The following is a 144,179-nucleotide window of genomic DNA, read 5'->3' as shown; positions in this document are numbered from 1 at the left end:
CCCAAAATCAAACCCTATGTTTCTTGAATCTCTAGGCCAGTTCAAATCTTTGTTCATCTTGCCAGAGCGATTTCTCCCTAAGTGGAGATTATATTGATGATTTGTAAAAAAAGTTGTTTCCATCTGTGTCTATTTTCTATGGTGTGATTTTTATAAATTGTCATCATTGTTTTCTATTTTCTTAAAGCCCGAGACCAGAGTCTGTATTTCTTGAACCTTCAATCGTAGTTCACAGGCAAGGTCATCTTGTCGAGGTTGTATCTCCTTAAGCGGAATTTTTTTTTCTGATATGTAAAAAATTATGTCTTCGTCTGCATGTCTACTGCCTTCTATTAAATTTTTATAATTTTTTATTCTATTTTTCTATATTTTTATAAACCCAAAACTGAATCTATCTTTATTACATCGTTATGCATAGGCCAAAATCAGGTACGTATTGCCAGAGTCGTATCTCCCTAACCGGATATTGTATTCCAGATTTGTAAAAAAGGGTATCTTCATTAATCTGTCTAGCTTCTCTTTGTCAAATTTTACAAATTTTCATTGTTGTCTGATATCCAATTCTATTTTGACACTGTAATAGGTACAGAATTGTAGGTAAAATAGTATATTTTTCATCTCTCTATTTAATATTTATATCCAAATTAATCTCAAAAATTTATTTTTCAATTACATATTAATTTTAGAGTTATTAGAAGTGTTCATGTCAATTTTCATGATTTTTAGAATTTGTTTGATATGTTATTTAGTTATTTCATAAAAATAGGATGCCCGTAGAGTCCTAATTAAACTCAAATATGGGCAAAAATCAATGTTTTTTCATTATTTTATTTTTTTTAATGAAAAGTTTCATATTTTTAGGGTTTGATAATGTTTATAATCATATAAAGGTGCTCTCTACCTGATTTAGCATTGTTTTGAATTCGTTTGATCCCCGAATTAAGCGTATTACCAAAATCTTTTCTGAAAAACCTTGTTTTTAACTATGTTTTGCAAATAATATCAGTTTTCAAGGGTATTTTAGTTATTTTTCTTCAAATTCTGAATTTCTAAGTTGTTTATTTTTATTATTTGTTCAATCATGCATCATCTATTATGTTATTTAATGATTTTTATTTTAGGAAAGCATGAAAAAATGCTTATATCTGGATAAATCCCTCAATTTCAGATATTATTAGATAAATCTCGAAAAGATGACATTTTTGAAGCTAACATGTTTGCTAATTTTACAGGGAAGCTCAAGATTAGATTTTTCTTTATTTCTCATTTTTTCTTTTCCTTATTTTATTTCAATTATTGATGTAAAGTGTAATTGTAATATTGTAATAAGAATTTTACTTTTCTATATAGATTAGGACTACATTTGCATATAGTTTATTTTTAATAATGTTAATTGTGATTAATGATGATTAATGCATATTTTAAATCCATAATGGTCAACACGAAGGACACGTGCACCTGCTTCTAAAGAGTTAATAAACTTGGTGGATTTCGTATTTGTGGCCATAGTTAGAATACGAATAATACTCAGATTTATCATCTTCTTTTGAGTTATAAACAGACTACACTCTTAGGCTATCTTCAGACATCATTGCATATTTTTAAAAGATTTTCCAAGTATTTTTTCTTTTAGGATTTAATAAGATATATTCAAAAATATATTTGTGGTCATAGTCATGGATATATGACAAATTTATTTCATATAAATTCTATAAGGCACAAAATCCCTTTTACAAATGATTTTTTTGCAAATTCTTCATAAAATGTTTTTACAAGCTACATCCATGCATCATCTAGGTTTTGATTGCATCATGAAAAGGGTTCATAGGGCCACGCTCCCCTCCCTGTTGATTTATTTCACAAATCAATCTCAGAAAAATTGTTTTTCTCAAAGTTACTCTAAGTCTTTTTCCTCAAAATCAATTTTCTCAAAAACCCTTAGTTTTCAAGAAATTTCCAAATACTTTTCTAAGCCCAATTCACAATTTTCCAAGCTTCATTATTTCCCAAATGTGAATCATGATTTTTCAAAGCATCTCCTTTTCCAAAATATTCCAAGCATATATATCATGTTTTTAGTCAAAATTTTCCAAAGTTCATAGCACATGCCTGATTCTTTGTGTATTTAGGAATAAAATAACGTTTTAGACAATTGAGCAAAGCAAAACAAAGCATACAATTGATCCTTGGTTCGATTACCCCTGGTTATGGTGCCAGGAACGGTTGAACCTCGTACCGACAGGTGAGTCCCATTCCTTAAAAATTTTCCACATTTTAAAACGGAGGCGAGTTATTTTCAAAACTTTTTTAAAATGTCAGCTTGACTTGCAAAAGTAAAATTTTGCGATGATAACAGGTTTGGTGACCGTGTTGGGACCTGTTTTCGCCTGATCAATCTAGTGCTTTACTCTATTCAAATTGTCAAAATTGTGTTCTACAATGTCAGCTTTATATCTTATGAACCTAGGAGCCTAGAATCAAACCCAGCTTACATAAAAACATGTAGACTTAGGCATGGTTTGGTAGGACCGATTGAGAAGCCATTATTCATGCTCACATAGACTTAGGTCTCATACAATCCTCCTCAATCTAGGATCTGATTGATAACATTGTTTGCTTCTTAAAATTTTCAAAACTCTACTTCTTTAGATCATTAGAGCCTTCTGTTTTCTTGCATGTTGATAATTTTTCAAAAACAACCCCACCTATTTTTACTTCGCCACCACGTTGCTGGGCTTTCTTCCAGAACCATAGTTCGGGATAAAGCCTCACAACTAGGCCACCTATTTGGGTTGAACCCTCCTACCACGTACCGAGGACCATAGTCCAAAGTATATCGATAGGCGCTCAAGGATGTTGGAAAACATGAGCTTAGAACCAGAGAAAATTGTTTTTATGCCATGTACATCGAGCCTCAGCTCAAGTATATCAACATAGCATGATTGAACACAGATGATCCAAGCCTTAGAGTTAGGATTAGGGTCCTACAACTATTTCAAAAATTTTGTGCATTTAGAGTCAGCCTTTTAGAGAATGTCGTATGCGCATACTTGTTTGTATAGGATGTGATTGAATGTATCTTAGTTATTGTCTTTTATTCCCTTTACTTTCTTGTATTTTTTCAATGATTTTTCTAAAAATCTTGGACAATTTTCAAAATCTCCTATTTTTCTTTAAAAACTCCAGGCAATTTTCTTTTCCTTCCTTTCATTTGGATCTCAGATTTTGGCCTTATTTTGATCCTAACTACAACTTTAAAAAATCATGTGTTTTTCCAAGTTTTGCCATGATTCCTTTTCTATTTTTCTAGTCTGTTTCGATGGCATCCAGTTGCTTCGATTTTGTCTTTTCCGAGGGCCATATCTCTTATGAGGTGCGGCAAGGTCTCCCTGATCGTCAGATTCTCAACACCAGATCTTTCTTTCCCTGATGGTATTATTCCTGGCTCAAAAACTTCTCCTGTATGTTCCCAGATCATATGAGCGACTGTGGATTAGAGTTGATAGTGACAATGGAAAAGCATATCGTCAATGGCAATTTGATTCAAGCATTGGCAGAGCAATGGAATCTGTGCACTTGTACTTTCTGGTAACCGTGGGGAGAGATGACTCTACTACAGGATGAATTTTCAGAGATTATGGGTCTACCTGAGCCCACTGGTCAACCAGAAGATCCATTAGAGCAGCAGTTTTTTATCAACGTCAAGGGACTTGACCCCTGAGATGCCTTAACCCAAATGACTAGATGCAGATCTTGGCCACTGATAGAAGTATATGAGAATTAGTGTGTCTACTTATTTGAGCTATACCGATAGTATGAGGCATTTGAAGAAGTTAACTCTTTATCCTGAGTAGCGCGAGAAAGGATTCAGCATGCCATGATTCTATGCACGGTAGAACTAGCCCTCTTCCAAGATGAACAAAACTATGTCAACATCAGAATAGTGCAACTTTTGCGAAGATTAAGAAGTCGGTAGACCAACCATCTCTTGATTGCCATGGCCACACTTGCCTTCTTATACTATGGATTGACCCGCTTTACACTCAAAGATTTGATCTTAGTAGAAGGGTGTGTCTATACATTGCAGTCTTAGGTCTTCTGACATGTACCAACTCAAGCAAGTTCATTTAGATATAACGACAAAGAGCCACTACCTACTTCTCAGTACAGATTCTTGATCAAGAACCTTGATGAAAAAGAAATCATGTGGGATTACTTCGATCGTCGAGAGTCACCCCTTCGATACACTTAGGAGCATGGCAAGCGACTCAAGTTACTCGGACAATTCTTCTCCATCTATTACGAGTCAGAGCTATGCGTCAGGCAGTTGTAAACACCCCAAATTTTCACTCTTATCCAGTGCTTACATTTCATGTGTCATTGCGCATCATTGCATGCATTCAACATGTCATTTCAATGCATTGCATGTCATTGCATCTCATCATCGAGATCCAACACTCTTGTTTTCAAAATATTTAATCCAAATTTGGGTTTTTAAAACTTTTCTTTCAAAATCAATGTTAAAACCTGGGTTTTTAATCAGCATTCTGTCATTTGCCACCCCCCAGGACCTTATATTTTGAAATATTTTCTCAGAAAACAATCTGGATTCATTTCAAACTCAATTTCAATTGACTTCAATTCTCAGACGAGACCCATTTAGGTGGTGTCGCTTCTGGATTCCTTCTTTTATCAAAAATCTCAAAAGTTTTAGAGTCCTAGTTGGATCAGGACTCTGTATTTTCATCTTTTTGAACCCTTTTAAAACATCATTCTGATTTTAAACCAGTTATAGTCATATCCCTTGTCCATTTCCTCCGTTTTGGCCAAAATCTTAGAGTCCTAGTTGGATCAGGACTCTTTTTCCAAAGTCCTTGTCGGATCAAAACTCTACTTTTCACTACTTTTTTTACCTGTTTTCGGAGAAAACCTTTCAAAATCTTCTGTTTTGGCCAAAATTTCAGAGTTCTAGTTGGATCGGGACTCTTTTTCCAGAGTCCAGCCGGATCAGGACTCTTCTTCAGAGTTTTAATCGGATTAGAACTCTAATCTTTTATAGCTATTTTATCCATTTTCAATGAAATCTTTCAAAATCTGTCAAAATGAGTCAGAAACTCAGAGTTTTAGTCAAAACAGGACTCTGTTTAGAGAGTCCTAGTTGGATCAGGACTCTGATCCTGATTTCAATTTTGAAGAAAATCTTTCAAAATTCTTTCCATCTATCAAAACTATTATACTTTTATCAAAGAATTTCAAATTTCTGAGGTTTTATCCCATAGTTCTGATCAAATTAGGACTCTACCCTAGAGTCCTGATCGAATCAGGACTCTATTCAAAATTGGTTTTCGCACTTCATTTTCACTGGTTTTCAAAAGCTTTGCTTAAATTTCATCATTTACTTATCAGAAAACCAAATTTTCTTAGAGTTCTGATCGAATCAAAACTCTTTCTCAGAGTCCTAATCAGATCAGGACTCTGAACCAAAGCTTCAATTTCATCCTGTTTTTAACCGTTTTTCAAAATTCTCCCATTTGTTTTCTCAAAAAATCCAAAAATCTGAGAGTCCTAGTTCAATTAGGACTCTGTCCTCAGAGTCTCAGTTGAATTAGAACTCTGGTTTATTTCAATATTTGTTATTGTTTTCACTGCTTTCACAAGTTCTTTCATCTATTTTTCAGAAAAAAACCAAAAAAATCTAGAGTTTTAGTCCGATCAGGACTCTGTCTTGGAGTCCTAATCCAGTCAGGAGTTTGTTTTAAAGTTCGTTTTTACTTCCATTTTCATTTATTTTTATTTGTTTTAAAAAATTAGGTCATTTTGTAGAGTCCAGTTAATTCAGGACTCTATTTCAGAGCTCTGATTGAGTTAGGAGTCTAACCTTGACTATATTTTCTGACTTGTTTCACCAGTTTCGATAAAATCTTTTCAAAAACTCCTTCATTTGGCTTTTAAGAACCAAAATCACAGAGTCCTAAAAATCCAGAACTCTAACCCAGAGTTTCAGTTCGCTTGAGACTCTAGTTTCAAAATTCTGAATTTCAATTACTGATTTTAACCTCTTTTCAAAGATATTTTCAATATTTATCTCAAATTTCTCAAAACCTAGTGTGGGCCCACTCAGTTGGTGCCACATCCAGAAGAGTTCTAACCCAGTTGGAACCCTATGCCATTTCAAAACTTTTAATTTCAAACATACTTTTGGAAATCTTTTGAAAATCCTCTCAATTTCAAGTTTTAAAATCATTTTTTGAAAAACTCAAGTAGGGCCCACTCGGGTGGCACCATATTTGAGAAAGTCAAGGTTAGTCTAAGCTTAGTCAGTGTCTTGGTTAGTTTTAGAAGTTTAGAAGAGTCAAAATCTATTTTGAAAACTCATTTTTAAAGTTTGGTTTTTAAACTAGTGTTTTTAGAGGTTTTTAAAACTTTAAAAACCCAAATGTGGAAAAACGCCAAGTGGCGCAACATTTGGGAGATTCTTAGGTTTAGCTAGGGGTTAATTAGGGATTAATTAGGATAATTTAGGCTAGGAATAGTTAGGTAACTCCACCCAAAAATCACCCCCCTCTTAGAGAGTCCAAAATTTTCAAAAGTGTGATTTTTAAAACCTATTTTTTTTTATTATAAAAGGATGCTATAGGGGGGACGATTTTTCCATTAACCATCTTTAGAGATTCTTGAAGATTCTCTCTCCTCTCCATCCCTTCCTCCATTGCTGCAACTCCAAGGTAATTAGTTCTTTGATTTTTATTAGTTTTAGTTAATGTTTTATTGATTTAAGCATGAATTTAGCCTTGGACGCCCCTCCTTATGTGGATTCAACCATGATTCAACCCCAAGAACCATAAAGAACGGTCCAAGAAGATGATCTAACATGGTTTCACTGTTTTTACAGGGATTCTAATCCATTATAATCGATTATAGCATCAATCTTCATATTATTAACCAATAAAACATGTGGTTTACCCTTTTAATGGGTTAAATCCATGATTTTAAAGGTAAAATCAAATTCCAGCCATGGATTCCCTATTTTTATTTATTTTTTTTACTTAGTTATGTTTATTACATGTGTTTTAACATAGAAATCAATTTTGTTTCACTTTTTACTATTTTTTATTATTGTTTTCATTAGTAAATGCATGCTTTATTAGATTTTATTAGATTTCTGTGTGTTTTAAGCTTAGAACAGTAAAGAGTATGCTATTTCGGATTGAAATATTCACTGTTAATTTATGTTTTCTTTATATAAGATACATGGATGTGTAAATGAACCACTGTAAAAAAATAAGAGGTTTTGGGATTCGAGAACTCTGTCAGAAAAATCAGACATCAAATCGTGATTTTCAATCTTTAAAAGCGTTATTTAAATTCAAGAGGTAACTTGCTGTTGTGTTATTTTCCTCATCCGATATTCGATTTGAGATCCGTAAAGTGCAGTGGATTTCTATTGATATAATCTATTTACTGTGAAATGTTGAGAATTTTTTATCTCTGTTTGATATTTTTCCTCTGTCAGAGAATTAGATTTCAAATTTAAAATTTGTTAGGGTTTACCAAAGCCCTAATCAGACTTGTGTTGCTCATAGATCCCAAACCACAGATCCGATTCATAATCTGTAAAAAGGTAGTCTTGTTATTTTTCTGATCACTGTTTACTGCTAAAGTCTCAGATATTTTGGATGAGTACTTCTATTTATTCATGAATTTTCAATCAGAAGTGTCTGTTCTAACTCATGTTTGATTTGCAATATGTAAGTCCAGATTGTCGGAAGGGTTTCTCCCTAATCGAAGATGGTTTTTCCGATCTGTAAAAAGAAAAAACTCTGTTTTTATGTCTAGTTTGCCTATGTAAAAATTCAGAATTTTTCATGGAGGATTTACTCCTAATTTGGGTCTAACTCTGTAACTGGTTTGTGATCTAGGTTAAAAATAGAATATTTTAGGGATTTGATGCAATTTTTGGATTAAAATAATGTCAAAAAATTATTTTTATGATTTCAATCTGATTTGAGGGTCATAACAAGTGCAAGTACCAATTTTTATGAATTTTGTAATCCGTTTGATGCCAGAATTGATCAAATTGCAAAACAGGGTCCCTGCAAGATCCAAAAACACTGCCAAAATCATGATATTTGTGATATTTCTTGATTTTCGTGTATAATTTCATGTTTTTAGGGTTTGTTCATGTTTAGAATTATGTTAGGATGTTTCATGTTTGATTTTATGTTTATTTCAATCATAAATCCCAAGTTTTTACCAAAATCTATTTCAGAAAACCCTGATTTCAAGGCCATAGTTTTGCTATCAAGGGTAATTTGGTCATTTGACCTCAATTTTGAAATTCTAAACCCTAATTTTCATATTTTTAATCTTGTCATATCATACTTAGTTCAATTCATCCTTATTTGGATTTTAAAAGTTGCATTTTTACAAAATATCCTTCTAAAAACCCTGATTTCAAGGCCATAGTCTTGCTATCAGGGATATTTTGGTCATTTTGACCCCAATTTCGAAATTTCAAATTCCATTTTTATATTTATTTCATCTTTTCTCATATTTTATTAAGTTTATATAAGGGAATCATATGGAAAATGGCTTATATCTAGCAAAATCTAGTAATTTCTAGATATTACTGGATAAATCTAGAAAAGCCTAACATATTTTCACTAACCAGTTTTTTCTAGTTTTGCAGGAACATTGAAGACTTTATTTTCCTTTATTTTATGTATTTAAATTTGATTAGTGATGTAAATTAAATGTAAATTTGGAATAAGAATTTCAATTCCTGCATAGAATATGATGCATTGCATATAGTTTAATTTTGCAAATTTTAATATCTGATGAATGCATTATTCATGCACATATTTCAAATTCACTATGGTCTACACGAATGGCACGTGCACTAGCTCCTATGGAGTTGACAAACTTGGTGGAATTTGTATTTATGGCCATAGTCAGAATACGAATGAGACCTAGATTTGTAATCTTCGTATTAGCCACATTAAGCCTACACTCTTAGGCTAACTTCAAAATGCACTGCATTTCTCAAAAATACAATAAGACTTTCTCAATTCCTAAAAATCAAGTCTTTCAAATCCATATTCATTCATTTCATTCATTTGCAAATTCCAATTTCAATTCAAAGAAATCGATTTTCTCAAAATTTCTAAGTCTTATTCAGAAATTGATTTTCTCAAAACTCTAAGTTTTCAAATGATATTTCAAACATTTTCAAAGTTCAAAATTCAATTTTTCAAGTTATAGCTCCAATTTCCAAGTTCTAATTCAAAGACATCAAGTTTTTCAAAGTTGTTTGAAATTCCTCAAAATCGATTTTCACAAAACTTCAAGATTTCTTCAGAAATCGATTTTCACTTTCTTCAGAAATATTCTCTCACTAAGCTCATAATTTTCCAAGTGTTATCTTTTTCAAGAATCTTCCAATATTTTCCAACATTCAAATCAAACATCATGTTTTCAAATATGCATTTTCAGAAATTCATAGCACATGCCTGATTCTTTATGCATTTCGGAAATAGAATATGATTTAGACAAGTTGAATAAAGTTAAGCACACAATTGATCATTGGTTTAATTACCCCTGGTAAAGGCGTCAGGAACGGTTGGACATCGTACCGACAGGCGAGTCCCATTCTTTGGAATTATCCCGCATTTTAAAACGGAGGCGAGTTATTTTCAAAATCTTTTTCAAAGGTCAATTTGACTCACAAAAGTAAAATTTTTGCGATGATAACAACAGTTCTCATAGAGATAAAAGTGTATTGATGCTCGATTATTATCAGGCTGTGATCATCGCAAAATTTTTCCTCTCTTGGTATTCTCTCTCTTCCTTCTTCTTTCCTTTCTAACCTCTATTTTCTCCTTTTGAAAGGGAAAAATAAAAGACAGAAAGAGAAGAGAGAAGAGCAAAGAAAAGAAGAGAGAGATGAACTCTTTTGCGAAGGTCAAACTTGACCTTAATTTGTAAAAGATTAAAAAGATTACTCCCCTCCATTTTTGAAATATTTACGGGAAAAATTGGGAGACGGGGCTCGCTCGTCGGTACGAAGTTTGACCGTTTCTGGCGCCTTTACCAGGGGTAATCGAACCAAGGATCAAATTCATGCCTTTTTGCTTTGCCTTAATATTGTCTAAGAATTTATTCTAAGTCTAGAAAATGCACAAAGAATCATGCTTGTGTAAATGCAGAAGATGTATGCTCTTTTGAGAATAATTTGGAAATTTTAACCGAGTGATTTTGAAATTATGAAGAATATGATGAAGAAATGTTTTTTTTTCTTTTTTGAAAGTTGAAAAACGGACTTGGAGAAGTTAGATTTTCTAACTTAAGATTTAGAATAGATCTTAATCAAAGATTAAGATGAACCTAAATTTTTGAAGAAGGGAGTTTAGGAAATAAGAAATGAAAGTTAAATATAGACTTCAAAATGGATCTAGGATTGAAAGTAAAGATGGAATTTGAAGATAGAATGGGACTCGAGATTTAAAATTTGAAATCAGAATGAAAGGTGGAAGAAATCTAGATGGGATTTGGAATTTAGAATTGGGTGTGAAACCTGGAATCCACGATGAAATTGGATATGAAATCCGGAATCTGAGATGGAATTGGATCTAGAATCCAATATGAGATTTGAAAAATAGAATTGGATCTAAAATCTAGAGCCCTAGATGGAGTTGGATCTGAAGTTTGGAATCCAAGATGGAGTTTGAATCTAGAATCTAGAATCCTAAAGGGGATTGGATCCGAAGTCTGAAATCCAAGATAAAGTTGAATCCATAATCAAATATGGAATTAGCAGATGAGTCTAGATTTCGGAGATCTAAATGAGATCCGAAGATGGGTTTGGGCATCTAGATGGGTTTTGAAAATAGAATTGGTTTTTTGGAAATTCAGATGAAACCTGAAATTGGATCTAACAGATCTAAATCCGACTTTTGAAATTTGAAAGGAAGGACAGAGAATGAAACTTGAATTAGGATATGAATCTGAAATTGCAAAGTCAAATTGAATTTTGAATTTTGATCTGAAATGTTGAATTGAATTTTGAATCTAAATTCTGAAGATGAATTTGGAATTTCAAAATTCAATTGAACTTTGAAATTCAATCTGAATGGGAAACTGAATTTTTGAATGAAAAAATGAATTTGAAATTTCAAATTCAAATTAGTCTTTGAAATTGAAATGTGAATTTTAAAATGAGATAGAATTGAGAAAAAGAATTTGAATTTATAGATGAGAATTGATTTAAGAAATGAAGAAGGTATTTGAAGAATTATCTCCAAATTACTTGGATTTTGAAAAAGAATATTGAAAATATGATGTAATTCTATCCTAAATGATGAAATGAATGAAGGAATTTGAAATTTGGTTTTGAAAATCACATCTCATTCTTTAAATGAATTAAAATAAGATTGAAGATAAAATACATTCCTGACTATGGTCATTGAATGTATTATATGATAATCTATATTTAAATTCACATGAAGAATAGAATACATTATGGTGCCTTTATAGAGTTTAAAATGAAATTAACTCTCAATATACCCTGACTATGGCCATTGATATATATTTTGAGTTAATTTTAAGTTAAGCTCTGATAAAAGAAGGAAATATTTGAAAATATGATGATTTTTGAAAGGAGATCCAGTGTGGATCCAGGGTTATTCCATAAAAGATGAAAATCTTAAGTTTTGTTCACATCCTGACTATGGCCATTGATGCAAATCATCAACTTAGGATTTAATCACCTTTTATAAAATAGTGCACGTGCCATTCGTGTTCCCATTTGTGACATTTTGAAATAAAAGGAAAAAGGATATGAAACAAGCATTTCTAAAAAAATATACATGCTCATACATTCTAATCTAAGCTAGAAATGTAAATTTCTCATTATAATCTAGCTATTATAGTTTTTGAATTGAATTGAAATTACAAATCCTAAACTAAGAAAGAAAATGACATTTTCTACACATTTCCTACAAAACAGTGTTAGCACTTAACAAGAATACAGAAATACAGAAGCAAATCATGCTGATTTTGAAAGACATATAATCACCTTCATATTCATGAAGAGGTGCCTATGCTATATATGCAATACATGGTAGGCATATGATGCATTGTGAAAATGTAGGTGAGAAGTTCTATTGAAAAGATGAATGATATTAATGCGAAAGGCAGGGTGATGGTAATGAGGTTATGGTAAATGGGAAAATGAGATTGTAGTAAATGGATAGGTTTATGATATGTTACACTAAAGTGCAGCAGGAATTTGATGTGAGATAGGTGCAAAACGTGGCATATAGTGATGCTACAAAGCATAGAGGGTTGTAGTGACCTTAGGGCTGCTGTGCTGTTGAAGCACAGGAAGCCACAGTGGGTGAAACAAGGTGTAAGTGCTATGAGTGGGAGATGCACCAGGGGTTGTACACAGGTGACAGTGCAGGTGACTACATAGGTGTGTCAGTGATGAGTGTTTGTAGGTGTAAAATGATATGCAACAGGTGACAGAAAAATGCAACATTGAATCAATAGTTATAGCTAAATGTAAATGCTGCTGAAAGTGGAATAGTTGGGTACAATGAGCTAATGGTATACTATGATGGTTACTGTTGTGAATGCAGAGTATGGTAGAGTGAAGAACACATGTGGATGATGTACAACAACATGGAAGGTGTAAGAAGGTATTGCTGCAAAATATGACTGTAGTAGGCAAGGTGAGGTGGGAGTGATAAAGATGAATGGCCATTTGAATAGTATAGCTGGTGCAGTTAAAATGTAGGAGGAGGTGTCGCGGGAACAAATGACTTACCTGGAGAAAGTACCAGGCTGTGCATATTGATGATGGAGAGAAGGTGCACAGGTGCCAAACAGATGCAATTTAGCAGGGAGATATGAGTGTTGGGATGTTGTATTAGTGCTAGCAGTTTGCGACAAACAGAAATCTGTCATGAAGGGCAATTATATCTGTACAAGGAACTCACTCAAAGGAAATTCAAAAAACAGGGTCATGTTGGAGCAACAACCCATTATAGTTGTGTTGACAGTGAGTCTCCAGATATCTTGTTTATATCCACTGTGGCAGGTAATTGCAATTGGAATGATAGTCTTGAGCAAGTATCACATAACAATTTTCTCAGTGCAAATCAACAAATTAGCAGCTATCTCAAGTATCTTGATTATCATAGTCAACCCAACACATTACTCTACCTGCTCTTCTACTGTTAAATGATGGGAAACATTACCTTTTGCCATAGCAAAGTTTGCATGTCACTGTTATGCTTCTCAATAAGAGAATCATACGTTTAGCACAATGAATTGAGGTTACTAATCAAGATTGCTAAATGAACATCAAACTAATAATTGACTCACAGTTGCTACCTGTAATCACAAGAATTCCGATACTACCTATATCTAATCCCAGCATGCTTTAACTAAAAGAAAGAAAATGACTCTAATCATATTTTTCAAAACATAGGAAGTGATATTTCTGAATTAGCCATTAAGAGAATTAGGGATCAGATGGATAAATAAATCACACATTTCCTAGCTCATTACTGGGAGTTGAAGACCATCTGTCGCAGCATCAGCCGTATCCTTATTAACGTCAACGGGCTAGTTGGACCTGCTCAGGTTACATTCATGAATTCTTCAAATTTCCTCATCCGAGAATCCCAAGGACATTGCCAGAGTTGGCCACCATGCCATGATTAAATTCAGACCAAAAGAATTTCCACATTTCCCTTGTTGGACCTGGGACTTGCATCAAGACAAATCCCTTCCTGGAGGACCTTGAACCATGTGAGATTACCTTTTACCACAAACACACCTAGCTCACGTGATTACAGAGATAGCATTGCCCAAAAAGAGTAATGATTCGAGGCCAAGGTAGCATATGTAAATAAAAGAAGACAAATTTTTTTTTTGAGATTAATCACTGTGTCAAAGAATGCACACGATGTTCCTTTAAATCTTACCAAATGAAAATGAAATCGACTTTCTTCAGTCCAGCCCTGCTGGTGAGCAACTGTCCCGGATTATTCTGATCTCAGGAAACCGAGGGTCTTGGGATATTTAAAATGTGCTAGTATATGAGAAGTCAATAAGACATAGAAACATCATGATGGATGTTCAATAAATCAAATGAATTTAAACAGCAACGCCGCAGGTGATGCAGAATGTTACTCTGAGAGGGAAATATTGATGCTCCAAACTTGACATTAGCTGATCAGTCAAGTAAAATACATTACAGAATGAGGAACACGATGATGATGACATGACCTTAAGACGGGACGTCAATTATGCAGAAATCGAAAAACAAGGAATGAAGGAATTATTGAGTGATTGAAACACGAACGAAATGTTAAAATACAAAGTAAAACAGGAAAACACATACAGATAACGTTCACAAACAAAAATATGGTAAGAAGGGGAAAACAATTAATCCGATAATGTCAAAGCATGGAACAGACATAACCAGACGATTGTGAAAAGAAACACAAAAAAAAGACATGAGATAAAGTCATGTCGGAACGACATATTCCAATTATTGTTGCACAAGATGGATTGAAATTGCCATAAGCAATCCAAAACCATCCCTGGTGCGTTAATGGTGTTGAAGGCAGGAAAGACTAAAAAAAAGAAAAAAAAGAAAAAAAAAAGAATGGGAAAAAGTAAAATCACCGCAGAGATAACATTGAAATTCAAAAACACTGAGGGGTCGGTGATGCCATTGCGAGGCATCGTCGATCATCCCACTGCAAGGGAAGGTATGAAACAATAACTGAAAAACCACCGTGAGACAGAAATAAACACCATAAATTGAAATGTAGACGAGGAATTATGCATAAACGGGCAATGAAAAGAAGAAGAAGAAAAAAAAAATTAAACTATAAATATACATTACAAACCATGAAAATCAAAGAAATTTATGAATGAGCGATGAAAGGGAGGAAGGAAAATGAACGACGACTTACCTCCGTTTTGCAGGAATCTGGAGGAGGGAGGGGAGCTCTACCTTCAGTAACTCCAGAAGAGATCAGAGATATGGGCGTGAGAGAGGAAGGGAGGAGGGGAAGGAAGATGATCATTGAGAAGGAGAAGGGGAGACGATGGCAGTGTGAAAACGGATCGAGAAGAAGCAGAAGTGTAATGGTGGGGTAGAAGATGGATCGGGGTCCGACTTGGATCAGAAATTGGGTTAGAAATGAAAATTGAGTCTGGATTCCCGCAAATCCGAGAAGTGAATGAATTTTTGGTTAAAAATTGACCCGATTATTCAGAGAATGTGAGTTAGGGACAAAAAGGGAATTTTTGGATTTTTTGGAAAATTTGGGGTGTTCACAGATGCCCCTCTTTGCTGCTAAGCCAGTTATAAGCCGAGCTTAGCGGCAAAGAAGGCACGCCAAATTTTCTTTAAAAATGCCCCAGTTATAAGGTCTGAACTGGGTGTGAAAGAATTTGTTTTGTAAAACATTATTCTCAGGTTTGGGTACCTTATCTTGGAAGGTTTTGGGAAAAGAACAAAATCCTCGAGAAGAAAATAATTTGGTCATAATAAAAATGAGGAAATCATGATGGGACTTTGGGATGAATATCCCAAAATGGTAAAAAGGAGAGATTTTGAAGAAGTCTCATGGCTGTGACAAAGATAAGAATTTTTGAAAAGGCACAGGTTTAGCCCTTAACCTAGATGGGATATTTTTTGAAAAATACCTCATGAAACAAGGTTAAGGTATAATTCTTATTTAAATGGATATACAAAGCATGGATTTCTTGATGGAGAAAACCATGATGGGACTGGGAGAAACACCTCACCAGAATGAAGCAATTCTCTTTGAAAAATATACACAACGCTAGGTTGCATCAAAACGGATATTGAGCATTTATCTCATTTTGGGATAACTAGAAAATTTTGCCAATAAGATGAAATTGCAATTGATTCAAATGCTTGAAAATGTGCATGTATGTGCAAAAGATATTCTCTCTTTTACCTAGAATATTTCTTCCTATGAGGTTAACTCCCCGGATTCCAGAGTCAGATTCAAATTTTAAAGTTGTTGAGTTTCTTCAAGGAAGTTATCCATTTCGTCAATATGAACAGAGAAGAGATATTCTTAATTTCATAAAAGTAAGCAGCAAAAAGATATTGATGAAAGGATTTTGTATGAGAAAACATAATTTCTGGCAATTTTGGCAGTTTGATATCCTAAGGCTTTTTCCATAATGGTCTTTCTGGCACTCTTTTTGAGACATCGAGCTTTCTTGGGTTTCGGGGAAAGTTACATTACATCATCCTTCATTTTGGAGATGTCCTGGTTTTTCTTTTTTTCTTCGGGGAAGGGTACGTCACAAGCTTCTTTATCTTGGAGATGCTCTGATCCTTCTTTTTCTCAGGAATTATATGGTGATATTGGCTCATTGGTCAAAAAAATTTCTTAATGATAACAGCAATCAAATATCTTTTAGGGTTTGTTGGGAGGTTCAATGCAGTCGCCTTCATCTTGACGGTGATCTGAACGTTCCCTGGAAGGATCCATCACAAACTCCTTCATCTCGGAGATGATCCAAATCTTCTTTGGCCCCGGGGTCAAACTCGCATATTCATCTTTAACTTGACGGCAATTGAGAGATCCCCTTTGCGGATATTTGATTGTAACTTAAATGAATGAGGAGATATGGATTGAGTGGATTCTTTTTATCGCTCAGGATATTTCCACTGCCTGATTTCCAGAAAGTCGTCTTCAAACATGCGTCATAGCTATGATCAATATCGATTCGCTTCTAGTCTTTCAACATCATTGAATATTTCTTTTGCTAATCATACCAAGGATATTTCTTACATCCTTTTGGATGATCAACAAAGAAAAGATTTAAATTTTACTCTTTTTCGCAAAAAGCTTCACCCTTTTTTAAAAGAATACTAGAGGTAATTTGAGGTAATTCTTTTGTGCAGTAAAATATTAGAATCAACACATTTCTAGCAAATCGGCAAAGTTTTCTAGAATCCTTTGTGAAATAATCAATAAATATAGATTTTGATAGGACCTTTAGCTGAAATTTGGAAGAAATAACATGGAAACATTGGTTTTATCAGACAACATTGGCTCAACAGGGACTCAACCTAAGAGCCGCAAAGAACATTGGATCCGTAGGGATTCGTCCTACAAACTGAATTTTTGAAAAATGAAGTTAATTTAATAGGAATTCAACCTAAGAATTGCAAAAGAATTTTTGACCAGCAAGAATTTATCCCACAGACTGAATTTTTGAAGAATGAATTTGGTTCAAATAGGAATTTAACCTAAGAACCACAAAAGAGCATAAATCAGTAGGAATTCAACCTACAAATATAATTTTTGAAGAATGAATTTGGTTTGATAGGAATTCAACCTACGAACCGTAAAAGAATATAGATCAGTAGGAATTCAACCTACAGAGGGAATTTTTGAAAAAAAATGAAGTTGGTTCAAATAGGAATTCAACCTAAGAACCGCCGAAGAATATTGATTACAAATTGACCTTTTGAGAAATGAATTTGGTTCAATAAGAATTCAACCTAAGAATCGTAAAAGAAGATAGATTAATAGGAATTTAACCTACAAATTGGATTTTTGAGAAATGAATTTGGTTCCATATGAATTCAACCTAAGAACCATAAAAGAATATAGATTAGTAGGAATTCAACCTACAGATTGAAATTTTGCAAATGAGATGGGTTCAAAAGGAGTTCCACCTAAAGATTGACTAAAGTAAAATTGGTTTAAAAGGAGTTCAACCTAAGGGCCGTGATCAGTAGGAATTCAACCTAAAGATCAACTTTATTGAAGGAAAATTGGTCCGAAGGAGTTCAACCTAAGGGCTTTGATTAGTAGGAATTTGACCTAAAGATCGACTTTATTGAAGGAAAATTGGTCCGAAGGAGTTTGACCTAAGGGCTTTGATAAGTAGGAATTCAACCTAAAGATCGAGTTTTTGAAAAATGACATCGGTTCAAAAGGAATTCAACCTAAGAACCTCAGATTAGCCGAAATTCAAACTATAGGTCGACTTATGAATGATCTGAAGGGGGTTCAGAATGAGAACTACGAATCCATAGGAGTTCAACCTAAAGATCGCTGATCAGTAGGAGTTCAACCTAAAGATCGATTGAAGGAATGGTCCTAAAGGATTTTAACATGAGGATTGCAGACCAATAGGAGTTCAACCTAAGGATTGATGGAAGGAATGGTCCTAAAGGATTTTAACATGAGGATTGCAGACTAGTAGGAGTTCAACCTACGAATTGATGGAAGGAATGGTCCTAAAGGATTTTAACATAATGATTGCGGATCAGTAGGAGTTCAACATAAAGATCGTGGATCAGTAGGAGTTCAACCTAAAGATCGACTGAAAGAATGGTCCTAAAGGGGTTCAACCTAAGGACTGCGAATCGATAGAAGTTCAACCTATAGATCGACTGAAGGAAAGGGTCCAGAAGGGGTTCAACCTAAGGACTGCGAATCAGTAGGAGTTCAACCTAAAGATCACAGATCAGTAAGGGTTCAACCTAAAGATCGACTGAAGGAAAAGGTCCTGAAGGGGTTCAACCTAAGCACTGCGAATCAGTAGGAGTTCAACCTAAAGATCATGGATCAGTAGGGGTTCAACCTAAAGATCGACTGAAGGAAAGGGTCCTGATGGGGTTTAACCTAAGGACTACGGATCAGTAGGAGTTCAACCTAAAGATCGCGGATCAGTAGGGGTTCAACCTAAAGATCGATTGAAGGAAAGGGTCCTAAAGGGGTTCAACCTAAGGACTATGGATCAGTAGGAGTTCAACCTAAAGATCGCGGATCAGTAGGGGTTCAACCTAAGGACTGCGAATTAGTAGGAGTTCAACCTAAAGATCGTGGATCAGTAGGGGTTCAACCTAAAGATCGACTGAAGGAAAGGGTTCTGAAGGGGTTCAGCCTAAGGACTGCGAATCAGTAAGAGTTCAACCTAAAGATCGCGGATCAGTAGGGGTTCAACCTAAAGATCGACTGAAGGAAATGGTCCTGAAGGGGTTCAACCTAAGGACTACGGATCAGTAGGAGTTCAACTTAAAGATCGAAGATCAGTAGGAGTTCAACCTAAAGATCGACTAAAGGAAAGGGTCCTAAAGGGGTTCAACCTAAGGACTACGGATCAATAGGAGTTCAACCTAAAGATCGCAGATCAGTAGGAGTTCAACCTAAAGATCGACTGAAGGAAAGGGTCCTGAAGGGGTTTAACCTAAGGACTGCGAATCAGTAGGAGTTCAACCTGAAGATTGAGGATCAGTAGGGGTTCAACCTAAAGATCGACTGAAGGAAAGGGTCCTGAAGGGGTTCAACCTAAGGACTACGAATCAGTAGGAGTTCAACCTAAAGATCACGGATCAGTAGGGGTTCAACCTAAAGATCGATTGAAGGAAAGGGTCCTAAAGGGGTTTAACCTAAGGACTACGGATCAGTAGGAGTTCAACCTAAAGATCGCGGATCAGTAGGGGTTCAACCTAAAGACCATTTTTTTAGAAGGAATTCAGGTTTATGAAGGGATTCAACCTGTGGGCCATATTGGTTTGACAGAGGTTCGACCTACGAACTATTGATTCTATAGGGGTTCAACCTAAAAATCACAATTTAAGAATGAAGGATTCAACTTGTGGATTGAAATAGACCATCATAGTTAGCTGTATGTGGCCTGATTTTCAAGATTAACCCCTTATCCTGAATGGGGAAGAATAAAATTTGAGAAGGATTGATGAAAAGAGATAGAAATTAATGGAAGAAAAATTGAAGAAACTGATAAAAAATGTCTTGTAAAAGAATTCTCATTGGTAGCATTATTGCTCTTATGAGGGGTCTCAGGATTATCCCTCATCTTGAATGAGAATAAAATAAAATTGGCAAATTTTGACAAAATTGATAAAAGGTTGATAAAAAAAGAATTAATAAAAATTGATAAAAATCAATAAAATTGATAAAGAATAAGAAATAAAGAATTGACAAAGATTGACAAGGATCTGGTAGAAATTGGTAAAATTTGGTGGAAAAATTGAGGATACTTGGAAGATGACGAAAGACTTCAGGATTATCCCTTATCCTGAAGGAAGAAGGACCTCGTAAGACGAGGTTCAGGTTTATCCCTTAACCTGAATGGGAAAAGAGAAGGAAAAATGAATACCTCATGGGAAAGAGGCATCAGGTTTATCCCTTAACTTGAAAGGGTAATTCAAATAAGGATTGACAAGAAAAATTAATAAAATCAATGAAGAATCAATAAAATTGACAAAATTGATAAAGATAAATAAAAATTGATAAAACTGATAAAAAAATTGACAAATGAAAAGAGTTGATTGAGAAAAAGAATTTGTTTGATCCTGCCTGCACGTGGGATCTTTAAAATGAGATGAGAATGTTCATGAGAACATCATTTTTGGAAAGAGGATCAACTGCGACGTTGATCCATACGAGAACTGATCTTTGAAGAAGAATCAACACGAGGGTTGATTTTGAAGAGAGATCAACATGAAGGTTGATCCTTTGAAAATAATGGTTTGAAACCGATTTTGAAAAGGAGGATCAACACACTAGTTGATTTTGAAAAAGATTAGATCAAAAATTTGACCTTTTGGTGATCATGACAAAGATTTTGCAGAATTTTTTTCAGATTTTTATGATTTTGAAAATCCTCATAGGTAATATCATTTCTCTCATGGATGATGTCGGGATTGTCCCTCATCCTGAAAAAGAATAGGAATTTGATGGCAAGGAAAATTTTTGAAGTGTAAATATAATTTTTAAAAGATGCCCCAGTATGGTAAAAGAAGTAAGAATTGAATACAAAGATATAAAAGGAAATTGACATTCTCATTGATAAGCAAAAACTGAAAACAAGACTTGAGTATTTACAAGGAAAAAGATCATAAAAGACTGGGGCTGACTTGCCCGTACAAAATGATTGGTAAAAGAAAAGAGGAAAGCAAGGAAAATTTTGGCATTATCAGTTCTTTGAGTGGTCCGGGAAAGGCTTGGTCAGGACAGCGGGCTGCTCTTCATCTTTATCCTCTATCAAAAGATTTTTATCGATGCAGTCCTGGATGATATTTTTTAGAATGAAGCAGTGCTCTGTGTCGTGCCCCACTGCTCGGTGAAACTTGCAGAACTGTTCCTTGAATTTGCCCAAAATTACTAGAGGATCGACAATTTTTGGCAGACAAATCATATTCTTTGTGAGCATATATTCCAGAACCTCCTCGAGTGTTTGTTCCAAAGGGGTGAACTCGCGGTCAGGACTCTAGTCCTTGCGTTTTGTTTTTTCTTGATTTTTCTCCCGCTGCCGACGATTGGATTGGGAAGGCTTATTATTGTTGAAAAACTTTCCCTTCTGACCTCTGAATCCCTCTGAATTGTTGCCGTGATCATTCTTGTTACCCTTGTTGTCGGATGAGGAACTAGTAGAAAGAGAGAAATGGGCTTTCTTCTTCACATCTTGATTGCTCCTTGCCAGGGTGATACCATCATAGACTCCGTTATCCATTCCCATCTCGAGTCATTCAGCCCGTTCAATGAGTTCGATGAACGATTTTGATGGGAAGGTAGAAATAAGGCTCCTAAGAGGTTGAGAAAAGTTGTTCAGGATAACTTGGAGTGCGTGCTCCTCTGAGATGGGGGTTCTCATTTTACTGCATGTATCTCTCCACCTCCGAATGAAGTCTATGGCCTTTTCTTTGTCCTCCTGCTTCAGATTATATAAGTGATTGAGGGTTGGCAGTGCCTCAGTATTGAACATGAATCTCTCTACAAACAGATTAACGACCTTGTCAAAATCTCGCAGCTCAACAGGGTTGATGTGCCTTGCGTGCCACTTAGCTGCTACACCTTCTAGACTGCGTGGAAAGCACAAGAAAAGAGCACGGTTATTTTCACTAAATCTGGCACATTCTGCGAAAAACATGGTAAGATGGGCTTTTGGGTTGCCAGATCCATCAAATTTAATGAATTTTTTGGGGAGGTCTTCTAAGCTGCTATCCCCATCTAGATCGAGGTAGAAGTCTTGTCTAGTATATACTTTCTTGCCCTTATCTCGGATTTGCAGATCCTTGACCATCTTAGTTAGTGCTTGGATTGAATCTTTTGCGGGGACCCCATCTCTAGGCTTGTTCACTGATTCAAGCTCTTTTGCCATTTTCTTGGGTTGTCGCAGATGTCTTGGGACGAACACGAACTGCTCTTCTTTGAAGTCCTCTTCTACCGATTCTATACCCTTAGATGTAATGTCCTGCTGGATCCTCTTTTTGTTGATCCTGACATGCTTTTTCACTAGCTTTTTCTTGATCTTGTTCTTAGAGGATGTTTTCTTTGAACCTGCCCCAGCTTGTTCGGACATCATTTTTGCCATCATCTTTTGGAATATCTTGTACATTGCTGGGTCAACATCATCCTCATCTGAATCATGTTTTTGTGATAATCTGGGAGAGTTCACTTCCTCCACTTTGCTGTCATTGTCTTGCTGAGCTGCTCTCCTTTCTGCTCTTGTTTGAACCATGATGGATTGTCGATATTTTCTGAAGAACAATGGAAGGGTTCAGATTGATGAATTTTTGAAAAATAAAGGAAAAGCTTAAAAGATTTGAAAAGAGATTTCTTGAAAAAAGGATTTTGTATGAAGAAGATAGAATATATGAAGAAGAGTATTTTTGAAGATGGATGACAAGACCTTGAATATTTTGAAGAAAATTGCAGGCAGGATCAAAAAGACTAAATAAACCAGAAGAAAAGAAAGAGGAAAATACACCTGGACTTTTGAAAGATAGAGGAAGATTTAAAAGAATGTCCAGGGTTTAAGAAAATTATGAAAGAAAATGAGACATATATAATCTTGGATTTTTTTGAGAAAATAAAAGAATTTTTGTGAAATAAACATCCAGGTGTGATCATCGCAAAATTTTTCCTCTCGTTCCTCTTTTCCTTTCTCTTTGCCTTTCTAACCTATGTTCCCCTTTTGAAGGGGAATAAAAGATAGAAAAGAAGAGAGAATGAGAAAAGAAAGAAGAGAGAGAAACTCTTTTGCGAAGGTCTCACTTGACCTTAATTTTTAAAATATTTTAAGAAATTACTCACCTCCGTTTTAAAATATTTGCGGGAAAATGGAGAGACGGGATTCGCTCGTCGGTACGAGGTTCGACCGTTTCTGGCACCTTTACTAGTGGTAATCAAACCAATGATCAAATTTATGCCTTTTTGCTTTGCTAAAATATCATCTAAGGATTTATCCTAAGTCTAAAATGCACAAAGAGTCATACTTGTGCAATGCAAGGATGTATGCTCTTTTTGAAAAATGATTTGGAAATCTCCAAGTGTTTCTGAGATGAATTTGATAATGGAGTGAAGAAATGGTTTTTGGAAGTTAAATCTAATTTAGAACTAGAGATGGATCCGAAAAAATATTTGAAGTTCTAAGTTTTGAAATAATCAGAGTTGGGAAAATAAATCTTGATTTGAAAAGAATGATTTTGAAGATGAAGTTTCAGAGTCAGAAATGAACTTTGAATTTGAATTTTGAACCTAGACTTAGGAGAGGAGATGAAATTTGAAGTGGAATTGAATTCTAGATTTAAAGTTTGAAATCAGGATGTATTTTGGATTTTGAGAAATCCAAATGGATTTAAAAAAAAAAAAATAGAAATGGGTTTAAAAAGTCCATATGGGATCTGAAAATGAATTTAGATTTGAAATCTGGAAATCAAGATAGAATTTGAATCCAAAGTCTGAATTCTAAGTAGAATTGGGTCCAAAGTCTGAGATCCAAGATGGAGTTGGATCCGAAATCTGGAATTTTAAATGGAATTTGGATCCGAAATATGAGATCCAAGATGGATTTGGATCCGAAATCTGGAATCCTAAATAGAATTTGGATCCGAAATCTGAGATCCAAGATGGACTTGGATCTGAAATCTAGAATCCTAAATAGAATTTGGATCTGAAGTCTGGAATCCAAGATGGATTTGGATCCGAAATCTGGAATCTTAAATAGAATTTGGATCCGAAGTCTGGAATCCAAAATGAAGTTGAATTCTGGAATCCTAAATGGAATTGGATTCAAAGTCTAGAATTGGATTTTGAATGTCTAAATGAGACTTTTGAAGATGGATCTGGGTTTTGAAAACCAAGATTGAATTTAAAACTTTAGGAAAAATTGATTTTTGAGATTTAGAATCGATCTCAAGACTTTGATTTTGAATTTTTGAGAGTCAAGGCTCAATGGAAGATAAAGGATGAACTTGATTTAAAGCTTGAGTTTTGAAATCAGAAGATGAATAAGAAATTTCAAAGTTAAATTGATCTTTGAAATTTGATTTTGAGATGTTGAATTGAATTTGAATTTGAATTTGAATTTTGAAAATGAATTTGGAATTTCAAAGTCAAATTGAACTTGAAAATTTGATTTTGAATTTGAATTTTGAATCCTGGAAATGAATTTGGAATTTCAAAGTTAAACTGAACTTTGAAATTTGATTTTGAGTTCTGAATATGAAATGAATTTGAAACTTTAAAGTCAAAATTGGACTTTGAAATCGGATTTTTGAACTTTTGAAATAAGATAGAATTGATGAATAGAATTTGAAGAAAGCTATTTGAGATCACTTGGATTTAAAAAAAAAGAATTTTGAAAATATGATGCAATTCTATCCTAAATGATGAATGAATTAAAGAATTTGAATTTTAGATTTTTGAAAAGCATATTTCATTCTTTAAATGAATTAAAATAAGACTGAGGATATAATACATTTCTAACTATGGTCATTGAGTGTATTATATAATAATCTATATTTAAATTCACATAAAGAATAAAACATATTTTGGTGCCTTTATAGAGTTTAAAATGAAATTAACTCGCAATATATCCTGACTATGTCCATTGATATATATTCTGAGTTAATTTTAAGTTAAACCCTGATAAAAGAAGAAAACATTTGAAAATATAAGGATTTTTGAAGGAGATTCAGTGTGAATACGATGTTATTCCATAAAAGGTGAAAATCCTAAGCATTGTCCACATTTTGACTATGGCCATCAACGTGGGTCATTTGCTTAGGATTAATCACCTCCTATTAGAATGGTGCACGTGCCATTCGTGTTTTACCATTGTGGATTTTTGAAATAAAAGGAGAAAATGATATGAAATAAACAATTTGATGCTCATACATTCTAATCTAAAACTGGAAAGGGAAAATTCTCATTGATATCTAGCTATTATAACATTGAAATTGAAATTGAATTTACAATTTTTAAGCTAAGACAGGAAATAACATTTCCTGCAAAACAAGGTTAGCATGAAACGATGTGCTAAATATTAAGGTGTTATGCTGAAACTAGATGCATATGCTATGTATATAATCATAGAAATGATGATAATATGTATAAAGCATGGAAGTGTTCAGATAGGAAGTTCTACAAAGGCAAAATGGAGAAATATCAATCAACTAGGCAAATGCATTGTCAAGGTATGAATATGAATTACAGATAAATTGGAACATGAATGTAAAATGATGGTGTGATTGAAGTGTGGAAGTATAGTAATAGATGACTAAGGTGTTTAGTGGAATGTAGTGTATCATGTATGTGTTGTGAAAGGAGTTGTGACAGTGAAAAAGTTGTATACAGCAGTAAGTGAAGAAGGTATGATTATCGATGGAAGGAAAGGGGTAGGTTCAATTTAGCATGCTTATTGCAGGGGAAGAGACAAATTCCAAAGGGGTTTGAGCTTACCGTAACAGATGCAACAGATGTGGCTGCCATGTTGGTGCTGCAGAGATACGTAGATGAGTGCAATAATGAAACAAGGAATTAATGGCTCAACATTAGTAGCTCATTGGCGAACAGGTGGCGTCCAGCACCACGAAGTTTAATCAGCAAATAGAATTCCTGCAAGACAAACATATATTATGACATTGCAAAATCACTTAGCATAGATTGATTAGCACAAGGTGAATTTAGAGAATGGCTGTGGGGAGTGATCTCATGGAAAACCATATTTTTCTCTTCATCAGTAGCCGTTTCCAGTTTCTGTTGAATGAATCGACTCCCATACTGATCTACACTAAATTCAACTACATGATTTGTAATCTCTGAAAGTTCAGAACATCTGGTCTTGTTACTCTTGAACGCTTCCAATAATGAGGATCCAAAATTGCCCTCCATATTTTCATTATTTTCACAATGCCAAGATCCCATAAGCCCACTTAAGCCCCTCATCGAAGAAAGAAAGTGTGGATTTCTATCAATCTGCCTGTTAGGACTTGCAGGGTTCAATGAACCAGACAATGGATTTCCAAGGTAAGGCAGACCACAACCAAAAGCAGGACTTCTATGATACCCATGATTCAAGTTTCCAGCCTTCCCAAATAAAGTCACTGTGATTTCTGCTAAGCAAGCAATGTCTCAAAGTAAGATTTCTGAAGCTCAAGTAAATATGTATCTACATAATTCCTTCTCAATGAAGGGTCACTCATACTTGCAACAACCTGAGCTGCATATTCAACAGTGCTTTGCAGGTACTGCAGATGCACTTGGTCCATCACAGACCTCTCAAGACCATTTACTACTTGGTTTCCATATCTAAAATCTTGCACATCTTTGGTATCGTGCATAGCCTGGCGCCTTTACAGCTGGTGAGGAGAAAAAGAAGAATTAGATGATGCGCCCATGGCTGCCGAATCTTCAGAAAACTACATTTTGGAATACCCTGGCATCTGGTGACGTTTTTTGCGAGTTTCACCTCACCCTGGCCCATCACCATTTTGTTTGTGTTGTCTGGGACCCTCAGTGGCTATTGAATTGAGATTTTAGGATCTTTTCACATTTAAAATTCAACTCCAGCTGCCTGCTCTTTTTTTTTCGTGCATTTGATACTCCATGTTGTTGTTGCCCGATAATCATTGCAGAAGAATTGCTGAGGGTGTTATCTCAATGGTCATCAATCAAATGGTCGATCCAGAGTTTAACAAACGAACTCAGAAGTGAGATGATTAATCAAGATCTAAACAAGTCTAAATTTGAACATCGATTCAGGATTCAGACAATCAATTGTCTGAATTCTGTTGATCGATAACCAAACAGCTTCTTGTCAGTGCCAAACAGAACCGATGGATCAGAGTTGATCCAGACTTCCAATCGGTTATTTTCAAACAACCAATTGAACAGATTCGATTGCTAGACTCCTTTTGGAGAGAACTCTTTTGAGTAAGAGGGCGTTCACCATTGATAAGACACCCTTATGATGAAGCATTTTCAAGGCCATTAGAAACATACCACCACTTATCAGCTTCTGACAATACTTGACCATTGGAAATCAGAAATGTAACGGCAATATGAACCACCCAACTGATCCAAAGATCAGTAGTTCAATGTTCAAAACACATCCAGAGATCAGACCATTCAATTAAGACTCGCCATAAATCCAAATCACGGTTAAACCATATTCAAGTAATTAATCATATCAAACTTTAACCATATTCTGATAGATCAGAATTGATCCAAAAATGTGATTGATGTGGTGCAATGTCGTAAAAGCATCCAAATGCTATGAAATAAAGTAAGACAGGAAGTCACAGTGTGAAAAAAAATATATAAAGGTCAATGGAAACAGGAAATCGAATTCCAAGAATAAGGACAATAACATGAATTAGAAAATTAAAAGCCCTCAAAAAAATTGGGAATCAATGGAAGAATAGGATGGGATACGTAAGATGATCAAATTTGATTACATAGGCAAAAGACTGAATAAATGTGCAGATCAACGAAACAGACAGAACACAAAAACTGTTGGAGTCTGATTATTCCTCTTATTGTGGCATAAGGTTGGGTTGGTGTTGCACAGGCAACCCAACACCACCATTGGCACGTGGAAGGGATTGAAAACAAGGAAAACCATAGGGAAGTAAAAAAAAAGGAAAAACGTAATAGAACACGTTGATAAACAGGCAAAAAAAAAGAAAAAAAAACATGAATCGGAGGGGGTGATTTCAAATGAAAAAAAATGGACTACGATAAACAAAAATACAACGTATAAGGAAGCTTAAATCTGATTAAAATGGATCAAATATTGTGAACAAAAGAGAAACTGACAAAATTGGGCATTATTGAGGCCGAAACAAACATATACAAAGTAGATAATCAGATTAAATCGAGAAAACGTAGAAACAAGAAATAATGTCAGAATGATTCATTCCTTTACTGTGGCACAGGGATGCATTGGGATTGCACAGGAAATCCAACGCATCAATGGTGCGTTAATGGGGCGGAATCAGAAAATTAAAAGCAAACCAGAGGAAATAAGGGGAGAGGCTTTTACCTTATTTGCTGGAATCCGATGGGAATGAGGAAAACCTTCGATCTGTGAAATAGGGGTGCGTATTCCCTTTTGCAGGAATAGTTGATCTCCTTTAGTTGATTTGGGAAACCAAAGGATATGAGAAGAAGAAGACCATGAAAAAGGGGAAAGAGCAAGAAAATCGGATGATCGAAGAGGGTGGAGGGGTGAAGAGGCGATGCCCGACCCCCTTCCCCCTGTATCTTTTTATAAAAGGGGAAGAAACATCGAGAAGGGGGATTTTTCGAAAATGATCTGAGAAATTTTAATAAAAATCAGAAAATGACTGCTTTATAAGAAATTTTTAAAAAAAGGTTTTTACTAAAACAACTTTTATAAAAATGGGCTTACTTAACCACTTTTTCGCATTTTCCCCTTGTTTGTTCTTTTTCTTTGTAACTTTCTATATATATATATATATATATATATATATATATATATATATATATATATATATTTCTGTTTTTGAAATAAAAACTCTAAAATCTAAGGGAAAGTAAGGGATTTAAAACTATTTTTTTGTATTTTTAAGAAATATCTAAAAAAGGGTTTTTCTGAGAATTCGGGTTCGATTTCTTGAGAAAACGGGTTTAGATCCGGGTTTTGAGGAAATATTTGAGTTTTTAACCTCGAATTGAGAAATACCGAGCGACGGATCTAAACGAACACCGAATGGACTCGCTGAGCCTTTTAAAAATTATTTTTGGTATTTTTGGAAATTCGGTTTTAAAACTGGATGACGAGACTCAGGTTTGGATTTTGAACTGGATTTGGATCCGAAATTGAGTCAAATATATAAAATAAATTTGGATTCCAGTGAATCCAAGAAAATAAACCAGAATTCTGATTAAAATTGACTCAATTTATTCAGAAAATGGGGGTCAGGGGCAAAAAGGGAATATTTATAAGATTTTGAAAATTTTGGGGTGTTCACAGATGCCCCTCTTTGCTACTAAGCCGGTTGAAAGCCGAGCTTAGTGACAAAGAAAACGCTCCAAATTTTGAAAAATGCTCCAGTCAGCAGATCTGAACTAGGTGTGGAAGAATTTGTTTGGAAAGATGACTTCTCAGGCTTAATACCTTACCCTGAATGGCTTTGGGAAGACGAAATCCTCGAAAATGGCATGACTGGATAACAGAAATGAGGAAGTCGTGATGGGACTTTGGGAGAAAGATCCTGAGATGGTAAAAATATTTTTTTGATCAAGTCTCATGGGTGAGACAAGATCAACTTTTGGAATGACTCAAGTTTAGCCCTTGACCTGGATGGGACGAAGATATGTCAAGATGAATTGAATGAGAAAAGGAATACATGAGGACCTTGATGGGACATTTTTGGAAATTTCCTCGTGAGATGAAGCTCAAGTAAAATCCTATCCCGAATGGACATACAAAGCATGGATTTCTCGATGGGAAGAATCATGATGGGACTGGAAGAAAACACCTCGTCAAAACGAGGAACCTTGTCGGAACGAGACTCAGGTTTAACCCAAACCTGAAAAAGGAAGATACCTCGAGGGGCGAGGTTCAGGCTTAACCCTTAACCTGATGGGGACGATCAAAATGGAATCCTCGAACGAAAAAACCATGATGGGATCTTTCGGAGTTTGGACGAACAAATCCGAAAGGGGTTTGCGAAAGGAGAAAAATGGGGTTCCCTAAAGCTTTGGAAAAGGGGTGATATGGGGCGTCTCATTGCTGAGACTGAAACCAACTTTTAAAATCGATGACCTCTCGCAGAAAAAGTATAGGTTTGACCCTTAACCTGAGCGGGTACGACAATACGGATTTCTCGAATGAAGAAACCGTGATGGGACAGGAAGAGATACTTCAACTGAATGAGAAAACTCTTTTGGAAGATATAAACAACGCTAGGTTGCATCAAAATGGATATTGAATATTTATTTATTTCTTGGAATATCTAGAAAATTTTGCCAATAAGATAAAATTGTAGTTGACTCATATGCTTAAAAATGTGCACGTATATGCAAAAGACATTCTCTCTTTCACCTGGAGTATTTCCTCTAACGAGGTTAACTCCTTGGTCTTAAGAGTCAAATTCAAAATTTCAGCGCTGATGATTTTCTTCAAGGAAGCTATCCATTTCCCTGATATGAGAAGAGAAGAAATATTCTTAATTTCATAAAAGCAAGTAGTGAAAAGATATTGATAAAAGAATTTTGCATGAGAAAAGATGACTTCTAGCAACTTTGGTAGTTTGATATCTGGGTGTTTTCCCATGATGATCTTTTTGCACTCCTTCTGAGTCATTGAGCTTTCTCAGGCTTTTACATCATCCTTCATTTTGGAGATGTACTGACTTTTCTCTCTTTTTCAGAGAAGGGTACGTCACAAACTCCTTCATCTTGGAGATGTTTTGATCCTTCTTTTATCTCAGAAATTATGCTGATGATATTGGCTCAAAAGGTCAAAAATCTCTAGAGGATAGCAGAAATCAAATATCCTTTAGGGTTTGTCGGGAGGCTCAGCGCAGTCGCCTTCATCTTGATGGTGATCTGAACGTTCCCTAGAAGGATCTGTCACAAACTCCATCTCGGAGATGATCCAAATCTTCTTTGGCCCCGGGGGTCTAGCTCGCATATTCGTCTTCATCTTGACGACAAATGAGAGATCCCTTTTACAGATATTTGATTGCAGCTTAAATGGATGAGGAGACACGAATTGAGTGGATTCTTTTTATCACTCAGGATATTTTCACTGCCTGATTGCCAGAGAGTCGTCTTAAAACATGCGCCATCGCCATGATCAATATCAATTCGCTTCTGGCTTTTCAACATCATTGAATATTTCTTTCACTAATCCTATCGAGGATATTTCTTACATCCTTTAGGATGATCAACAGGGAAAAAATTGAATTTTATCCCTTTTTTGCAAAAAGTTTCACCTTTTTGGAAAGAATACTAGAGGTAATATGAGATGATTCTTTTATGCGATAGAAATATTGGAATTGACACATTTTTAACAGATTGGCAAAGTTTTCAAGAATCTTTTGTGAAATAATCAATCAATATAGATTTTGATGAAACCTTTAGCTGCCATTTTAGAGGAATGGTGTAAGAATCAGACTCTATTGGTGAAAAGACATAAGATTTTGGAAATCCCGACCAGTTCTGAGAAACTGGATTTTGATAATCCCGACCAGTTATGAGAAACTGAATTTTCATAATCCCGACCAGTGAAAAATACTGGATTTGAAATCCCGACCAGTGAAAAACACTGGATTTGAAATCCCAACCAGTTATGAGAAACTGGATTTGAAATCCTGACCAGTTATGAAAAACTGGATTTTGAAATCCCGACCAGTTATGAAAAACTGGATTTTGAAATCTCGACCAATTATGAGAAACTAAATTTTTGATAATCCCGACCAGTTATCAGAAACTGGATTTTGATAATCCCGACCAGTTATGAGAAACTGGATTTTGATAATCCCGACCAGTTATGAGAAACTAGATTTTGGTAATCCCAACCAGTGAAAAATACTGGATTTGAAATCCCGACCAGTGAAAAACACTGGATTTGAAATCCCGACCAGTTATGAAAAACTGAATTTGAAATCCCGACCAGTTATGAAAAACTGGATTTTGAAATCCCGACCAGTTATGAGAAACTGGATTTTGAAATCCCGACCAATTATGAGAAACTGGATTTTTGAAATCCTGACCAGTTATGAGAAACTGGATTTTGATAATCCCAACCAGTTATGAGAAAGTAGATTTTGATAATCCCGACCAGTTATGAGAAACTGCATTTTGATAATCCCAACCAGTGAAAAATACTAGATTTGAAATCCCGACCAGTGAAAAACACTGGATTTGAAATCCCAACTAGTTATGAAAAACTGGATTTGAAATCCCGACCAGTTATGAAAACTGGATTTTGAAATCTCGACCAGTTATGAGAAACTGGATTTTGAAATCCCGACCAATTATGAGAAACTGGATTTTCGAAATCCCGGCCAGTTATGAGAAACTGGATTTTGATAATCCCAACTAGTTATGATAAACTGGATTTTGATAATCCCGACCAGTTATGAGAAACTGGATTTTGATAATCCCGACCAGTGAAAAATACTGGATTTAAAATCCCGACCAGTGAAAAACACTAGATTTGAAATCCCGACCAGTTATGAAAAACTGAATTTGAAATCCCGACCAGTTATGAAAAACTGGATTTTGAAATTCTGACCAGTTATGAGAAACTGGATTTCAAAATCCCGACCAGTTATGAGAAACTGGATTTTTGAAATCCTGACCAATGGAAACACTGAATTTGAAATCCCGACCAGTTATGCAAAACTGGATTTTGAAATCCCGACTAGTTATGAGAAACTGGATTTTTTTTGAAATCCCGACCAGTGGAAACACTGGATTTAAAATCCCGACCAGTTATGAAAAACTGGATTTTGAAATCTCGACCAGTTATGAGAAACTGGATTTTGATAATCCTGACCAGTGAAAAGTACTTGATTTGATTGAAAAGGTTGTATCTGAAGGTTTTGAAAATGATTGAAATTTTGTGATTACAACCCGAGGGTTGATAAAATGATGGAATTGAGAGATTAAAAATCTGAAGGTTATGAAAATGATAGATTTTGGGAAATTGAAACCCGAAGGTTTGATTATGAAGTGAATTGATTTAAGAGCTCAACTAGCATGAGCTGGGACTTTTAAAATACATGACCAGCGAGAGCTGGATCCTTTGGAGTACACGACCAGCGGGAGCTGGATTCTTTGGAATACATGACCAACGAGTGTTGGATTCTTTGGAATACATGACCAACGAGTGTTGGATCTTTTGGAATTCATGACCAATGAGTGTTGGATCTTTTGGACTACATGAGCAACGAGTGTTGGATCTTCTGGAATACATGACCAACGAGTGTTGGATATTTTGGAATACATGACCAACGAAAGCTGGGTCCTTCGAAAATAAGTTGAATTTAGCAAGTTCTAGTCAGAACTTGATTTGTAGAAGGAAAAACTTTGATCAGAAGGTTGAATTTAGAAAGTTACCGGTGCGAGGACTGGATTTTCCAAATGAGCTTAATATATGATTGAAAAGTTTGAGAAATAACCAGTGCAAGGACCGAGTTTTAAAGATGAGCTCGATTTTCAAAAAGAATTTAGAAAGCAAAGATTCTTGGTGAAAATTCTGAATTCAATGGACCATCATAGTTTAACTGTATGTGGTCTACTTTCAGGATTTATCCCTTTATCCTGAACGGGGAAAACAATAAAAAGAATACCTTATTGAAAGGAGGCATCAGTTTTATCCCTTAACCTGAAAGGGTAAAGAAGGATTTTTAAAGAGAATAAACTTGAAGCTTGAAATTTGGAATGGATTAGCCGGAAGGCTGGATTTTGGAAGAAGGTCCCACCTGGCAGTTGGGTTTTTTTTTTTTTGAAAAAGAAGAGAGTCCAAGTCAGAACTCGGGTATTTTTAAAAAGGTGGACGAACCAACCTGAGGGTTGGGTTTTTGAAAAAGATAAGAGCCCAAGTCGGAACTCGGGTATTTTAAAAAAACTGGAAGATGAAATATATAAAGGGGAAAACCCGAGTCGGAACCTGGATCTTCAAGACAAAAGACAAAAGAGAAATTTTAGTTGGAAAACTTGAATTTTTGACGCAATGATTGGTTCCAACACGAGCATTGGATCCAAAAGGAAGTCCGAGTCGGAACTCGGATTTTCAAATGAAAGAAGAAAAAAAAGGGGAAAACCCGAGTCGGAACTCGGATCTTCAAGATAAAAGATAAAAGAGAAAATTGAGTTTGAAAACTCGAATTTCCGATGCAACGATTGGCTCCAACACAAGCATTGGATCCAAAAGAAAGTCCGAGTCGGAACTCTAAACTTCAAACGAAAGAATAAAGTGGAAAACCCGAGTCGGAACTCGGTTCTTCAAAATAAAAGATAAAAGAGAAACCCGAGTTTGAAAACTCGACTTTCTGAAGGAATGATTGGTTCCAACACGAGTATTGGATCCAAAAAAAGGAAGCCCAAGTCGGAACTCGGGTTTTTGATAGAAAGTTTTAATCAGAAGATTGAATTTTGAAAATTTGCGTGTGAGAACCGAATCTAGGATTGAGAATGACCAGTTCAAGGACTGAATTATTTGACTTTCAATGAAGAAGACCATCATAATTGTTTGTATGTGGTCTAATTTTCAGGATTAATCATTTATCCTGAATGGGGAAGAATAAAATTTGAGAAGAACTAATGAAAAGAGATAGAAATTGATGGAAGATTTGATAAAAATGAAGAAAATTCGAGGAAGTTTGATGAAAATTTGTCTTGAAAAAGATTTATCATAAGTAGCATTATTGCTCCTATGAGGGGTCTCAGGATTATCCCTTATCCTGAATAGGAAAATGTGAACATCCCAAATTTTCCCAAAAATCCAAAAATTTTCTTGTTGCCTCTGGGTCCCTTCCTTTGAATAATTGGGTCAATTTTAAATCAAAATTTCCATTCATTTCTTGGAGTCACTAGAATCTAGACTCAATTTTCATTTTTTTGACCGAGTTTCTGATCCAGATAAGATATCCAGACCCAATATTTTCTGAAAAACTTGAATCCAGATCCATTTCTGAAATATAATTTCCAAAATTAACCCAGTCTTTTTCCCAAAAACCTTATTTTCAGAAAATCTTTAAATTTCAAAAACAAATATTTTTACAAGAAACTTTCAAAAGCCTCGTTTGGGTCCCGCTTGCTAAAAGTACTCATATTTTTTCATCCGCTTTATAAAATCCCCTTTTAGCTAAAACCTCTTTTTGAAAACCCCCTTTTCTAAAAATCTCTTTCTAAAATTTCAAAAAAAGTAAGGGGCTTCTTTCAAAAGGGGCTAACGGCCTTCCGTTACGAAGAGAGGACACAGAGGCCTCTCTCCCCCTCTCTGCTTCATCAGCCATCGATCCCCAACAACATGGATCCCTTTCTGAACTTTCTTCCCCCTCTTTAAAAGAGGCACTAAGGGAAAGCCTCCTTCACCCGTCTTCACCCCACCATCTTCTGACTTTTCATCGAACTACTTCTTCAGCCCTTCATCTCTGTACTTCTCCTTCTTCTCTTTTCGTTTTCCTCTGGAGTTCTTCTCATCGATCGAAGGAGTCTTGATAACAATCAAAGGTAAGTAACTTGCTCTCCCCTTTCTCTTCTACTTTTATTTTTTGCATTTCTCTCAATCCTTTGTGATCTTCTTTATCTTTATCTTGTTTTTTTCAGTTCTTCTTTTCCTTTTCCCCTTTATTTCAGTCATTTCCATTAAAACACCACTGTAACATCGGCTTGCTCATTAGCAAAGCCGATTTACAGATATGTAATATTAACGGGATGAGAGATCCCGACATTTTCACTTCTTCTAATTTATTTCATTGATTTTCTTCAGTCTGTGCGAATGTGGATCTCAACTCATGTTATGCCCCTTTGCAAACCCTGTGGTCACTACTATTGACGCATGATTATCAGCTAATTCCTGTATTTTTCACTCATTTGCCTTTGAGCCATGCTCTTGCTTCCCTTATCACCTCTCATTTATGTCTTGTAAGGTTAACCCAACATAACCCTTATTTCATCATCTCTGTATTTTCACGTTCAGCAGCATTTCATGATTCCTCTGTATTTTCTTTATGTTACATTGTTTTCTTTTCCCATTAATCATTTTCACTAAGTGATTTGGCTTATTTTGTTGATTGTAGTTTATTTGTTTTCTTTCCAAGGGGTGCGTTTGTTTTACTTCATTCCATTTGTTTCCTTTTTTTTATGCATGATCGTTTATCATGAGAAGCATACAGAATCAATCTGATCCTCACCCTATCCCATTGACTCTAATCGTCGCTCTTCCTCTTTAACCCTATCTCAATACATATGCATTTGTATCCCTTAAATGCAATAATAATATCACCAGCTATCACCCCTGTATTCGTTACCACCATAATCGGGGATGATTAGTTCATAATATCGTCACTCACGCTCACGTATTTGTTATCATCGCAAAATTTTTCCCCATCTTCCCTTCCTTGCGGAAGAGAGAGGGAAATGGTTTCGCGATTCAAACTTGATCGGATTTTGGAAAATGTTTTGAAATACTCGCCTCCGTTTTGAAAATTGCAGGAAAATCCATGGGATGGGGATTGACCTGTCGATACGAGGTTCGACCGTTCCTGCCGCCTTTAACAGGGGTAATCGAACCAAGGACCAAAATTGTGCTTGACTTAGTGAAATTACCGAAATCGTGTTCTATCCTAAATGCACAAAGAATTCAGGCATGTGCTATGAGAATTTTGGAAGATGTAAATTGGAAAATATGATGTATGCTTAGAAAATATTTGAAGTTGAAAAGTATTTCTCAGGAAAAAGATGGAAATCAATCTCTCAGGAAACTCAGGCGAAGAAGGTTTGAAAATCTCAGCAAAGTTTATAAAGACTTAGAAAATCTTGAAGAGATGAGAATTTCAAGAAAATCTTGAGAAAGTTTATAACGACCTAGAAAACCATGAAGAAATGAGAATCTCAGGAAAATTTTGAGAAAGCTTAGAAAGACTTGGAAAACCATGAGGAAATAAGAATCTCGGGAAAATGGAAGGAATTCTTGAGAAAAGATGAACATTTAAAAAGGAAAGCACTTGTTGGGAAAACTCGGACTTTGAGAATTTTCTTAAGAAAAGGATAGAAAATTTATAGGAAAATTCATCGGAGAAGGAAATTTAGAACTTAGGAAATTGGAATCCTGAGAATTTTATCTTTGAAATTTCTGAAAATCAGCTTTTTATTCTTGAGAAAGATGAAAATTCCCTTTGAAAATGGATCTTAAGAAAATAACTTTTTAAGGAAAATCACAGGAAAACTTTGATTTGGGAAATCCAACTCCGAATATCATCATAGTTTCTTGAGAAATCGATTCCATGAAGTGAAAGTTTCTTGAGAAAATCATGAGAAAAACAAATGATGCAGATGATTTGAATGAATGAATGCACTTTTGAAAAGATTTTTGAAAAATTTGTTGGAAAAATGTGGATTAAGCCAAAGTAAATCCTTCACACATTCTGACTGTGGCCATGAATATATTCAGGGTTTATTTGAGTTAATTCACAATATTTTGAAGACATTGGAAATATGAGGTGCATTTTCAAGATAGCCTAAGAGTGTAGGCTCAATGTGACTGGTAGAAAGATGATGGATCTGGGTCTCGTCCATATTCCGACTAGGGTCGTAAATATGGACTCCACCGAGTTCAACAACTCTCTAAGAGTTGGTGCACGTGCCATTCGTGTTCATCCACGGTGAATTTTGAAAATTGAGATATATGCATCATAGAATCAGGATATTACTGAAATCAAACTATATGAGATGCATCCTAATCTAAGCAGTAAAAGTAAATATTATTCCAAAGTTTACATTTGATTGTTACATTATTGACAAAATAAAAATATAACTAAATATTTGATAGCTCCAAAAGCAACCATATCTTCCGGATTTTTCTTGTAGATATCGAATTCATCACTAAGTAATAAGATAATGTCCACTCCTGCATAGATCAAAAGAACACGAGCAGTACACGAAATAGAAATAGAACTTATATTAAACTAGCTAAATGCTAAAAACACTGAAAAATAATAAGAAATCTAATGACAATTTTAACTGAAGTTAATTTCTAATTAAATCTGAGACTAACTAATTAACAACGCTAATTATCAAACAATTTACTTAACTAACAACTAATTGAAACTCGATTAACTAGTATCTAATAATAAAGTAAACTAATTATGAAAACCAAACATGAGATTAGGAATTTGAAAAAAAAAATTAAAAGAAAGGAAAATATAAAAGATGTAATGAAAATCAAGAATTTCAAAGTGTAAAAAAAAGAAACGAATAGGAAATGAATGATTTGAAAAAAAAAACAGCAAGTTAACAAATACTAAAAAAACAGGAAAACTAGTGAATGAAGTAAAAAAAAAAAAAAGAACAAGAAATAAAAAAAAATTGAAAACAAAGAATGAAGATCATTAAAGAAAACAGGAAATGACTTTAGAAACTGGAAAATGCATATTACAGAAAAACAGGAAACGAGTGTTCTAGTAACAGAGAAATGAAAAAAAAAAAAAACCCGAAAGGCAAGAAAGATAATGCAATGAAAAACAGAAATTTAAAAACAGAAAATTGACGATTTCAAAACCGGAAAACAGAACAAATAATGCATAAAACAGAAAACTGAAAATACATGAAATACAACCAGAAATTTAGCCAATGAAAAACAAATAGTTAAGTATTGAAAACATGAAGGAAAAACATGTAAAACTGGAAAATTATGACGAATTGCAAAGACAAGAAAATACAGAAAAACAAACAAACCTGAAATGACTTAAAAATTCAGGAAATACGAAACTGAAAAGGGAAAACTGGAAAACAAGAACTCAATTTTAAAAACTGGATGATGAAATGATGAAAACAGGGAAAAAAAAGGAAAAGAAGATAATAAAACAGAGAAATAAGAAAATCGATTGCAAAACAGGAGTTTGATGAACATGAACTAACTGTAAGGTAGAAATTCACCTTATACGATACATTGCAATAGAAATTTGTTTGTAAATCACAAACTCAACAATGTGCTGAAACAGCTAATACAGGAAATCAAACGAATGGGCCACAGAAAATCAAAGTAACAAACAGAAAAACACAAAGAGAAAAGAAAAAAATCTGGGGATAACGCTGGCTGATGGACTGAAAGGGGAGGATTGAAGGAGATGCAGATGCTGAAACCTTTTGCTGCTGGGGTTGAAGGTGAATGACGTCAACCGTTGGAGGTGGAAGGTTGAAGAAGATGAAGTGCGGCAGCTGATCCTCTTGCGGATGGGTTGAATGAAAGGGGACGGCAGGTTCTCCTGCGGCTGAAGGAATGGTGGGCAGCAACCGTTGGGCTGAAGGCAAATGGAGAAAACAGTGGTGGCTCTCCTGCGGCTAGGGCTGAAGTGGAGGTGTGCGACAGCTGCTGGAGGTGGAAGTTCCTTCGTTGCTAGGGCTGAAGAAGGTGAAGGATGGGTCTGGTTGACTGGAGGTGGAAGACCCCCTGCGGCTGGGGCTGAAGAAGGAACAAAAAAAAAGCAACGATCGATCGGTCCTCCCTTTGCTGGATGCAGATTTCCTCCTCCTTGGTGAAATCCCTTGCAATCTGCACCCAAGCCTCCTTTTCTTAATGTCTGGCTCAGATTTTTCTTCCCCCCCTCTCGTGAATGCTCCTCCCCTTCTTAAAAACTTTTCCTTTCTCCTGTAAGAAAACGCAGCCCCCTCCCCATTCATGAGGGTCCGTTATCATTTTTTTGAATTTTTTTTCAAATCGGACTTCAATGCTGCCGTTTTCAAAAGGGTGCATCTTGTTTTTTTTTTCGAATGTTTCATTTCATTTACCTAAGTTCTAGGTAAAAATGAAATTTATTAGTTTTTTTATTTTTTTGGGAAGTTCGGTTGTGCCAATTAAGGCTGCCCCCTTCTTAAATTTTTTTTATGTAAACAAATCAATAAAAAGAAAATATAAAAAATGAATATTGAAATGAATGAGAGGCTTTTATGGAAATGCCACCTCAACCCACTTTTAAAATGCTTTTGAAAGTAAAGCTTTATTTTGTTTTTGTAAATCTTTTATTTTCAATTGAGGTGCCACATGTGTGTGGGCCCACTAAAAAAAATAAATAAATAAATAAGAATTTTAAAAAGAAAAATTTGCAAATTGGTACGATCTCCGGGTGGGTCCCACTTGAGAATAAGAAACTTACCTAGGAATCTGAGTATAATGCTAGTTCAAAGGCGGGTCCCACTCCATTTATTTGAAAATACAAGATAAAACATTGTTTGTTTTCAAGAATTTGAAAAAATTGGTTTTTCAAGGCAAAAATATGGATAAAAGTACAAAAAAAGTTGTAAAGAAATTTAAAATCCTTTTTGCAAAAAGTTTTGAGATAAAATCTTTAAAATCAATATCCAAATATCCAGATTGTTTTTTTCTTGAGAAAAACTTTTGTAATTCAAAGTCCTGGGGGTAAAATGGGAAAAATTGGTAATTTTGAATACCCAGGGTTTTAAAAATCAATTTGAAAAAGTTTAAAAATCAAATCTGGATTAACAATTTTGAAAATCAGGAGTTCTGGATCTCAAACTGACATGCTATGCAGTGAAATGATGCAATGCTATTGAAAGACATGTTCTATAAAATGTCACTCTGAGCTCGAACTTGGAAATTTTAGCTTTTTGTCCCGAAAAAGGATTTTGAAAATTTGCCATTTGAAGATGTCTTTGAACCTGAATATGGAAATTTTGAGGCTCAAGAATGAAATTTTGGACTTTCTACAAAGTTTAATCTCGGAAAATGACCATTTTCCCCTTCATTGCTTCAGAAGAACTGAAATGTGCCGATTGAGGGCGATGTCAAGAAGGTGAGTGAAAATTTGGGGTGTTTACAGATGCCCCTCTTTGCTACTAAGCCGGCTTATGGCCAAACTTAGTGGCAAAGAAAACACACCAAATTTGGGTTATCTAAAAATGCCCCAGTAAGAAGTATCTGACTGGGTATGAAGAAATTAGCCTGAGGAATATGGTAGATATGAAATGGAGAAATGAAGAGTAAAGACTCACTCTGTGAGAGTGAAATTCAAAATTAGGCCCTTGACCTGGATGGGACAGAAATACCTCGTATGAAACGAAGCTCAGGTTTTAACCCTTGACCTGATTGGGGGAATGAAATTATCTCATTAAAATGAGATTCAGGTTTATACCCTTAACCTGATCGGGCAGAAAATGGAATACCTCCTTGAATGAGGCTCAGGTTCATACCCTTATCCTGATCGGGTGGGAAATGAAATACCTCATCAACGGAGGCTCAGGTTTATACCCTTATCCTGATCGGGTGGAAAATGAAATACCTCATCAACGGAGGCTCAGGTTTATACCCTTATCCTGATTGGGCGGAAAATGGAATACCTCATTAACGGAGGCTCAGGTTTATACCCTTATCCTGATTGGGCGGAAAATGGAATACCTCATTAACGGAGGCTCAGGTTTATACCCTTATCCTGATCGGGTGGAAAATAGAATTTTGGAAGGTGAATAAGACAACTTTTCTTGAAGATGAACGAGGCGATGGAAATGGAATTGTAAGAGGCAATTTTGGCAAATGATCAAGACGGTCCGGTGAATTTTCATCATCGTGAAATATGAAGAAGGTAAGGAGTAAGACGACTATTTCGACAATGTGAAAGATGGATATGGCAATCTTTTGACGAGAATAAGGTAACTCTTTCGACAACGCGAAAGACAGACAAGGCAAACTCTTTTAGAGAAGAGTAAGGCAACTCTTTTGACAACGCAAAAGATGAATAAGGCAATTTTTCCAACGAAGAATAAGGCAACTCTTTCGGCAACGTGAAAGACAGACAAGGCAAACTCTTTCAGAGAAGAGTAAGGCAACTCTTTTGACAATGCAAAAGATGAATAAGATAATTCAAAGGAACAAGGCGATTCTTTCGACAACGCGAAAGATGACAAAGGTAATCCAAAGGAATAAGGCAATTTTTTCGACAACGCGAAAGATAACAAAGGGTAATCCAAAGGAAAAAGGTGAGTCTTTCGACAACGAGAAAGATGACAAGGGCAATCCAAAGGAACAAGGCGAGTCTTTCGACAACGCGAAAGATAACAAAGGCAATCCAAAGGAATAAGGCAATTCTTTCGACAACGCGAAAGATGATAAAGGTAATCCAAAGGAATAAGGCAATTCTTTCGACAACGCGAAAGATGATAAAGGTAATCCAAAGGAATAAGGCGAGTCTTTCGACAATGTGAAAGATGATAAAGGCTATCCTTTCGGAGATAAGGTTAATCTTTCAACAACGTGAAAGGTGATAAAGGAAAATCTCTCAAAGGGGTCAAGATACATCAATATGGACATCAAGCTCTCACTTAACGTCAGGATAGCTAGAAAATATTGTCAAAATGTTGAAAATTTTGCTGATTCAAAGTAATTGAAAATGATTGTGAAAATATTCCTTCTTTTCTACCTGAAGTATTACCTCCAAACAGGATTGACTTCATAGAATCAAGATTTGGAATCCAAATTGCTTGCGATTGACCTTCTTCAAAGAAGTTATCAATTTCCTTGATATGAACAGGAAAGAGAGAATTTTATATTATGAAAGCAATTGATGAAAGGATGTTGATAATAGAATTTCACGAATTTAAAGAAGATTTTTGATAAATGTGGCAGTTTGATATCCTGGGAGCTTCTCTCATGATAATCTTTTTGCGCTCTTTTGGGCTCTTTTGGGCTTTGGCTACATTCTCCTTCATTTTGGAGATGTTCTGACTTTTTTTTTTTCTCTTTCTCTCTTTTTTTGAAAGGGTACATTACAAACTCCTTCAACTTGGAGATGTTTCGATCCTTCTTTGATGATATTGGCTCATGGGTTAGAGATCTTTGAATGATAGTGGAAATTAAATATCTTTTGGGGATTGTCGGGAGGTTCATCGCATCTGCCTTCATCTCGACAGTGCTTTGGACTTTCCCTGGAAGGATTCGTCACAAACTCCGTCATCTTGGAGATGTTTCCAATCTTCTTTGGCCCCGGGGGTTTACTCGCTTAATTCGCCTTCATCTTGACGACAAGTGAGAGATCCCTTTTGCGGATATTTAATTGCAGCTTAGGTTATTTTGAGGAGACAGGGCTTGGATGAATTCTCTCTTTTCTCGCACTCAGGATATTTTCACTGCCACATTTTTACAAGAATGGTCTTTAAAGATGTGCCATTGACTGCGATCAATATCAATCATCTATGGCTTTGCAAAAACATTGAATCTTCTTTTCTAGCCATATCGAGGATTTATCCTTCATTCTTTTGGTTGGCCAAGAGAAAGAATTTGGATTTTGAACCCTTCTTCACAAAAGCTTTGCCTTTTTGGAAGTAATACTGAAGGTAAACTGAGGTAAAATTTTATGCAATAAAATTCTGAAATCAACAAGTAATTGATTGACAAATTGACAAAGTGTTCTTGAAATCGTTAGTAAAAGAGATCGCTTGACATCCGAGTTGACACATCCATGACAATGATACTCAATTTCAAAAGTAAATCCAATACGAAGTTGGAATTTTGAAGGTAAGTCCTGGCAAAATACTGGATTTTGAAGTTAAGCCTAACTTAAAAGTTGGTTTTGAAAGACCATCCGAATCAGAACTCAGGTTTTACAAGAAGCTGGAAGATTCGAGTCAAAACTCGAGCCTTCAAAGGAAAGCTAGGAAGTTGGGTTTCTAATAAGATAAAGTTCAGATCGAAACCCAAATCTTCAAAGGAAAAACTAGGCCAATTCAGATTTTTGAGTCGAAACTCAAATATTTAGAGGAAAGTTGGAAAGTTCGAGTTGGGGCTCGAATCTCAAAGGAAAACTGGGAAGTTCAGATTTTGAAGGAAAGAAAACTTGAGTTAAAACTCAAATCTTCGAAGGAAAGCAGGAAAAGTTCGAGTCAGGGCTCGAATCTCAAAAGGTAAATCTTTAATCAGAAGATTGAATTTTTGAACATCGATAGTGCGAGAGCTGGGATTGAAAGTTTTGAGAATGGCCAGTTCGAGGACTGGATTATTTGACTTGCAATGAAAAAGACCATCATATTTAGATGTATGTGGTCTGATTTTCAGGATTACACCCCTTATCCTGAACGGGGATATGAATAAAAATTGGAAAATCATGAAAAATTATTCAGGTTTATCCCTTAACCTGAAGGGGAAGAAAATGGATGCAAAATTGATGCAAATGAAATACAAATGCACATGAAATGTAAATGAATGCAAGTGAGTGCATATACATGCAAAATGAGAGATTGGTTTATCCTGCCTGCATACAGGATGATTTGAGGTAAAAATAGATTTTAAAAAAAAAAAAATGCCCCAGTGTAAGTAGGGAGGAAAATTTTGAATACAGAGAAGGATAATCGATGAATAAGATGACATGCTTCTTGATTGAGATACGTCCTCAAGATCGTTCCTTACAAGCGACATATTTGTGAAAAGGAAAGAGACGCAAATAAAATGGTGCCAAATTATTGGCGAATTTTATTGATGCTTAAAAATAGAGGAAAGGAAACAAAATTATATTATCCCTTTGACATGAAGAAAGTGCTAGAACATGGGATCTTTAAAGTAAAAGGAGAATGTTATTTTGAAAGTGAGAAATCATTTTGGGAAGAAAATCAACTGCAAGGTTGATTTTGAAGAATGACCAGCGTGAGAGCTGATATTTGAAAAGGGGAATCATCACGAGGGTTGATTTTGAAGAGAGATCATCATGAGGGTTGATTTTGAAAATGAATTGGTTTAACAATAATTTTGGAGAAGAAAATCAACACAAGGGTTAATTTTTAAAGATAATGATTCAAAATTGAATTTTGGAAGTTAAGATCAACATGAGGGTTTATTTTGAAAATGAATTGGTTTAACACTAATTTTGGAAAAGAAAATCAACACCAGGGTTGATTTTAAAGATAATGGTTCGAAACCAATTTAAGAAAAGAAGATCACCGCGATGGTTGATTTTTGAAAAAAATTTGGACCGAAATACTAACCTTTTGGGTGATCATAACAAAGATGTTTGTAGAAAATTTTCAAAAATTTCACGATTTTTGAAAAACCCTCATAGGTAATTTCATTTCTCTCATAAATTGCCCCTCGTCTTGAAAAGAATGGGCAAAGAAGATTCTTCAAAACAAAAACAGGTGCCCTAATGGGGCAAAAGAAAGAAGTATTTGATGAAGAAAATTGACATTTTATTGATAAGCAAAACCGATAACAAAAAGACAGCCTATTTATAAGCACTCGACCAAAAGGTTGCAAAAACTGGACAGACTTGCCCTTATGAGGTGACTGAAAGAAAGAAAGCAGGAAACTTTAGCCTCGTCAATTTTCTGAATGATCTGGGAAAGGCTTGGTCAAGATGGTCAGCTCGTCTTCTTCTTCCTCTTCAGCAAGGAGGCTCTTGTCAATGCAATCCTGAACAATATTTTTGAAGACAAAACAATGATCAATGTCATGCCCTACTGCCCGATGGAACTTGCAAAACTGATTCCTGAATCTTCCCATGATGGTGGGAGGAGTTGTTGCCTTTGGAAGTTTCACTATTCCCTTAGCCAGCATGAATTCAAGGGCTTCTTCGAGTGTTTGTTTGAGAGGAGTGAACACACGATCATTACTCCAACCTTCACGCTTTATCTTTTCCTTTTGTGGAAAGTTGGGCTGAGATAGCTTGCTATTCTGTCTTTCCTCTCAATCCGCATGGTTGCCCTTACTACCTTTGTTATCATTGCGGCTGATGTTGGCGGAGGAGGTGAAATTTGCCTTTTTCTTTAGATCTAGATTGTTCTTGACGAGGGTGATACCATCATAGACACCGTTCTCCAACCCCATCTCGAGCCACTTGGCTCGTTCAGTAAGCTCTATGAAAGACTTGGAAGGCGAGGTGGAGATAAGACTTCTCAAAGGTTGAGAGAAGTTGTTCAGGATCAGCGATAAAGCATGCCTCTCTGATATAGGATCTCTCATTTTGTTGCAGGTCTCTCTCTATCTGCGAATGAAATCCCTTGCCTTTTCATTTTCATTCTGCCTTAGATTGCAGAGATGGCTCAATGTTGGGAGCGCTTCAGTATTGAACAAAAATCGCTCAATGAATAGGTTGACCACCTTAGCGAATTCTCGCAGCTCGATTGGATTGATATGCTCGGAGTACCACTTGGCGGCAGTGCCTTCTAAGCTACGAGGAAAACAGAGAAATAGGGCCCTATTGTCTCTCTTGAATTTGGAGCATTCGGCGAAGAACATGGCGAGGTGGGCTTTGGGATCACCAGAACCATTGAACTTGATGAACTTGCGAGGCAGATTTTCCAGATCTTCGTCTCCTTCTAAGCCATCATAGAAGTCCTCGCTGGTGAAGACTTTCTTGCCCTTGTCGCGAGCTTGCAGGTCTTTAACAACTTTGGCCATTTCTTTGAACTGTGACTGCAGGGGTTCTTCTGGGACCTGATTCTTTGATTTGCGGTTCTTCCTTTGTTCTCGCCCACGTTTCTGAAATGCCGGAGGCACCTCATACTCTTTATCGGTGTCTTCCTCTGATTCTGATTCATCTGAAATTTCCTCTGGCTGAACTTGCTTCTTGGAAGTCTCTTTATCCTTGTGCCCATGGAACTTCTCTCTGAATGGGTTCTTCTCTGCACTGGTCCCAGTCTCTTCACTCATCATTTTGGTCATCATTTTCTGGAACATGGCATACATCTGTGGGTCTATGCCATCCTCCCCTTGCTGCTGCTCTTGACTCCTCTCGGATCGCGGGGAGTCCATCTCTTCTTCTGAGGCCGACGAGTACTGAGATGTCGTTGTTCTTTTTCTTGATCTTGTTCGAACCATCAAATGTTGAGGATGCTCTCTGCAGGATGAAGTCTTGATTAGACTCTAAGAAAATTTTAGATTGGGAAAAAAATTGATTATTGATGATGTGGTAGACAATTGGAAGAATATCCATTACTAGGGATGGAGTCGCCGCTGAAATCACGACAATTGTGTTGTCATTCTTTGTAAGAGAAATAACAACAGAAAATGTGCCTTGTTACTTAGGCGAGGTCGTCAACCACGAGAAAAATACCATTTTTGAAGGAAAGAGATATCTCTTGGGAAAACAATCCGCAAATAGATTTAGAATAAGAAGAAGGCAAGTGGGTAAACAATTTCCACCGCAATAGTCAAGGTATGCACGAGAAAAATAAGATGAAGAATTTTGCAAATAAACAAAAGAATTGAAAATCCAATGAGAGAAAACATATGATTTTGGAAAATTGTAGGCAGGATAAAAAAATGCAGCTGGAAATTTGAGATCCAGTAGAACGGGAGAATGAAAAATTACCTGGAGTTTTGAAAGAAATTGGATTTTTTTGGGAAAATCTTCCAGGGTTTGAGAAAATAAAGGGAAAAGATGAGAAATATGAGTATTTGAAAATATTTTAGGAAAAATATAGGAAAATAGAGGTAATATAAGAACAATCACATTCTGCACAAACATTTATGCACATACAGCACTCCCTAAAAGGCTGACTCTAGATGCATCATTTTGAAAATAGTTGTAGGACCTTAATCCTAACTCTAGGTTCAGATCATCTTTGTCCAATCTAGTTATGTTGATATACCCGAATTGAAATCCAAGGTACGTGGCATATAATTTCAACTCCGGTTCTAATGTAAGGTTTTCCAACATCCTTGAGCGCCTACCGATATACTTCGGACTGTGGCCCGCGGTACGTGGTAGGGGGGTGTTAACCCAAATAGTTGGTCCAGTTGTGAGGCTCTGTCCCGAACTAAGGTTCTGGAAGAGAGCCCAGCAACGTGAAGACCAGGTAATGATAGGTAATTGGGGTTTTGAAAAATGATCACATGCAAGAAATAGATGGCTCTAAATCCTAGAGAGATAGGCTTTTGAAAATCTTTGAAGAAGCATACATTGTTTGCATTCAGATCTTAAATTGAGGAGAGTTGTATTTAGACCTAAGTCTATGTGAGCATGAAAATATCTCCTCAATCTAGTCCTACCAAACCATGCCTAAGCTATATGCGGTCAATGTCAGCTAGGTCAGAATCTAGGCTCCTAGGTTCGCATGATATAAAAAACAAAGAGCTGACATTTTGTGAACACAATTTCGATAATTGAACTAAGTCAAGCACAATTCTGATCAGACAAGGACAGGTCCCATCTCGGTCGCCAAACCTGTTATCATCGCAAAATTTCCCCCCATCTTCCCTTCCTTGCGGAAGAGAGAGGGAAATGGTTTCGCGATTCAAACTTGATCGGATTTTGGAAAATGTTTTGAAATACTCGCCTCCGTTTTGAAAATTGCGGGAAAATCCATGGGATGGGGCTCGACCTGTCGGTACGAGGTTCGACCGTTCCTGCCGCCTTTAACAGGGGTAATTGAACCAAGGACCAAAATTGTGCTTGACTTAGTGAAATTACCGAAATCATGTTCTATCCTAAATGCACAGAGAATTCAGGCATGTGCTATGAGAATTTTGGAAGATGTAAATTGGAAAATATGATGTATGCTTAGAAAATATTTGAAGTATTTCTCAGGAAAAAGATGGAAATCAATCTCTCAGGAAACTCAGGCGAAGAAGGTTTGAAAATCTCAGCAAAGTTTATAAAGACTTAGAAAATCTTGAAGAGATGAGAATTTCAAGAAAATCTTGAGAAAGTTTATAACGACCTAGAAAACCATGAAGAAATGAGAATCTCAGGAAAATTTTGAGAAAGCTTAGAAAGACTTGGAAAACCATGAGAAAATAAGAATCTCGGGAAAATGGAAGGAATTCTTGAGAAAAGATGAACATTTAAAAAGGAAAGCACTTGTTGGGAAAACTCGGACTTTGAGAATTTTCTTAAGAAAAGGATAGAAAATTTATAGGAAAATTCATCGAAGAAGGAAATTTAGAACTTAGGAAATTGGAATCCTGAGAATTTTATCTTTGAAATTTCTGAAAATCAGCTTTTTATTCTTGAGAAAGATGAAAATTCCCTTTGAAAATGGATCTTAAGAAAATAACTTTTTAAGGAAAATCACAGGAAAACTTTGATTTGGGAAATCCAACTCCGAATATCATCATAGTTTCTTGAGAAATCGATTCCATGAAGTGAAAGTTTCTTGAGAAAATCATGAGAAAAACAAATGATGCAGATGATTTGAATGAATGAATGCACTTTTGAAAAGATTTTTGAAAAATTTGTTGGAAAAATGTGGATTAAGCCAAAGTAAATCCTTCACACATTCTGACTGTGGCCATGAATATATTCAGGGTTTATTTGAGTTAATTCACAATATTTTGAAGACATTGGAAATATGAGGTGCATTTTCAAGATAGCCTAAGAGTGTAGGCTCAATGTGACTGGTAGAAAGATGATGGATCTGGGTCTCGTCCATATTCCGACTAGGGTCGTAAATATGGACTCCACCGAGTTCAACAACTCTCTAAGAGTTGGTGCACGTGCCATTCGTGTTCATCCACGGTGAATTTTGAAAATTGAGATATATGCATCATAGAATCAGGATATTACTGAAATCAAACTATATGAGATGCATCCTAATCTAAGCAGTAAAAGTAAATATTATTCCAAAGTTTACATTTGATTGTTACATTATTGACAAAATAAAAATATAACTAAATATTTGATAGCTCCAAAAGCAACCATATCTTCCGGATTTTTCTTGTAGATATCGAATTCATCACTAAGTAATAAGATAATGTCCACTCCTGCGCAATCCTGTATAGATCAAAAGAACACGAGCAGTACACGAAATAGAAATAGAACTTATATTAAACTAGCTAAATGCTAAAAACACTGAAAAATAATAAGAAATCTAATGACAATTTTAACTGAAGTTAATTTCTAATTAAATCTGAGACTAACTAATTAACAACGCTAATTATCAAACAATTTACTTAACTAACAACTAATTGAAACTCGATTAACTAGTATCTAATAATAAAGTAAACTAATTATGAAAACCAAACATGAGATTAGGAATTTGAAAAAAAAAAATTGAAAGAAAGGAAAATATAAAAGATGTAATGAAAATCAAGAATTTCAAAGTGTAAAAAAAACAAACGAATAGGAAATGAATGAGTTGAAAAAAAAAACAGCAAGTTAACAAATACTAAAAAAACAGGAAAACTAGTGAATGAAGTAAAAAAAAAAAAAGAACAAGAAATAAAAAAAAAATTGAAAACAAAGAATGAAGATCATTAAAGAAAACAGGAAATGACTTTAGAAACTGGAAAACGCATATTACAGAAAAACAGGAAATGAGTGTTCTAGCAACAGAGAAATGAAAAAAAAAAAAAAAAACCGAAAGGCAAGAAAGATAATGCAATGAAAAACAGAAATTTAAAAACAGAAAATTGACAATTTCAAAACCGGAAAACAGAACAAATAATGCATAAAACAGAAAACTGAAAATACATGAAATACAACCAGAAATTTAGCCAATGAAAAACAAATAGTTAAGTATTGAAAACATAAAGGAAAAACATGTAAAACTGGAAAATTATGACGAATTGCAAAGACAGGAAAATACAGAAAAACCAACAAACCTGAAATGACTTAAAAATTCAGGAAATATGAAACTGAAAAGGGAAAACTGGAAAACAAGAACTCAATTTTAAAAACTGGATGATGAAATGATGAAAACAGGGAAAAAAAAAGGAAAAGAAGATAATAAAACAGAGAAATAAGAAAATCGATTGCAAAACAGGAGTTTGATGAACATGAACTAACTGTAAGGTAGAAATTCACCTTATACGATACATTGCAATAGAAATTTGTTTGTAGATCACAAACTCAACAATGTGCTGAAACGACTAATACAGGAAATCAAAAGAATGGGCCACAGAAAATCAAAGTAACAAACAGAAAAACACAAAGAGAAAAGAAAAAAAACTGGGGATAACGCTGACTGATGGACTGAAAGGGGAGGATTGAAGGAGATGCAGATGCTGGAACCTTTTGCTGCTGGGGTTGAAGGTGAATGACGTCAACCGTTGGAGGTGGAAGGTTGAAGAAGATGAAGTGCGGCAGCTGATCCTCTTGCGGATGGGTTGAATGAAAGGGGACGGCAGGTTCTCCTACGGCTGAAGGAATGGTGGGCAGCAACCGTTGGGCTGAAGGCAAATGGAGAAAACAATGGTGGCTCTCCTGCGGGTGGGGATGAAGTGGAGGTGTGCGACAACTGCTGGAGGTGAAAGTTCCTTCGTTGCTGGGGCTGAAGAAGGTGAAGGATGGGTCTGGTTGACTGGAGGTGGAAGACACCCTGCGGCTGGGGCTGAAGAAGGAACAAACAAAAAGCAACGATCGATCGGTCCTCCCTTTGCTGGATGCAGATTTCCTCCTCCTTGGTGAAATCCCCTGCAATCTGCACCCAAGCCTCCTTTTCTTAATGTCCGGCTCAGATTTTTCTTCCCCCCCTCTCGTGAATGCTCCTCCCCTACTTAAAAACTTTTCCTTTCTCCTGTAAAAAAACGCAGCCCCCTCCCCATTCATGAGGGTCCGTTATCATTTTTTTTGAAATTTTTTTCAAATCGGACTTCAATGCTGCCATTTTCAAAAGGGCGCATCTTGTTTTTTTTTTCGAATGTTTCATTTCATTTACCTAAGTTCTAGGTAAAAATGAAATTTATTAGTTTTTTTATTTTTTTGGGAAGTTCGACTGTGCCATTTAAGGCTGCCCCCTTCTTAAATATTTTTTTTTTATGTAAACAAATCAATAAAAAGAAAATATAAAAAATGAATATTGAAATGAATGAGAGGCTTTTATGGAAATGCCACCTCAACCCACTTTTAAAATGCTTTTGAAAGTAAAGCTTTATTTTGTTTTTGTAAATCTTTTATTTTCAATTGAGGTGCCACATGTGTTTGGGCCCACTAAAAAAAAAAATAATAAATAAGAATTTTAAAAAGAAAAATTTGCAAATTGGTACGATCTCCGGGTGGGTCCCACTTGAGAATAAGAAACTTACCTGGGAATCTGAGTATAATGCTAGTTCAAAGGCGGGTCCCACTCCATTTATTTGAAAATACGAGATAAAACAATATTTGTTTTCAAGAATTTGAAAAAATTGGTTTTTCAAGGCAAAAATATGGATAAAAGTACAAAAAAATTTGTAAAAAATTTAAAATCCTTTTTGCAAAAAGTTTTGAGATAAAATCTTTAAAATCAATATCCAAATATCCAGATTGTTTTTTTCTTGAGAAAAACTTTTGTAATTCAAAGTTCTGGGGGTAAAATGTGAAAAATTGGTAATTTTGAATACCCAGGGTTTTAAAAATCAATTTGAAAAAGTTTAAAAATCAAATCTGGATTAACAATTTTGAAAATCAGGAGTTCTGGATCTCAAACTGACATGCTATGTAGTGAAATGATGCAATGTTATGCAAAGACATGTTCTATGAAATGTCACTCTGAGCTCGAACTTGGAAATTTTATCTTTTTGTCCAGAAAAAGGATTTTGAAAATTTGCCATTTGAAGATGTCTCTGAACCTGAATATGGAAATTTTGAGGCTCAAGAATGAAATTTTGGACTTTTTACAAAGTTTAAACTTGGAAAATGACCATTTTGCCCTTTATTGCTTCAGGAGAACTGAAATGTGCCGATTGAGGGCGATGTCAAGAAGGTGAGTGGAAATTTGGGGTGTTTACAGTATTTCATTCAGCAACATTTAAGAGATAAGTTCGGTAGATAAATTCAGCACACACCATTAAGAACTCATTGGATATTAGAGTCTGCTTGTGCTTTTTGTGTCTTGAATACTTGTTGAATGATATCTCAGCTACAGAAGATAACGATTGTCAATATTTATAAGTCTGGGTGCTGTAATCACTTTCTTTTTATCATTTTCAGAGTTCCACCATTGTATTGTTTTCCAAGTTTACAGCCCCATCCACCGTAATACAGATCCAAGAGAAGGGTGTCTTTCTCTACCCTTTTGGGGTAATGGTCCTCTTGTCAGCCACCTGTTTAAAAGGGTGATAGCTACAGGTTGGAAGAAAGAAAGACCCTCATCCTCTGTTACTCTTGAGCTTGAAATGTGGGATTACCCTGGATACTTCGTACAGAGATAGCACCTATGTTAATTCTAATTTTGCTCTTTAGACTTTCAGATGACCCTGGAGGTTTGACAGTCGCAATCATGGTAATACTATTAACTTGGGGTTCAACTATCCTATTGTTAATTGAGAGAAAAGGTTCATTTGTTGCTGTGAGCACCTACTTTAAAGGTTGGCATGTAATAAAGTGGCAGATGCTGGCACAGAAGTGGGAAAATGTGGATGATAAACTAGAATTTCTGATGCATTTGCAACGTCTCAATAAATTCTATTTTTACCGTTTCATGGTTCTCTTGCTTAGGCCATGGGTGTACCTTTGATGGACTCCATTAGGGCCATTATGTTTGACGAGTCTTACATGATTTGTCAAGGATTCCTGCTTGCAGTTGAGAACTTTGGGTGTTCCTCATACCCATCATATTTTAATCCACCCATATATCATTCTTCTAACATCTGATCCATACTAATCTGAATAACAATCATTCTATGGGTTTCTTTGTTGATAGTCAACTCGATTCATTGACTCTTTTGAATGCCAACCATTTGAATGAACCCATTCCCCAGCTACCCATCTATTCACATTCATCTCCCACATGCCGTTATAACCATCCTGCCTGCACCAAATCACACTTACTGATATTTCTGCTATCAATGTCTCTGCAAAAACAGTTTGTCGTGGCATATTACCTCCACCTTTTACCATCCACCTGTACCCAACACTTCTAGTTATATCTGTAACATCCTCTTCCTCTACTTTCACCTATGCTCTACACCCAAGCATCTTATAACCCATTCCATGTTCTGTTATTTACCTTTCCATTGCATTTCACATACCCAACAGTAACTACACTTTACAGCTATCTCACCCTCCATCACAAGCACTATCATACCTCCGTCATTACCCAATATATTCAAACCTATACCCTGTTTTCACCATCAATTTGTACTATGTTCATATTGTCACCCATTCTATCATCCATCTCCAGAGATTTTCTGTCCAGCCATGAATGATCTGTCTTCATCTTGGCCTCCTGATCGTCTGCAGGTTCCATCTAGTTTCATTGATAAAAACCCACTTCATACCTTAACCCCAAATCATCTTCACTTACCTGTGCAAGGTATCACACAAGCATGAGCTGTCTTCATTTACACAACAACTACTCATTACACTCTGCTGCACACACCTGTTAAGTGCATCATGTTCTCTGTTTATTTACATTTGTAAGGTGTCCAAACACCCTTTTCAGCATAGCCACCATTTACATTCGATCATTACCCACACAGCCAACTCCTACCTCACTAACCCTCACAAACAACAACCCTCTCATTCCTGTTGATACATTCATTTGTTATTCTCTGTTTTAAACCTTACACAACATCTTTCACAGCTATATCATTCCACGGTCTATCACATCACTGTCACCACCACTGGTCACATCCCATTTCATTACCAGCTCCAAACATACATTCACTATTATTCACTCTCTATCTCTCCATGTTTCTCAGCTTGCACAACACAAACACTCCACCAGTGTACACCACGTTTTGTACACAGCAACGACATTTCCTCATAAATCCAAACCATTACCACAGTATCTACCTACAGCATAGGCACCACACTCACCTACACTATTTGCCGACCCATAGCCTCACTCTACAGCGACAAATCATTCGCTGCTACAACAACACATTGCTGTGACCTCTCACCATCCCTGTTGTTCATCATCCATAGTAGCTGCAACATTTTCACTCCCTGTTATAGCCTCCATCTTACCTTCTTTTTGCATTTACTACAAATTCCACTGTTCATTCACTGCAAAATTTGCCATAGCATCACAACCACTTTATTTCTTCACTTAACATCCCTTTTCAGCTGCACTTGTCATCTCCACATATTTTCCCAGCACTCACTCCAACAACACTTTGTTGTTCAATTGTGACTTCATTCCAGTTGCATTTTCAATATCACAATCCCCTTTCATAGCCTCTACCTCCACTTGATATCACCACTGTCATAAACCATGTGCCCATTTAGATATACAAATACATGAATAGGTTCAATATAGACTTTGACATAGGTATTTCCATTTCATCACCAGATACAAGTATTAGATTCCCTTCTAGATAATATATATGTATTCTAACTTATTTTCACTATTATTTTAGGATATTGTATATATGTTTTAGCATTCACTCAATACATCATCCCAACATATACTTTATTATTTACATAGCTTCTCCATTTAGGTAAATATATTTATATGTGCATTTTCCATTCAGTATGAGCATAATATTTAGATTTTACTTCATGTTTTCCATCATTCTTAGTATTTTTGCAAACTTGTCCTATGCTAAACTCTGGTTTTTGCAGGAAACGTATAACAATGGTACTTTCCATCCTAAGTTAGGGAGTTTTGCAATTTTAATTTCAGATTTCAATGATTGTAATAGCTAGATACAATGAAAATTTATGTTCTTTGTCTTAGAATAGAATGCATGAGTATGAACATATCTTCTAGAATTGCTTGATTCATGACATTTTCCTCTTTTATTTTCAAAATTATACAAATGGTGAAACACGAATGGCACGTACACCGTTTTATAAGAGGTGATTCAAATCCTAAGTTGATGATTTGCATCAATGGCCATAGTCAGGATGTGAACAAGACTTAGAATTTTCATCTTTTATGGAATAACATTGGATCCACATTAGATCTCTTTTAAAAAATCATCATATTTTTAAATATTTTCTTCCTTTATTAGAGTTTAATTTAAAATTAACTCAATATATATATCAATGGCCATAGTCATGATATATTGAGAGTTAATTTCATTTTAAACTCTATAGAGGCACCGAAATATATTTTATTCTTTACTTGAAATTAAGTATGATTGATATATAATACATCCAATGACCATAGTCAGGGGTGTATTATATCTTCAATCTTATTTTAAATTCACTTAAAGAATGAAATATGATTTTCTAAACTAAATTTCAAATTCTTTCATTCATTTCATCATTGAATTATATCATATTTTCAAAATTCTTTTCCAAAATCAAGTGATTTTGAGATATATTTTTCAAATATCTTCCTCATTTCTCAAACCAATCTTCAATTTGTATTTTCATTCATTCTTCTATCTTATTTCAAAGATTCAAATTTCAATTTCAAAATCCAATTTGACTTTGAGATTTCAAAATTCATTCCTGTATTCTAAATTCAATTTCCAATCCAAATCCAATTTCAAAGCTCAATTCAACTTTGAAAGATCAAAATTCATTTTCATTCTCATTTTTAAACTTCAAAAATCAAACTTATTCTTCATCTTCAAAGTTCCACCTGAAGATTGAGTCTTGGTGCTCAATTCAAAATCAAAGTTTTGGGATCGATTTTTGAATCTCAAAATTCGAGTTTTCCTAAACTTTAAATTCAATTTGGGTTTTCAAAACTCAGATCCATCTTCAAAAGTCCCATTTGGACTTTCAAAATCCAATTCTAGACTTAGAACCCAATCCCAGACTTCGGATCCAAATTTCATTTAGGATCCTAGAATTCAACTTCATTTTGGATCCCAGACTTTGGATCCAAATTTCATTTGGGATTCCATATTAAGGGTCCAACCCCATCATTGGATTCCAGACTTCGGATCAAATTCCCTTTAGGATCCTAGATTCCAAATTCAACTCTATCTTGGATTCCAGACTTCGGATCCAACTCCATCTAGGACTCTAAATTTTAGATCTAATTCTACTTTTCAAATCCCATCTTGGATTCTAGATCTAATTCCATCTCAGATTCCATATTTCGGATCTGATTTCATCATGGATTCCAGGTTTCACACCCAATTCTAAATTCCAAATCCCATCTAGATTTCTTCCACTTTATCATTCTGATTTCAAATTTTCAATCTAGAGTTCCACTTTATCTTCAAATTCCATCTTAACTCTCAATTCTACAATCCATATTCAACTTTCAATTCTTATTTCCTAAACTCCCTTCTTCAAATTCAGATTCATTTCAACTTTGATTAAATCAAAACTTAAGATCTATTCCAAATCCTAAATTAGAAAATATAAACTTCTCCAAATCCTTCTTTGACTTTCAAAAAACTATTTCTTTAGCATATTCTTCACAATTTCAAAATTATTTGAATAAAATTTCCAAATTCTTCTCAAAAGAGCATACATCTTTTGCATTTACACAAGCATGATTCTTTGTGCATTTTCTAGACTTAGAATAATTTCTTAGACAATATTAAGGCAAAGCAAAAAGGCATAAATTCGATCCTTGGTTCGATTACCCCTGGTAACGGTGCCAGGAACGGTTGAACCTCGTACCGACGAGCGAGCCCCGTCTCCCAATTTTTCTCGCAAATATTTTTAAAACGGAGGCGAGTAATCTTTTAAAATCTTTTTAAAATCAAGGTCAAGTGAGACCTTCACAAAAGAGTTCCTCTCTCTCTTTTATTTCTTTTCTCTTCTCTCTTCTTTTCTGTATTTTTATTTTCTCCCTTCAAAAGGGAAGAAATAGAAGCTGGAAAGGAAAAGAGAAGGAAGCGAGAGAATACCACAAGAAGAAAATTTTTGCGATGATCACAGTTTTGGCGACCGTGATGAGACCCGTCTCCGTCTGGTCGAATTTCTGCTTTTTGCTTTGCCTTGATATTATCTAAGTCTTTATTCTACAAATGTCAGCTTCATTTTCCATGCAAACCTTGGGAGCCTAGACTCTGCCCTAGCTGACATCATTTCATATAGGATTTAAGTATGGTTTGGTAGGACCATATTGAGGAGATTATTCCATGTTCACATTAGACTTAGGTCTGAAATACAACTCTCCTCAATTTTAGGGATTGAATGCAAAACAATGTATGCAAGTGTATGTTTCTCTTCATTTTAAAATTCTATCTCCTTAGGACTTACATTAGAGCCATCTGATTTCTTGCATGTTGAACATGTTTTTAAAAACATCTCTACCTATATTGTCTCGGTCTTCACGTTGTTGGGCTGTCTCACTAAACCATAGTTCAGAAAAGAGCCTCACAACTAGGCCACTTATTTGGGTTCGCACCCCCCTACCACGTACCTAAGGGCCATAGTCCGAGGTATATCGGTAGGTGCTCAAGGATGTTGGGAAGCCATTACCTTAGAACCGGAGAAATATTCTTATGCCACGTACTTCGAGCTTCGACTTGTGTATATCGGCGCATCTTGATTGGAATCAGATGATCTGAACCTTATAGATAGGATTAAAGTCCTACAAGCCTTTTCAAATATTGCATTTAGCGAGTCAGCTTCTAGGGAATGCTATTTTGTACAATATTGCTTGTATAATTTGATTCTTTTGTAGATATTATCTTAAAATTTCTTATTTTCAAAACCTTAAATATTTTATTTCACAAAAATTCTTTTATTTTCTCAAATCCAGGATTGTATATTTCTCATTTCTTTATTCTTTCATAATTTTCTTAAAACCCTGGACATTCTTTTAACTTCTTCCTCTATCTTTCAAAAGGTCCAGGCGTATTTTCTTCTTTTCTTCTAATTTATTTAATTTTTTTTTATCCTGCTTGCAATTTTTCAAAGTATTCAAAGGTCCTGTCATCCGTCTTCAAAATACTCTTCTTCGTATATTCTATCTTCTTCATATAAAATCCTTTTTTTCAAGAGATCTCTTTTCAAAATCTTCTTTCACTATCTCTCTTCCTTTCAAGAAATTCTTTGATCTGAACCCTCCCTTTATTCTTCAAAAAACGTCAGGTTTTCCATCATGGTTCAAACGAGAACAGAAAGGTGGGCAACTCAGCAACACGATGATAGTGAGATGGAGGAAGTAAACTCTCCCAGATTATCCCGAAAACATGATTCAGATAAGGATGATGTCGATCCATCAATGCACAAAATATTTCAAAAGATGATGGCAAAAATGATGTCCGAACAGGCTGGGGCAGGTTCAAAGAAAACATCCTCTAAAAATAAGATCAAGAGAAAGCCAATTAAGAAGCATGTCAGGATCAACAAGAAGAGGGTTCAGCAGAACAACACATCTGAGGGTACAGAATCGGTAGACGAGGACTCCGAAGAAGAGCAGTTTGTGTTCGTTTCAAAACATCTGTGACAGCCCAAAAAGGTGACAGAAGAGCCCGAATCAGTCAACAAGCCTAAAGATGGGGTCCCGGCAGAAGATTCAATTCAAGTGTTGACTAAGATGGTCAAAAAACTGCAGATTCGAGATAAGGGAAAGAAAGTGTACACCAGGCAGGACTTCTACCTTGGTCTAGATGGAGACAACAACTTGGAAAACCTCCCCAGAAAATTCATAAAATTCGATGGATCCAGTAACCCAAAGTCCCATCTAGCAATGTTTTTCGCAGAGTGTGCCAGATTTAGCGAAGACAACCGTGCTCTTTTCTTATGCTTCCCACACAGACTAGAAGGCGTAGCGGCTAAATGGTACGCAGAACACATCAACCCTGTTGAGCTACGCGATTTTGATGAAGTTGTTAATTTGTTCATGGAACGGTTCATGTTCAACACTGAGGCACTGCCAACCCTCAATCACCTATACAATCTGAAGCAAGAAGACAACGAAAAGGCCGTAGACTTCATTCGGAGGTGGAGAGATACCTGCAACAAGATGAGAACCCCGATCTCAGAAGAGCACGCGCTCCAAGTCATCTTGAACAATTTTTCTCAGCCTCTCAGAAGCCTTGTTTCCACTTACCCATCAAAATCATTTATAGAGCTTATTGAATGAGCTGAGTGGCTCAAGATGGGGATGGACAGTGGGAATTATGAGGGTATCACTCTAGTCAAGAGCGGTCAAGACCTCAAAAATAAGGTGAATTATACCTTCTCAGCTAACTCTAGGGGCGGTAGCAGCAAGGATAGCAAGAACAAGCAGACAGGTCAGCGAGAGGAACCCTTCAAGCAGAATGACAAGCCAGTTCCAGCCAAGCAAAAGGAAAAGATAAAACGTGAAGGTTGGGGTTATGACCGTCAATTCACTGCTTTAGAGCAATCCCTCGAACAGGTCCTTGAATATATGTTGAGCAAAGATATGATTAAACTTCCAAGAGTTGCTGATCCCCCGATCCCCCTGAGAAAATGGAAGGACAAATTCTGCAAGTTTCACTGAGCAGTGGGGCACGACAGCGAGCACTGCTTCGTCCTAAAGAACATCATCCAGGACTGCATTGATAAAAACCTTCTGATAGAGGATGAAGATAAAGAGCAGCCCGCTGTCCTAACCAAGACTTTCCCGGACCACTCCAAGAACTAATGATGCCGAAGTTTCTCTGTCTTTTTCCTTTTTTTTAGCAGTCATCTTGTAGGGGCAAGTCAGCCGCAATCTTCTGTGATCTCTTTTTATCACATACTTGTAAATATCCAAGTTTTGTTTTCAGTCATTACTTATTAATGAAATGTCAATTTCCTTCCTATCTTTGATGTTCAACTCTTGTTTTTTTTCGCCATATTGGGGCATCTTTTATTAAAAATTACATTTACACTTCAAAATATTCTTTTGCCATCAAATTCCCATTCTTTTCAGGATGAGGGGCAATCCGACATCATCCATGAGAGAAATGATATTACCTATGAGGGTTTTTCAAAATCATAAAAATTTGAAAAAGTTTTGCAAAATCTTCATCATGATCACCAAAAGTTCAAAATTTTGGTCCAATCTTTTTCAAAATCAATCAGCGTGTTGATCCTCCATTTCAAAATCAGTTTTCAAACCATTGTTTTCAAAGAATCGACCCTCATGATGATCTCTCCTCAAAAAAATCAACCCTCGTGTTGATTCTTCTTCAAAAATCAGCTTTCATATTAATCATTCTTCAAAATCAACCTCACGGTTGATCCTCTTTCCAAAAAAGGATTTTCTCATAAACATTCTCATCTCACTTTAAAAGATCCCACATGCAGGCAAGATCAAACAAACTCTTTTCCTCAATTTTTATCAATTTTTAGTTTATCAATCTTTATCAGTATTACTAGTTTTTATTCATCTTTATCAATTTTATCAATTTTATTGATTTTTCATTAATTCTTCTTATTTTCAGTTACCCTTTCAGGTTAAGGGATAAACCTGATGCCTCTTTCCCATGAGGTATTCCTTTTTTCCTTCTTTTTTCCACTCAGGTTAAGGGATAAACCAGAATTTCCCTTTCAGGTTAAGGGATAGACCTGAACCTCATCCTACGAGGTCCTTCTTCCATCAGGATAAGGGATACTCCTGAAGTCTTTTATCATCTTTCAAGCATTATCACTTTTATTGATTCTTTATCATTTTTTATCAATTCTTTTAATTCTTTATCAAGCCTTTTATCAATTTTGTGAAATTCTATTCCTTCCCATTCAGAATAAGGGATAATTCTGAGACCCCTCATAGGAGCAATGATGCTACCTGTGAGAATCCTTTTACAAGACAATTTTTCATCAATTTCCTTGATTTTTCTCTTTATTGTTGTCAAATCTTTCATCAATTTCTATCTCTCTCAAAATTTATTCTTCCCCATTCAGGATAAGGGGTTAATCCTGAAAATCAAACCATGTATGATTAACTATGCTGGTCTTCTTCATTGCAAGACAAATAATTCTGTCCTCGCACTGGCAAATTTTCAAAATTAAATCTTCTGATTAAAACTTTCTGTTAATAACCCGAGTTCTGACTCAAACTTCCTTTTGGATCCAATGCTCGTGTTGGAACCAATCGTTACGTCGAAAATTCGAGTTCTCAAACTCAATTTTCTCTTTTATCTTTTATCTTGAAGATTCGAGTTCCGACTCGGGTTTTCCCCTTTTATCTTTCGTTTGAAGTTTCGAGTTCCGACTCAGACTTCCTTTTGGATCCAATGCTCGTGTTGGAACCAATCGTTGCATCGAAAATTCGAGTTCTCAAACTCAATTTTCTCTTTTATCTTTTATCTTGAAGATCCGAGTTCCGACTTGGGTTTTCCCTTTTATATATTCCATCTTCTTTTTTAAATATCTGAGTTCCGACTGAGACTCTTTTTTTCAAAAACCCAATTGCCAAGTGGAACCTTCTTCCAAAAATTCAGCCTTTTAGCTGATCCCTTCCAAATTTTAAGCTTCAGATTTATTCTCTTCAAAATTCCTTCTTTCCCTTTCAGGTTAAGGGATAAACCTGAGTTTCCCATTCAGGATAAGGGATAACCTTGAAACCATTCATAGAAGCAGTGCAACCTTCTACAATAGGTCCTTCCAAATCCAATTCTCATATTGGTCCTTCATCAAATCCAATTCTCATATTGGTCCTTCCAAATCCAGTCTAACACTGGTCCTTCATCAAAATCCAATTCTCACATTGGTCCTTCCAAATTCAGTTTAACACTGGTCCTTCATTAAAATTCCAATTTTCACAAAATTGGTCCTTCAAAATTCCAGTTTTACAAACTGGTCCTTCAAAATTCCAATGTGTATATTGGTCCTTCAAAATTCCAATGATTTTATTGGTCCTTCCAAATTCCAATTCCTCAGATTGGTCCTTAAAATTCCAGTTTTACACTGGTCCTTCAAATTCCAATTGGTCCTTCATCAAAATCCCAATGTTTTCGTTGGTCCTTCCAAATTTCAATTTCTCAAATTGGTCCTTCAAAATTCCAATTTTCACAAAATTGGTCCTTCAAATTCCAATTGGTCCTTCAAAATTCCAATTTTCACAAAATTGGTCCTTCAAAATTTCAGTTTTACAAACTGGTCCTTCAAATTCTAATTGGTTCTTCAAAATTCCAATGATTTCATTGGTCCTTCCAAATTCTAATTTTCTCAAATTGGCCCTTCAAAATTCCAGTTTTACACTGGTCCTTCAAAATCCATTGGTCCTTCAAAATTTCAGTTTACATTGATCCTTCAAAATTCCAATGTGTACATTGGTCCTTCAAAATTCTAATTTTTTCTCAAATTCATCCTCCAAAATTCCAGTTTAACACTGGTCCTTTACCAAAATCTTTTTACCAAAAATTTCTTTACCAAAATCCTTTTTAAATTCCAGTTTAACACTGGTCCTTTAGTAGATTCTTTTACCCAGGTTCTTTTCCAAAATTTCTTACTTAACCCAATTTTTTAAGTTGGTCCTGCCAAATTCAGTTCTTATTGGTCGAATTTTCCAATCCTCACATTATTTCTCCAAAATGTCATCTCGAGGTCTTATCAAAATCTATATTGAGTGATTATTTCATAAAGGATTCTCAAAAACTTTGCCAATTTACTAAAAATATGTGTTGATTCCAATATTTTACTGCACAAAAGAATCACCTCAGATTACCTCTAGTATTCTTTTCAAAAGGGTGAAACTTTTTGCGAAAAAGTAAAATTCAAATCTTCTCTCTGTTGATCATCCCAGAGGATGTAAGAAATGTCCTTGGTATGATTAGCGAAAGAAATATTCAATGATGTTGAAATGCTAGAAGCAAATCGATATTGATCATAGCTATGGCGCATGTTTAAAGACGACTTTCTGGCAATCAGGCAGTAGAAATATCCTGAGCGATAAAAAGAATCCACTCAATTCATATCTTCTCATTCATTTAAAGTTGCAATCAAATATCTGCAAAAGGATCTCTCAACTATCGTCAAGATGAAGACGAATATGCGAGTTAGACTCCCGGGGCCAAAGAAGATTTGGAGCATCTTCGAGATGAAGGAGTTTGTGACGGATCCTTCCAGGGAAAGTTCATATCACCGTCAAGATGAAGGCGGGTGCAATGAACCTACCGACAAACCCTAAAAGATATTTGATTTCTGCTATCATCTAAAGACCTTTTGAGCCAATATCATAAATAGAATTCCTGAGATAAAAGAAAGATCGAAACATCTCCAAGATGAAGGAGCTTGTGAGGTACTTTTCCCCGAAAAAAGAAAGAAAAGCTAGGACATTTCCAAAATGAAGGATGATGTAATAAACTTCTCCCGAAAACCCAAGAAAGCTCAATGTCTCAAAAAGAGTGCCAAAAAGATAGTTATGGGAAAAGCCTCAGGATATCAAACTGCCAGAAGTGCCATAAATCATCTTTTCTTATGCGAAATCCTTTCATCAATGTTTTTTCACTACTCGCTTTTATGAAATTAAGAGTATTTCTTCTCTAATCATGTCAAGGAAATGGATAACTTCCTTGAAGAAACTCAATAACTTTAAAATTTGAATCTGACTCTTGAATTCGGGGAGTTAACCTCATTTTGGAGGAAATATTGTAGGTGAAAAGAGGGAATATCTTTCGCACATACGTGCACGCTTTCAAGCACTTGAATCAATTACAATTTCATCTTATTGGCAAAATTTTCTAGTTATCCAAAAATGAAATAAATGCTCAACATCTATTTTGATACAACCTAGCATTGTTTATATTTTTCAAAGAGAGTTACCTCATTCTGGTGAGGTATTTCTCCCAGTCCCATCATGGTCTTCCCCATCAAGGAATTCATGCTTTGTATATTCATTCAAATAAGAATTATACCTAAACCTCGTTTCACGAGGTATTTTTCAAAAATGTCCCATCCAGGTTAAGGGATAAACCTGTGTCTTTGCAAAAAAAATCTTATTTTTGTCTCGGCCTTGAGACTTCCTTCAAAATCTCTCCTTTTACCATTTCGGGATATTCGTCCCAAAGTCCCATCACGATTTCCTCATTTTTCTTCTGTCCAAATTACTTTCATTCTCAAGGATTTCATTCTTACCAAAACCTTTCAGGATAAGGTACAAAACCCGAAAACTAAAGCTTTGCAAAAGTAATTCTTCCACACCCAGTTCAGACCTTCTGACTGGTGCATTTTTAAAAAAAGAAAATTTGGCATGTCTTCTTTGCCGCTAAGCTCGGCTTAGCAGCAAAGAGAGGCATCTGTGAACATCCCAAATTTTCCCAAAAATTCCCTTGTTACCTGTGGGTCCCTTCCTTTGAATAATTGGGTCAATTTTAAATCAAAATTTCCATTCATTTCTTGGAGTCACTGGAATCTAGACTCAATTTTCATTTTTTTGACCTAGTTTCTGATCCAGATCAGATATCCAGACCCAATATTTTCTGAAAAAACTTGAATCCAGATCCATTTCTGAAAATCAATTTATAAAATTAACCCAGTGTTTTTCCCAAAACCTTATTTTCAGAAAATCTTTAAATTTCAAAAACAAATATTTTTACAAGAAACTTTCAAAAGCCTCGTTTGGGTTCCGCTTGCTAAAAGTACTCATATTTTTGGATCTCTCTCCCAAAAATTTAGAAAAAATAGTTCATCCGCTTTATGAAATCCCCTTTTAGCTAAAACCTCTTTTTTAAAACCCCCTTTTCTAAAAAGCTCTTTCTGAAATTTCAAAAAAAGTAAAGGGCTTCATTCAAAAGGGGCTAACGACCTTCCGTTACGAAGAGAGGCCACAGAGGCCTCTCTCCTCCTCTCTGCTTCATCAGCCATCGATCCCCAACAACATGGATCCCTTCCCGAACTTTCTTCCCCCTCTTTAAAAGAGGCAATAAGGGAAAGCCTCCTTCACCCGTCTTCACCCCACCATTTTCTGACTTTTCATCGAACTACTTCTTCAGCCCTTCATCTCTGTACTTCTCCTTCTTCTCTTTTCGTTTTCCTCTGGAGTTCTTCTCATCGATCGAAGGAGTCTTGATAACAATCAAAGGTAAGTAACTTGCTCTCCCCTTTCTCTTCTACTTTTATTTTTTGCATTTCTCTCAATCCTTTGTGATCTTCTTTATCTTTATCTTGTTTTTTTCAGTTCTTCTTTTCCTTTTCCCCTTTATTTCAGTCATTTCCATTAAAACACCACTCTAACATCGACTTGCTCATTAGCAAAGCTGATTTACAGATATGTAATATTAACGGGATGAGAGATCCCGACATTTTCTCTTCTTCTAATTTATTTCATTGATTTTCTTCAGTCTATGCGAATGTGGATCTCAACTCATGTTATGCCCCTTTGCAAACCCTGTGGTCACTACTATTGACGCATGATTATCAGCTAATTCCTGTATTTTTCACTCATTTGCCTTTGAGCCATGCTCTTGCTTCCCTTATCACCTCTCATTTATGTCTTGTAAGGTTAACCCAACATAACCCTTATTTCATCATCTCTGTATTTTCACGTTCAACAGCATTTCATGATTCCTCTATATTTTTTTTATGTTACATTGTTTTCTTTTCCCATTAATCAATTTCACTAAGTGATTTGGCTTATTTTGTTGATTGTAGTTTATTTGTTTTCTTTCCAAGGGATGCGTTTGTTTTACTTCATTCCATTTGTTTCTTTTTTTTATGTATGATCGTTTATCATGAGAAGCATACAGAATCAATCTGATCCTCACCCTATCCCATTGACTCTAATCGCCGCTCTTCCTCTTTAACCCTATCTCAATACATATGCATTTGTATCCCTTAAATGCAATAATAATATCACCAGCTATCACCCCTGTATTCGTTACCACCATAATCGGGGATGATTAGTTCATAATATTGTCACCCACGCTCACGTATTTCATTCAGCAACATTTAAGAGATAAGTTGGGTAGATAAATTCAGCACACACCATTAAGAACTCATTGGATATTAGAGTCTGCTTGTGCTTTTTGTGTCTTGAATACTTGTTGAATGATATCTCAGCTACAGAAGATAATGATAGTCAATATTTATAAGTCTGGGTGCTGTAACCACTTTCTTTTTATCATTTTCAGAGTTCCACCATTGTATTGTTTTCCAAGTTTACAGCCCCATCCACCGTAATACAGATCCAGGAGAAGGGTGTCTTTCTCTACCCTTTTGGGGTAATGGTCCTCTTGTCAGCCACCTGTTTAAAAGGGTGATAGCTACAGGTTGGAAGAAAGAAAGACCCTCATCCTCTGTTACTCTTGAGCTTGAAATGTGGGATTACCCTGGATACTTCGTACAGAGATAGTACCTATGTTGATTCTAATTTTGCTCTTTAGACTTTCAGATGACCCTGGAGGTTTGACAGTCGCAATCATGGTAATACTATTAACTTGGGGTTCAACTATCCTATTGTTAATTGAGAGAAAAGGTTCATTTGTTGCTGTGAGCACCTACTTTAAAGGTTGGCATGTAATAAAGTGGCAGATGCTGGCACAGAAGTGGGAAAATGTGGATGACAAGATGATAAACTAGAATTTCTGATGCATTTGCAATGTCTCAATAAATTCTATTTTTACCATTTCATGGTTCTCTTGCTTAGGCCATGGGTGTACCTTTGATGGCCTCCATTAGGGCCATTATGTTTGACGAGTCTTACATGATTTGTCAAGGATTCCTGCTTGCAGTTGAGAAGTTTGGGTGTTCCTCATAACCATCATATTTTAATCCTCCCATATATCATTCTTCTAACATCTCATCCATACTAATCTGAATCACAATCATTCTATGGGTTTCTTTGTTGATAGTCAACTCGATTCATTGACTCTTTTGAATGCCAACCATTTGAATGAACCCATTCCCCAGCTACCCATCTATTCACATTCATCTCCCACATGCCGTTATAACCATCCTGCATGCACCAAATCACACTTACTGATATTTCTGCTATCAATGTCTCTGCAACATCAATTTGCCGTGGCATATTACCTCCACCTTTTACCATCCACCTGTACCTGACACTTCTAGTTATATTTGTAACATTCTCTTCCTCTACTTTCACCTATGCTCTACACCCAAGCATCTTATAACCCATTCGATGTTCTGTTATTTACCTTTCCATTGCATTTCACATACCCAACAGTAACTACACTTTACTGCTATCTCACCCTACTTCACAAGCACTATCATACCTCCGTCATTACCCAGTATATTCAAACCTATACCCTGTTTTCGCCATCAATCTGTACTATGTTCATATTGTCACCCATTCTATCATCCATCTCCAGAGATTTTCTGTCCAGCCATGAATGATCTGTCTTCATCTTGGCCTCCTGATCGTCTGCAGGTTCCATCTAGTTTCATTGATAAAAACCCACTTCATACTTGCACCCCCAAATCATCTTCACTTACCTGTGCAAGGCATCACACAAGCATGAGCTGTCTTCATTTACACATCAGCTACTCATTACACTCTGTTGCACACACCTGTTAAGTGCATCATGTTCTCTGTTTATTTACATTTGTAAGGTGTCCAAACACCCTTTTCAGCACAGCCACCATTTACATTCGATCATTACCCACACAGCCAACTCCTACCTCACTAACCCTCACAAACAACAACCCTCTCATTCCTGTTGATACATTCATTTGTTATTCTCTGTTTTAAACCTTACACAACATCTTTCACAGCTATATCATTCCACGGTCTATCACATCACTGTCACCACCACTGGTCACATCCCATTTCATTACCAGCTCCAAACATACATTCACTATTATTCACTCTCTATCTCTCCATGTTTCTCAGCTTGCACAACACAAACACTCCACCAGTGTACACCACGTTTTGTACACAGCAACGACATTTCCTCATAAATCCACACCATTACCACAGTATCTACCTACAGCATAGGCACCACACTCACCTACACTATTTGCCGACCCATAGCCTCACTCTACAGCGACAAATCATTCGCTGCTACAACAACACATTGCTGTGACCTCTCACCATCCCTGTTGTTCATCATCCATAGTAGCTGCAACATTTTCACTCCCTGTTATAGCCTCCATCTTACCTTCTTTTTGCATTTACTACAAATTCCACTGTTCATTCACTGCAAAATTTGCCATAGCATCACAACCACTTTATTTCTTCACTTAACATCCCTTTTCAGCTGCACTTGTCATCTCCACATATTTTCCCAGCACTCACTCCAACAACACTTCTTTGTTGTTCAATTGTGACTTCATTCCAGTTGCATTTTCAATATCACAATCCCCTTTCATAGCCTCTACCTCCACTTGATATCACCACTGTCATAAACCATGTGCCCATTTAGATATACAAATACATGAATAGGTTCAATATAGACTTTGACATAGGTATTTCCATTTCATCACCAGATACAAGTATTAGATTCCCTTCTAGATAATATATATGTATTCAAACTTATTTTCACTATTATTTTAGGATATTGTATATATGTTTTAGCATTCACTCAATACATCATCCCAACATATACTTTATTATTTACATAGCTTCTCCATTTAGGTAAATATATTTATATGTGCATTTTCCATTCAGTTTGAGCATAATATTTAGATTTTACTTCATGTTTTCCATCATTCTCAGTATTTTTGCAAACTTGTCCTATGCTAAACTCTGGTTTTTGCAGGAAACGTATAACAATGGTACTTTCCATCCTAAGTTAAAGAGTTTTGCAATTTTAATTTCAGATTTCAATGATTGTAATAGCTAGATACAATGAAAATTTATGTTCTTTGTCTTAGAATAGAATGCATGAGTATGTACATATCTTCTAGAATTGCTTGATTCATGACATTTTCCTCTTTTATTTTCAAAATTATACAAATGGTGAAACACGAATGGCACGTGCACCGTTTTATAAGAGGTGATTCAAATCCTAAGTTGATGATTTGCATCAATGGCCATAGTCAGGATGTGAACAAGACTTAGAATTTTCATCTTTTATGGAATAACATTGGATCCACATTAGATTTCCTTTAAAAAATCATCATATTTTCAAATATTTTCTTCTTTTATTAGAGTTTAATTTAAAATTAACTCAATATATATATATATCAATGGTCATAGTCATGATATATTGAGAGTTAATTTCATTTTAAACTCTATAGAGGCACCGAAATATATTTTATTCTTCACTTGAAATTAAGTATGATTGATATATAATACATCCAATGACCATAGTCAGGGGTGTATTATATCTTCAATCTTATTTTAAATTCACTTAAAAAATGAAATATGATTTTCTAAACTAAATTTCAAATTCTTTCATTCATTTCATCATTGAATTATATCATATTTTCAAAATTCTTTTCCAAAATCAAGTGATTTTGAGATATATTTTTCAAATATCTTCCTCATTTCTCAAACCAATCTTCAATTTGTATTTTCATTCATTCTTCTATCTTATTTCAAAGATTCAAATTTCAATTTCAAAATCCAATTTGACTTTGAGATTTCAAAATTCATTCCTGTATTCTAAATTCAATTTCCAATCCAAATCCAATTTCAAAGCTCAATTCAACTTTGAAAGATCAAAATTCATTTTCATTCTCATTTTTAAACTTCAAAAATCAAACTTATTCTTCATCTTCAAAGTTCCACCTGAAGATTGAGTCTTGGTGCTCAATTCAAAATCAAAGTTTTGGGATCGATTTTTGAATCTCAAAATTCGAGTTTTCCTAAACTTTAAATTCAATTTGGGTTTTCAAAACCCAGATCCATCTTCAAAAATCCCATTTGGACTTTCAAAATCCAATTCTAGACTTAGAAGCCAATCCCAGACTTCGGATCCAAATTTTATTTAGGATCCTAGAATTCAACTTTATTTTGGATCCCAGACTTTGGATCCAAATTTCATTTGGGATTCCATATTAAGGGCCCAACCCCATCATTGGATTCTAGACTTCGGATCAAATTCCCTTTAGGATCCTAGATTCCAAATTCAACTCTATCTTGGATTCCAGACTTCGGATCCAACTCCATCTAGGACTCTAAATTTTAGATCTAATTCTACTTTTCAAATCCCATCTTGGATTCTAGATCCAATTCCATCTCAGATTCCATATTTCGGATCTGATTTCATCGTGGATTCCAGGTTTCACACCCAATTCTAAATTCCAAATCCCATCTAGATTTCTTCCACTTTATCATTCTGATTTCAAATTTTCAATCTAGAGTTCCACTTTATCTTCAAATTCCATCTTAACTCTCAATTCTACAATCCATATTCAACTTTCAATTCTTATTTCCTAAACTCCCTTCTTCAAATTCATATTCATTTCAACTTTGATTAAATCAAAACTTAAGATCTATTCCAAATCCTAAATTAGAAAATCTAAACTTCTCCAAATCCTTCTTCGACTTTCAAAAAACTATTTCTTTAGCATATTCTTCACAATTTCAAAATTATTTGAATAAAATTTCCAAATTCTTCTCAAAAGAGCATACATCTTTTGCATTTACACAAGCATGATTCTTTGTGCATTTTCTAGACTTAGAATAATTTCTTAGACAATATTAAGGCAAAGCAAAAAGGCATAAATTCGATCCTTGGTTCGATTACCCCTGGTAACGGCGCCAGGAACGGTTGAACCTCGTACCGACGAGCGAGCCCCGTCTCCCAATTTTTCTCGCAAATATTTCTAAAACGGAGGCGAGTAATCTTTTAAAATCAAGGTCAAGTGAGACCTTCACAAAAGAGTTCCTCTCTCTCTTTTCTTTCTTTTCTCTTCTCTCTTCTTTTCTGTATTTTTATTTTCTCCCTTCAAAAGGGAAGAAATAGAAGCTGGAAAGGAAAAGAGAAGGAAGAGAGAGAATACCACAAGAAGAAATTTTTTGCGATAATCACAGTTTTGGCGACCGTGATGAGACCCGTCTCCGTCTGGTCGAATTTCTGCTTTTTGCTTTGCCTTGATATTATCTAAGTCTTTATTCTACAAATGTCAGCTTCATTTTCCATGCAAACCTTGGGAGCCTAGACTCTGCCCTAGCTGACATCATTTCATATAGGATTTAAGTATGGTTTGGTAGGACCATATTGAGAAGATTATTCCATGTTCACATTAGACTTAGGTCTGAAATACAACTCTCCTCAATTTTAGGGATTGAATGCAAAACAATGTATGCAAGTGTATGTTTCTCTTCATTTTAAAATTCTATCTCCTTAGGACTTACATTAGAGCCATCTGATTTCTTGTATGTTGAACATGTTTTTAAAAACATCTCTACCTTTATTGTCTCGGTCTTCACGTTGTTGGGCTATCTCACTGAACCATAGTTCGGAAAAGAGCCTCACAACTAGGCCACTTATTTGGGTTCGCACCCCCCTACCACGTACCTAAGGGCCATAGTCCAAGGTATATCGGTAGGTGCTCAAGGATGTTGGGAAGCCATTACCTTAGAACCGGAGAAATATTCTTATGCCACGTACTTCGAGCTTCAGCTTGAGTATATTGGCGCATCTTGATTGGAATAAGATGATCTGAACCTTACAGATAGGATTAAAGTCCTACCAGCCTTTTCAAATATTGCATTTAGAGAGTCAGCTTCTAGGGAATGCTATTTTGTACAATCTTGCTTGTATAATTTGATTCTTTTGTAGATATTATCTTAAAATTTCTTATTTTCAAAACCCTAAATATTTTATTTCACAAAAATTCTTTTATTTTCTCAAATCCAGGATTGTATATTTCTCATTTCTTTATTCTTTCATAATTTTCTTAAAACCCTGGACATTCTTTTAACTTCTTCCTCTATCTTTCAAAAGGTCCAGGCGTATTTTCTTCTTTTCTTCTGATTTATTTAATTTCTTTTGATCCTGTCTGCAATTTTTCAAAGTATTCAAAGGTCCTGTCATCCGTCTTCAAAATACTCTTCTTCGTATATTCTATCTTCTTCATATAAAATCCTTTTTTTCAAGAGATCTCTTTTCAAAATCTTCTTTCACTATCTCTCTTCCTTTCAAGAAATTCTTTGATCTGAACCCTCCCTTTATTCTTCAAAAAACGTCAGGTTTTCCATCATGGTTCAAACGAGAGCAAAAAGGAAGGCAACTCAGCAACACGATGACAGTGAGGTGGAGGAAGTAAACTCTCCCAGATTATCCTGAAAACATGATTCAGATAAGGATGATGTCGATCCATCAATGCACAAAATATTTCAAAAGATGATGGCAAAAATGATGTCCGAACAGGCTGGGGCAGGTTCAAAGAAAACATCCTCTAAAAATAAGATCAAGAGAAAGCCAGTGAAGAAGCATGTCAGGATCAACAAGAAGAGGGTTTAGCAGAACAACACATCTAAGGGTACAGAATCGGTAGACGAGGACTCCGAAGAAGAGCAGTTCGTGTTCGTTTCAAAACATCTGCGACAGCCCAAGAAGGAGACAGAAGAGCCCGAATCAGTCAACAAGCCTAAAGATGGGGTCCCGGCAGAAGATTCAATTCAAGTGTTGACTAAGATGGTCAAAGAACTGCAGATTCGAGATAAGGGAAAGAAAGTGTACACCAGGCAAGACTTCTACCTTGGTCTAGATGGAGACAACAACTTGGAAGACCTCCCCAGAAAATTCATAAAATTCGATGGATCCAGTATCCCAAAGTCCCATCTAGCAATGTTTTTCGTAGAGTGTGCTAGATTCAGCAAAGACAACCGTGTTCTTTTCTTGTGCTTCCCACACAGACTAGAAGGCGTAGCGGCTAAATGGTACGCAGAACACATCAACCCTGTTGAGCTACGCGATTTTGATAAAGTTGTTAATTTGTTCATGGAACGGTTCATGTTCCACACTGAGGCACTGCCAACCCTCAATCACCTATACAATCTGAAGCAAGAAGACAACGAAAATGCCGTAGACTTCATTCGGAGGTGGAGAGATACCTGCAACAAGATGAGAACCCCGATCTCAGAAGAGCACGCGCTCCAAGTCATCTTGAACAATTTTTCTCAGCCTCTCAGAAGCCTTGTTTCCACTTACCCATCAAAATCATTCATAGAGTTTATTGAATGAGCTGAGTGGCTCAAGATGGGGATGGACAATGGGAATTATGAGGGTATCACTCTAGTCAAGACCTCAAAAAGAAGGTGAATTATACCTTCTCAGCTAACTCTAGGGGCAGTAGCAACAATGATAGCAAGAACAAGCAGACAGGTCAGCGAGAGGAACCCTTCAAGCAGAATGACAAGCCAGTTTCAGCCATGCAAAAGGAAAAGATAAAACATGAAGGTTGGGGTTATGACCGTCAATTCACTGCTTTAGAGCAATCCCTTGAACAGGTCCTTGAATATATGTTGAGCAAAGATATGATTAAACTTCCAAGAGTTGCTGATCCCCCGATCCCCCTGAGAAAATGGAAGGACAAATTCTGCAAGTTTCACTGAGCAGTGGGGCACGACAGCGAGCACTGCTTCATCCTAAAGAACATCATCTAGGACTGCATCGATAAAAACCTTCTGATAGAGGATGAAGATGAAGAGCAGCCCGCTGTCCTAACCAAGCCTTTCCCGGACCACTCCAAGAACTAATAATGCCGAAGTTTCTCTGTCTTTTTCCTTTTTTTTAGCAGTCATCTTGTAGGGGCAAGTCAACCGCAATCTTCTGTGATCTCTTTTTATCACATACTTGTAAATATCCAAGTTTTGTTTTCAGTCATTACTTATCAATGAAATGTCAATTTCCTTCCTATCTTTGATGTTCAACTCTTGTTTTTTTCGCCATATTGGGGCATCTTTTATTAAAAATTACATTTACACTTCAAAATATTCTTTTGCCATCAAATTCCCATTCTTTTCAGGATGAGGGGCAATTCGACATCATCCATGAGAGAAATGATATTACCAATGAGGGTTTTTCAAAATCATAAAAATTTGAAATTTTTTTGCAAAGTCTTCATCATGATCACCAAAAGTTCAAAATTTTGGTCCAATCTTTTTCAAAATCAACCAGCGTGTTGATCCTCCATTTCAAAATCGGTTTTCAAACCATTGTTTTCAAAGAATCGACCCTCATGTTGATCTCTCCTCAAAAAAATCAACCCTCATGTTGATTCTTCTTCAAAAATCAGCTTTCATATTAATCATTCTTCAAAATCAACCTCACGGTTGATCCTCTTTCCAAAAAAGGATTTTCTCATAAACATTCTCATCTCACTTTAAAAGATCCCACATGCAGGCAAGATCAAACAAACTCTTTTCCTCAATTTTTATCAATTTTTCGTTTATCAATCTTTATCAGTATTACCAGTTTTTATTCATCTTTATCAATTTTATCAATTTTATTGATTTTTCATTAATTCTTCTTATTTTCAGTTACCCTTTCAGGTTAAGGGATAAACTTGATGCTTCTTTCCCATGAGGTATTCCTTTTTTCCTTCTTTTTTCCACTCAAGTTAAGGGATAAACCTGAACTTCCCTTTCAGGTTAAGGGATAGACCTGAACCTCGTCCTATGAGGTCCTTCTTCCATCAGGATAAGGGATACTTCTGAAGTCTTTTATCATCTTTCAAGCATTATCAATTTTATTGATTCTTTATCATTTTTTGTCAATTCTTTTAATTCTTTATCAAGCCTTTTATCAATTTTGCCAAAATCTATTCCTTCCCATTCAGAATAAGGGATAATCCTGAGACCCCTCATAGGAGCAATGATGCTACCTGTGAGAATCCTTTTACAAGACAATTTTTCATCAATTTCCTTGATTTTTCTCTTTATTGTTGTCAAATCTTTCATCAATTTCTATCTCTCTCAAAATTTATTCTTCCCCATTCAGGATAAGGGGTTAATCCTGAAAATCAAACCACGTATGATTAACTATGATGGTCTTCTTCATTGCAAGACAAATAATTCTGCCCTCGAACTGGTCATTCTCAATCCTAAGATCCGGTCCTCGCACTGGCAAATTTTCAAAATTCAATCTTCTGATTAAAACTTTCTGTTAAAAACCCGAGTTCTGACTCAAACTTCCTTTTGGATCCAATGCTCGTGTTGGAACCAATTGTTACGTCGAAAATTCGAGTTCTCAAACTCAATTTTCTCTTTTATCTTTTATCTTGAAGATCCGAGTTCCGACTGGAGTTTTCCCCTTTTATCTTTCGTTTGAAGTTCCGAGTTCCAACTCAGACTTCCTTTTGGATCCAATGCTCGTGTTGGAACCAATCGTTGCATCGACAATACGAGTTCTCAAACTCAATTTTCTCTTTTATCTTTTATCTTGAAGATCCGGGTTCCGACTCGGGTTTTCCCCTTTATATATTCCATCTTCTTTTTTAAATATCCGAGTTCCGACTCAGACTCTTTTTTTCAAAAACCCAATTGCCAGGTGGAACCTTCTTCCAAAAATTCAGCGTTTCAGCTGATCCCTTCCAAATTTCAAGCTTAAGATTTATTCTCTTCAAAATTCCTTCTTTCCCGTTCAGGTTAAGGGATAAACCTGAGTTTCCCGTTCAGGATAAGGGATAACCTTGAAACCATTCATAGAAGCAGTGCAACCTTCTATAATAGGTCCTTCCAAATCCAATTCTCATATTGGTCCTTCATCAAATCCAATTCTCATATTGGTCCTTCCAAATCCAGTCTAACACTGGTCCTTCATCAAAATTCAATTCTCACATTGGTCCTTCCAAATTCAGTTTAACACTGGTCCTTCATTAAAATTCCAATTTTCACAAAATTGGTCCTTCAAAATTCCAGTTTTACAAACTGGTCCTTCAAAATTCCAATGTGTACATTGGTCCTTCAAAATTCCAATGATTTTATTGGTCCTTCCAAATTCCAATTCCTCAGATTGGTCCTTCAAAATTCCAGTTTTACACTGGTCCTTCAAATTCCAATTGGTTTTTCATCAAAATCCCAATGTTTTTGTTGGTCCTTCCAAATTCCAATTTCTCAAATTGGTCCTTCAAAATTCCAATTTTCACAAAATTGGTCCTTCAAATTCCAATTGGTCCTTCAAAATTCCAATTTTCACAAAATTGGTCCTTCAAAATTTCAGTTTTACAAACTGGTCCTTCAAATTCTAATTGGTCCTTCAAAATTCCAATGATTTCATTGGTCCTTCCAAATTCTAATTTTCTCAAATTGGCCCATCAAAATTCCAGTTTTACACTGGTCCTTCAAAATCCATTGGTCCTTCCAAAATTCCAATTTATCAGATTGGTCCTTCAAAATTTCAGTTTACATTGATCCTTCAAAATTCCAATGTGTACATTGGTCCTTCAAAATTCTAAATTTTTCTCAAATTCATCCTCCAAAATTCCAATTTAACACTGGTCCTTTACAAAAATCTTTTTACCAAAAATTTCTTTACCAAAATCCTTTTTAAATTCCAGTTTAACACTGGTCCTTTAGCAGATTGTTTTACCCAGGTTCTTTTCCAAAATTTCTTACTTAACCCAATTTTTTAAGTTGGTCCTGCCAAATTCAGTTCTTATTGGTCGAATTTTCCAATCCTCACATTATTTCTCCAAAATGTCATCTCGAGGTCTTATCAAAATCTATATTGAGTGATTATTTCACAAAGGATTCTCAAAAACTTTGCCAATTTACTAAAAATATGTGTTGATTCCAATATTTTACTGCACAAAAGAATCACCTCAGATTACCTCTAGTATTCTTTTCAAAAGGGTGAAACTTTTTGCGAAAAAAGTAAAATTCAAATCTTCTCTCTGTTGATCATCCTAGAGGATGTAAGAAATATCCTTGGTATGATTAGCGAAAGAAATATTCAATGATGTTGAAATGCTAGAAGCAAATCGATATTGATCATAGCTATGGCGCATGTTTAAAGACGACTTTCTGGCAATCAGGCAGTAGAAATATCCTGAGCGATAAAAAGAATCCACTCAATCCATATCTTCTCATTCATTTAAAGTTGCAATCAAATATCTGCAAAAGGATCTCTCAACTGTCGTCAAGATGAAGACGAATATGCGAGTTAGACTCCCGGGGCCAAAGAAGATTTGGAGCATCTTCGAGATGAAGGAGTTTGTGACGGATCCTTCCAGGGAAAGTTCATATCACCGTCAAGATGAAGGCGGGTGCAATGAACCTACCGACAAACCCTAAAAGATATTTGATTTCTGCTATCATCTAAAGACCTTTTGAGCCAATATCATCAATAGAATTTTTGAGATAAAAGAAGGATCAAAACATCTCCAAGATGAAGGAGCTTGTGAGGTACTTTTCCCCGAAAAAAGAAAGAAAAGCTAGGACATCTCCAAAATGAAGGATGATGTAATAAACTTCTCTCGAAAACCCAAGAAAGCTCAATGTCTCAAAAAGAGTGCCAGAAAGATAGTTATGGGAAAAGCCCCAGGATATCAAACTGTCAGAAGTGCCATAAATCATATTTTCTTATGCGAAATCCTTTCATCAATGTCTTTTCACTACTCACTTTTATGAAATTAAGTGTATTTCTTCTCTAATCATGTCAAGGAAATAGATAACTTCCTTGAAGAAACTTAACAACTTTAAAATTTGAATCTGACTCTGGAATCCGGGGAGTTAACCTCATTTTAGAGGAAATATTCTAGGTGAAAAGAGGGAATATCTTTCGCACATACGTGCACGCTTTCAAGCACTTGAATCAATTACAATTTCATCTTATTGGCAAAATTTTCTAGTTATCCAAAAATGAAATAAATGCTCAACATCTTTTTTGATACAACCTAGCATTGTTTATATTTTTCAAAGAGAGTTACCTCATTCTGGTGAGGTATTTCTCCCAGTCCCATCATGGTCTTCGAATTAAGGAATCCATGCTTTGTATATCCATTCAAATAAAAATTATACCTAAATCTCGTTTCACGAGGTATTTTTTCAAAAATGTCCCATCCAGGTTAAGGGCTAAACCTGTGTCTTTGCAAAAAAAATCTTATTTTTGTCTCGGCCTTGAGACTTCCTTCAAAATCTCTCCTTTTACCATTTCGGGATATTCGTCCCAAAGTCCCATCATGATTTCCTCATTTTTCTTCTGTCCAAATTACTTTCATTCTCAAGGATTTCATTCTTGCCAAAACCTTTCAGGATAAGGTACAAAACCCGAAAAATAAAGCTTTGCAAAAGTAATTCTTCCACACCCAGTTCAGACCTTCTGACTGGTGCATTTTTAGAAAAAGAAAATTTGGCATGTCTTCTTTGCCGCTAAGCTCGGCTTAGCAGCAAAGAGAGGCATCTGTGAACATCCCAAATTTTCACAAAAATTCCCTTGTTACCTCTGGGTCCCTTCCTTTGAATAATTGGGTCAATTTTAAATCAAAATTTCCATTCATTTCTTGGAGTCACTGGAATCTAGACTCAATTTTCATTTTTTTGACCCAGTTTCTGATCCAGATCAGATATCCAGACCTAATATTTTCTGAAAAACTTGAATCCAGATCCATTTCTGAAAATCAATTTCCAAAATTAACCCAGTGTTTTTCCCAAAACCTTATTTTCAGAAAATCTTTAAATTTAAAAAACAAATATTTTTACAAGAAACTTTCAAAAGCCTCGTTTGGGTTCCGCTTGCTAAAAGTACTCATATTTTTCTCATATTTTCGGATCTCTCTCCCAAAAATTTAGAAAAAATAGTTCATCCGCTTTATGAAATCCCCTTTTAGCTAAAACCTCTTTTTGAAAACCCCCTTTTCTAAAAATCTCTTTCTGAAATTTCAAAAAAAGTAAAGGGCTTCATTCAAAAGGGGCTAACGGCCTTCCGTTATGAAGAGAGGCCACAGAGGCCTCTCTCCTCCTCTCTGCTTCATCAGCCATCGATCCCCAACAACATGGATCCCTTCCCGAACTTTCTTCCTCCTCTTTAAAAGAGGCACTAAGGGAAAGCCTCCTTCACCCGTCTTCACCCCACCATATTCTGACTTTTCATCGAACTACTTCTTCAGCCCTTCATCTCTGTACTTCTCCTTCTTCTCTTTTCGTTTTCCTCTGGAGTTCTTCTCATCGATCGAAGGAGTCTTGATAACAATCAAAGGTAAGTAACTTGCTCTCCCCTTTCTCTTCTACTTTTATTTTTTGCATTTCTCTCAATCCTTTGTGATCTTCTTTATCTTTATCTTGTTTTTTTCAGTTCTTCTTTTCCTTTTCCCCTTTATTTCAGTCATTTCCATTAAAACACCACTGTAACATCGGCTTGCTCATTAGCAAAGCTGATTTACAGATATGTAATATTAACGGGATGAGAGATCCCGACATTTTCTCTTCTTCTAATTTATTTCATTGATTTTCTTCAGTCTGTGCGAATGTGGATCTCAACTCATGTTATGCCCCTTTGCAAACCTTGTGGTCACTACTATTGACGCATGATTATAAGCTAATTCCTGTATTTTTTACTCATTTGCCTTTGAGCCATGCTCTTGCTTCCCTTATCACCTCTCATTTATGTCTTGTAAGGTTAACCCAACATAACCCTTATTTCATCATCTCTGTATTTTCACGTTCAGCAACATTTCATGATTCCTCTGTATTTTCTTTATGTGACATTGTTTTCTTTTCCCATTAATCAATTTCACTAAGTGATTTGGCTTATTTTGTTGATTGTAGTTTCTTTGTTTTCTTTCCAAGGGGTGCGTTTGTTTTACTTCATTCCATTTGTTTCCTTTTTTTTATGTATGATCGTTTATCATGAGAAGCATACAGAATCAATCTGATCCTCACCCTATCCCATTGACTCTAATCGTCGCTCTTCCTCTTTAACCCTATCTCAATACATATGCATTTGTATCCCTTAAATGCAATAATAATATCACCAGCTATCACCCCTGTATTCATTACCACCATAATCGGGGATGATTAGTTCATAATATCGTCATGCACGCTCACGTATTTCATTCAGCAACATTTAAGAGATAAGTTGGGTAGATAAATTCAGCACACACCATTAAGAACTCATTGGATATTAGAGTCTGCTTGCGCTTTTTGTGTCTTGAATACTTGTTGAATGATATCTCAGCTACAGAAGATAACGATAGTCAATATTTATAAGTCTGGGTGCTGTAATCACTTTCTTTTTATCATTTTCAGAGTTCCACCATTGTTTTGTTCAAACTAGTTGTGACTATCTTGAATATAGAATTTGTTAAAGATCCAACAGGACACCATTACTATTGTAAAATTGATGATCGTAGTTGAATTCTGTGTACACATAACACTTACCCTTTGTGTAAAGCTATGGAAATAAAGTAGGGTGTATGCAAGGAAACGCATCATCACCAAGGGATGCTTCTGTGTTCAACGGTATCACACTTGTCAAATTTGCTCAGCCACAGGTATTGTTTTCCAAGTTTACAGCCCCATCCAGCGTAATATAGATCCAGGAGAAGGGTGTCTTTCTCTACCCTTTTGGGGTAATGGTCCTCTTGTCAGCCACCAGTTTAAAAGGGTGATAGCTACAGGTTGGAAGAAAGAAAGACCCTCATCCCTTGTTACTCTTGAGCTTGAAAGGTGGGATTACCCTGGCTACTTCGTACAGAGATAGCACCTATGATGATTCTAATTTTGCTATTTAGACTTTCAGATGTCCCTGGAGGTTTGACAGTCGCAATCATGGTAATACTATTAACTTGGGGTTCAACTATCCTATTGTTAATTGAGAGAAAAGGTTCATTTGTTGCTGTGAGCACCTACTTTAAAGGTTGGCATGTAATAAAGTGGCAGATGCTGGCACAAAAGTGGGAAAATGTGGATGACAAGATGATAAACTAGAATTTCTGATGCATTTGCAACGTCTCAATAAATTCTATTTTTACCGTTTCATGGTTTTCTTGCTTAGGCCTTGGGTGTACCTTTGATGGCCTCCATTAGGGCCATTATGTTTGACGAGTCTTACATGATTTGTCAAGGATTCCTGCTTGCAGTTGAGAACTTTGGGTTTTCCTCATACCCATCATATTTTAATCCTCCCATATATCATTCTTCTAACATCTGATCCATACTAATCTGAATCACAATCATTCTATGGGTTTGTTTGTTGACAGTGAACTCGATTCATTGACTCTTTTGAATGCCAACCATTTGAATGAACCCATTCCCCAGCTACCCATCTATTCACATTCATCTCCCAGATGCCGTTATAACCATCCTGCATGCACCAAATCACACTTACTGATATTTCTGCTATCAATGTCTCTGCAACATCAGTTTGCCGTGGCATATTACCTCCACCTTTTACCATCCACCTGTACCCGACACTTCTAGTTATATCTTTAACATCCTCTTCCTTTACTTTCACCTATGCTCTACACCCAAGCATCTTATAACCCATTCCATGTTCTGTTATTTACCTTTCCATTGCATTTCACATACCCAACAGTAACTACACTTTACTGCTATCTCACCCTCCTTCACAAGCACTATCATACCTCCGTCATTACCCAGTATATTCAAACCTATACCCTGTTTTCACCATCAATCTGTACTATGTTCATATTGTCACCCATTCTATCATCCATCTCCAGAGATTTTCTGTCCAGCCATGAATGATCTGTCTTCATCTTGGCCTCCTGATCGTCTGCAGGTTCCATCTAGTTTCATTGATAAAAACCCACTTCATACCTGCAGCCCCAAATCATCTTCACTTACCTGTGCAAGGTATCACACAAGCATGAGCTGTCTTCATTTACACAACAGCTACTTATTACACTCTGCTGCACACACCTGTTAAGTGCATCATGTTCTCTGTTTATTTACATTTGTAAGGTGTCCAAACACCCTTTTCAGCATAGCCACCATTTACATTCGATCATTACCCACACAGCCAACTCCTACCTCACTAACCCTCACAAACAACAACAACCCTCTCATTCCTGTTGATACATTCATTTGTTATTCTCTGTTTTAAACCTTACACAACATCTTTCACAGCTATATCATTCCACGGTCTATCACATCACTGTCACCACCACTGGTCACATCCCATTTCATTACCAACTCCATACATACATTCACTATTATTCACTCTCTATCTCTCCATGTTTCTCAGCTTGCACAACACAAACACTCCACCAGTGTACACCACGTTTTGTACACAGCAGCTACATTTCATCATAAATCCACACCATTACCACAGTATCTACCTACAGCATAGGCACCACACTCACCTACCCTATTTGCCGACCCATAGCCTCACTCTACAGCGGCAAATTATTCGCTGCTACAGCAGCACATTGCTGTGACCTCTCACCGTCCCTGTTGTTCATCATGCATAGTAGCTGCAACATTTTCACTCCCTGTTATAGCCTCCATCTTACCTTCTTTTTGCATTTACTGCAAATTCCACTGTTCATTCACTGCAAAATTTGCCAGAGCATCACAACTACTTTATTTCTTCACTTAACATCCCTTTTCAGCTGCACTTGTCATCTCCACATAATTTCCCAGCACTCACTCCAACAACACTTTGTTGTTCAATTGTGACTTCATTCCAGTTGCATTTTCAATATCACAATCCCCTTTCATAGCCTCTACCTACACTTGATATCACCACTGTCATAAACCATGTGCCCATTTAGATATACAAATACATGAATAGGTTCAATATAGACTTTGACATAGGTATTTCCATTTCATCACCAGATACAAGTATTAGATTCCCTTCTAGATAATATATATGTATTCTAACTTATTTTCACTATTATTTTAGGATATTGTATATATGTTTTAGCATTCACTCAATACATCATCCCAACATATACTTTATTATTTACATAGCTTCTCCATTTAGGTAAATATATTTATATGTGCATTTTCCATTCAGTATGAGCATAATATTTAGATTTTACTTCATGTTTTCCATCATTCTCAGTATTTTTGCAAACTTGTCCTATGCTAAACTCTGGTTTTTGCAGGAAACGTATAACAATGGTACTTTCCATCCTAAGTTAGGGAGTTTTGCAATTTTAATTTCAGATTTCAATGATTGTAATAGCTAGATACAATGAAAATTTATGTTCTTTGTCTTAGAATAGAATGCATGAGTATGCACATATCTTCTAGAATTGTTTGATTCATGACATTTTCCTCTTTTATTTTCAAAATTATACAAATGGTGAAACACGAATAGCACGTGCACCGTTTTATAAGAGGTGATTCAAATCCTAAGTTAATGATTTGCATCAATGGCCATAGTCAGGATGTGAACAAGACTTAGAATTTTCATCTTTTATGGAATAACATTGGATCCACATTAGATTTCCTTTAAAAAATCATCATATTTTCAAATATTTTCTTCTTTTATTAGAGTTTAATTTAAAATTAACTCAATATATATATCAATGGCCATAGTCATGATATATTGAGAGTTAATTTCATTTTAAACTCTATAGAGGCACCGAAATATATTTTATTCTTCACTTGAAATTAAGTATGATTGATATATAATACATCCAATGACCATAGTCAGGGGTGTATTATATCTTCAATCTTATTTTAAATTCACTTAAAGAATGAAATAAGATTTTCTAAACTAAATTTCAAATTCTTTCATTCATTTCATCATTGAATTATATCATATTTTCAAAATTCTTTTCCAAAATCAAGTGATTTTGAGATATATTTTTCAAATATCTTCCTCATTTCTCAAACCAATCTTCAATTTGTATTTTCATTCATTCTTCTATCTTATTTCAAAGATTCAAATTTCAATTTCAAAATCCAATTTGACTTTGAGATTTCAAAATTCATTCCTGTATTCTAAATTCAATTTCCAATCCAAATCCAATTTCAAAGCTCAATTCAACTTTGAAAGATCAAAATTCATTTTCATTCTCATTTTTAAACTTCAAAAATCAAACTTATTCTTCATCTTCAAAGTTCCACCTGAAGATTGAGTCTTGGTGCTCAATTCAAAATCAAAGTTTTGGGATCAATTTTTGAATCTCAAAATTCAAGTTTTCCTAAACTTTAAATTCAATTTGGGTTTTCAAAACCCAGATCCATCTTCAAAAGTCCCATTTGGACTTTCAAAATCCAATTCTAGATTTAGAACCCAATCCCATACTTCGGATCCGAATTCCATTTAGGATTCCAGATTAAGGGTTCAACCCCATCATTAGATTCCAGACTTCGGATCCAATTCCATTTAGGATCCTAGAATTCAACTTCATTTTGGATCCCAGACTTTGGATTCAAATTCCATTTGGGATTCCAGATTAAGGGTCCAACCCCATCATTGGATTCCAAACTTCGGATCCAATTCCCTTTAGGATCCTAGATTCCAAATTCAAATCTATCTTAGATTCCAGACTTTGGATCCAACTCCATCTAGGACTCTAAATTTTAGATCCAATTCTACTTTTCAAATCCCATCTTGGATTCTAGATCCAATTCCATCTCAGATTCTAGATTTCGGATCTGATTTCATCGTGGATTCCAGGTTTCACACCCAATTCTAAATTCCAAATCCCATCTAGATTTCTTCCACCTTATCATTCTGATTTCAATTTTTCAATCTAGAGTTCCACTCTATCTTCAAATTCCATCTTAACTCTCAATTCTACAGTCCATATTCAACTTTCAATCCTTATTTCCTAAACTCCCTTCTTCAAATTCAGGTTCGTTTCAGCTTTGATTAAATCAAAACTTAAGATTTATTCCAAATCCTAAATTAGAAAATCTAAACTTCTCCAAATCCTTCTTAGACTTTCAAAACACCATTTCTTTAGCATATTCTTCACAATTTCAAAATCATTTGAATAAAATTTCCAAATTCTTCTCAAAAGAGCATACATTTTTTGCATTTACACAAGCATGATTCTTTGTGCATTTTCTAGACTTAGAATAAATTATTAGACAATATTACGGCAAAGCAAAAAGGCATAAATTCAATCCTTGGTTTGATTACCCCTGGTAAAGGTGCCAGGAATGGTCGAACCTCGTACCGACGAGCGAGCCCCGTCTCCCAATTTTTCCTGCAAATATTTCAAAAATGGAGGTGAGTAATCTTTTCAAAATCAAGGTCAAGTGAGACCTTCACAAAAGAGTTCCTCTCTCTCTTTTCTTTCTTCTCTCTTCTTTTCTGTATTTTTATTTTCTCCCTTCAAAAGGGAAGAAATAGAGGCTGAAAAGAAAAGGAGAAGGAAGAGAGAGAATACCACAAGAGGAAAATTTTTGCGATGATCATAGAAAAGAAATAGGATGGACAAATTTGACAAAACTGATAAAAGGTTGATAAAGAATCAAAAGAATTTGATAACAAAAAATGATAAAGGATCAATAAAATTGATAAAGAATAAGAACTAATAAAGAATTGACAAAGATCTGGTAGAAATTGGTAAAATTTGGTGGAAAAACTGAGGATACTTGGAAGATGATTAGAGGCTTCAGGAGTTTCCCTTATCCTGAAGGAAGAAGGACCTCGTGGGACGAGGTTCAGGTTTATCCCTTAACCTGAGAGAGAAAAGAAGGAAAAATAAATACCTCATGGGAAAGAGGTATCAGGTTTATCCCTTAACCTGAAAGGGTAATTGAAATAAGAATTGACAAGAAGAATTAATAAAAATGGATGAAAAATCAATAAAATTGATAACATTGATAAAGATGAATAAAACTGATAAAGATTGATAAACGAAAAATTGAAAAGAATTGAGAAAAGAGTTTGTTTGATCCTGCCTGCATGTGGGATCTTTAAAGTGAGAGAAGGATATTCATGAGAAAATCATTTTTGGAAAGAGGATCAACCTGTAAACACCCCAAATTTTCACTCACCTCCCCGACATTTTCACCAAACATCATCATCCAGCCTCCGAAATCGCTGGAGGGCAAAATGGTCTTTTTCTGAGCCCGAACCTTGCAAAAGTCTAAATTTCATCTGGAACTCTCAAAATTTCTCTATTTTTAACTCAGATGTTCAAAAAATTATTCCTGACAGGAGACAGACAGCTCCAAGTCTTGGTTCAAGATTGTATTTCATAAGACATGGCATTGCATATCATTGCATGAGCATCTCATATCACTGCACTGCACAGCATGTCATTTCGAGGTCCAGAACTCTTGATTTCAAAATTTTCAATCCAGATTAGAATTTTAACTCTTTTCAAAATTGATTTCAAAACCCTGGGTCGTCAAAATTATCAATTCTTTCCATTTTACCCCCAGGGCTCTGAATTTCAAAATATTTCCTCAGTCAAACAATCTGGATAATTTTCAATAAATTTCAACTCAGATTTTTCCCTTTTGTCAGCTATTCAACTATCAGTCTTTTACAAAATCGACCTACAGGGGCCAACTCTTTCTAAAAATTCCTGTTTTACCAATTAGTCCAGATTTTATGAAAATTCCAAAAAGAGGTTTTACTGTCTTATTCTTATTTCAATAAAGAAGCAATGTGGAACCCACACTGAGGTGGTGTCACACAGGCTTTTCTTTTGAAAAATTTGAATTTTGAAAAACCCAAAAATATAGGAGCCTTGTCCCCTGGATTGGTGCCACTTGTCTTTTCTCTCTCCTCCTATTTATCTGCCAAGTGTCAGTGTGGGGCTACCTTAAGAAGCCGCCACATGTCATCCCATTTATCTGCCATGTGTCAGTATCCAAAATATCCATCCTGCGCCATGAGTCATTCCACAGATCACCAGGGGATGCCAAGTGTCATGTGTTGTCCTGTCCAGAAAAAGCAAAACTTGTCTCCTCTGAGGTGGTGCCATTTGAAGAGTGTCTCCTGCAGAGGACACGTGTCAACCTCTCCTTCTTTCAGAAAAGTAGACTGACACATGTCCCTTCCTACTTTTCTCAGAAAAGTAGGAGACACATGTCATTCCTAGCTTCCTCCAGAAAAAGTAGGCTTGTCTCCTCTGAGGTGGCGCCATTTGAAGAGTGTCTCCTGCAGAGGACACATGTCAATCTCTCATCTCCTCAGAAAAAGCAAATGCCATGTGTCATCCTCTACTCTTTTCAGAAAAAGCAGGTGACATGTGTCATTCTCTGCCCTTCTCAGAAAAAGTAGATGCCATGTGTCATTTCCTGCTCTCTTCAGAAAAGCTAGAATTCAAATATTCAAATCTCTCCAGAGGTGGCACAAATCCTGAACTTCTACCTTTTTCATTTTGTCTGAGATGGCGCCACATGGCTTGGACCTCCTTCTCTTCCCTCTGCCACGTGTCATTCTCTGCTTCTTTCAGAAAAAGCAGGATGACACATGTCTTCCCCCTACCATTTCTCAGAAAAGTAGATGACACATGTCATGTCTAGCTTCCGTCAGAAAAAGTAGAGGACATGTGTCACTCTTGGCTTTCTTCAGAAAAAGCAACCATTCAAAAATTTTCAGACAAGAGCTAGGTGGCAAAAATCCTGGAGTTCTACCTTTTTCTACTTGGCCTAAGATGGCGCCACATGTCCCTTGCCTTTCCCAAATGCCACATGGCATTGTAGGAGCCATCCTGAGGTGGCGCCACATGTCCATCCTCCATTCCTCCAGGGTCAACCTCCATTTGAAATTCGAATTTTCCTCTGAGGTGGCGCCATTTGAGAAGGCTTCTCCAGACAGCTGACACTTGTCTGACACATGTCACCCTCTCCTTTCCTGCAGAAAAGTAGAATTTGAATTCCTCTGAGGTGGCACAATCTGCTTCCTCCACTCCTGTCCTTCTGACACATGGCAAGAGCCTCCAGAGATGGCGCCATATGGCATGCTCCTATTGTCTCCAGCTTTACACCTCAAAACACCTTTTGAGGTGGCGCCAATCCAGGGCCCCACTTGGCTTCCTTTCTTTTATTTATTTTATTTTTTTAATAAAAATAGCCCCATGAGGTGGCGCCACCTGAGGACTCCCTACAAAAGGAAAATTTTGAATTTTAAACCCCAGGTAGCACCCTCTGAGGTGGCGCAATCTGGGAGCTTCTTGCAGAGAAAATCAAGCAGACCCAAATTTTGAAAAATTTCAAATCCTGCTGAGGTGTCTCACTCACAAAATTCTTATTTTTTATTTTCTCAAAAATCAAAATAGCACCGATGAGATGGCGCCACATGGAGGGCTCAAATTAAGCTTGTTTGAAATTCAAATTTTTCAGAAAAATCTATAAAAACAAGGCTCCATGCCCAGCATGGGGAGACCATTTTTTTTAGCTCTTGTGAACTTGGAAATTCGACCTATCCTTCCTGAAAATCTGATTTTGAACTTTGGAAATCACGCCCCCTTTGGCTCATTGGAGAAGGTGCAGTGAAGTTCGTGCAGTGGCCAATTCGATTCAAGCATAGGTCGATTTTGGTGAATCATCCAAAGACCGGAGCGAAGGACGAATGAAGCCATTGGTAGCAGTCCCTTTCCAGAGCTTCAACGCTGCCCAACGAAGCAAGGTGCACCTCTTTTCCTCTTGATTTCATCTTATAATTTGGTTCACGCGTCGTTTGAAGAAAGAGCTCATCCGAGAGATGGATTAAGCTATTCTCATAAAACGACATATATAAAAATATTCAATTATGATTCCTTGATGATTTTTAACATTCATGCATTTAGCTAGATTTAATTTGCATTTTATTTCATCAATTTAGCATGTTTCATGAATTAATTAGGATTAATTTAGCATTTATTTCAATTCTGCTCATTTTCAGTAGTTCTCTGTTTTTGTCAGTCCGTCCACACGTCATTTCATGCATGTAACTTTTATTAAAAATTCTAAAAAAATCATGGAATGCGTCCTTAGGTGTCTCTGAAAATGTGCAAAAAAATTCGGAAGCATTTGAATTAGTTTACTGTGGTAAACGTTCAAAAAAGTAAGGCGGGTTTTACTACTCGGGATGCATTTTAAAGTATCATTTCCGACTTGTAAAATCGAGATCTCCCTCATGGGAGTTCCGATTTTTTATCCAAAATATGTTATGAACTTGGGAGGATGTTTAGTTATTAACATAATTTTATCAGATTTTTCTAGGTTTTTTTAATATCTAACAAAATCCGAGAGTTCGGGACACGTGTCAGAGCCAGATTTGGGCCTCTGAGACTTTAGATCGCCTTAGGTCGATGAGTTCTCTTTGTTTGTTGCTCCAAATCCAAAACTGTAAAAAGTGAAAGTTATGTCCGAGATGTCCTCTGTTTGCATCTGGAAGCCTGTGATTTTTAGAACAGCTGTGATACCTATTTTGGATTTTTCTTGTCAGTCCTCTGTTTTGTCACATTTGTCTGTCCTGTTGATTTAGGCAGAAAAAGTTATATTTTTATCTGTGTTTATGTTGATCAAATGCCAAAGTCATGAACATGAACGTTGTCCATATAGGTGTCGTGAGCATCTCTGTTAAATATTAGAAATTTTTATGGCTGTTTTCTATTTATTTAGCATTTCATGTTAGATCAGGTTTTTCTGAGAAGTGTTTCCCTTTTTCAAATGTTCACCTTTTCTCAAGAATCACTTCTATTTTCCCAGGATTTTCAACCATTCATGATTTTCCCAAGTCTTTATAAACTTTCTTAAGATTTCAAGTCTTTTCATCAAAGTTTCCTGAGAAATCAATTTCGCTCTTTTTCCTTAGAAATATTTTCCAATCCCAAAGCATTTTCCAAGCATACATCATGTTTTCCTACTTCCATTTTCCAAAATCTCATAGCACATGCCTGAATTCTCTGTGCATTTAGGATAGAACACAATTTCGATAATTTCACTAAGTCAAGCACAATTTTGGTCCTTGGTTTGATTACCCCTGTTGAAGGCGGCAGGAACGGTCAAACCTCGTACCGACAGGTCGAGCCCCATCCCATGGATTTTCCCACAATTTTTAAAAATGAAGACGAGTATTTCAAAACAATTTCCAAAATCCGGTCAAGTTTGAAGCGCGAAATCATTTTCCTCCTTCTCTCTTCCGCAAGGAAGGGAAGATGAGGGAAAAATTTCGCGACGATCACAGGTTTGGCGACCGTGATGGGACCTGTCCTTGTCTGATTAAAATTATGTTTGACTTAGTTCAATTATTGAAATTATGTTCACAAAATGTCAGCTCTTTTACTTCTGATATCATGCAAACCTAGGAGCCTAGATTCTGATCTAGCTAACATTGACTGCATATAGACTAGGCATGGTTTGGTAGGACCAGATTGAGGAGATATTTCCATGCTCACATAGACTTAGGTCTAAACACAACTCTCCTCAATTTAGGATCTGAATGCAAACAATGTATGCTTCTTCAAAAGATTTTCAAAATCTATCTCTTTAGGTTTTAGAGCCATCTATTTCTTGTATGTGATCATTTTTTCAAAACCTCCATCACCTATCATTACCCGGTCTTCACGTTGCTGGGCTCTCTTCCAGAACCCTAGTTCGGGACAGAGCCTCACAACTGGGCCAATTATTTGGGTTAACACCCCCCTACCACGTACCGCGGGCCACAGTCCGAAGTATATCGGTAGGTGCTCAAGGATGTTGGAAAACCTTACCTTAGAACCGGAGTTGAAATTATATGTCACGTACCTCGGATTTCGATTCGGGTATATCGGCATAACTGGATTGAACAAAGATGATCTGAACCTAGAGTTAGGATTAAGGTCCTACAACTGTTTTCAAAATGATGCATCTAGAGTCAGCCTTTTAGGGAGTGCTGAATGTGCATGAATGATTGTGCAGGATGTGATTGTATGTTACCTTTATTTCTCTCACCTTTTCCCCAAAATATTTTCCAAATATCCATATTTCTCACATTTTCCTTTATTTTCTCAAACCCTGGATAATTTTCCCAAATATCCAATTTCTTTCAAAACTCCAGGTGATTTTTTATTCTCCCGTTCTACTGGATCTCGAATTTCCAGCTGCATTTTTATCCTGCCTGCAATTTTCAAAAATCATATGTTTTCTCTCATTGGATTTTTAATCCTTTTGTCTAATTGCAAAATTCTTCACCTTATTTTCCTCATGCATACCTTGATTATTATGGTGGAAATTGTTTACCCACTTGCCTTCTTCTTATTCAAAATCCATTTGCGGAGTGTTTTTCCAAAAGATATCTCTTTCCTTCCAAAATGGTATTTTTCTCGTGGTTGACGACCTCGCCTAGGTAACAAGGCACATTTTCCATTGTTTATTTCCCTTGCAAAAGGATGACAACACAATTGTCATAATCCTTATGACGACTCAATCCCTAGTAATGGGATACTCTTCCAATGGTCTACCATATTTTCCTTAATATTTTCCTCCAAAAATCTAAAATTTTTCCTCAAAATTTGATCCTGTCTTTGCCCTACAGAGTCCTGCAGAGAGCCTTCTTTAAATTTTATTCCCTATTCCCAGTTACACTGGGGCATCTTTTGAAATTTTGTTTTCAAACATTCTGTATGCAGGCAGGATAAACCAACTTCTCATTTTGCATATATATGCACCCACTTGCATTCATTTACATTTCATGTGCATTTGCATTTCATTTTGCATCAATTCTGCATCCATTTTCTTCCCCTTCAGGTTAAGGGATAAACCTGAGATTTCCCCTTCAGGTTAAGGGATAAACTTGAGATTTCCCCTTCAGGTTAACGGATAAACCTGAGATTTCCCCTTCAGGTTAAGGGATAAACTTGAGATTTCCCCTTCAGATTAAGGGATAAACCTGAGATTTCCCCTTCAGGTTAAGGGGTAAACCTGAATCATTTTCCATGATTTTCCAATTTCTATTCATATTCCCGTTCAGGATAAGGGGTTAATCCTGAAAATCAGACCACATACATCTAAATATGATGGTCTTTTTCATTGCAAGTCAAGTAATCCAGTCCTTGAACTGGCCATTCTCAAAACTTTCAATCTCAGCTCTCGCCCTATTGATTTTCAAAAATTCAATCTTCTGAATAAAGATTTTCCTTTGAGATTCGAGCCCTGACTCGAACTTTCCTGCTTTCCTTCGAAGATTTGAGTTTTAACTCAAGTTTTCTTTCCTTTAAAATCTGAACTTCTCAGTTTTCCTTTGAGATTCGAGCCCTGACTCGAACTTTCCCACTTTCCTCTGAATATCTGAGTTTCGACTCAAAAATCTGAATTGGCCTAGTTTTTCCTTTGAAAATTCGGGTTTCGACCCGAACTTTATCTCATTAGAAACCAAACTTCCTAGCTTTCCTTCGGAGGCTCGAGTTTTCGACTCGAATATTCCAACTTTCCTTGTAAAAAACTCAGTCCTGATTCAGATGATATTTCAAAACCAACTTTTGAGTTAGGCTTACCTTCAAAATCCAGCACTATGCCAAGACTTACCTTCAAAATTCCAACTTTGTATTGGATTTCCCTGCGAAATTGAGTACCATCGTCAGGGATGTGTCAACTCGGATGTCAAGCGATCTCTTTTACTAAGGATTTCAAGAACACTTTGTCAATTTGTCAATCAATTATCTGTTGATTTTAGAATTTTATTGCACAAAATTTTACCTCAGTTTACCTTCAGTATTACTTCCAAAAAGGCAAAGCTTTGTGAAGAAGGATTCAAAATCCAAATTCTTTCTATCGGCCAACCAAAAGGATGAAAGATAAATCCTCGATATGGCCAGAAAAGAGGATTCAATGTTATTGAAAAGCCATAGATGATCGATATTGATCGCAGTCAATGGCACATCTTTAAAGGCTATTCTTGTAACGACGAGGCAGTGGAAATATCCTGAGTGCTAGAAAAGAGAGAATTCACCCAAGCCCTGTCTCCTCAAAATCACCTGAGCTGTAATTAAATATCCGCAAAAGAGATCTCTCACTTGTCGTCAAGATGAAGGCAAATTAAGCGAGTAGACCTTTGGGGCCAAAGAAGATTCAAAACATCTCTAAGATGACGGAGTTTGTGACGAATCCTTCCAGGGAAAGTCCAAAGCACTGTCGAGATGAAGGCAGATGCGATGAACCTCTCAACAATCCCTAAAAGATATTTAACTTCAGCTATCTTCCAAAGATTTCTAACCCATGAGCCAACATCGTCCAAGAAGGATCGAAACATCTCCAAGTTGAAAGAGTTTATGACGTACCCTCCCAAAAGAGAGCAAGAGAGGAAAAAAAAGAGAGAAAAAAGTCAGAATACCTCCAAAATGAAGGAGAATGTAGCCAAAACACCAGAGAGCCAAAAGAGTGCAGCAAGATTATCATGAGAGAAGCCCTCAGGATATCAAACTGCCAAATCTCTATCAAGAATCCTCTTTAAATTTGTGAAATTCTATTATCAGTATTCATTCATTAATTGCTTTCATAATATCAAATTCTCTTTCTTGCTCATATCAAGGAAATTGATAGCTTCCTTGAAGAAGGTCAATTGCAAGCAATTTGGATTTCCAATCTCGATTCTACGAAGTGAACCTTGTTTGGAGGTAATGCTTTGGGTAGAAAAGAAAGAATATCTTTGCAACAATGTGCAACATTTTCAAAAACTTTGAATCAACAATAAAATTTTCAACATTTTGACAATATTTTCTAGCTATCTTGACGTTAAGTGAGAGCTTGATATCTTGAGCCCTTCGAGAGATTTTGCTTTGTCATCTTTCACATTGTTGAAACATTAGCCTTCTCTCCGAAAGGATAGCCTTTAGCATCTTTCGCTTTGTCGAGAGATTCGCCTTCTCCTTTCTAAAAAGGATCGCCTTATTCATCTTTCGCTTTGCCAAGAAATTCGCCTTCTCCTTTCTAAAAAGGATCGCCTTATTCGTCTTTCGCCTTGTCGAGAGAATCGCCTTGTTCCTTTGGATTACCTTTACCATCTTTCGCATTGTCGAAAGAATCGCCTTATTCCTTTGAATTGCCTTTGTCATCTTTCGTGTTGTCGAAAGAATCGCCTTGTTCCTTTGGATTACCTTTGTCATCTTTCACGTTGTCGAAAGAATCACCTTGTTTCTTTGGATTACCTTTGTCATCTTTCGGGTTGTTGAAAGAATCGCCTTATTCCTTTGGATTGCCTTTATCATCTTTCGCGTTGTCGAAAGAATCGCCTTGTTCCTTTGGATTGCCTTTGTCATCTTTCGTGTTGTCGAAAGAATCGCCTTGTTACTTCGATTGCCTTTTCTCATCTTTCGCGTTGTCGAAAGAATCGCCTTGTTCCTTTGGATCACCTTTGTCACCTTTCGCATTGTCGAAAGAATCACCTTGTTCCTTTGGATTGCCTTTGTCATCTTTCGTGTTGTCGAAAGAATCGCCTTGTTACTTCGATTGCCTTTTCTCATCTTTCTCGTTGTTGATAGAATCGCCTTGTTCCTTTGGATCACCTCTGTCATCTTTCGCGTTGTCAAAAGAATCGCCTTACTCCTTTGGATCGCCTTATCATCTTTCGCGTTGTGGAAAGAATTGCCTTACTCCTTTGGATCGCCTTATCATCTTTCGTGTTATCGAAAGAATCGCCTTGTACCTTTGGATTGCATTTGTCATCTTTCGCGTTGTCGAAAGAATCGCCTTACTCCTTTGGATCGCCTTATCATCTTTCGTGTTATCGAAAGAATCGCCTTGTACCTTTGGATTGCCTTTGTCATCTTTCGCATTGTCGAAAGAATCGCCTTGCTCCTTTGGATTGCCTTTTGTCATCTTTCGTGTTGTTGAAAGAATCGCCTTTTTTCTTCGGATTACCTTTTGTCATCTTCCGCGTTGTTGAGAGAATCGCCTTGTTCCTTTGGTTTACCTTGTCCATCTTTCGCATTGTCGAAAGAGTTGCCTTATTCTTTGTTGAAAAAATTGCCTTATTCATCTTTTGCGTTGTCAAAAGAGTTGCCTTACTCTTCTCTGAAAGAGTTTGCCTTGTCCATCTTTCGCATTGCCGAAAGAGTTACCTTATTCTTTGTTGGAAAAATTGCCTTATTCATCTTTTGCGTTGTCAAAAGAGTTGCCTCACTCTTCTTTGAAAGAGTTTGCCTTGTCTGCCTTTCGCATTGCCGAAAGAGTTGCCTTATTCTTTGTTGAAAAAATTGCCTTATTCATCTTTTGCGTTGTCAAAAGAGTTGCCTTACTCTTCTCTGAAAGAGTTCGCCTTGTCTGTCTTTCGCGTTGCCGAAAGAGTTACCTTATTCTTGTCAAAAGATTTCCATGTCCATCTTTTGCGTTGTCGAAAGAGTCGTCTTACTCCTTACCTTACTCATATTTCACAATGATGAAAAATTCACCGAATCGTCTTGATCATTTTCCAAGATTGCCTCTTACAATCCCATTTTCATCGCATCGTTCCTCTTCAAGAAAAGTTGTCTTATTCACCTTCCAAATATTTCATTTTCCGCCCGATCAGGATAAGGGTATAAACCTGAGCCTCAATCAAAGCGGTATTTCATCTTCCGCCCGATCAGGATAAGGGTATAAACCTGAGCCTCAATCAAAGAGGTATTTCATCTTCTGCTCGATCAGGATAAGGGTATAAACCTGAGCCTCACTCAAAGAGGTATTTCATCTTCCACCCGATCAGGATAAGGGTATAAACTTGAGCCTCAATCAAAGAGGTATTTCATTTTCCGCCCGATCAGGATAAGGGTATAAACCTGAGCCTCAATCAAAGAGGTGTTTCATCTTCTGCCCGATCAGGATAAGGGTATAAACCTGAGCCTCACTCAAAGAGGTATTTCATCTTCCACCCGATCAGGATAAGGGTATAAACCTGAGCTTCATTCAAAGAGGTATTTCATTTTCCGCCCAATCAGGATAAGGGTATAAACCTGAGCCTCATTCAAAGAGGTATTCCATTTTCCGCCCGATCAGGATAAGGGTACAAACCTGAGCCTCAACCAAAGAGGTATTTCATCTTCCACCCGATCAAGTTAAGGGTACAAACCTGAGTCTCATTTCTATGAGATATTTCATTCCCCAATCAAGTCAAGGGTCAAACCCGAGCTTCGTTCCATGCGAGGTATTTCTGTCCCATCCAGGTTAAGGGCAAAAACCTGAACTTCGCTCTTATAGAGCAAATCTTTCCTCTTTATTCTTCGTTCCATATCTAATTTCCTCACACCCAGTCAGATCCTTCTAACTGGGGCATTTTTTTATATATAGCCCAAATTTGGTGCGCTTTTCTTTGCCACTAAGCTCGACCATAAGCCGGCTTAGTAGCAAAGAGGGGCATCTGTAAACACCCCAAATTTTCACTCACCTCCCCGACATTTTCACCAAACATCATCATCCAGCCTCCGAAATCGCTGGAGGGCAAAATGGTCTTTTTCTGAGCCCGAACCTTGCAAAAGTCTAAATTTCATCTGGAACTCTCAAAATTTTTCTATTTTTAACTCAGATGTTCAAAAAATTATTCCTGACAGGAGACAGACAGCTCCAAGTCTTGGTTCAAGATTGTATTTCATAAGACATGGCATTGCATATCATTGCATGAGCATCTCATATCACTGCACTACACAGCATGTCATTTCGAGGTCCAGAACTCTTGATTTCAAAATTTTCAATCCAGATTAGAATTTTAACTCTTTTCAAAATTGATTTCAAAACCCTGGGTCGTCAAAATTATCAATTCTTCCCATTTTACCCCCAGGGCTCTGAATTTCAAAATATTTCCTCAGTCAAACAATCTGGATAATTTTCAATAAATTTCAACTCAGATTTTTCCCTTTTGTCAGCTATTCAACTATCAGTCTTTTACAAAATCGACCTACAAGGGCCAACTCTTTCTAAAAATTCCTGTTTTACCAATTAGTCCAGATTTTATGAAAATTCCAAAAAGAGGTTTTACTGTCTTATTCTTATTTCAATAAAGAAGCAATGTGGAACCCACACTGAGGTGGTGTCACACAGGCTTTTCTTTTGAAAAATTTGAATTTTGAAAAACCCAAAAATATAGGAGCCTTGTCCCCTGGATTGGTGCCACTTGTCTTTTCTCTCTCCTCCTATTTATCTGCCAAGTGTCGGTGTGGGGCTACCTTAAGAAGCCACCACATGTCATCCCATTTATCTGCCATGTGTCAGTATCCAAAATATCCATCCTGCACCATGAGTCATTCCACAGATCACCAGGGGATGCCAAGTGTCATGTGTTGTCCTGTCCAGAAAAAGCAAAACTTGTCTCCTCTGAGGTGGTGCCATTTGAAGAGTGTCTCCTGCAGAGGACACGTGTCAACCTCTCCTTCTTTCAGAAAAGTAGACTGACACATGTCCCTTCCTACTTTTCTCAGAAAAGTAAGAGACACATGTCATTCCTAGCTTCCTCCAGAAAAAGTAGGCTTGTCTCCTCTGAGGTGGCGCCATTTGAAGAGTGTCTCCTGCAGAGGACACATGTCAATCTCTCATCTCCTCAGAAAAAGCAAATGCCATGTGTCATCCTCTACTCTTTTCAGAAAAAGCAGGTGACATGTGTCATTCTCTGCTCTTCTCAGAAAAAGTAGATGCCATGTGTCATTTCCTGCTCTCTTCAGAAAAGCTAGAATTCAAATATTCAAATCTCTCCAGAGGTGGCGCAAATCCTGAACTTCTACCTTTTTCATTTTGTCTGAGATGGCGCCACATGGCTTGGACCTCCTTCTCTTCCCTCTGCCACGTGTCATTCTCTGCTTCTTTCAGAAAAAGCAGGATGACACATGTCTTCCCCCTACCATTTCTCAGAAAAGTAGATGACACATGTCATGTCTAGCTTCCGTCAATAAAAGTAGAGGACATGTGTCACTCTTGGCTTTCTTCAGAAAAAGCAACCGTTCAAAAATTTTCAGACAAGAGCTAGGTGGCGAAAATCCTAGAGTTCTACCTTTTTCTACTTGGCCTAAGATGGCGCCACATGTCCCTTGCCTTTCCCAACTGCCACATGGCATTGTAGGAGCCATCCTGAGGTGACGCCACATGTCCATCCTCCATTCCTCCAGGGCCAACCTCCATTTGAAATTCGAATTCTCCTCTGAGGTGGCCCCATTTGAGAAGGCTTCTCCAGACAACTGACACTTGTCTGACACATGTCACCCTCTCCTTTCCTGCAGAAAAGTAGAATTTGAATTCCTCTGAGGTGGCACAATCTGCTTCCTCCACTCCTGTCCTTCTGACACATGGCAAGAGCCTCCAGAGATGGCGCCACATGGCATGCTCCTATTGTCTCCAGCTTTACACCTCAAAACACCTTTTGAGGTGGCGCCAATCTAGGGCCCCACTTGGCTTCCTTTCTTTTATTTATTTTATTTTTTTAATAAAAATAGCCCCATGAGGTGGCACCACCTGAGGACTCCCTACAAAAGGAAAATTTTGAATTTTAAACCCCAGGTAGCACCCTCTGAGGTGGCGCAATGTGGGAGCTTCCTGCAGAGAAAATGAAGCAGTCCCAAATTTTGAAAAATTTCAAATCCTGCTGAGGTGTCTCACTCACAAAATTCTTATTTTTTATTTTCTCAAAAATCAAAATAGCACCCATGAGATGGCGCCACATGGAGGGCTCAGATTTAGCCTGTTTGAAATTCAAAATTTTCAGAAAAATCTATAAAAACAAGGCTCCATGCCCAGCATGGGGAGACCATTTTTTTTAGCTCTTGTGAACTTGGAAATTCGACCTAGCCTTCCTGAAAATCAGATTTTGAACTTTGGAAATCACGCCCCCTTTGGCTCATTGGAGAAGGTGCAGTGAAGTTCGTGCAGTGGCCAATTCGATTCAAGCATAGGTCGATTTTGGTGAATCATCCAAAGCCCGGAGCGAAGGACGAACGAAGCCATTGGTAGCAGTCCCTTTTCAGAGCTTGAACGCTGCCCAACAAAGCAAGGTGCACCTCTTTTCCTCTTGATTTCATCTCATAATTCGGTTCACGCGTCGTTTGAAGAAAGAGCTCATCCGAGAGATGGATTAAGCTATTCTCATAAAACGACATATATAAAAATATTCAATTATGATTCCATGATGATTTTTAACATTCATGCATTTAGCTAGATTTAATTTGCATTTTATTTCATTAATTTAGCATGTTTCATGAATTAATTAGGATTAATTTAGCATTTATTTCAATTCTGCTCATTTTCAGTAGTTCTCTGTTTTTGTCAGTCCGTCCACATGTCATTTCATGCATGTAACTTTTATTAAAAATTCTAAAAAAATCATGAAATGCGACCTTTGGTGTCCCTAAAAATGTTAAAAAAAATTCGGAAGCATTTCAATTCGTTTACTATGGTAAACGTTCAAAACAGTAAGGCAGGTTTTAGTACTTGGCATGCATTTTAAACTATCTTTTCCGCCTTGTAAAATCGAGATCGCCTTCATGGGAGGTCCGATTTTCGATCCGAAAGATGTTATGAACTCGGTAGGATGTTTGTTTTTTAACCTGATTTTATCAGATTTTACTAATTTTTTTTAATATCTGAAAAAATCCGAGAGTTTGGGACACGTGTCAGAGCCAGATTTGGGCCTCTGAGACTTTAGATCGCCTTAGGTCGATGAGTTCTCTTTGTTTGTTGCTCCAAATCCAAAACTGTAAAAAGTGAAAGTTATGTCCGAGATGTCTTCTATTTGCATCTGGAAGCCTGTGATTTTTAGAACAGCTGTGATACCTATTTTGGATTTTTCTTGTCAGTCCTCTGTTTTGTCACATTTGTCTGTCCTGTTGATTTAGGCAGAAAAAGTTATATTTTTATCTGTGTTTATGTTGATCAAATGCCAAAGTCATGAACATGAACGTTGTCCATATAGGTGTCGTGAGCATCTTTGTTAAATATTATAAATTTTCATGGCTGTTTTCTATTTATTTAGCATTTCATGTTAGATCAGGTTGATTTTTACCTATGTCAAAACCAAATCCATGTTACCGAACTCACCATGGCTCAAATCTCGAGGCTGTAAAAACCAAAAATGTTCCATTTCTGGTCCTTTATCAGTTTGCAAAATATCAGAAGTTTTTATGGTGTAAATCGTTCATTATCATATTAAGCATTGTATTTGGTTCGGGTCCATAGGCAAAATCCACCCTTTTTAGGATTTTCTTTAAATTTTAGCATTCAAATCATATCATTTCGTAATTTTTAGCATTCTAGGCTGTTTATCAGAGTAAGTAAATGTTTCAAACCGAATTTGGTGTAATTTGGAATTCATTTGAGGCTTGATTTATCCATATCATCAAAACAGGGCCCCGCGGGACCCAGATCCAAGCGAAAAACAAGCAAAATTCGTTATTTTGGATAAATTGCAAAATGCCAAATTCTGATTTTATAGTTCTAATGTGTTTAGCAGCATGTCATAATGTCTCATACTTCATTTCATCATCATTTGATTCAATTTGAATTTCGAAATATCAATTTTACCAAATTTTCCTTCAAAAAAAACTGATTTTAAAGGTATAACTTTAATTTTAGGGGTATTTTGGTCATTTTGACCACCATTCCGAATTTCAAACTATTTTCTACTAAATTCCCTGCATTTACATCATTTCAAATATCAAGGAAGCATGATAATAGGGTTTATATCCAATTAAATCCAATAATTTCGTAATATTATTGGAAAATCTTGGAAAAACCCACACATTTGAACTAACCCCATTTCAAGTTTGGGAGGGACATTCAAAAGAAGGAGCTGAATTCTGCAAAATTCATTTTATTTCATTTATTTAGTGATGTAATAATGTAAATTTTAGAATAAGAGATTTAATTTTCTGCTTAAAATAGGATACATATCATATAGTTTAAATTCATGCAATATCCTGCTTATATTATTCATGCATTTTATTTCAAAAGCACTATGGATGTACACGAATGGCACGTGCACCAACTCTTAGGGAGTTGATGAACTCGGTGGAGTCCATATTTACGGCCCTAGTCGGAATATGGACGAGACCCAGATCCATCATCTTTCTACCAGTCACATTGAGCCTACACTCTTAGGCTATCTTAAAATGCACATCATATTTCTAATATTTTCAAAGTATTGTGCATTAAATCAATTAAACTATGAACATATTCATGGCCACAGTCAGAATATGTGAAGGATTTATTTTGACTTAATACACATTTTCCAACAAATTTCTTAGAAAATTTTTCAAAATGCATTCATTCACTCATATCATTTGCATCATGAAATCATTGATTTTCCCATGATTTTCTTAAGAAGGTTTCATTCTCAAAGAAATCGATTTCTCAAGAAACTCTGAGGATTTTCCAAAAATCGGTTTTCCCAAGTTAAGTTTTCACAGTTTTCCATGGAAACCAGTCTCTCAAGAAACTTCTAAGTTGGATTTCCAAGATCAAAGTTTCCCTTGATTTTCCTTGGAAAATATTATCTTCAGAAAAGAGTTTTCCAACCTTTCTCGAGAATCAAAAATAAATTTTCAAAGGGGTTTAAGGCTAAGATTCCCAGGATTTCAATTTCTCAAGTTCAGTTTTTCTTCTCCAATGAGTTTTCCTATAAACTTTCCACCATTTTCCTAAGAAAATTCCCAAAGTCTGAGTTTTTCTGAGAAGTGTTTCCCTTTTTCAAATGTTCACCTTTTCTCAAGAATCACTTCTATTTTCCCAGGATTTTCAACCATTCATGATTTTCCCAAGTCTTTATAAACTTTCTTAAGATTTCAAGTCTTTTCATCAAAGTTTCCTGAGAAATCAATTTCTCTCTTTTTCCTTAGAAATATTTTTCAATCCCAAAGCATTTTCCAAGCATACATCATGTTTTCCTACTTCCATTTTCCAAAATCTCATAGCACATGCCTGAATTCTCTGTGCATTTAGGATAGAACACAATTTCGATAATTTCACTAAGTCAAGCACAATTTTGGTCCTTGGTTTGATTACCCCTGTTGAAGGCGGCAGGAACGGTCAAACCTCGTACCGACAGGTCGAGCCCCATCCCATGGATTTTCCCGCAATTTTTAAAAATGGAGGCGAGTATTTCAAAACAATTTCCAAAATCCGGTCAAGTTTGAAGCGCAAAATCATTTTCCTCCTTCTCTCTTCCGCAGGGAAGGGAAGACGAGGGAAAAATTTCGCGACGATCACACAACCGTGAGGTTGATTTTGAAGAATGATCAACACGAGAGCTGATCTTTTTGGAGAAGAATCAACACGAGGGTTGATTTTGAAGAGAGATCATCATGAGGGTTGATTCTTTGAAAACAGTGGTGTAAAACTGATTTTGAAAAGGAAGGATCAACGCGCTGGTTGATTTTGAAAAAGATTGGACCAAAATTTTGAACCTTTGGTGTTTATGACAAAGATTTTGCAGAAAAATTCACAATTTTGAAAAAACCCCTCATAGGTAATATCATTTCTCTCATAGATGATGTCGGGATTGTCCCTCATCCTGAAAAAGAATAGGAATTTTGATGATAGAGAAAATTTTTGAAGTGAAAAAGGTGCCCCAAAAGATGTAAGATTTGAACACAAAGATATGAAGGAAATTGACATTTTCATTGATAAGCAAAAACTGAAAACAAGACTCGAATATTTACAAGTACGTGATAAAAGGATCATAAAAGATTGGGGCTTGCGTGCCCCTACAAGATGATTGCTAAAAGAAAAGGAGAAAAGCAGAGAAACTTTGGCATCATTGGTTCTGGTATGGAAATAGCTTGATCAAGACTGCAGGTTGTTTCTCTTCTTCTTCTGGTACCAAAAGCTCTTTGTCAATGTAGTCCTGCATAATATTTTTGAGGATGAAACATCATTCCGTATCATGCCCCCTTACTCGATGAAACTTGCAGAAGCAATCTTTCCATTGCCCCATGGTGACAGAAGGATCTGAAAGTGCAGTAGGATCGAGGCAATGAGCACTAGAGGGGGGGTGAATAGTGCTTTTAAAAATTGTCTACAGAATTTTGATGGATTTTGCAATTCGCAAAACAAACACACAAAGAACACAATAATTTATCCTGGTTCGGTCTTTCCCGACCTACATCCAGTCCCCATGCAAAACCCACTTGAGATTTCCACTATCAACATTGTATAACTACAAGATCATACACAGACAAAATTCGGTCCAACTTCCAGTAACACACCTACTGAAAGCAAACAACTCCTTTAAACCAAGGAGTCCTTCCTTTTACAGAAAATTGAAACAAGTAACAACTTACAATACAACCTATAAGCCCTTCTTTTGAATGAAAATGAGATGCAATTGGCTTTTGAGGTTGTTGAAATACTCTACTCACGAATTCACTATCTCTCAAAGGAATTTGAGTGAAAAACTGAAGTAAAAAATATCACGTGAGTAACAAAATGAATATGAGTGAAAAGCAAAGAGTAATTGATTCAAATTGATTGAATTGCAGTGCTTTTGAGTGTAAAATGCACTCATATTTATAGTTGAAAGTTTCCATACATTGAGGGTATGAAAGGGTGTCAAAATAGTCTATTTTGAATGATCAAAACATTTGAAAAATGAAAAGACACGCCTTTTTAAAGTTTCAGGAAAAACAGCAAAATTAGTCGACTGGAACAGTAGTTAGTCGACTAATAATTAGCTATTAGTAGACTGACAGTTATCGTCGGTCGACTGATCTGTTAATCGAGCCGTTTGAAAATCTGAAGTTTTGAAACTTAGTCGACTAGAGAAAAGTTAGTCGACTGATAATATCATCAGTAGACTGAAAAACCTTCCAGTCGACTGTTGCTAAAACTTTTCTGAAAAACACAAGTTTTGTCCGGTCGACTGATAAAAGCATTAGTCAACTGCTGCTAAATTTCCAGAAAACACATGTTCTGTCCAGTCGACTGATAAAGTCATTAGTCGACTGCTGCTAAAATTTCTAGAAAACAGACATTCTGTCCGGTCGACTAATAAAACCTTCGGTCAACTAATTTGATAAAAAATACATTTTGCTTAGAAAATTTGGCGCGAAAGGATTAGTCGACTGGTGAGTCTATTGGTCGACTATAAGAAAAGAGTTTTCTAAAAAGATTTTCATGAAAGGTTTTTTTAGAAAAGTTTTTCTAAAGACTTTTTAGCTGAAATGCAACCGAAATATGCACTCTAAGTAAGGCTCTTACAAGAATCTAAGACTTTTAATAAATTTAACATTTGCACACTAGTCTTCAAAGATTTTTCATCGATTTCTTCAATGCTTGTCATCTTTCTTCATTGCCTTAGCCAAAATACAGTTGATTCACTTGCTCATCATCAAAACCTTGTACTTGAAGTATCATGTACGACTTCATTGTCGTAACAATCTCCCCCTTTTTGATGATGACAAACTTAATCAAAGATGAAGCATTTAGATGCATAGATGGAGATTTTACTCCCCCTATCAATATGTTGCACAACATTAAAAGTTAGTACATTCAAAGCACATATATCACATATTGATTGGTTTGCATTTTCATCATTACTTCATGCATTTTTAAAACTTTTTCATAAATGCAATTTTCAATGCTTTCTCATGATGTAATTTCCATGTCATAATACAATATTCAATTTCTATCTTTTTCTCTTAATTTCTCATTTCTCATGCAAGGTCTATCTTTTTCTCCTGCAATTTCCATGCATGTGTCTACCAAATTCTATCTTTTTCTCCCCCTTTGTCATAATAAAAAAGAGTAAGGGCAGAAATAGCATAAGCAAAATTGAAATTCAAGTTCAAAATATTACAACCCATAAAGTATCAAAGTTTAGTAAAGACAAAAAACAAAGATAAGAAAAGTGAGTTGAGCAAGTTCTGGATTGCAGTAATATCTTTCTGAATCGAAGAAAGTTGTTGAGTCACATCTTCACGAAAAGTGTGTTGATGCAACTCCAAAGCTTCCAGTCACTGCAAAACTTCATCATTGTCTTGACTAGTAGAAAATTTCTTTCGTTTTGCTTGAGATGAAGGTGTCACAGAAGATGGTGAGGGTTCAGAAATTGATGGTTCAGTAGGATCAGATGGTTCAGTTTGATCAAAGTTTAAAGGAGGCAGATATTTGATTTTCATTCGTTTAAAAATAGTTTGATCAAAGAACTCCTTTTGCTTAATATATTTTTCATTGGTTAAGGGTACTTTGAAATATCTAAAAATACGAGTAAGAAGACATCCATACGGAAAAAAAGGTTTTTGTTTCCACAAATTAGTAAAATACACATTAGCCCAATTTACAAAAATATTTCCAAATAAGACATAAAGAGTTGTACAAAGATCTGTGGAATAATAATCAAAAGAACCAGTTTTAGGTAGAACATTGTGGGCAAGGATTCGTCCAGCAATGCGTGCACGAGTTTGAAGATTGGTATTTTTGAAAGGAGGACAATGAGGTGCATCGGGAAAAAGAATTTGTTCAAAAATTCTTTCATCATTAAGTTCAATAGTATTGAAAAGAGTGTCTGAAGGTGGAATTTCTAGGATTTGTCCAAGCATTTTAGAATCAAACTCAATTTCAACATCGCGAACAAGAGAGGAAAGGATTCCAGTTTCATGATCAATTTGTAAATTTGTGTAAAACAAGTGGATCAGAAAAGGATAATGAAGGGGGTCTGCACAGGCATCAAAAAGATGTGAAATACCTGGAAATAATTCTTTGATTTTGTAACGAGAAAACATGTGAAAGAGGACATTTCAGCCTGGTAAAATAGGAAGTGCAGAAATAGATCCAAAAGTATCATATAAAAGAGGATTTCAGAGTAATCTAAGAGAAAATCCATGTCTTGCTGGAGGTGTAGGAGGAGGAGAACCTTTTGCGGATGCAGTCTTCGAACGAGGCATGGTTGAAACAGATTCACCCAAAAAAATTTCAGTTGCAGAGAATGATTGATCAATACAGTCGTTGAGAAGAACAATTGAAGATGGTGTTGATGTCGGCTTCCAAAAGACGTCTGGCGGAAGGAAGATATCCGTCATCGTGCAACAGAAACACTTTGTTCAAAGTGAACGATGTGCCTTCAAATTCGTTGGTAGTGGCCAAAATAATCAACAATAACAACCCACTAAAGAGGGATGTCGATTCTCCACAGATTTTAGGCAAGAGGGAAGAGGTGAGGAGGAGTCCGCGGTGGATGACGGCAAGTGAGAGGAGGCTGCTACAAATTTCGCCGAGGACTGAAGAGGCACTGGTCACGACAAGAGGATTCTGGCGAAAAGTCAAGAGACTCCCTGTCACGGCCAGAAAATTCTGGCGAGGAGAGGTTCGAACGACACTCCGAGGGTTTTTCGGAAGAGAGAGAGGAGTGAGAGAGAGAGGGTTTCATTTTTCAAAGGGTTTCTTTTAAGAAAAATGAAAAGGTGCGTAAAAATGAAACGATACGTTAAAAAACCAAGGAGTATCGGGTCCTTTAAAAAAAATTTAAAAATATGAGTCGACTAGAATTTTATCGGTCGACTAATAAGGTGTGATTCCTTTTGTAAAAATTTTAAAGCATAAGTCGACTAGAAATTTATCGGTCGACTAATATGGTGCGTTTTTGAGATTTTGTTCAAAAATCAACATTTTATAAATCCAAAAATGAGCAAATGCCTAATTCTCTCCTAATTCTCATAAAATCTTCAGACATGGCCAAAAGCCAAAATTCATCATCACAAGCCTCATTGATATTCTTTGGTTCTATTTTAGATATAAAAGCAATATTTGCAATATATTTTTCTAATTGCCTTCTAGTTTGGACACCACTCTTTATATCTCCAATAACTTGTTCATGTGGATGATTGGGAACTTCTTTCCAAACCGGTTGAAGAGGAACATTTTCTTGAGAAGTACTCTCTATCAAAGGTTCTTCTTGAAGTATTATTTCTTCTCCTTTGCTTAGAGGTATAACCTGATCATAATTCTCATCAAATGCAATATGTAAAGATTCTTCAATGCAATATGTTCTTTTATTAAAAACACGATAAGCTTTACTTTTAGAAGAATATCCAAGAAATATTGATTCATCTCATTTTGAATCAAACTTATCAAAATTATCTTTGGTATTTAACAAGAAGCATTTACTACCAAAAATTTTGAAATATGAGATCTTTGGTATACGATTATAATACAATTCAAAACATGTTTTATGTAAAATTGGTCGAATAAGAACACGGTTTAAAACATAACATGCTGTATTTATTGCTTCAGCCCAAAAGTATTTTGGTAAATTTTTATCTTGAAGCATGGTTCTAGCACATTCTTGCAAAGTTCTATTCTTTCTTTCAACAACTTCATTTTGTGAAGCCGCTCTAGGAAAAGCAAAGTTGTGAGATATACCATGTAAATCACAATACTTTAGAAAAGATTCATTTTCAAATTCACCACCATGATCACTACGAATTTTAATAATAGATGTAGATTTTTCATTTGTAATTCTTCTACAAAAGTTTGGAAAATTCAGAAAAAGCATCATTTTTGCTTTTTAGAAAAATCACCCACGTAAATCGAGAATAATCATCTACTATAACAAAAGCATACTTGCTACCATTCAAACTTTGAATTCTAGATGGTCCAAATAGATCTAAATGTAAAAGTTCAAGAGGACGTTTTGTTGAAACTATATCTTTTGCTTTAAAAGAACTCTTGATTTGTTTACCCCTTTGGCAAGCATCACATAAGTGATCTTTCTTATATGGTATTCTAGGTAGGCCTCTAACAAGATCATTCTTGGATAACTTGGAAATAATTTTAAAGTTAACATGTCCAAGTCTCTTGTGCCATAACCATTGAATTTCATTTGAAACAATAAGACACTTTTCATTAAAAGTGGGTAACTCATCTAGATAAAGTTCATACACATTGTTCCTTCTTTTACCTTTAAAAATGATCTTTTTATATTGAAAATCAGAAATTAAGCATAAATCATGTTCAAAAGAAACATGAAAACATTTATCACATAATTGACTAATAGATAATAAATTATGCATTAAACCATCTACTAAAAGAACATTTTCTATCAAGGGAAATTTTGGATTACCAATACCTATTACTTTTCCCTTGTTATTGTCACCAAAGGTGACGGTCCCTCCATCCTTATTTTGGAGGGTGGAAAATAACTCTGGCCTTCCAGTCATATGTTTGGAACAACCGCTGTCCAATATCCATTTGCTCCTTATTTTGTGTACCTACAACAAAAATAGAAGACAAAGCATTTGACCCATTTCTATTTTTGGGTCCATGAGAGTTAGTCTTAGGAACCCATATCCATTTGGATTTTGGTTTCCTTTGATAATAAATATTCTTTCTATAAAAAGATTTAGCATTTCTAGAGTAATCATGTCTAGGCTTATAAGCATTATAAGTTCCATGATTAGATGCATTTTTATTAGAACTAAAAAATTTAGTTCTATGAACAAATGGTTGAGAATATTGTCTTTCATTCTTCACCACATAGTTTGGTCTATTTTGAGTATCAAAGAAGCTATATCCCAATCCGGTTTTATTAACCGAGCATCTTTGAGAACCAATAAGTCTTTCTAGATTCTCTTGACCATTTGTGAATTTGGTCACTATAGAAATAAGATCATTTGATTTTTCTTCTAGACTAGTTATTTCTTTTTTAAGAGATTGGTTCTAATTCCAATTTCTTTTATCTCAAATGCTTGACAAGAGTTTTCCTTCTTGAGATCTTTTATCTCTTGAAGTAACACTTTATTTTGAGAGTCAAGAGTTGAATTCTCAGTTTTTAACTCTTTGTTTTTTAGAACTTAGACTCTTAAATTTAGCATATAAATCATTGAATGCATCAAATAAATCATCATAGTCAAGTTGACTTACCGAATCTTCTTGTGCTACAAAGCACATGTTGACGACTCCTTCATTTGATTCTTCATTGGAAGAGGAGTCACTATCATCCCAACATGCTTGAAATGCCTTTTTCTTCTTGAATTGGTCCTTGGGCTTGATTTTGAGAAGAGAACAATCTTTCTTGATATGTCCTGCCTTTTTGCGGTTAAAGCACTTGACTTCATTTGGATTGGAAGAATATGCTTTCTTTACCTTTCTTTGAAATCTTTCCTTTTTTATGAATCTTTTGAATTGCCTTGTGATGAGGGCAATATCTTCATCTTCATCTTTTTCTGAATTTTTAGAATCAGAAGTACCCTTAAAAGCAAGAGATTTCTTCTTGGGTTCTTCTTCTTGTCTGTCTTGAAGTTGAACTTCATATGCCATTAAGTTACCAACCAAATCTTCAAGAGTGAGAGTGTTTAAATCATTTGCTTCTTCAATAGCAGTGGTTTTTCTCTCCCATTCAGGAGTTAAACACCTTAGAATTTTTCTGACTAAATCCACTTGTGAGTATTCTTTTTCAAGGGATTTCATAGTGTTAGTGATATCGGTCATTCTTGTTACCATGTCCGATATAGATTCATTTTGCTTCATTTTAAACAATATAAATTTATGAACTAAAGAAGCGATTTTAGATTCCTTTACCTTTAACATACCTTCGTGAGTCAAGATAAGAGTATGTCAGATTTCATTAGTTGTAGAGTATTGAGAGATGCGATTGAACTTTACCTTGTCAACGACACAATACAATGCACTCATCGCCTTGGCATTAAGTGAAGCAGTCTTATTTTCTTCATCGGTCCATTGACTGAAATTAGTTTATGGCATTTGGTACTTTTCTGAAACAACTCTCCAAATTTCGAGATCCATGAATTGCAAGAATATTGTCATTCTCACTTTCCAGTATCCATAGTTTGTTCTATCGAAGAGAGTAGGACGAACAGAGGAGCATCCTTCTTTGTGCTGAGATGTTGTAGTTGCCATGCTAGATGATGGTCAAATCAAAATAATAGCAAACCTGCTCTAATACCAAATGAAAGTCCAGTAGGATCGAGGCAACGAGCACTAGAGGGAGGGTGAATAGTGCTTTTAAAAATTGTCTACAAAATTTTGATGGATTTTGCAATTCGCAAAGCAAACACACAAAGAACACAATAATTTATCCTGGAGCGGTCTTTCCGACCTACATCTAGTCCCCAAGCAAAACCCGCTTGAGATTTTCACTATCAACCTTGTGTAACTACAAGATCATACACAGACCAAATCCGGTCCCACTTCCAGTAACACACCTACTGAAAGCAAACAACTCCTTTAAACCAAGGAGTCATTCCTTTTACAGAAAATTGAAACAAGTAACAACTTACAATACAACCTATGAGCCCTTCTTTTGAATTCAAATGAGATGCAATTGGCTTTTAAGGTTGTTGAAATACTCTACTCATGAATTCACTATCTCTCAAAGGAATTTGAGTGAAAACTGAAGTAAAAAATATCACGTGAGTAAGAAAATGAATATGAGTGAAAAGCAAAGAGTAATTGATTCAAATTGATTGAATTGCAGTGCTTTTGAGTGTAAAATGCACTCATATTTATAGTTGAAATTTTTCATACATTGAGGGTATGAAAGGGTGTCAAAACAGTCCATTTTGAATGATCAAAACGTTTGAAAAATGAAAAGACACGCCTTTTTAAAGTTTTAGAAAAAATGACAAAATTAGTTGACTGGGATAATAGTTAGTCGACTAATAATTAGCTATTAGTAGGCTGACAGTTATCGTCGGTCGACTGATCTGTTAATCGAGCCATTTTTAAATCTAAAGTTTTGAAACTTAGTCGACTAGAGAAAAGTTAGTCGACTCATAATATCATCAGTAGACTGAAAAACCTTCCAGTCGACTGCTGCTAAAATTTTTCTAAAAAACACAAGTTTTGTTCGGTCGACTGATAAAAGCATTAGTCGACTGCTGCTAAATTTCCAGAAAACACAGGTTCTGTCCAGTCGACTGATAAAGTCATTAGTCGACTGTTGCTAAAATTTCCAGAAAACAGACATTCTGTTTGGTCGACTAATAAAACCTTCGGTCGACTAATTTGATAAAAAAAATATTTTGCTTAGAAAATTTGGCGCGAAAGGATTAGTTGACTGGTGAGTCTATTGGTCGACTATAAGAAAAGAGTTTTCTAAAAAGATTTTCATGAAGGATTTTTTTAGAAAAGTTTTTCTAAAGACTTTTTAGCTGAAATGCAACCGAAATATGCACTTTAAGTAAGACTCTTACAACAATCTAAGACTTTTAATGAATTTAACATTTGCACACTAGTCTTCAAAGATTCTTCATCCATTTCTTCAATGCTTGTCATCTTTCTTTATTGCCTTAACTGAAATGCAGTCGATTCACTTGCTCATTATCAAAACCTTGTACTTGAAGTATCATGTACGGCTTTATTATCGTAACAGGATCAGCCTTCCTTGAAAGTTTGATCATGTCTTTCGTGAGCAGGTATCTGAGAACTTCTTCGATTGGCTGACCTAGAGGGGTAAACTTGCGATCATAACCCCAACCATCATGCTTTGTTTTCTTTGGCTTGCTTGATTTCTGCTGAGTGTTGACCCCTTTCTGGGAGCTGGACTGGGCTTGCATGGTTAGGAGCTCTGGACGCTTTTCTTCTTCGTTTTCAACAAAGAGATTCTTGTTAAGGCAGTCTTAAATGATATTCTTGAAGACAAAGCAATGATCAGTGTCATGCCCTGCTGCCCGATGGAACCTGCATAATTAGTTTTTAAATTTTCCCATGATTGTGGAAGGGCTGGTGGCTTTTGGGAGCCTGACTAATCCGTTGGACAACATGTATTCGAGGACTTTGTCGAGCGGCTCATCTAAAGGAGTGAAATCTCGATCATTGCTGCAATCCTTGCGCTTTGGTCCTTCCTGCTTCTTGCCCTTTTGTTGAGGACTAGATTGAAAAGGTCTATCATGGCTTTCACAACATGTCCCTCTCTGGCCTTTATACTCTCCTAGGTTGTTGCCCTGGTTGCCTTGGTTGCTACCCCCGCTGGCTTTAGAACTTCCTATACTGCTATTGCTGTGTTTATTCATTGGGAAGGTGACAGGTGTCTCTCCTTCGGTGGAAGCTTTTCTGCAACTGGCTTTAGCTTGCTCGGATAATATCTGAACCATCATCTTTTTGAATAACCGATATATAGCGGGATCAATCTCATTCTTGTTGTCCTGAACTCCCTCTCTGACAAACTTTTGAGAATCCATTCCTTACTTTTTGCTTGTAATTGGGATGTTAGAGCGGTATAATCTTTGATCTTGCCTGAATGAACTGACAATGCCAATGCTCCCTTTGAAGGGCAAAATGGGGTTTTTTAGAAAAGATCTTGGAAGAAATTTTAACAAAGGAAGAAATCACAATCTGACAACGAAAATATCCTATTACAAGGGATCGGGTTGTCACCAAAATTTACGACGACCGCATTGTTTTTCTATGAGAAAGAATAATCACTTAGAATATGAACAAATGCTAATTTTGGAAAGAACATCTCTTGACAAAGGAGATTTTATTAAAAAAAAAAGAGGGTAAGGAATAAAGTTTAGAAGATACATTAAAGAATAGAAAAGAATTTCGAAAATAGATGGCAAAGATTTAAAATTTGAAGAATTGCAGGCAGGATCAGAAGAATTTGAAGAAATCAAAAGAAGAAAAGAAAAATACACCTGGGTTTTAGAAAGAGTAAATTTTGAATAATATATACCCAGGGTTTTTAGAAAATATAAGGAAAATATAAAATATCACACAATCACAGATGTACAATCAAGGATGCACAAACAACACTCCCTAGAGGCTGACTCTAAATGCAATATTTGAAATGGCTGATAGGACCTTAATCCTAACTCTAAGATTTAGATCGTCTCATTCCAATCAAGGTATGCCGATATACTCAAGTTGAAGCTCGAAGTACGTGGCATAAAAAAAATATTTCTCTGGTTCTAAGGTAATGGCTTCCCAACATCCTTGAGCACCTACTGATATACCTCGGACTATGGCCCTTAGGTACGTGGTAGGGGGGCGTTAACCCAAATAAGTGGTCCAGTTGTGAGGCTCTCTCCCAAACTATGGTTCAGTGAGACAGCCCAGCAACGTGAAGACCGGGACAATATAGGTAGGGATGTTTTCAAAAAACATGTTCAACATGCAAGAAATTAGATGGCTCTAATACAAGTCCTAGAAGAGATAAAATTAAATGAATAGAGACATACACTTGCATACATTGTTTGCATTCAATCCCTAGAATAGAGGAGGGTTGTATTTCAGACCTAAGTCTAATGTGAACATGGAATAATCTCCTCAATATGGTCCTACCAAACCATACTTAAGTCCTATATGCATTATGTCAGCTCAGGGCAGAGTCTAGGCTCCTAAGGTTTGCATGGAAATAAAGTTGACATTTGTAGAATAAAGACTTAGATAATATCAAAGCAAAGCAAAGGCATAAATTCAACCGGATGAAGACGCGTCCCATCACGGTCGCCAAAACTGTGATCATCGCAAAAATTTTCCTATCGTTCCTCTTTTCCTTTCTCTTTGCCTTTCTAACCTATGTTCTCCTTTTGAAGGGGAATAAAAGATAGAAAAGAAGAGAGAATGAGAAAAGGAAAAAGAGAGAGGAACACTTTCGCTATGGTCTCACTTGACCTTAATTTTGAAAATATTTTAAGAAATTACTCGACTTTGTTTTGAAATATTTGCGAGAAAATAGAGAGACGGGATTCGCTCGTCGGTACGAGGTTCGACCGTTCCTGGCGCCTTTATCAAGGGTAATCGAACCAAGGATTGAATTTATGCCTTTTTGCTTTGCTAAAATATCATCTAAGAATTTATCCTAAGTCTAAAATGCACAAAGAGTCATACTTGTGCAATGCAAGGATGTATGCTCTTTTTGAAAAATGATTTGGAAATCTCCAAGTGTTTCTGAGATGAATTTGATAATGGAGTGAAAAAATGGTTTTTTGGAAGTTAAATCTGATTTAGAACTAGAGATGGATCCGAAAAGATATTTGAAGTTCTAAGTTTTGAAATAATCAGAGTTGGGAAAATAAATCTTGATTTGAAAAGAATGATTTTGAAGATGAAGTTTTAGAGTCTAAAATGGACTTTGAATATGAATTTTGAACCTGGACTTAGGAGAGGAGATGAAATTTGAAGTGGAATTGAATTCTAGATTTAAAGTTTGAAATCAGGATGGATTTTGGATTTTGAGAAATCCAAATGGATTTAAAAAAAAAAAAATAGAAATGGGTTTAAAAAGTCCAGATGGGATCTGAAAATGAATTTAGATTTGAAATCTGGAAATCAAGATAGAATTTGAATCCAAAGTCTGAATCCTAAGTAGAATTGGGTCCGAAGTCTGAGATCCAAGATGGAGTTGGATCCGAAATCTAGAATTTTAAATGGAATTTGGATCTGAAATCTGAGATCCAAGATAGATTTGGATCCGAAATCTGGAATCCTAAATAGAATTTGGATCCGAAATTTGAGATCCAAGATGGATTTGGATCTGAAATCTGGAATCCTAAATAGAATTTGGATTCGAAGTCTAGAATCCAAGATGGATTTGGATCCGAAATCTAGAATCCTAAATAGAATTTGGATTCAAAGTCTGGAATCCAAAATGAAGTTGAATTCTGGAATCCTAAATGGAATTGGATTCAAAGTCTAGAATTGGATTTTGAATGTCTAAATGAGACTTTTGAAGACGGATCTGGGTTTTGAAAACCCAGATTGAATTTAAAACTTTAAGAAAAATCAAATTTTGAGATTTAGAATCGATCTCAAGATTTTGATTTTGAATTTTTGAGAGTCAAGGCTCAATGGAAGATAAAGGATGAACTTGATTTAAAGCTTGAGTTTTGAAATCAGAAGATGAATCAGAAATTTCAAAGTTAAATTGAACTTTGAAATTTGATTTTGAGATGTTGAATTGAATTTGAATTTGAATCCTGAAAATGAATTTGGAATTTCAAAGTCAAATTAAACTTGGAAATTTGATTTTGAATTTGAATTTTGAATCCTGGAAATGAATTTGGAATTTCAAAGTTAAACTGAACTTTGAAATTTGATTTTGAATTTTGAATATGAAATGAATTTGAAACTTCAAAGTCAAAATTGGACTTTGAAATCGAATTTTTGAACTTTTGAAATGAGATAGAATTTAAAAAAAGATATTTGAGATCACTTGGATTTAAAAAAAAAAGAATTTTGAAAATATGATGCAATTCTATCCTAAATGATGAATGAATTAAAGAATTTGAATTTTAGATTTTTAAAAAGCATATTTCATTCTTTAAATGAATTAAAATAAGACTGAGGATATAAAAAATTCCTGACTATGGTCATTGAGTGTATTATATAATAATCTATATTTAAATTTACATAAAGAATAAAACATATTTTGGTGCTTTTATAGAGTTTAAAATGAAATTAACTCGCAATATATCCTGACTATGGCCATTGATATATATTCTGAGTTAATTTTAAGTTAAACCCTGATAAAAGAAGAAAACATTTGATAATATGAGGATTTTTGAAGGAGATTCAGTGTGGATCCGATGTTATTCCATAAAAGGTGAAAATCCTAAGCATTGTCCACGTTTTGACTATGGCCATCAATGTAGGTCATTTGCTTAGGATTAATCACCTCCTATTAGAATGGTGCACGTGCCATTCGTATTTTACCATTGTGAATTTTTGAAATAAAAGGGGAAAATGATATGAAATAAACAATTTGATGCTCATACATTCTAATCTAAAACTGGAAAGGGAAAATTCTCATTGATATCTAGCTATTATAACATTGAAATTAAAATTGAATTTACAATTTCTAAGCTAAGACAAGAAATAACATTTTCTGCAAAACAAGGTTAGCATGAAACGATGTGCTAAATATTAAGGTGTTATGCTGAAACTAGATGCATATGATATGTATATAATCATGGAAATGATGATAATATGTATAAAGCATGGAAGTGTTCAGATAGAAAGTTCTAGAAAGGCAAAATGGAGAAATATCAATCAACTAGGCAAATGCATTGTCAAGGTATGAATATGAATTACAGATAAAATGGAACATGAATGTAAAATGATGGTGTGATTAAAGTGTGGAAGTATAGTAATAGATGACTACGGTGTTTAGTGGAATGTAGTGTATCATGTATGTGTTGTGAAATGAGTTGTGACAGTGAAAAAGTTGTATACAATAGTAAGTGAAGAAGGTATGGTTATCGATGAAAGGAGAGGGGTATGTTTATAGCAGGGGAAGAGACAAATTCCAAAGGGGTTTGAGCTTACCGTAACAGATGTAGCGGATGTGGCTGTTGTGTTGGTGCTGCAGAGATACGCAGATGAGTGCAATAATGAAACGAGGAATTAATGGCTTAGCATTAGTAGCTCATTGGCGAACAAGTGGCGTCCAACACCACGAAGTTTAATCAGCAAATAGAATTCCTGCAAGACAGACATATATTATGACATTGTAAAATCACTTAGCATAGATTGATTAGCACAAGGTGAATTTAGAGAATGGCTGTGGGGAGTGATCTCATGGAAAACCATGTTTTTCTCTTCATCAGTAGTCGTTTCCAGCTTCTGTTGAATGAATCGACTCCCATACTGATCTGCACTAAATTCAACTACATGATTTGTAATCTCTGAAAGTTCAGAACATCTGGTCTTGTTACTCTTGAACGCTTCCAATAATGAGGATCTAAAATTGCCCTCCATATTTCCATTATTTTCACAATGCCAGGATCCCATAAGCCCACTTGAGCCCCTCATCGAAGAAAGAAAGTGTGGATTTCTATCAATCTGCCTGTTAGGACTTGCAGGGTTCAATGAACCAGACAATGGATTTCCAGGGTAAGGCAGGCCACGACCAAAAGTAGGACTTCTATGATACCCATGATTCAAGTTTCCAGCCTTCCCAAATGAAGTCACTGTGATTTCTGCTGAGCAAGAAATGTCTCAAAGTAAGATTTCTGAAGCTCAAGTAAATATGTATCTACATAATTTCTTCTCAATGAAGGGTCACTCATACTTGCAGCAGCCTGAGCTGCATATTCAACAGTGCTTTGCAGGTACTGCAGATGCATTTGGTCCATCACAGACCTCTCAAGACCATTTACTACTTGGTTCCCATATCTAAAATCTTGCACATCTTTGGTATCGTGCATAGCCTGGCGCCTCTACAGCTGGTGAGGAGAAAAAGAAGAATTAGATGATGCGCCCATGGCTGTTGAATCTTCAGAAAACTGCATTTTGGAATACCCTGGCATCTGGTGATGTTTTTGCAAGATTCACCTCACCTTGGCCCATCGCCATTTTGTTTGTGTTGTCTGGGACCCTCAGTGGCTGTTGAATTGAGATTTTAGGATCTTTTCACATTTAAAATTCAACTTCAGCTGCTTGCTCTTTTTTTTTCGTGCATTTGATACTCCATGTTGTTGTTGCCCGATAACCATTGCAGAAGAATTGCTGAGGGTGTTATCTCAATGGTCATCAATCAAATGGTCAATCCAGAGTTCAACAAACAAACTCAGAAGTGAGATGATTAATCAAGATCTAAACAAGTCTAAATTTGAACATCGATCTAGGATTCAGACAATCAATTGTATGAATTCTGTTGATCGATAACCAAACAACTTCTTGTCAGTGACAAACAGAACCGATGGACCAGAGTCGATCCAGACTTCCAATCGGTTATTTTCAAACAACCAATTGAACAGATTCGATTGCTAGACTCCTTTTGGAGAGAACCCTTTTGAGTAAGAGGGCGTTCACCGTTGATAAGACACCCTTATGATGAAGCATTTTCAAGGCCATTAGAAACATACCACCACTTATCAGCTTCTGACAATACTTGACCATTGGAAATCAGAAATGTAACGGCAATATGATCCACCCAACTGATCCAAAGATCAGTAGTTCAATGTTCAAAACACATCTGGAGATCAGACCATTCAATTAAGACTCGCCAGAAATCCAAATCACGGTTAAACCATATTCAAGTAATTAATCATATCAAACTTTAACCATATTCTGATAGATCAGAATTGATCCAGAAATGTGATTGATGTGGTGCAATGTCGTAAAAGCATCAAAATGCTATGAAATAAAGTAAGATAGGAAGTCACAGTGTGAAAAAAAATGTAAAGGTCAATGGAAACGGGAAATTGAATTCCAAGAATAAGGACAATAACATGAATTCGAAAATTAAAAGCGCTTAGAAAAATTGGGAATCAACGGAAGAATAGGATGGGATACGTAAGATTATCAAATTTGATAACATAGGCAAAGATTGAATAAATGTGCAGATCAACGAAACAGACAAAACACAAAAATTGTTGGAGTCTGATTATTCCTTTTATTGTGGCATAAGGTTGGGTTGGTGTTGCACAGGCAACCCAACATCACCATTGGCGCGTGGAAGGGATTGAAAACACGGAAAACCACAGGGAAGTAAAAAAAAGGAAAAACGTAATAGAACACGTTAATAAACAGGCAAAAAAAAAAAGAAAAGAAAAGAAAATGAATCGGAGGGGGTGATTTCAAATGAAAAAAATGGACTACAATAAACAGAAATACAACGTATAAGGAAGCTTAAATCTGATTAAAATGGATCAAATATTGTGAACAAAAGAGAAATTGACAAAATTGGGCATTATTGAGGCTGAAACAAACATATACAAAGTAGATAATCAGATTAAATCGAGAAAACGTAGAAATAAGGAATAATGTCGGAATGATTCATTCCTTTACTGTGGCACAGGGATGCATTGGGATTGCACAAGCAATCCAACGCATCAATGGTGCGTTAACGGGGCAGAATCAGAAAATTAAAAGCAAACCAGAGGAAATAAGGGGAGAGGATTTTACCTTATTTGCTGGAATCCGATGGGAATGAGGAAAACCTTCGATCCGTGAAAGAGGGGTGTGTATTCCCTTTTGCAGGAATGGTTGATCTCCTTTAGTTGATTTGGGAGAACCAAAGGATATGAGAAGAAGAAGACCATAAAAAAGGGGAAAGAGCAAGAAAATCGGATGATAGAAGAGGGTGGAGGGGTGAAGAGGCGATGCCCAACCCCCTTCCCCCTGTATCTTTTTATAAAAGGGGAAGAAACATCGAGAAGGGGGATTTTTTGAAAATGATCCGAGAAATTTTAATAAAAATCAGAAAATGGTTGCTTTATAAGAAATTTTCAAAAAAAGGTTTTTACTAAAACAACTTTTATAAAAAGGGGCTTACTTAACCACTTTTTCGCATTTTCCCCTTTTTTGTTCTTTTTCTTTGTAATTTTCTATATATATATATTTGTGTGTTTTTGAAATAAAAACTCTAAAATCTAAGGGAAAGTAAGGGATTTAAAACTATTTTTTTATATTTTTAAGAAATATCTAAAAAAGGGGTTTTCTGAGAATTCGGGTTCAATTTCTTGAGAAAACGGGTTTAGATCCAGGTTTTGAGGAAATATTTGAGTCTTTAACCTTGAATTGAGAAATACCGAGCGACAGATCCAAACGGACACCGAATGGACTGGCTGAGCCTTTGAGAAATTATTTTTTGTATTTTTGGAAATTCGGTTTGAAAACTGGATGACGAAACTCAGGTATGGATTTTGAACTGGATCCGGATCCGAAATTGAGTCAAATATATAAAATGAATTTGGATTCCAGTGAATCCGAGAAAATAAACCAGAATTCTGATTAAAATTGACTCAATTTATTCAAAAAATGGGGGTCAGGGGCAAAAAAGGGAATATTTACAAGATTTTGAAAAATTTGGGGTGTTCACACCAAGGTTTTGAAAAATAAGAATTTTCAAGATAATATTTATAAAAGAATCAAATTATACAAGCAATGATGCACAGAATAACACTCCTTAGAAGCTGACTCTAAATGCAATATTTGAAAAAGGCTAGTAGGACCTTAATCCTAACTCTAAGGTTCAGATCATCTGATTCCAATCAAGATATGTCGGTATACTCAAGCCGAAGCTCGAAGTATGTGGTATAAGAATATTTTTCCGGTTCTAAGGTAATGACTTCCCAACATCCTTGAGCACCTACCGATATACCTCAGACTATGGCCCTTAGGTACGTGGTAGGGGGTGCTAACCCAAATAAGTGGTCCAGTTGTGAGGCTCTCTCCCGAACTATGGTTTAGTGAGACAGCCCAGCAAGGTGAAGATCGGGACAATATAGGTAGGGATGTTTTCAAAAACATGTCCAACATACAAGAAATCAGATGGTTCTAATGCAAGTCCTAAAAGAGATAGATTTTGAAATCATAAGAAGCATACACTTGTATACATTGTTTGCATTCAATCCCTAGAATTGAGGAGAGTTGTATTTCAAACCTAAGTCTAATGTGAACATGGAATAATCTTCTCAATATGGTCCTACCAAACCATACTTAGATCCTATATGCAATGATGTCAGCTAGGACAGAGTCTAGGCTTCTAAGGTTTACATGGAAATGAAACTGACATTTGTAGAATGAAGACTTAGATAATATCAAAGCAAAGCAAAGCAAAAGGCACAAATTTGACCGGACGAAGACGAGTCCCATCACGGTCGTCAAAACTGTGATCATCGCAAAAATTTTCCTCTCTTGGTATTTTCTCTCTTCCTTCTCCTTTCCTTTCTAACCTCTATTTTCCCCTTTTGAAAGGGGAAAATAAAAGACAGAAAGAGAAGAGAGAAGTGCAAAGAAAAGAAGAGAGAGAGGAACTCTTTTGCGAAGGTCTCACTTGACCTTAATTTTGAAAAGATTAAAAAGATTACTCACCTCCGTTTTTGAAATATTTGTGGGAAAAATTGGGAGACGGGGCTCGCTCGTCGGTACGAGGTTCGATCGTTCCTGGCGCCTTTACCAGGGGTAATCGAACCAAGGATCAAATTCATGCCTTTTTGCTTTGCCTTAATATTGTCTAAGAATTTATTCTAAGTCTAGAAAATGCACAAAGAATCATGCTTGTGTAAATGCAGAAGATGTATGCTCTTTTGAGAATAATTTGGAAATTTTAACCGAGTGATTTTGAAATTATGAAGAATATGATGAAGAAATGGTTTTTTTTTTGAAAGTTGAAAAACGGACTTGGAGAAGTTAGATTTTCTAACTTAAGATTTAGAATAGATCTTGATCAAAGATTGAGATGAACCTAAATTTTTGAAGAAGGGAGTTTAGGAAATAAGAAATGAAAGTTAAATATGGACTTCAAAATGGATCTAGGATTGAGAGTTAAGATGGAATTTGAAGATAGAATGGGACTCTAGATTTAAAATTTGAAATCAGAATGAAAGGTGGAAGAAATCTAGATGGGATTTGGAATTTAGAATTCGGTGTGAAACCTGGAATCCACGATGAAATTGGATCTGAAATCCAGAATATGAGATGGAATTGGATCTAGAATCCAAGATGAGATTTGAAAAATAGAATCGGATCTAAAATCTAGAGCCCTAGATGGAGTTTGATCCAAAGTCTGAAATTCAAGATGGAGTTTGAATCTAGAATCTAGAATCCTAAAGGGGATTGGATCTGAAGTCTGGAATCCAAGATAAAGTTGAATCTGGAATCAAATATGGAATTAGCAGATGAATCTGGATTTCGGAGATCTAAATGAGATCCGAAGATGGGTTTGGGCATCTAGATGGGGTTTGAGAATAAAATTGGTTTTTTGGAAATCCAGATGAAACCTGGAATTGGATCTGAGAGATCTAAATCTGACTTTTGAAATTTGAAAGGAAGGACAAAGAATGAAACTTGAATTAGGATATGAATCTGAAATTGCAAAGTCAAATTGAATTTTGATCTGAAATGTTGAATTGAATTTTGAATCTGAATTCTGAAGATGAATTTGGAATTTCAAAATTGAATTGAACTTTGAAATTCGATCTGAATGGGAAACTGAATTTTTGAATGAAAAAATGAATTTGAAATTTCAAAGTCAAATTAGACTTTGAAATTGAAATTTGAATTTTGAAATTAGATAGAATTGAGAAAAAGAAATTGAATTTATAGATGAGAATTGATTTAAGAAATGAAGAAGGTATTTGAAGAATTATCTTCAAATTACTTGGATTTTGAAAAAGAATATTGAAATTATGATGTAATTCTATCTTAAATGATGAAACAAATGAAGAAATTTGAAATTTGGTTTTGAAAATCATATCTCATTCTTTAAAGGAATTAAAATAAGATTGAAGATCGAATACAATGACTATGGTCATTGAATGTATTATATGATAATCTATATTTAAATTCACATGAAGAATAAAATACATTATGGTGCCTTTATAGAGTTTAAAATGAAATTAACTCTCAATATACCCTGACTATGGCCATTGATATATATTTTGAGTTAATTTTAAGTTAAGCTCTAATAAAAGAAGGAAATATTTGAAAATATGATGATTTTTGAAAGGAGATCCAGTGTGGATCTAGTGTTATTCCATAAAAGATGAAAATCCTAAGTTTTGTTCACATCCTGACTATGGCCATTGATGCAAATCATCAACTTAGGATTTAATCACCTTTTATAAAATGGTGCACGTGCCATTCGTGTTCTCATTTGTGACATTTTGAAATAAAAGGAAAAAGGATATGAAACAAGCATTTCTAAAAAAATATACATGCTCATACATTCTAATCTAAGCTAGAAATGTAAATTTCTCATTATAATGTAGCTATTACAGTTTTTGAATTGAATTGAAATTACAAATCCTAAGCTAAGAAATAAAATGACATTTTCTACACATTTCTTGCAAAACAGTGTTAGCACTTAACAAGAATATAGAAATACAGAAGCAAATCATGATGATTTTGATAGACATATAATCACCTTCGTATTCATGAAGAGGTGCCTATGCTATATATGCAATACATGGTAGGCATATGATGCATTGTGAAAATGTAAGTCAGAAGTTCTATTGAAACGATGAATGATATTAATGCAAAAGGCAGGGTGATGGTAATGACGTTATGGTAAATGGGAAAATGAGACTGCAGTAAATGGATAGGTTTATGATATGTTACACTAAATTGTAGGTGGAATTTGATGTGAGGTAGGTGCAAAACGTGGCATATAGTGATGCTACAAAGCATAGAGGGTTGTAGCGACCTTAAGGCTGTTGTGTTGTTGAAGCACAGGAAGCCACAGTGGGTGAAACAAGGTGTAAGTGCCATGAGTGGGAGATGCACCAGGGGTTGTACACAGGTGACAGTGCAGGTGACTACATAGGTGTGTCAGTGATGAGTGTTTGTAGGTGTAAAATGAAATGCAGCAGGTGACAGAAAAATGAAACATTGAATCGATAGTTATAGCTAAATGTAAATGTTGTTGAAGGTGGAATAGTTAGGTACAATGAGCTAATGGTATACTATGATGGTTACTGTTGTGAATGCAGAGTATGGTAGAGTGAAGAACATAGGTGGATGATGTACAATGGCATGGAAGGTGTAAGAAGGTATTGCTGCAAAATATGACTGTAGTAGGCAAAGTGAGGTGGGAATGATAAAGATGAATGGCCATTTGAATAGTATTGCTGGTGCAGTTAAAATGTAGGAGGAGGTGTCGTGGGAACAAATGACTTACCTGGAGAAAGTACCAGACTGTGCATATTGATGATGGAGAGAAGGTGCACAGGTGCCAAACGGATGCAATTTGGCAGGGAGATATGAGTGTTGGGATGTTGTATTAGTGCTAGCAGTTTGCAGCAAACATAAACCTGTCATGAAGGGCAATTATATCTGTACAAGGAACTCACTTAAAGGAAATTCAGAAAACAGAGTCATGTTGGAGCAACAACCCATTATAGTTGTGTTGACAGTGAGTCTCCAGATATCTTGTTTATATCCACTATGGCAGGTAATTGCAATTGGTATGACAGTCTTGAGCAAGTATCACATAACAATTTTCTCAGTGCAAATCAACAGATTAGCAGCTATCTCAAGTATCCTGATTATCATAGTCAACCCAACACATTACTCTACCTGCTCTTCTACTGTTAAATGATGGGAAGCATTACCTTTTGCCATAGCATAGTTTGCATGTCACTGTTATGCTTCGCGATAAGAGAATCATACATTTAGCACAATGAATTGAGGTTACTAATCAAGATTGCTAAATGAACATCAAACTAATAATTGACTCACAGTTGCTACCTGTAATCACAAGAATTCCAATACTACCTATATCTAATCCCAGCATGCTTTAACTGAAAGAAAGAAAATGACTCTAATCATATTTGTCAAAACATAGGAAGTGATATTTCTGAATTAGCCATTAAGAGAATTAGGGATCAGATGGATAAATAAATCACACATTTCCTAGCTCAATACTGGGAGTTGAAGACCATCTGTCGCAGCATCAACCGTATCCTTATTAACGTCAACTGGCGAGTTGGACCTGCTCAGGTTACATTCATGAATTCTTCAGATTTCCTCATCCGAGAATTCCAAGGACGTTGCCAGAGTTGGCCACCATGCCATGATTAAATTCAGACCAAAAAAATTTCCACATTTTCCTTGTTGGACCTGGGACTTGCATCAAGACAAATCCCTTCCTGGAGGACCTTGAACCAGGTGAGATTACCTTTTACCACAAACACACCTAGCTCACGTGATTACAGAGATAGCATTGCCCAAAAAGACCGATGAACTGATATTAGCCAAGGTAGCATATGTAAATAAAAGAAGACAATTTTTTTTTTTGAGATTAATCACTGTGTCAAAGAATGCACACGATGCTGCTTTAAATCTTACCGAATGAAAATGGAATCGACTTTCTTCAGTCCAGCCCTGCTGGTGAGCAACTGTCCCGAATTATTCTGATCTCAGAAAACCGAGGGTCTTGGGATATTTAAAATGTGCCAGTATATGAGAAGTCAATAAGACGTAGGAACATCACGATGGATGTTCAATAAATCGGGTGAATTTAAACAGCAACGCCGCAGGTGATGCAGAATGTTACTCTGAGAGGGAAATATTGATGCTACAAACTTGACATTAGCTGATCAGTCAAGTAAAATACGTTACAAAATGAGGAACACGATGATGATGACATGACCTTAAGACAGGACGTCAATTATGCAGAAATCGAAAAACAAGGGATGAAGGAATTATCGAGTGACTAAAACATGAACGAAACATTAAAATACAAAGTAAAACAGGAAAAAGCATACAGATAATGTTCATAAACAGAAATATGGTAAGAAGGGGAAAACAATTAATCCTATAATGTCAAAGCAGGGAACAGACATAACCAGACGATTCTGAAAAGAAACACAGAAGGAAGACAAGAGATAAAGTCATGTCAGAACGACATATTCCAATTATTGTTGCACAAGATGGATTGAAATTGCCATAAGCAATCCAAAACCATCCCTGGTGCATTAATGGTGTTGAAGGCAAGAAAGACTAAAAAAAAAGAATGGGAAAAAGTAAAATCACCGTAGAGATAACATTGAAATTCAAAAACACTGAGGGGTCGGCGATGCCATTGCGAGGCATCGTCAATCATCCCACTGCAAGGGAAGGTATGAAACAATAACTGAAAAACCACCGTGAGACAGAAATAAACACCATAAATTGAAATGTAGACAAGGAATTATGCATAAATGGGCAATGAAAAGAAGAAGAAGAAAAAAAATTAAACTATAAATATACATTACAAACCATGAAAATCAAAGAAATTTATGAATGAACGATGAAAGGGAGGAAGGAAAACGAACGATGACTTACCTCCGTTTTGCAGGAGTCTGGAGGAGGGAGGGGAGCTCTACCTTCAGTAACTCCAGGAGAGATCAGAGATATGGGCGTGAGAGAGGAAGGAGGAGGGGAAGGAAGATGATCGTTGAGAAGGAGAAGGGGAGACGATGGCAGGGTGAAAACGGATCGAGAAGAAGAAGCAGAAGTGTAATGGTTGGGTAGAAGATGGATCGGGGTCCGACTTGGATAAAAAATTGGGTCAGAAATGAAAATTGAGTCTGGATTTCTGCGAATCCAAGAAGTGAATGGAATTTTGGTTAAAAATTGACCCTATTATTCAGAGAATGTGAGTTAGGGACAAAAAGGGAATTTTTGGAATTTTTGGAAAATTTGGGGTGTTCACACAGACATTATGCCAAAATTTGATCTAAAGTCTGCTCAGTAGTCCGAAACATACCACTCTACTAAATATAGTTGGGGTTCTTTTGTTGTCCTTACTGTTTTTCCTAGTCTTCGAGTGTCTTCCGAGTATCTTGAGTGATGGCAGATTGTTTGTTCACCCCCACTTTGTCGAGTTTATTGTAAATAAAATCATTTTCTTTTAACAATTTTCATTCTATCATGGTTTGACGACCTCGCCTAGGTAACAAGACACATCTTAGTTGCTCACTTCTGTCATTAAGAATAGCAATGCAATTATCGCAATTCCAGCGATGACCCGATCCCTGGTAATGGGATATCCTTCAAATTGTCGACCTGATTTTCACCATATATTTTCCCTCTATTCATTTTTATCCCAAAATTGTCTTCCCCAGATTCTAATCATCCATCTTATTCTATAGAGAGCACTCACGATTCCACATGGTTCAGACAAGGTCCGGCAAGAAGACCGCACTCGTCTAGCATATCAATTACTCTTTTGCATCCAAACAAGAAATGACATCTCTGCGATCTGCCAGGGACCAAAGTCAGCAAGCTAATGATGATATTGATCCTCACATGTACTCATTGTTCCAGAGAATGATGAGTAAGATGATGATTGAGCAGGCAGGGGCCAATTCAGGCAAAGCTCCCGCTGAGAAGAAGGTTAAGGGTCGTACTGTGAAAAAACATATGAAAATCTCAAAAAAATGGGTCATCACAAAGATACTTCTAATGAAGCCGAATCGGTGGGCGATATTGATGAAGAGCAGGAAGCCTTCATCTAAACTTAGCAGGTATTTCAGAAATCGACTCAAGGGCACAAGTCGGTCAATAAGCTAAAAGATCAGTCTGCAGAAGACCCAGCTCAAACACAGCTCAAGGAGATGACCAGAATGGTCAAGGATATGCAGGTTCATGATAAGGGCAAGAAAGTCTATACAAGTGAAGACTTTTACGATGGCTTGGAAGGGGATGACAGTCTAGAAGATCTCCCCCACAAATTTGTCAAATTCAATGGGACTGGCAATCCCAAGGCCCATCTGGCCATGTTCTTCGCAGAATGCAATACATTCAAGAGAGACAACCAGGCTCTCTTCAGGTGTTTCCCGCGCAACCTAGAGGTACAATGGCTAAGTGGTATTCAGAGCACATCAATCCAATCAAGCTGCGAGAGTTCGATAAGATGGTCAACCTGTTCATCGAACGATTCATTTTTAATACTGAAGCACTGCCAACGCTCAATCATCTCTGCAATTTGAAGCAGAAAGATAATGAAAAAGCCAGAAACTTCATTCGCAGATGGAGAGACACTTGCAATAAAATGAGAAACCCCATCTCAAAGGAGCACAAGCTCTAAATTATCCTGAACAACTTCTCACAGCCTCTAAGAAGACTTATTTCCACCTCGCCTTCCAAGCCTTTTATTGAGCTTACTGAACAGGCCGAGTGACTTAAGATGGGAATGGAGAATGGAGAATGGAGTCTACGAGGGCATTACTCTCATCAAGAACAATCAAGATTTGAGGAAGAAGACACATTTCACTTTCTCTGCCAACTCCTGCAGCAATAATGCCAATAACAACAAAGGTAGCAAGGACAACCATACAGGTCAGAAGGAGAAGTCTTCTAAGCAGAATGACAAACCTGCTCAGTCCAACTCTCAACAGAAAGAAAAGATAAAGCGTGACGGTTGGGGTAACAATTGCAAGTTCACTCCTTTAGATCAGTTGCTCGAAAAGGTTCTTGAATATATGTTGACCAAGGAGATGATCATGCTCCCAAAAGTCTCTGATCCTCCCATTGTTATAGAAAAATTTAAGGATCAATTCTGCAAGTTTCATCAGACAATGGGGCATGACACTGAACATTGCTTTATCTTCAAAAACATAGTGCAAGACTGTATCGACAAGAATCTTCTTGTAGAAGATGAAGAGGAGAGTAAGTCAGGCGCCTTTTGACTTGGAAAGACCACTGCAAATGAGCTGTTTTGTCAAGGGGATGATACCAAACGTTTTCTTCTTCCATCGTTTTGTAGGGATAATGTAGTCCCAGTTCCTTTTTATGTTCTTTTTAGTTTGTCACTTCAGTCCCAAGTCATTGGCTAACACTTCATGAATAAAGTATCATATTTATGATGTCCAACATCCTTTTCCTTTGTTACAATGCGACATCTTTTGTTATGAAAACTTGTCTTTATTTTTCAAACGTCCTGTATGCAGGCAGGATCAAACAAAATCTTTCATTATTCATTTGCATTCATTTGTTTCTATTTGCATTCATTTGCATTAATTTGCACCAAATTCATTTACCCATTTAGGATAAGGAATAATCCTGAGATTCCCGATAGTTGTCCAAGTTATCGTGAAGATGAAGATTGAAAATCTCCCATCACAATCATCAAGCACTTTCAAAACACCAGTCCTTTTCAAATTTGACCTTCGGGTCGAGTCTTTTATCAAAGCTATTTTTGCCGGTCATGTCAAAATCAATCTTCGGGTTGAGTCTATTTTCAAAATTGTTTTAATCGATCCTTTTTCAAAATTCAATTTTTGAGGTAATTTCCTTTTCAAAATTCAATTCCCGAACCAATCTTTTTAAGCAATACTATTTCAAAATTTGATCTTTAGGATCCTTTGTTTTTCAAGACTATTTCGGACTGAGTCTTTTAAAAAAATCGGTTTTCAAACTGATCCCTTTTTTGAAAAATCCAACTTTCGAGTTGGTCTGATTTTCCTTTGAAGATTCGAGTTTTGACTCAAACTTTCTATATTTCCTTTGAAGATTCGAGTTTCGACTCAAACTTTCTAATTTTTCTTTAAAGATTCGAGTTCTAACTCAAACTTTCCAATTTTCATTGCAGAATCTGAGTTTCTACTCGAACGTTCTTTCAAAACCAACTTCTGAGTTGGACTTATCTTCAAAATCCAGCATTGTGCCAGGACTTACCTTCAGAATTCCAACTTTGTATTGGATTTACCTTCGAAATTGAGCTTCATGTTGGATTTTCTTCCAGAATCCAATTAGATGTTGAATTTTCCCTTTTCTGAGATTCAACCTACGAGTTGAGATATTTTACCAATCAGACCTTTGGGTCACCCAATTTCATCAAGTATTATCAAGCGTTATCAAATATTGCCTTCCTATTTGCCTAATTTGCATTCATCTGCATTGATCGACACCTATTTGCCTGATCTGCATTCACGTGCATCGATCAACACCAATTCGCCTGATTTGCATTCATTTGTATCGATCGACACCAATTTGCCTTGATCTACATTCATTTGCATTAATCAGCCCTTTATTTGCCTGATCTGCATTCATTTGCATTGATCGACACCAATTTGCCTTGATCTGCATTCATTCGCATTGATCGACGTCCATTCATATTTACTTGCATCCTTTTGCATCAAATCAACTCACATTCAGGATAAGGGTGTTATCATCGCAAAATTTTTCCCCTTTTTTGCGAGAGAGAAACGAATTTCGCGAGTCAAACTCAACCAAAGTTTTTGAAAATGGTTTTAAAAATTACTCGCCTTCGTTTTGAAAATTTGCGGGAAAATTCCGTGGAATGGGATCCACCTGTTGGTACGAGGTTCAATCGTTTATGGCGCCTTTACCAGCAGTAATCGAACCAAGGATCAAATCTGTGCTTTGACTTGACTCAAATATCTAAATTATGCTCTATTTTTCTATAATGCACAGAGAATCAGGCATGTGCTATGGAATTTTGAAAAGACGCAAGTTTGAGAAATATGATGTTTGCTTGGAAAATTGAAATATACTTGGGAAATGCTTTGAAAAGTGTTTGAAAATGGAATTCCTGGGAAAATCATTGAATTTCATTGGAAAACAGAAATTTGCATTGGAAAGTGAATTCTCAGGGAAACTTGAACTTTGGGAAAATCAATTTTGAGATTTGAATTGCTTTTTCTAAGAAAATCGATTTCTGAATAGGATTTGAGAATTCTGGGAAAATCAATTTCAGAAATAATTTAAAGTTTTTGAGAAAATCGATTTTGGGATTTGAAAATGAAATTGAGAATGTGAAAACCTTTGGAAATCATGATTTTGAACTTGGTAAATACTTTGAAATCTCATTTGAAAATTCAGAATTCTGAGAAAATCAAATCCTGAGAAAGACCTGGAAATTCTTGGGAAAATTAATTTTTCTGAAATAGAATTGAAAAATGAATTTGAAAATAATGCAAATTGAATGAATGAATGAATTTGAAAGATAATTCCATTGAGGAATTGGGAAAATCTTTTTGAGTTTTGAGAAATGCAATGCATTTTTGAAATTAGCCTAAGAGTGTAGGTTGTAGTTTTTTGTTAATTTATCCGAAAATATTGGAAATTATCGGATATTATTCAGATATAAACCCAGAATCATACCCCCTTTGATATAAACATGAGAAATAAGTACTAAAAATTTTAAAATAGGCTTGGAAATTCGAAATTGGGGTCAAAATAACCAAAATACCCCTGATGACCTTGGAATTAGGGTTTTCAGAAAGGAATTTTATAAAATTTGGAAATTTGAAAATCAAATGAAATAAATCAAATATAATATGATGAAATATGATGATATGCATGAAAATTTGGAAAGTTAAAGTTTGAAATTTTGAAATTTTGAAATTGAGGTCAAAATGACCAAAATGCCCCTGATAACAATACTATGGCCTTGAAACTAGGGTTTTCTGAAATAAATTTTGTAAAAATGAGAAATTGAAATGAAAATGACAATGAAATTAACTCTAATATGACATGACATGCTTATTTACATGATAAAAACCCTAAAATGGCAAAAATATCATAAAATATTAAATTTAACTTGATTTTCGCTTCTGAATTTAAAAATAAACTAACATACAAAAAAACTAAACTTGGAATTGATCCAAATTTGGCATGGACACCTATACTAACCCTAGGAACAGATTAGAATCCTAAAATATATTTTTTGGTATTTTTAAATATAGAAATTTAAATAAAAACCCAAAATTTTGTGATTTTTGCCTAAAATGCTAACTCTAAATTGAATTTAGGGTACTAAACTTCCATAAAAATTTCCTAAATTTTATGGGGTGATATAGGACAGTAAGGAAAAAAATTTTGCCTTTTACAGATTTTGATTTTGACCTATGGTCGGAGCTGGACAGCTCCGAAAAGTTGGATCAGAATCCGGCGACTCCAGGATTTAGGGTAGACAGACAGGTTTTGGGAAAAACTATGACAAAAATAGCAGACAGATGGGAAAATGGCTGGAATTATGGGAAAATGTCTCTGACAAACATAGGAAAATTTAATCTTTTTACAAAATTGGGATTCGGGTTACGTTTTGGAAATGAGCACACTGTTATCAGAGACCTGGATCTCTGGAATTTTCGGGCATGAGAATCTATCAGACAAAAAAGATAAATCCATAAAAAATACTTTAAAAATCTCCAAAATTTTTAAATTTTGGGAAATGACAGAGAAATGGGTTAGAAACAACTTTCATGTTGAAAGTTTTTGCATTCGGGCTACGCGTTGAGCGGACACAGCACATTAATGTCTGTCTATACCTTGACAAGGAAAAATTGAGGTGTTCCCAGAGGTCTGAAAAAAATCGATTTTTAACAGAGGCCAAATCTATTTATAAAAATCCCAAAATTTTTAGAAAATTAGTAGATTCTACCATGAATTTACTGTAATTTTTAGGGGAGGATTCAGATGTCCCATAGGGGTGAATTTGGGTCCTCAAGTCTGCTAAAATGGAGTTTGGGTTTTCCAGGAGGGTAAAATCCCAGTTTGGAATTCGATTTTTTTGAGAGGGTTGGAAAAACTAAATAAGTCCAGATTTTTGAAAGGGGATTACAAAAATATACATGCATCCATCACGAAAAATTCAGAATTTATAATTAAAAATTCAAACACAAAATTATAACTGGACCACGCGTCTAAGCTAAAAGCATGATATGGTTTTTAGTGAAATTAACTAAGCGACACCAAACGATTAAGACAAGGTTAAATACAATATCTAAAAGATGAAATCTATCATAAAATTACAAGAAAATGATCAAAGAGGTGGGATTTAAACTTGATATATGCCTTTTGCAAGAGAGGAGGGATCCGATCCACTTGTCGGATGGATCACCCTTCTTTAATATCATGTTTATGAGAAATCAAAATTTCACATCATGGCAACTAAAGACTACAGTTTTCAAGACATGTGAATCCAGTTTTAGACTAGGTTCACAGACTATATTCAAAGAAAACCGTGAGGAAGAGTTTCTTACTTTGGGTTTGCACTTGGATATGGTTGGACAACTGCTATGGTTAAAGGAGGTTGGGACTGCTTGGAGGTGGTCGGCTCTTGCTGAAAGTGGATTACAATAGCTGAAGGAGATGGTGGTGGCTGCTTCAAAAGGTCCATCTAGAGCTCCCCTTGTGGTGATTGCTAGAAGCTGAACCGATGGGGAAGATGGTGGACCAGCTGAAGGTGGTTGTGCCTTGTAGATGGCTGGAGCAAGGTTGAGGGTGGCCTGTTGCCATGTTTGGAAGTTGAAACAGGGCTGCACCAGCTGTTGCTGGAGCCAAGGATGGAGGTGGGCTACTGGATTTTGCTCCTTGGTGGCTGGGCGATGGCGGAAGGTGGCCGCAAGCAATGTTGAAGGTGATGCTCCTTGATGGAGCTGTAGATGATGGATCGGCTGGAGGCTTGGTTAATGGCTGCCAATGGTGGTTGGTCTTGCTGTGGTGGAGAGGAAGCTGGAATTTGAGAGAGCTGCTGGAATAAAGGAGAAGATGGAGAAAGAGTTGTTGGAGGCTGAGCGTGAGAGGCTTGGGAATAGGTAAGAAAAAAAAGGTTTTAAGGGTGTAGACTTAGGGAAGATGGTAAGTATCTAGGGTTTAATGAAATTAGTCTTGATCTTTTAAAGAACAAGGGAGGCGTGAAGGTAGTTCAGCCGTATGGGGTTAAGAGAATGGGTAAGAGAGAAAGAAGGAAAGAAGAAGTAAGGGAAAAAGGAAAGAAAGAAGAGAAGGAGGGAGGAAAGAAGAAAAGAAAAAGGAGGGGAAGAAAGGAAAGAGGAAAGGAAAGGGAAAAGGGAGGAAAAGAAAGAAAAGGAAAGAAGAAGTAGAGGAAGGAAGGAAAGAAAGGGGGCTAGGGGGGGTCGACCCCCTTGTGGGTCCCACCTTAGGTAAAAAAAAAGGAAAAATAAATAACTAAAAAGAAAATAAAATAATTTTTTTTCTTTTTATATGTATATTAAAAGGAAATGCATGGATGGGCCATCTCAGAGCGGGTCCAAATTCCAATTTTGAAATTCATTTTGGTAATCATAGGGGTAAAATAGTCTTTTCAAAAAAATTCCAGATGAAACAAGCTATTTTTGGCGGTTTTTGAAATGAGCTCGGAATTTGAAGTTCAATACCCCGTCGTGAAGCAAATCCACGTAGAATTTCAAAATTTGAGTTTGAAAGAAATCCAGATTGTTTTTCTCGAGAAAATATTTCCAAATTTAGAATCCTGAGGATAAAATTTTCAATTTTGAAAACTCAGGGTTTGAAATTGATTTTTGAAAACTTTTAAAACTCAATTCTGGATTGAAATTTATAAAACTGGAGTTCTGGACTTCGAAAATGGAATGAAATGTTATGAAATGCTGAGAAATGATATGCGAAATGCTAACCCTGAATGAAGAAATTTGGATGTTAGACCCCGATTGACACTTGTACCAGTTCAAAAAGTGTTAAAATTGATAAAATTTGCAAAATGATTCAAGAAATAGTTTTCAGATTCTACCGTGCCAGAGTGACACTGAAGATTGGGGTGTGAGCTAGATTGAACTAAAATGAACTGGATTGAGCTGGGTTTTAGGGTCTCAGAACTCGACTGTACTGATAAAGCACTGACTGAACTGACCTTTCCGACTAAATTTTTAAGAAAAGCTGCCATTTTTAGAGAAATTGTATAGAATGGTCACTAAAGTGAAGTGAATTGCGAATCTGAGCTGGGTTTGAGCTAGAACAAAGGTCAGTAATACTGAGATGAACTAAAATCAAAGCTCGAATAGTAGCTCAACTAACTGGACTCAGCTCAATTTCAGCTAAATGAGCTGAAATGGTCTCCTAGACACTTGAAAGTAGATTTGAACTAAAACTGGAGCACTTGAACTCCTGGTGAGATCAAGCTAGACTCTGGAGAATAAGATGCACTTGGAATGATTGACTCAGAGACAATTGGCTTGGATTTGAGTGAGAAATGAGCTCATTTATGAAGAAATGATCCCATTTTGGCAGGAATGGTCAGAAATGAAAATGGTATGTTCATCATGAGCTCATGTGAGCTTGAAATGACTAATATTCTAACTGTTCTGAACTGACCAATGAGCTTGGTTAACTCCGACTGACTGGGGTCTGGGATGACCTAGGAGTAAAATGGTAATTTTCCTAGTGCAAATGTGTAAAGTGGTGTTTTTCTGAAACTAACTCGGGGTTTGACTCCTACACTGACCTAACAAGGTTGGCACTGCTCGAGGAGGGTTGTCTGAGCATGAATGAGGAAAATTTGGGGTGTTAACAAATGTCCATCTTTGCTACTAAGCTGGTTTACGGCCGAGCTTAGTAGCAAAAAAAAACACACTAAATTTGGGCTATAAAAATGCCCCAGTTAGAAGGATCTGTCTGGATGCGAAGAAATTGACCCTAATGAAAATGGTAGATATGGAATGGAGAATGAAGAAGAAAAATTGACTTCAAAGAAGTGAAATTCAGGTTTTTCCCTTAACCTGGATGGGACAGGAAATACCTCGTGTAAAAATAAGTCTCAGATTTAACCCTTAACTTGACCGAGAAATGAAATACTTCATCAAAATTAGACTCAGGTTTAACCCTTAACCTGACCGGGAAAATGAAAATGATGGGATTCTCGAAAAAAGAACCCATGATGGAACCTTCGAACTTCCGCACAATGAATCCTAGAGGAGTTTTGCAAAAGGATGAAATTGGGATCCCTAAAGCTTGAAAAGGGGTTTGATTTTGGGCTCCTCATTGCTGATACTAAATAACTTTTGAAATTGATGACCTTTTGCAAGAAAATGATTGGTGGCTTAACCTCAAGCCAAAATTGGACTGTCTATGGTGGGACAGTGGGGACACAGGGAAGTGTGCGAATCTGAGAGCCCAGACGCTCAGATTATAATAACAAAAGGAAAGGAATCTTGAAAACTCCCATTATCAAGTCCTAAACGGGATAGCAAATGGTGTCAGGATATGCCAAAGATGAACAACAAGCTCTCACTTTATATCAGGATAGCTAGAAAATATTGTTAAAATATTGAAAATGGTTGTTGATTCAAAATAATTGAAAATGATGTACATTGGTGCGAAAATATTCCCTCTTTTCTACCTGAAATATTACCTCTGATTGGGCTTAACTCCGTAGAATCAAGATTCAAATTCAAATTTCTTGCAATTGATTTTCTTTCAAGGAAGCTATCAATTTTCTTGATATGATCAGAAAATAGAGTATTCTTGATATTGTGAAAGCAATTGGTGAAAGAATATTGATAATAGAATTTCACAAAATTTAAAGAGGATTCTTGGCAGATTTGGTAGTCTGATATCCTGGGATTCTTTTCTCATGATGATCTTTTTGCACTCTTTTTTTTTGACAGAATTTGAGTTCTCTTGGGTTTTTGGAGATTTTATTACATCATCCTTCATTTTGGAGATGTTCTGACTTTTCTCTCTCTTTTTTTTGGAAGGGTACGTCACAAACTTCTTCATCTCAGAGATGTTCTGATCCTTCTTTTCTCTCAGAGATTATATTGACAGTTATTGGCTCTTTGGTTAGAAATATATCGATGATAGTAGAAATTAAATATCTTTTAGGGTTTGTCGGGAGGCTCATCACAGTCGCCTTCATCTTGATGGTGATCTGAACTTTCCCTGGAAGGATTCGTCACAAACTTCTTCATCTTGGAGATGATCCAAATCTTCTTTGGCCCCGGGGGTCTAACTCGCCTAATTCGTCTTCATCTTGACGACAATTGAGAGATTGCTTTGCAGATATTTAATTGCAGCTTAGGTGATTGAGGAGATATGAAAATTGAATGGATTTTTCTGTATCACCCAGGATATTTTGACTGCTTTATTTTTCAAGAATGATCTCTAAAAATATGTCATTGACTGCGATCAATATCAATCACTCATGGCTTTGCGATAACATTGAATTTCCTTTGTTGGCCATATCGATGATTTATTCTTCATCCTTTTGGTTGGCCAATTGAAAGATCTTGAATTTTGAATCCTTTTTCGCGAAAGCTTTGTCCTTTCGAAAGTAATACTGAAGGTATTCTGAGGTGATTTTTTTGTGCAATAAAAATTTTGAAATCAACAAATATTTAATGACAAATTGGCAAAATGTTCTTGAAATCCTCGGTGAAAGAGAGCGTTTGAAGCACGACTCAACGCATTCATGACAAATTTTTTTTTCTTCTTTCCCCAAAGGAGAAGATTCAGAAATGGGAAATAGAAATTACTTCTCTCTTCCCTGAAGAGGAGATGTTTGCAAAACAAAGTTTCGAAGAGAAATTAAGCTTTCATCAAAACTTCCTAACATTAGGCTTTCTCTTATGGAAAGGGGCCGGTAATGGTGAGGTTGGTGAATTGGTCATGAAGGAATGAGTCCATCACACTCTCCCTGAAAAGAGGGTTCTCCATGATGAAATGGCCTAGTATGAAATTGTGGTCACAAGGAAAACAAACTTCTGTCGAAGCTCTCCCTGAACTAAGGGTTCCTTGTATGAAATTGGAAATTTGTTTTGCAAATGGCTCACAAAGACAGAAGTCTCTTCAAACTCTCCCTAAAAAGGGGCTAAGTGAAGAAAGGATAGCATGCGAAAAGAACGATCTCCCTCGAACTCTCTCTGTAAAAAGGGGCTCTCGCAAGAGAAAATGATTGAAATTGGTATTGAGTGACCAAAAAGGTCAAAATTGGAAATTGGAAATTGGAAATTGGAAATTGGAAATTGGAGATTGAAAATTAGAATTTAAAAATTGGAAATTGAAAATTAGAATTTGATTGACCCGAAAGTCGAAATTAGAATTGGTTTACTGGGAACAACATGGGTTCAATAGGAATTTAGCCTAATAACGACATTGGTTCACTTGAGAACGACATTGGTTCACTGGGAACGACATGGGTTTGGTAGGGATTCAGCCTAAGAATGGCATTGGTTTAGTTGAGAACGACATTGGTTCAATTGAGAACGACATTGGTTCACTAGGAACGACATGGGTTCATTAGGGATTTCGCCTAAGAACGACATTGGTTCAATTGAGAACGACATTGGTTCACTAGGAACGACATAGGTTCAATAGGGATTCAGTCTAAGAACGACATTGGTTCAATTGAGAACGGCATTGGTTCAATTGAGAACGACATTGGTTCACTAGGAACGACATCGGTTCAAAAGGGATTCCGCCTAAGAACGACATTGGTTCAATTGAGAACGACATTGGTTCACTAGGAATGACATGGGTTCAATAGGGATTCCGCCTAAGAAAGACATTGGTTCAATTGAGAACAACATTGGTTCACTAGGAACGACATGGGTTCAATAGGGATTCAGCCTAAGAATAACATTGGTTCAGTTGAGAATGACATTGGTTCACTAGGAACAACATGGGTTCAATAGGGATTCAGCCTAAGAACGACATTGGTTCAATTGAGAACGACATTGGTTCACTGGGAACGACATGGGTTCACTGGGAACGACATGGGTTCAATAGGGATTCAGCCTAAGAACGACATTGGTTCAGTTGAGAACGACATGGGTTCAATAGGGATTCAGCCTAAGAACGACATTGCTTCAGTTGAGAATGACATTGGTTCACTGGGAACGTCATGGGTTCAATAGGGATTCAGCCTAAGAATGACATTGGTTCAGTTGAGAACGACATCGGTTCACTAGGAACGACATGGGTTCAATAGGGATTCAGCCTAAGAACGATATTGGTTCAGTTGAGAACGACATTGGTTCACTAGGAACGGCATGGGTTCAATAGGGATTCAGCCTAAGAACGACATTGGTTCAATTGAGAACGACATTGGTTCACTGGGAACAACATGGGTTCAATAGGGATTCAGCCTAAGAACTTGGATCAGAAGGACTTCAACCTACAGATCACATTTCTGAAAAATACCAATCCAAAAGGGGTTCAACCTAAGGACTGTAAAGAATATTGAATCAAGAGGACTTCAACCTAGAGATCAAATTTTTTTGACAGTGAGATTAATTCCAAAGGGGTTCAACCTAAAAACCGGGGTTGAGAAGGACTTTTGGTTCACAAAGGGGTTCAACCTATGAGCCGTATTGGTTTGATAGGTGTTCAACCTACAAAGCACATTGGTTTAGCAGGGATTCAACCTACAAACTATCAATTCCATAGGGATTTAACCTAGGGATTACATCGGTTCAACAGGGGTTCGACCTACGAACTATCAATTCCATAGGGATTTAACCTAAGGATCACATCGGTTCCGCAGTGGTTCGACCTACGAACTATCAATTCCATAGGGATTTAACCTAGGGATCACATCGGTTCAGCAGGGGTTCGACCTATGAACTATCAATTCTATAGGGATTTAACCTAGGGTTCAGCAGTGATTCAGCCTACGAACTATCAATTTCATAGGAATTTAACCTAGGGATCATAGTTTAAGAAGGAAGGGTTCAACTTGTGGGCTTTGAATGGACCAGGTGCTGAACTGAGTTTTGAAGGAAGATTCGAATCGGAATTCAAATCTTCAAGGGAAAACTAAATGAATTGGGTTTTAAAGGAAAATTCGAGTCGGAACTTGGATCTTCTAGACCAATTACTAAATTGCAGAAAAGTTTGAGTAGGAGTTCAGACCTTTAAAGGAAAGCTAAGCGAATTGGATTTGGAAGAAAATTCGAGTTAGAACTCTAATTTTCTAGACTGATTCTAAACATTTGAATTGGATTTTGAAGAAAATTCGAGTCAGAACTCTAATTTTCTAGACCAATTCAGAAGGAAAAGAAATTTGGGTCAAAACTCGAATCTTCGAAGGAAAACTAGATCCATTGTAGAAGGAAAAGAAATTCGAGTCGGAACTCGAATCCTGAAGGAAAATGTAGATCAATTTGGAAGGAAGAGAAATTCGAGTCGGAACTTGAATCCTGAAAGAAAAGTATATCAATGAGGAAGGAAAAGAAATTTGAGTCGGAACTTGAATCCTGAAGGAAAACTAGATCAATTAGAAGGAAAGGAAATTCGAGTCGGAACTCGAATCCCGAAGGAAAACTAGATCAATTGGAAGGAAAGAAAATTTGAGTCGAAACTCGAACCCTAAAGAAAAACTAGATCAATTGGAATAAAAGAAAATTCGAGTCGGAACTCGAATTTCGAAGAAAACTAGACCAATGTGAACACTGAATTTTAAAGTGTACTAGTGTGAACATCAGATTTTGAAAATGTACCAGTACAAGCATTATGTTTTGAAAAATTACCAATACGAATACTGGGTTTTTGAAAAATTATCAGCATGAACACGGGTTTTTTGAAAAATTACCAGCACAAACACTGGTTTTTTAAAAAATTACCAGCACGAACACTGGGTTTTTAAAAAATTACCAGCATAAACACTGAATTTTTGAAAAAATTACCAGCCTGAACACTGGGTTTTGGAAAATTATCAGCACGAACACTGGATTTTGAGAATTTACCAGCACGAACACTGGGTTTTAGAAATTTACCAGCACGAACACTGGGTTTTTAAAAAAATTACAAGCACGAACACTGAGTTTTTGAAAAATTACCATCACGAACACTGAGTTTTGAAAAGTTTCCAGCACGAACACTGGGTTTTGAAGAATTACCAACACGAACACTGGGTTTTGAAGAATTACCAACACGAACACTGGGTTTTTTAAAAATTACCAATTGATTTTGATAGAAGATTTCCAGTCTTCACCCTCACGATGACTTGAACAACTGTCGGGGTCTCAAGATTTATCCCCTATCCTGAATGGGTAGTTCACGTTTATCTCTTAACCTGAAGGGAAAATGAATTTGATACATATGGATGCAAATGAATGCGAATGAATGCATGCAAATGCAAATGAATGCGAATGAATGCATGCAAATGCAAATGAATGCGAATGAATGCATGCAAATGCAAATGAATGCGAATGAATGCATGCAAATGCAAATGTATGCAAAATTATGTAAATGAATGCACATGCATGCAAAATGAGAGATTTGTTTGATCCTGCCTGTATATAGGACGTTTTGAAGATAATTTTCAAAATAATGCCCCAGTGTAATAGGGGAAACACATTTTAGATAAAAGGAAGAGGATTGATGTTTAAAGAATACTCTTTGAAAGTAACAAAGTAACTGACTTTTGATCGATTCAGGAGAGACTCTGAAGAGGGTCATTCCTCATGAAAGGACATTTTGCAGAGAAGAAGAACAAGCTTATAAGGAAAATTGATAATTTTATTGATGCATTGAAGAAGAAAATAACAAATTGATAAGAGAACTGGGACTGCATTGTCCCTTTAAAATGACAAAATGATGAAAGTGACATAGTCTTGACGTTGTAATTTCTTAGAAAACTTGCTCAGGATGGTTGACTGGTGTCTTCCTCATCTTCAATAAGGATATTCTTGTCGATGCAGTCTTGAATGATATTCTTCAGGATGAAACAATTCTCAGTGTCATGCCCTATTGCCCAATGAAATTTGCAGAATTTTTCTTTGAATCTGCCCATGATTGTTACAGGACCAGCTGCTTTGGGTAAATGGATTATATCTTTTGCGAGAATATATTCCAGAACATTTTCGAGTGTCTGGTCCAGAGGGGTGAATTTTTGATTCGTAGTCCAATCCTTGCGCTTTGGCTTTTCTTGATCTTTCTCTTTATGCTGATGACTAGATTGAAGAGGCTTATCATTGTTGGAGAACTTTCCTTTTTGGCCATTAGATCCCTCTGAATAGTTATCATGATTACTATCATTAGCAGAAAGAGTAATGTGAGCCTTTGGAGGTTCGACCATATCTTTTGTGAGCATGTATTCCAAGAAACTCTCGAGTATTTGATCCAATGGGGCCATCTTGCGGTCCTGGTTCCGACCGTCATGCTGTACTTTTTGTTGAGTGCTTGACTTCTGTTGAGACTTGGTCAAGATAGTCGACCGGTATTCTTTCTCACTCTCAACGAAGAAATTCTTGTTGATATAATCTTGGACAATGTTCTTGAAGACAAAACAGTGGTCAGTATCATGCTCTATTGCCCGATGAAATTTGCAGAACTGGTCCATGAATCTTCCCATGATTGTGGGAGGATTTATGACTCTGGGGAGCTTTATCAATTCTTTGGCCAACATATATTCAAGGATTTCATCGAGAGACTGCTCGAGAGGAGTAAATTGGCGATCGTAACCCCAACCGTCCCGCTTTATCTTTTTTTTTTGCTGAGATTTCTGGTGAGAGTCTGACGAGAAGGGCTTATTGACTTGTTTGAAGGCTTCTCCCTTTTTGCCTCCATTGCTGCTTCTGCTGGACTTAGAACTTTCTACGTTGTTGTTCTTGCCAATGATATTCTGGGAGAATGAGACAAATGACTTTTCCTTGAGGGGAGCCTTTCCAAGATTGTCTCCAGCTTGCTCAGACATCATCTGAAATTCCACTAGAGGGGGGGGGGTGAATAGTGAAATATGATAAAGATCGATAAAATAAAATAATTAAGCAATAAGGCACAACACATAAAACACAGAATTTATACTGGTTCGTTCAGTATCCAGACCTACATCCAGTCCCCAAGCAAACCACTTGAGCTTTCCACTATAACATCCGAGTCACCGGATAAATAGTACAACACCCTCTTCCTCAGAGGTCTTCTTCTCTCAACAGAGAAGGGGCACACCCTCTTCCAAAGAGGTCTTCTTCTCTCAACAGAGAAGGACAACACCCTCTTTCACAGAGGTCTTCTTCTCTCAACAGAGAAGGGCAACACCCTCTTTCACAGAGGTCTACTTCTTTCAACAAAGAAGGAATACAGTGAATAACAGAGTTACAATACTTCCTATAGAGCCTTCAGAATGATATGAATGCACGAATGAAGGATTCTCAGAATGTTCTGTTTGTCACTCAGAGGATACTCTTTGTCAAAGAGCTGAACTTGACTTTTTCTCTTTTCTTTCTTTCCTTTTTCTCTTTCTTTTTCAAGGCTCTCTTTTCAAATATCGAATAGGAATTTTTCTCATTGTAAGCTCACACGTCTATTCCATTCCATTGTTTGAATAGTTTATTTGAGTGTGTTTATATAGCTTTTAAAAAGTAGTCGTTACATTTTGGAATTGTAACTTTTTGAAATGTGAAATGTTATGTCATTTCAAAAATATCTTTTAGAGAAGTTCGAGAATGCCTTTTTCCATAATAGTGAAATAGAGGGTACACTAGTCGTTGTAATATTTTAGGTAATACATATTTTATGTAAAAAGTCTATTTCATACAATAGTACATTGAACGTTGGGTTGTAGTTTTGTCTTTATTCTAATTAATGATTTGAGGTACATTAGTACTTCTTTACTTTAAATGAGTGTAAGTACTATGAGTTCTTTGAGATATTTATTTGTACATAGTCATGTCAAGTGTTTTCTTTATGTTTTGTTTTTCAAAGTCTCCAGAGAGAATGAGGACCAAAAGAAGGTCGACATTCTTTGAGAAGGATATTAACAAGGATTTGTTACAGGAGGTATTTAATGCTTTGTAAAGAGAATGATGACTTCAAGTGAGTCGACATTCTATGGTTATAAAAAAGGTAACTAGAGTCCTTTCAAAAAATATATTTTATTTGTTTTTCTTTTGTGTAGTCGATTTATGTTTTTGTCTTCTTCTTATATTAAAAACATTTCTTAAAAGAAGGTAACTAAAGTCTTTTCAAAAACATATTATATTTGTTTTTCTTTTGTAGCCGATTTTATGTTTTTGTCTTTTTCCTACATTTCTTTTTCATGTTGTCTTGTATATAGTGTAAGGTACAATTATTACATGACAAAATGTCTTTTTCATAAAAGGTTGTAAGAAGGTACAATTATTGGTTTTCAAAAAGGAGCTTTTTGAAACTATCGTATACTTTTATGATATAGTGTTTATGAATGAGTATGTAATATGCAATATGCAAGTTCCTTAAGGTTCTGTTACATATGACTCTAAAGAAGAAAGAAGTCTTCATCTTGAGGTAGCCGATCTCTTCATTTGAACTTTAGGAGTGCATGGCTCATCAAGTTTTTTTTTTCTTCAAGGAGTATGATTGCACCATATTTGTACTTGAACAGGAAGTCTCCATCCTTATTGGGTGAGATATCCTTGCATCAAATACTCGTTAGATTCATGGCAAAACATATTCAGTCATAATATAACATTTTTCAAGAGGACATATTATCATATCATATAAAATCAAATGAGACAATGTATCATATTATGTGACATCAAAACAGAGTTTCTCAACATTCTCCCCCTTTTTGATGATGACAAAATATGCTCCCTCTGTCAAAAAGACATTATGCATAGAAATAATAATATGATAAAAAATTTGAAAAATGTTTTAAAGAGAGTATTTCTCCAATAATGGAGACAGGTTTTCTCCCCCTTTGTCATGGACAAAAAGGAAGGGATCAGAGTAAGAGAGTTATTACAGACCAAATATTACAGTTTAAAAGTAATTAAAAGTTATTACAGATAAAAAAAAATGAGTTTATCTCGAAGGTGGAGGAGGTGAATGTGTTCGGTCGGCACGATTCCG

The sequence above is a fragment of the Nuphar pumila genome, chromosome 7, assembly GCF_984573655.1.
Source record: "Nuphar pumila chromosome 7, dmNupPumi1.hap1.1, whole genome shotgun sequence".
Lineage (NCBI taxonomy): Eukaryota > Viridiplantae > Streptophyta > Magnoliopsida > Nymphaeales > Nymphaeaceae > Nuphar > Nuphar pumila.
Note: the sequence above shows the minus strand (reverse complement) of the source record.